The sequence below is a fragment of the Manihot esculenta genome, chromosome 13, assembly GCF_001659605.2.
Source record: "Manihot esculenta cultivar AM560-2 chromosome 13, M.esculenta_v8, whole genome shotgun sequence".
Taxonomy (NCBI): Eukaryota; Viridiplantae; Streptophyta; class Magnoliopsida; order Malpighiales; family Euphorbiaceae; genus Manihot; species Manihot esculenta.
The window spans coordinates 12,995,823-13,140,001 of NC_035173.2; the positions used below are offsets into that span (position 1 = coordinate 12,995,823).

The 144,179-nt window shown below is 37.5% G+C and overlaps 4 protein-coding genes and 1 non-coding gene across 10 annotated transcripts; 4 read left to right on the forward strand and 1 right to left on the reverse strand.

The window, feature by feature from the left end:
* Positions 1-28,774: 28,774 nt before the first annotated feature.
* On the forward strand, positions 28,775-28,881 carry LOC122721630. The gene has a single exon (XR_006348334.1). It is a non-coding gene; the product is annotated as a small nucleolar RNA R71 (small nucleolar RNA).
* Positions 28,882-32,495: 3,614 nt separating this feature from the next.
* On the forward strand, positions 32,496-43,885 carry LOC110630035 (TOM1-like protein 5). 3 transcript variants are annotated; one of them, XM_021777337.2, is made up of 10 exons: positions 32,496-32,756; positions 32,899-33,059; positions 33,336-33,414; positions 33,621-33,719; positions 33,807-33,920; positions 38,674-38,831; positions 41,059-41,134; positions 41,695-41,780; positions 43,063-43,263; positions 43,462-43,885. In XM_021777337.2, the coding sequence occupies exons 2-10, from the start codon at positions 32,959-32,961 to the stop codon at positions 43,793-43,795; spliced, it is 1,248 nt and encodes a 415-aa protein (XP_021633029.1). In that variant the 5' UTR covers positions 32,496-32,756; positions 32,899-32,958; the 3' UTR covers positions 43,796-43,885. The 3 variants fall into 3 exon arrangements, with proteins under 3 accessions (XP_021633029.1, XP_021633030.1, XP_021633031.1); XM_021777338.2 differs by lacking the exon at positions 33,807-33,920; XM_021777339.2 differs by lacking the exons at positions 32,496-32,756; positions 32,899-33,059 and having other exon boundaries at positions 33,387-33,508.
* A 2,527-nt stretch (positions 43,886-46,412) lies between these two features.
* On the forward strand, positions 46,413-90,425 carry LOC110629831 (translation factor GUF1 homolog, chloroplastic). 3 transcript variants are annotated; one of them, XM_021776982.2, is made up of 22 exons: positions 46,413-46,681; positions 46,813-46,989; positions 48,129-48,215; positions 50,409-50,465; positions 50,799-50,864; positions 51,428-51,490; positions 51,830-51,874; positions 51,971-52,071; positions 59,108-59,204; positions 59,360-59,431; positions 63,885-64,039; positions 64,148-64,205; positions 65,895-65,975; positions 66,059-66,145; positions 76,687-76,758; positions 76,868-77,002; positions 77,153-77,226; positions 78,595-78,682; positions 82,157-82,234; positions 84,852-84,927; positions 85,688-85,728; positions 90,033-90,425. In XM_021776982.2, exons 1-22 carry the CDS (start codon positions 46,448-46,450, stop codon positions 90,126-90,128), a joined length of 2,040 nt encoding a protein of 679 aa, XP_021632674.1. In that variant the 5' UTR covers positions 46,413-46,447; the 3' UTR covers positions 90,129-90,425. The 3 variants fall into 3 exon arrangements, with proteins under 3 accessions (XP_021632674.1, XP_043805625.1, XP_021632675.1); XM_043949690.1 differs by lacking the exon at positions 82,157-82,234; XM_021776983.2 differs by lacking the exons at positions 65,895-65,975; positions 66,059-66,145.
* A 38,641-nt stretch (positions 90,426-129,066) lies between these two features.
* On the reverse strand, positions 129,067-135,471 carry LOC110629962 (protein RBL). Of its 2 annotated transcripts, none has more exons than XM_021777201.2 (7): positions 135,176-135,471; positions 134,492-134,532; positions 133,676-134,384; positions 133,486-133,584; positions 130,662-131,749; positions 130,269-130,527; positions 129,067-129,340 (listed from the first exon to the last, which is right to left on the reverse strand). In XM_021777201.2, exons 3-7 carry the CDS (start codon positions 133,692-133,694, stop codon positions 129,144-129,146), a joined length of 1,662 nt encoding a protein of 553 aa, XP_021632893.1. In that variant the 5' UTR covers positions 133,695-134,384; positions 134,492-134,532; positions 135,176-135,471; the 3' UTR covers positions 129,067-129,143. The 2 variants fall into 2 exon arrangements, with proteins under 2 accessions (XP_021632893.1, XP_021632892.1); XM_021777200.2 differs by having other exon boundaries at positions 134,492-134,537; positions 135,176-135,399.
* A 5,301-nt stretch (positions 135,472-140,772) lies between these two features.
* LOC110630297 (UV-stimulated scaffold protein A homolog) lies at positions 140,773-143,564 on the forward strand. Its single transcript, XM_021777719.2, has 2 exons — positions 140,773-141,046; positions 141,436-143,564. The coding sequence occupies exons 1-2, from the start codon at positions 140,858-140,860 to the stop codon at positions 143,194-143,196; spliced, it is 1,950 nt and encodes a 649-aa protein (XP_021633411.1). The 5' UTR covers positions 140,773-140,857; the 3' UTR covers positions 143,197-143,564.
* The last annotated feature ends 615 nt before the right edge of the window (positions 143,565-144,179 follow it).

Below are 144,179 nucleotides of genomic sequence, written 5' to 3' on the forward strand. Positions count from 1 at the left end.
TGACCCAGTCTTCAGGGGTTAAGACCCCAGGCAGAGGAGGGCCAGGTCTCTCTTCTCAGAGCTCAAGTAAGAAGAGGTGGGATAACACCACCAAGAAGCCGAAGAAGAATTAGTTTTGGAATAAGTTGAAATCCGGTCTGGGATTTGGCGGTGGCTCGAGTTCAGGCTCAGATGGTACAGAATGCCAGAGATGTGGAAGACCGCACAGGGGAGTGTGTCGAGCTGGGACTAATACATGTTTCAGATGTGGACAGGAGGGACACATGGCTCGGGATTGTCCTAGAGCACCTTTTATGGGCCAGCCCCAGCAGACAGCCTCCGGTAGTGTGGCACAGCCAGCAGCTCCAGCCACAACTCAGGGCAGTGGCAGAGGTAGAGGGAGAGGGGCAGCCTCTTCTTCTGGTTCCCGAGGTGAAGGTCCATCAGCTCCAGCCAGGATCTTCACCATGACTCAGCAGGAGGCTAACACATCCAACACCGTGGTGTCAGGTAATCTCGTCATTGGGTGTTCTGATGTGTATGCTTTAATGGACCCGGGTGCATCTCATTCATTTATTGCTCCGAGAGCCGTTGAGAGGTTGGGTCTGATAGTCTCTGGGTTAGAGTGTCCCCTATGGGTCAGTGGACCCAAGTGTGACCCGTCAGTGGCAGTGTCAGTCTGCCAGTTCAGTCCAGTTTTTGTTGAGGGAAGATGCCTCTCCGCCGACCTTGTGGTTCTAGATTTGACAGACTTTGACGTCATTCTAGGGATGGATTGGCTATCTACCCATGGTGCTACCTTGGACTGCAGGGACAAGGTAGTCAGGTTCAGAGATCAGAACGGGTCAGAGGTCGTCTTCAGAGGAGACAAGAGGGGTACACCTAGAGGTATGATATCAGCTCTTCAGGCTCGTAGGTTGCTTAGGAAGGGATGTCAGGGGTACTTAGCTCATGTGAGAGAGCTTAGTAGTCAGGTCAGGGAGCCAGCCTCGGTGCCAGTTGTCAGAGAGTTTCAGGATGTCTTTCCTGATGAGCTTCCAGGTTTACCACCTGCTAGGGAGATAGAGTTCGAGATAGAGTTGGTGCCTGGAACTAGACCGATCTCTATCCCTCCCTACAGGATGGCCCCAGCCGAGTTGAAGGAGTTGAAAGAGCAATTGCAAGAGCTGGTAGAGAAGGGCTTCATCCGACAGAGTACCTCACCTTGGGGTGCTCCGGTCTTGTTTGTGAGAAAGAAGGATGGATCCCTTAGACTTTGTATCGACTACAGACAGTTGAACAAAGTCACTACCAAAAATAGGTACCCTCTGCCAAGGATCGATGATCTATTCGACCAGCTAGCAGGAGCGGGTTGTTTCTCCAAAATAGATCTAAGATCGGGGTACCATCAGCTAAGGATAAGGGATGAAGATGTGCCGAAGACAGCTTTCAGGACCAGATATGGGCATTTTGAGTTCCTTGTGATGCCGTTTGGGTTAACCAACGCCCCTGCATCATTCATGGACCTCATGAACAGAGTGTTTAGCCAATACCTGGATCACTTTGTTATTGTCTTCATAGATGATATCTTGGTGTATTCCAGGAATGCAGAGGAGCATGCCCATCATCTGCGGTTGGTTCTGCAGACTTTGAGGGAACATGGCTTGTATGCCAAGTTCTCTAAATGTGAGTTCTGGCTGAGGAGCATTTCGTTCTTGGGGCATGTAGTGTCAGAGAATGGGATTGAGGTGGACCCCAAGAAGATAGAAACTGTGGCTAACTGGCCTAGACCCACTTCAGTGACAGAGATTAGAAGTTTCTTGGGTTTGGCAGGTTACTACAGGAGGTTCGTTCAGGACTTCTCAAAGATAGCAGCTCCTCTGACCAGGTTAACCAGGAAGAATCAGAAATTTCTGTGGACCGACCAGTGCGAAGAGAGTTTCGAAGAGCTTAAGAAGAGGTTGACTTCAGCACCAGTTTTAGCTCTGCCATCTAGTGATGAGGACTTTACAGTCTTCTGTGATGCGTCCCGTGTGGGACTGGGTTGTGTACTAATGCAGAATGAGAGGGTGATCGCTTATGCTTCTAGGCAGCTGAAGAAGCATGAGTTGAATTACCCCACACATGACCTGGAGATGGCAGCAGTAATCTTTGCACTCAAGATGTGGAGGCACTACCTCTATGGGGTTAAATGTGAAATCTTTACAGATCATAAGAGCCTGCAGTACATCCTGAGTCAAAGAGATTTGAACTTGAGACAGAGAAGATGGGTGGAGCTGCTGAGTGACTATGATTGCAAGATTCAGTATCATCCGGGTAAGGCGAATGTCGTGGCAGACGCCTTAAGCCGGAAATCACTCGGTAGCTTATCCCACATATCGGCAGAGAGGAGGCCAGTGGTGAAGGAGCTCTACAAGCTCATTGAGGAAGGTCTACAGATGGAGTTATCTGGTACAGGTGCCTTGGTGGCCCAGATGAGAGTGGCACCCGTGTTTCTGGAGCAGGTGGCTCAGAAACAGCATGAGGACCCGGAGTTAGTAAAGATTGCCAGGACTGTTCAGTCAGGCAATGATAGTGAGTTCAGATTCGACAGCAAGGGGATCCTCCGCTATGGGAGCAGACTATGTGTACCAGATGACATTGGGCTAAAAGGAGACATTATGAGAGAGGCTCATAATGCAAGATACAGCATTCACCCCGGAGCCACCAAGATGTATCAAGATCTAAGGAAGGTTTATTGGTGGCCAGCTATGAAGAAAGAAGTGGCACAGTTTGTGTCAGCCTGCGAAGTGTGTCAGAGGGTGAAGCTGGAACATCAGAAGCCGGCTGGAATGCTTAACCCGCTACCTATTCCAGAATGGAAATGGGAAAATATAGCTATGGACTTCGTAGTGGGGTTACCGGCGACGTCCAACAGATTGGACTCCATATGGGTGATTGTGGACAGACTCACCAAATCTGCTCACTTCATTCCTGTCAGGAGTGGCTATTCTGTGGACAAGTTGGCGCAGGTGTATGTTGATGAGATCGTCAGGCTGCATGGGGTTCCTGTTTCTATAGTGTCAGATAGAGGGCCCCAGTTCACCTCCAGATTTTGGCGGAGTCTGCAGAACGCCATGGGTACTAGGTTGGATTTCAGTACTGCCTTCCACCCACAGACTGACGGACAATCAGAAAGGACCATCCAGACCATAGAGGATATGCTCAGAATGTGTGTGCTGGACTTTGGCGGTTCTTGGAGGCAGCACCTACCTTTGGTGGAGTTTGCCTACAATAACAGCCATCATGCTAGCATCAGGATGGCTCCATATGAAGCTTTATATGGAAGGAAGTGCAGATCACCTGTTTGCTGGGAAGAGGTTGGAGAAAAGGCCTTAGCAGGGCCTGAGCTAGTAGAGATCACCAGCAGGGTAGTACCCATAATCAGAGAAAGGATCAAGACTGCTGCAAGCAGACAGAAGAGTTATGCAGACATCCGCAGACGGCAGTTAGAGTTTCAGGAGGGGGATCTGGTATTGCTCAAGGTGTCTCCTATGAAAGGAGTGGTTCGCTTCGGGAAGATAGGTAAACTAGCCCCACGATACATCGGACCCTTTGAAATCTTGCAAAAGATTGGGAATGTGTCGTACAAGCTGGATTTACCTGCTTCAATGGAAAGAATCCATCCGGTTTTCCATGTTTCGATGTTGAGGAAGTTTGTGTCAGATCCGAGCAAGGTTCTTAGTGAGCCTGATGTGGAGGTCCAAGAGGATCTCACTTATGTTGAACAGCCAGTACGGATCATAGACACCCAGATCAGGAAGTTAAGGAACAAGGAAATCCCGATGGTGAAAGTCCTGTGGAACCACCACAATTTGGAGGAATGCACTTGGGAGACACGGGAGTCTATGCTCCAGCAGTACCCTCATCTCTTTTAAGGTTAGATCTCTATGTGTTTATGTGTTAGGTATGTATGTTATGTTTTATGCCATGCTATGTGCTAGTTGAGGTACATTCGGGGACGAATGTTCTTAAGGGGGGGAGAATGTAATACCCGGCTAGACTCCGGTATCGGAATTCCTACCGTCCGGTGGAATCTCGGATGTCGGAAGCCTCTAGTAGGGTAGAATCATGTTTTCATAAAATGTTTTAAGGTATTTCATGGTTTTAAGTAAAATGGAAATGAGTTTTTGCATGAAAACAACCTTGAAGGAAAACTCAGGTTCGGCCGCCGAACCTCAAGTTCGGCCGCCGAACATGCATGCCTTCGGGAGCGCCTTTAGGCCCCCGAAAGCATAAGTAAGGAAAGTCCAGGTTTGGCCGCCGAACCTTAAGTTCGGCCGCCGAACATGGCATGCATGCGGAGGCACGTTCGGCCCCCGAACGTGGCCTGGCCAGCCACTATAAAAGGGTCCCTTAGCCGAAAACGGGCGAGCTTTTTCCCCATTTCCGGCCAAGGTGAGTTCTCCGCCACCCCTCACCGATCTTGAGTCTTTTCCTTCAGATCTTTCGAGTTTTTCACTAGTTTTCATGTTGTTTTGAAGATTTTCAAGCTTTGAGCAAAGTTTTGGAGTTTTGAGGTCCAAGGGAACTCAACCCCTCCCCTCTCCGAGTTTAGGTCGTCTCTCTCGATCTCCACGAGGTAAGAGCCGATCTTGAGCTCATTTCATGTTTTAAGTAAGTTTTATGAAGTTCATGGGGGTAGAATGCATGTTTAGGTCATAGTTATGTTTATGGATTTTATTTGTGTTTTTGAGCAATGTGAGTTGCTTGTGTGTTGTAGTTGGGGTTTTTGATGGTTTGATGCCCCTAGGAACTTGTATGTTTGCTTGTGTATGATTGAGGAATGTTGTAGAATAGGTTTATGCATGTTTGGATGAGATTGGAGGCATAAATGCATAGGGGAGCTGAGTTTCTGCCATTCTGGGCGAAACCAGGTTCGACAGCCGAAGGAACTTTCGGCCGCCGAACATGCTTGTGGAGGCAGCCTTCGGCTGCCGAAGCTTGCCCCCGAAAGGAGACTTTCGTCTCTGTCTGGCACTTTCGGCCGCCGAAGGTGCCGCCTAACATGCATGAGTTTCGCCTCTGTCTGGGAGTTTCGGCCGCCGAAGGTGCCGCCGAACCTGCCTGACTTTCGGCTCTGGAGGGACTTTCGGCCGCCGAACCTGCCGCCGAAAGTGCCCTGTCCAGCCCTTTCTTGCATGTTTTTCTATGATTATTCCATGATGTTTTAGGGGGTTTTTGGGGAGTAGTTTAGAGTTATGTTCATGTATGTTTGGTCCCTCATTTGAGTCCACCTGTGTAGGTTCGGACCCGAGGAACCGAGGACCCCAGCAGTGAGTCTGTTGCCCCAGTGTCTGGTCAGAGCTACCCAGAGGTGAGTGGAATAACTTATTATGTTTTAAAGCAAAGAATGAACTTTTTAGCATGTTTCACGCATCATGAATGCCATGTGATGAATTAGGTTGCTTGCATTAGAATTCACGAATATGTTGCATTGCATATGTTAAATGTTGATGTGGATGAATGTTGGATGATCCATAGCCCTCGATCTATGATATGACGATATGATATGTACGGTACGGAATGTAAGACCAGTGGGACCCATTCTACGTTCGCTGGCACTATGTAAGGGAAAGACCAGGACCCATTCTACGTTCTAGCACAGTTGGACACTGTTATGTTATGATATGTAAGGGAAAGACCAGGACCCATTCTACGTTCTGGCACAGTTGGACCATGTAGAGGGCTATTGGTGACAAGTTCATCCTTGATGTGATTAGCTGTGATGTGATGCATTCCATGATCCATATGATTTAAATGTTTTACTATTCTGCTCACTGGGCTCTAGTAGCTCACCCCTCTCCCATTTCCCCAGGTTTGCAGGTGCAGGGTAGACCAGGAGGATTACAAGAGTAATGAAGTCTGATGTATGTAATAGATAGTGTGGACATGATAAATGTATTAAGGATATGTAAAAGTATAGTTTCAGTTATGTATTGATATTGAGGATTAGATATTGTGCTTGACATTGTGTATGAGGTATCCCTTTTATTACATGATCAAAAATGTTTTATAATGTTCATGAAAGCCAACTCATCTCATGTTGTATCGCCCATTGGGGCATTGATGAGATCCCACAGAGGGGTCATGATTATGATTATGATTATGACTATGTACAGTATATGTTCAGGTTGAGTTGGATGTTTGAAGGAAAAGTTTTAAATTTTTTTATGTATGTTGTTGATCATGTATGGGATTAAACAGGTTTTCAGGATGAATGTCAGGCTTGCTACGGGTCTTGGCGGCCTTAAGCTGACCCGGATCCTAGCGCCGGTAACGGTCCGATTTTCGGGTCGTTACAACGGGAGTCCATGCTCCAGCAATACCCTTATCTTTTCTAAGGTTAGTCCCTTGTGAGTTTTATGTGCTTGGTATGTATGTTATGTGTATGCCATGCTATGTGCTAGTTGAGGAACATTCGGGGACGAATGTTCTTAAGGGGGGGAGAATGTAATACCCGGCTAGACTCCGGTATCGGAATTCCTACCGTTCGTTGGAATCTCGGATGTCGGAGACCTCTAGAAGGGGTAAAACCATGTTTTCATGAAATGTTATAATGTTTTTGATGATTTTAAGTAAAGAGGAAATGAGTTTTTAAATAAAAACAACCTTAGAGGAAAGCTCAGGTTCGGCCGCCGAACATGCATGCTTTTCGGGTGAGCCTTAGGCCCCCGAAGGCATAAGTGAGGGGAGCCCAGGTTCGGCCGCCGAACATGGTATGCATGCGGAGGCACGTTCGGCCCCCGAACGTGGCCTGGCCAGCCACTATAAAAGGGTCCTTTAGCCGAAAACGGGCGAGCTTTTCCCCATTTTCGGCCAAGGTGAGCTCTCCGCCGTCCCTCACCAATCTTTGATGTTTTTCCTCTAGATCTTTCAAGATTTTCATCTGTTTTAACTTTGTTTTGAAGATTTGAGCTTTTGAGCAAAGTTTTGGAGCTTAGAGGTTCAAGAACCCACTCTCTCCCACCTCCGAGTTTTAGGTCGTCTCTCTCTCTATCTTCAAGAGGTAAGAGCCGATCTTAAGCTCATTGTATGTTTTAAGTAAGTTTTAAGTAGATCTATTGGGGTAGAATACATGTTTAGGTTATGGTTATGTTTATGGGTATAAATGTATGTTCATGAACAATGTGGCTTGTAAATGTATGTTTGATGTGTTGTAGTTGGGCTTTAAGGTAGCTTGAGACCCCTAGGAGCTTGTATGCATGTTTTGGTTGAGCTAAATGCATGTTGGTTTGAGTTTGAGTCATTTGTGCATGTTCGAACCAAGTTTCTGCCCTTCGGGAGAAACCAGGTTCGGCAGCCGAAAGGACTTTCGGCCGCCGAACCCTCTTGTGGAAGCAGCCTTCGGCTGCCGAAGCTTGCCCCCGAAAGGAGACTTTCGTCTCTGTCTGGCACTTTCGGCCGCCGAAGGTGCCGCCGAACATGCATGAGTTTCGCCTCTGTCTGGGAGTTTCGGCCGCCGAAGGTGCCGCCGAACCTGCCTGACTTTCGGCTCTGGTGGGACTTTCGGCCGCCGAACCTGCCGCCGAAAGTGCCCTGACCAGCCTTCTTTTGCATGTTTTGCATGATTGTTTCATGATGTTTCAGGGGGTTTTTGGGGAGTAGTCTAGAGTTATGTTCATGTTTGGTTGGTCCCTCATTTGAGTCCACCTGTGTAGGTTCGGACCCGAGGAACCAAGGACCCCAGCAGTGAGCTCAGCTGCTTCTGAGTCAGTAGAGCTTCAGCTAGAGGTGAGTGGAATAAACCTTATGCTTTTAAATAAATAAATCAGTTTTAGCATGATTCACGCATCATGATTGCCATGAGATATTTTAGGTTGTTTGCATTAGAAATCACGAATATGTTGCATTGCATAATATGTTGATGATGTGGATGAATGTTGAATGATCCTTTAGTCCTCGTATGTTATGATATGATGATGATACGGTACGAAAGACCAGTGAGGCCCATTCTACGCCCCTGGCATTATGGAATGTTATGTCATGCTATGTTATGATTATGTAAGAGAAAGACCAGTGAGGCCCATTCTACGCCCCTGGCACAGTTGGAATATGTAGAGGACTATAGGTGACAAATTCATCCTTGATGTGATTAGCTGTGATGTGATGCATTTCATGTTATCATATGTTTCAAATGTTTTATTATTCTGCTCACTGGGCTCTAGTAGCTCACCCCTTTTCCCTAATCCCCCAGGATTGCAGGTACGGGCTAGACAGAGAAGTCAAGAAGAGTAAAGTCTTGTAATTGTAATAGTTAGAAAGTGGACATGATGAATTGTAAGATGATGTAAAAGTTATGATTAGTTATGTCATGTATATGTTGATTATGAGATTGAGGTTTAGAAGTTGTGCTTGACCCTATGGATATTGTAATTCTTTTTGATACATGATCTTAATGTTTATTGATGACTATGTTTAGCCAACTCAACACATGTTATGCCACCCATTGGGGGCATTGATGAGATCCCACAGAGGGGTTAAGTTTATGATTATAGCTATGTTCAGTGTATGCACAGGTTGAGTTTGGTGTATGAGAAAATGAATGAAAGAAAAGTTTTAATTTTTATATATGTTGTTGATCATGTATGGGATTAAGCAGGTTCACAGGATGTATGTTAGGCTTGCTACGGGTCCCGACGGCCTTAAGTCGACCCGGATCCTAGCGCCGGTAGCGGTCCGATTTTCGGGTCGTTACAATGTTGACCCAGCTAGAGTTTTGATGAGGGCTCTAGTAGGGGGTTCTTAATGTTTTCAGTTATGTTGCATACAGGTCAAGCTCGGTATATACATCATATGTTTAAGTTTTTATGTTAAAATTTTGATCATGTATGGGATTTGACCAGGTGATAAGATGTATGTTTGGCTTGCTACGGGTCCCGGCGGCCTTAAGCCGATCTGGATCCTAGCGCCGGTAGCGGTTCGGGCCGTTATAGAAGGGTATCGGTTTCCGGGTCGCTAAAGTTACCACAGTCATCCCCCTTTTCTTAGGGACTACCTTGACAGGATACTAACCCAGCTATTATTAGAGATGAGATAAATAATACTTCCATCTAGCAACTTCATAACCTCAGCTCTAACTGCTTCCTTCATATTAGGATTCATCTAATGTTGATACTCAATAGAAGATTTGTAGTCATATCCTCCATCAAAATTTCATGCATGCAAAGACTATGACTAATACTCTTAATATTATCAATGTACTAACCTATTCATTTTTATGCATCTTCAATACTTTCAACAATTTACTTTCTTCTTCAACCCCCAAATGATTAGAAATAATAACTGGATATATGGAAGATTCTCCTAAAAATGCATATCTCAAATATGAGATGACTGGTTTAAGCACAAGCTTAGATGTTAGTATATTCTCACTTATCTCATGCATTAATTCAATGTCATTAACCATGGCAATATTTTCAAACAATAGCTCAAAGAAAATATCAATAATTTCATCAAGATGCAATCAGGTTCACTTTGAAATTTAGTTTTACAATCATGTAAGTTATCCTTAACACATTCATCAACAGTGTCAAACCTAAAATAATCATCAGTAGTATCGAGATATTTAGAAGAATGCAAGACATTAGAAGTTATCTCTTCTTGCTCCACTCTCAAAGTTAATTTTTCCTCATAAACGTCGATGAGTGCTTTACCAATTGTAAGAAATGGGCGTTCCAAAATCAATGGGATCTCTCGATCTTTCTCTATATCAAGAACAACAAAGTCCATTAGGAAGATGAACTTATCTACTTTGACTAACATGTCCTATATCACTTCTTTAGGATATGTTACTAAATAATCTAGAAGCTACAAGGATACTCTGGTAGGCTTTACTTCTCCAAGTCCAAGTTTCCTGAAAACATACAAAGGCATTAAGTTAGTACTAGCGCCTAAATCACACAAAGTTTTTGTGAATTCCACATTATCAATGTTGCAAGGAATAGTAAAAATCCTTGGATCCTTGAGCTTAAAAGGTTATTTATTTTGAATAATGGCAATGCACTTAGTAAGCATCACAGTCTCTTGATATTCAAGCCTTCTTTTTCTTAGAGAGAATTTCCTTCAGGAACTTTACATAGCTACGCATTTGAGCCAATGTTTCAGCAAATGGAACGTTAATATACAACTTTTTGAATACCTCAAAGCATTAAAGAAAGTTCTTATCTTCATTGCTCTTCTTGAGCCTTTAATAAAAAGGAATTGGTAGTTTGTATGAGGGTACAACTATCTCTACCTTTGACTATTTTTCTTCACCACTTCTTCTTCATTAGGAGCTTCAACTACCTGCTCCATTGATGGTAGTTCTTCCAACTGTTTGCTACTCCTCAAGGTAATTGCCTTCATTTGCTTTTTTGGATTTGTTTCTGTAACGATTCGAAAATCGGACAGCTACCGGCGCTAGGATCCAGATCGGCTTAAGGCCGCCGGGACCCGTAGCAAGCCAAACATACATCCTGTGAACCTGTTTAATCCCATACATGATCAACAACATACATAAAAATTAAAACTTTTCTTTCATTCATTCTCTCCTACACCAAACTCAACCTGTGCATGCACTGAACATAAACATAACCATAAACATTGACCCCTCTTTGGGATCTCATCAATGCCCCAATAGGTGACATAACATGTGTTGAGTTGGTTCACATAAACATCATAAAACATCTAAGATCATGTATTAAAAGGGATAACAACATTCTATCGTCAAGCACACCTCTAACATCCATGAACATCTTTACATTACATTTCTATATTGTACTTATACATGACTGTACTAAACATAGTATCTCAATATTATTCATGTCCACACTATCTATTACATAACCAAGACTTCATTACTCTTGCTGACCTCCTGGCCTACCCTGTACCTGCAAACCTGGGGGTTAAGGGAGAGGGGTGAGCTACTAGAGCCCAGTGAGCAGAATAATAAAACATTTATATTAAAGGTTCATGCTTTCATGGAATGCATCACATCACAACTAATCATATCAAGGATGAACTTGTCACCACTTAGCCCTCTACATTTTCCAATCATGCCAGAAGCGTAGTGCAGGCCACACCTGGTCTTCCTCTTATACATAACATATCATACATGACCAACTGTGTCGGGGGCGTAGTGCAGGCCACACCCGGTCTTTCTCTTACATAGTGCCAGGGGCGTAGTGCAGGCCACACCTGGACTTCCATATCATATCATCATGTCATAGCATATGAGGGCTAATGGATCATTCAACATTCATCCACATCAACAACATATTATGCAATGTAACATATTCGTGAATTCTAATGCATACACCCTAATATATATCACATGGCATTCATGATGCGCGAGTCATGCTGAACTTTCATTTAATTTCTCAATTTAAAACATTAAGTTTAGTTCCACTCACCTCTGGCTGAAGCTCTACTGACTCTGAAGCGACTGACTCACTGCTGGGGTCCTCGGTTCCTCGGGTCCGAACCTACACAGGTGGACTCAAATGAGGGACCAAACATCTATGATCAAGACTCTAAAATACTCCCCAAAAGCCCCCTAAAACACCTTGAAACAATCACATAAATCATGCAAAGAAGGGCTGGACAGGGCACTTTCGGCGGCAGGTTCGGCGGCCGAAAGTCCCTCCAGAGCCGAAAGTCAGGCAGGTTCGGCGGCACCTTCGGCGGCCGAAACTCCCAGACAGAGACGAAACTCATGCATGTTCGGCGACACTTTCGGCGGCCGAAACTGCCCTCCAGAGACGAAAGTCCTCTTTCGGGGGCAGGCTTCGGCAGCCGAAGGCTGCTTCCACAAACGGGTTCGGCGGCCGAACCTGAGTTTCTCCAAAGTGGCAGAAACTCAGCTCCAACATGCACAAACGCCTCCCAAACCTTTCAACATGCATAAACCTATTCTACAACACTCCCAATCATACAAAAACAAGCATACAAACTCCTAGGGGCTTCAAACCATCAAAAATCCCAACTACAACACATCAAACAACTCACATTGTTCATAAACATACATAAACTCATAAACCTAACAATAACCTAAACATGCTTTTCTACCCTATAGATCAACTTAAAATTTACTTAAAACATGCAATGAGCTCAAGATCAGCTCTTACCTCTTGAAGATCGAGAGAAAGACGACCTAAACTTGGAAACCAAAGGAAAGGAGCTCCTATGCCTTCCAAGCTTCAAAACTTGCTCAAATGCTCAAAATCTTCAAAATAAAGTGAAAACTCATGAAAATCTCGAAAGATCTGATGGAAGAACTCAAAAATTGGTGAGGGACGACGGAGAACTCACCTTGGCCAAAAATGGGGAGAAAAGCTCGCCCATTTCGGCTAAGGGACCCCTTTATAGGTGGCTGGCCAGGCCACATTCGGGAGCCGAACGTGCCTCCGCATGCATGCCATGTTCGGCGGCCGAACTTGAGGTTCGGCGGCCGAACCTGGACTTCCCTCACTTATGCTTTCGGGGGCCTAAAGCACTCCCGAAGTGCATGCATGTTCGGCGGCCGAACTTAGGATTCGGCGGCCGAACCTGGGTCTTCCTCCAAGGCTATTTTCATTCAAAACTTAACTTCCTTTTTACTTAAAATCATAAAATACATTAAAACATTTTATAAAAACATGATTTTTTACCCTTCTAGAGGTTTCCGACATCCGAGATCTCACCGGACGGTAGGGATTCCGATACCGGAGTCTAGCCGGGTATTACATTCTTCCCCCCTTAAGAACATTCATCCCCGAATGTTCACCAAACAAACACAAGCATGGCATACACATAACATACATACTAAGCACATAAAACTCACCTTAGAAGAGATGGGGATATTGCTGGAGCATGGACTCCCGTGTCTCCCAGGTACACTCTTCGATGTTGTGGTGATTCCAAAGGACTTTCACCATCGGGATTTCCTTGTTCCTTAGCTTTCTGATCTGGGTGTCTAGGATCCGTACTGGCTGCTCAACATAGGTGAGATCCTCTTGGATCTCCACATCAGGCTCACTAAGAACCTTGCCTGGATCCGACACGAACTTTCTCAACATAGAAACATGGAAAACCGGATGGATTCTTTCCATCGAAGCAGGCAAGTCCAGCTTGTACGATACATTCCCAATCTTTTGCAAGACTTCGAAGGGTCCGATGTACCGTGGAGCTAGCTTATCTTTCTTCCCGAACCGAATCACCCCTTTCATTGGAGACACCTTAAGCAATACCAAATCCCCCTCCTGAAACTCTACTTGCCTTCTGCGGATATCTACATAACTCTTCTGTCTGCTTGCAGCAGTCTTGATCCTTTCTCTGATTATGGGCACCACTCTGCTGGTGATCTCTACTAGCTCAGGCCCTGTCAAGGCCTTTTCTCCTACTTCTTCCTAACAAACAGGCGACCTGCACTTCCTTCCATACAAAGCTTCATATGGGGCCATCCCTATGCTGGCATGATGGCTGTTATTATAGGCAAACTCCACTAAAGGTAGATGCTGCCTCCAAGAACCGCCAAAATCCAACACACACATTCTGAGCATATCCTCTATTGTCTGGATGGTCCTCTCTGATTGTCCGTCCGTCTGAGGATGGAAAGCAGTGCTAAAATCCAACCTGGTACCCATAGCGTTCTGCAGACTCCGCCAAAACCTGGAGGTGAACTGGGGCCCTCTATCAGACACTATTGACACAGGAACCCCATGCAGCCTGACGATCTCATCAACATACACCTACTCCAACTTGTCCACAAAATAGCCACTCCTGACAGGGATGAAGTGAGCAGATTTGGTGAGTCTGTCCACAATCACCCATATGGAGTCCAATCTGTTGGACGTTGCCGGTAGCCCCACCATGAAGTCCATAGCTATATTATCCCATTTTCACTCTGGAATAGGTAGTGGGTTAAGCATTCCAGCCGGCTTCTGATGTTCCAGTTTCACCCTCTGACACACTTCGCAGGCTGACACAAACTGTGCCACTTCTTTCTTCATAGTTGGCCACCAATAAACCTTCTTCAGATCTTGATACATCTTGGTGGCTCCGGGGTGAACACTGTATCTGGCATTATGAGCCTCTCTCATAATGTCTCCCTTTAGCCCTATGTCATCTGGTACACACAATCTGCTCCCATAGCGGAGGATCCCTTTACTGTCGAATCTGAACTCACTATCTTTGCCTGACTGAACAGTCCTGGCAAATCTCACTAACTTTGGGTCCTCATGCTGTTTCTGAGCCACCTGCTCTAGAAACACGGGTGCCACTCTCATCTGGGCAATCAAAGCACCTGTACCAGACAACTCCAACTGTAGACCTTCATTCATGAGCTCGAAGAACTCCCTTACTACTGGCCTCCTCTCTGCCGAAATATGGGACAAGCTGCCAAGTGATTTCCGGCTTAAGGCGTCTGCCACAACATTCGCCTTACCCGGATAATACTGGATCTTGCAATCATAGTCACTGAGCAGCTCTACCCATCTTCTCTGCCTCAAATTCAAATCTCTCTGACTTAGGATGTACTGCAGGCTTTTATAATCTGTGAAGATCTCACATTTTACCCCATAAAGGTAGTGCCTCCACATCTTGAGTGCAAAGATTACCGCTGCCATCTCTAGGTCAAGTGTAGGGTAATTCAACTCGTGCTTTTTTAGCTGCCTAGAAGCATAAGCAATCACCATTTCATTCTGCTTTAGCACACAACCCAGTCCCACACGGGATGCATCACAATAGACTGAGAAGACTTCATTACTAGATGGCAGAGCTAACACTGGTGCTGAAGTCAACCTCTTCTTTAGCTCCTTAAAGCTTTCCTCACACTGGTCGGTCCACACAAACCTCTGGTTCTTCTTAGTTAGTCTGGTCATGGGAGCTGCAATCTTAGTGAAGTCTTGAACGAACCTCCTGTAGTAACCTGCTAAACCCAAAAAGCTCTTGATCTCTGTCACAGTAGTGGGTCTAGGCCAGTTTGCTACAGCTTCCACTTTCTTGGGGTCTACCTCGATTCCATTCTCTGACACCACATGCCCCAAGAATGAAATGCTCCTCAGCTAGAACTCACATTTAGAGAACTTGGCATACAAGCCATATTCCCTCAAGGTCTGCAAAACCAACCTCAGATGATAGGCATGCTCCTCTGCATTCCTGGAATACACTAAGATATCATCTATGAAGACAATAACGAAGTGATCCAGGTATTGACTAAACACACGGTTCATGAGATCCATGAATGCTGCAGGGGCATTGGTTAACCCGAACGGCATTACAAGGAACTCATAATGCCCATATCTGATTCTGAAGGCTGTCTTCGGCACATCCTCTTCTCTTATCCTTAGCTGATGGTACCCCGATCTCAGATCTATTTTGGAGAAACAACCTGCTCCGGCTAGTTGGTCAAATAGATCATCGATCCTTGGCAACGGGTACTTATTCTTGGTAGTGACTTTGTTCAACTGCCTGTAGTCGATACAAAGTCTGAGATCCATCCTTCTTTTTCACAAATAGCACTGGAGCACCCCAAGGTGAGGTACTCGGTCGGATGAAACCCCTATCTACCAGCTCTTGCAACTGATCTTTTAACTCTTTCAATTCTGCTGGTGCCATCCTATAGGGAGGGATAGAGATCGGTCTAGTTCCAGGCATCAACTCAATTTCGAACTCTATCTCCCTAGCAGGTGGTAAACCTGGCAGCTCGTCTGGGAACACATCTAAGAACTCTCTGACTACTGGCACTGAGGTAGGCTCTCTAACATGACTATCCAGCTCTCTCACATGAGCCAGAAAACCCTGACAACCCCTCCTGAGAAGCCTATGAGCCTGTAGGGCTGATATCAAACCTCTAGGTGTACTCCCCCTGTCTCCTCTGAAGACGACCTCTGACCCATCCTGACATCTGAACCTAACTACCTAGTCTCTGCAATCCAAGGTAGCACCATGGGTAGATAGCCAATCCATCCCTAGAATGACGTCAAAATCTGTCAAATCTAGAACCACAAGGTCGGCGGACAGGCATCTTCCCTCCATAAAAACTGGACTATACTGGCAGACTGACTCTGCCACTGACGGGTCACACTTGGGTCCACTGACCCATAGGGGACACTCTAACCCAGAGACCATCAATCCCAACCTCTCGACGGCCCTCGGAGCAATGAAAGAATGAGATGCACCAGGGTCCAATAATGCATACACATCAGAACAACCAATGATGAGATTACTTGACACCACGGTGTTGGATGTGTTTGCCTCCTGCTGAGTCATGGTGAAGATCCGTGCTGGAGCTGACGAACCCTCGCCCCTGAAACCCGCCGAAGAAGATGTTGCCCCTCTTCCTCTACCTCTGCCACTAGCCTGAGTCGCAGTTGGAGCTGCTGGCTGAGCCACACTACCAGAAGCTATCTGCTGAGACTGTGCCACTGAAGCTACTCTAGGACACTCCTGAGCCATGTGTCCCTCCTGCCCACATCTGAAGCAGGCTGTCGTCCCAACCAGACATACTCCCTTGTGCGGTCTCCCACATTTCCTGCATACTGCATTATCTGCACCTGAGCTCGAGCCACCTCCTAATCCCAGACCTGAGTTGATCTTACTCCAGAACTTATTCTTCTTGGACTTTCGGGAGCCTCTGTCCCACTTCTTACTGCCTGAACTCAGAGAAGAAGGGTCTAACCTACCCCCTCCTGGGGTCTTGGAACCAGAAGGCTGTGCCACTGACTGTTTGACTTTCCCTTCGATGATAGCACTAGCCTCTATCCTCCGAGCCATATCCACTATGGCATGGAAACTCTCCCTCTCTGCTGACTAAATCAAGGAGGAATACCTGGAATGGAGCCTCATGATATACCTCCTTGACTTCCTCTGATCTGTGTCCAGATTCTGCCCAGCAAACGGCAACAGCTCCAAGAATCTGTCTGTATACTCATCCACACTCATGTCATCCGTCTGCCTCAACTGCTCAAATTCAATCATTTTCAGCTCCCTGGAACTGTCAGGGAAAGCCCATCCTGCAAACTCATTGGCAAACTCCTCCCAGGATAGACTGTCCAACCTTGGGTTCACATAGTTCTTGAACCACTCTCGGGCCTTCTTGCATTTTAATGTGAACCCAGCCATCTGAATGGCTCTACTGTCATCAGCTCCTATCTCATCTATGATTGTCTTGACCCTCTCAAGGTACACAAACGGGTCATCACCGGTTTCAAACTGGGGAGCACCCAGCTTCATATAATCGGTCATCTTGACCTTGCTCCCCCCAGATGAGCTAGGTTTAGGGTCTTGGGTCATTGGGACAGTAGGTGTAATGACCCGGAAACCGATACCCCTCTGTAACGGCCCGAACCGCCACCGGCGCTAGGATCCAGATCGGCTTAAGGCCGCCGGGACCCGTAGCAAGCCAAACATACCTCCTATCACCTGGTCAAATCCCATACATGAACAAAACTTTAACATAAAAACTGAAACATATGATGTAAATACCGAGCCTGACCTGTATGCGACATAACTGAAAACATAAAGGAACCCCCTACTAGAGCCCTCATCACAACTCTAGCTGGGTCAACATAACATACATCAAACTGGTATTACATCCAAGAACTAGAACCTAACCTGTGCATGCCTCAAACCACAAACATCAGACCTCCTCTAGGGTCCTCATCCATTACATAACGTGGTAAACAACACATGCCACAAGATTAGTTCAAACATAACTCAACATCTAGCATAACATACATCATGTATTAAACAGGGACTAACCAAGTCTCAGGGCCAAGCACAGTACTAATCCAATGAACATAACTCTACTATACTTTACATACATTATCTCAAATTACATTACATCATCTTATATTACATGTCCACTTCTAAAACTACTAAACTGCTACAAAACATAAACTATTACATACATAACTTAACTTAGCCTTGACTTTACCCTGCTGCCTCTGAACTCTGACTCAACCTGCAACACTGGGGTTAGGGGAAAGGGGTGAGCTAAAAAGCCCAGTGAGTAGAAACAGGAAAAACAATTCGTTAATTACATGCTTTCATGGAATGCGTCATAACACAAGTAAATCACATAACTGTGTCCGTCTCGGGGCTCATACATGCCTCTTATCCCCACGAACTGTTTTCTGAGAGTCCTCATGAATTGCTAGCATCTTTACTCTCAAGGATCGGACATGACCCCAAAAATACCCTCTGTCGGTGCCCGGCTCCCCAAAGAAGCTCACAGGACTAACATAGACATAACATGGTGTCTGGTCCACAGAGAGCTCACATGGACTTTCCTACAGGTACTCGTCCGGCTCTCAAAGGACTTAGACAAGACTCAATGACAGATATGGGCTATTGGGGTCGCCTTGGTCCAAACCTTCCTCAACATCAACATCAAATAATGCAATGCGTCATATTCGTGAAACTAGTGCAATCAGCCTACTACATATGGTCATGATGCATGAACATGCTTTGGCATTAGAATTTCTTAAAATAAAACATTAAGTTTAGTTCTACTCACCTCCTGGCAGACGCTGACAGACTCTGCAACTGCTAGCACTACTGGCCTCCTCGGTCTCTCGGGTCCGATCCTACACAGGTGGACTCGAATGAGGTGCCAAACACACTCTAAACAACTCATAAACATACCCCCAAAAACCCCTATAAACATCACCAAAACATGCATAGAAAACACCCAAGAAACGGCTGGACAGGGCACTTTCGGCGGCACCTTCGGCGGCCGAAAGTCCCTTTCCAGAGACGAAACTCGGGCAGGTTCGGCGGCACCTTCGGCGGCCGAAACTCTCAGACAGAACCGAAACTCCACTTTCGGGGGCAGGCTTCGGCAGCCGAAACTGCCTCCAAAAGAGGGTTCGGCGGCCGAAACCCCTTTCAGCGGCCGAACCTGGTTTCTGCCAAAGGGCAGAAACTCGGCTCCAACATGCATTTTCGCCTCCCAAACCAAACCATCATGCACAAACCTATTCTACAACATGCATAAACATGCATAAAAGCTTCTAGGGGCTCTAGACTATCCTAAACCCCAACCACATTGCATCAAACACATAAAATCAATCAACATTGCTAAAAAACACATAATCCTCCCCATGAACTTAAACATGCATTTCTCTTCCAAATCCTCACATATTCTCCCCCAATCATGCATACTCACTCCCACATGCACAAACTAGCTCATACTACAACATAGCATCATTTGAGCACACATTAACATACTTTGGGCATAAAACCCACCTAAACCTCAATATGCTCATCTACCCCAAAAACTTGCATAAAACTTTCATAAAACATAAAAGAAGTGTAGATCGGAGCTTACCTCTTGAAGATCGAGAGGAAGAACGATCCTAGCTTAGAGAATGGAGAGATCGAGCTCCAAGCACCTCCAAGTTCCAAAACTTGCTCCCTAACTCAAAATCTTCAAAACTAAGTTGAAATCTCGTTAAACCTTACAAGATTTGAGGAAAAATCATTAAAAATGAACCAAGGGAGAGTAGGGACTCACCGTGGCAGAAAATGGGGAGAAAACTCACCCGTTTCTGCCATGGCGTCCATTTATAGGGCTGGCCAAAAACACCTTCGGAGGCCGAACGTGCCTCCAAAACTCATGCAAGTTCGGCGGCCGAACATGGAGATTCGGCGGCCGAACCTGGGCCAACTTTCGGAAGCCAAACTAGCCTCCCAACCTATCCAACGTTCGGCGGCCGAACTTGGAAATACCTCCTTGGTCCTTTTCTCTTCAAAACTCAATTTTCTTTCAATTAAAACCATTAAAATCACTTAAAAACATTTAGAAAAATACATTTTACCCTTCTAGAGAGATCCAACACCCTAGATTCCGCCGGAGGGCAGGAATTCCGATGCCGGATTCTAGCCGGGTATTACATTCTTCCCCCCTTACAGAACATTCGTCCCCGAATGTTCCTCAACTACTCATGCATAAAAACATAACATCATACATACATAGAAACATGCATATCAAGCAAGCAACCAAGCAACCAAGACCTCTACACTCCCTCCTAAGAGAGACACGGCACTGCCGGAGTCAACACTCTCGGTTCTCCTAAGAACACTCCTCAACTCTGTGGTGATTCTACAGGACCTCTCCATCTGAATCTCCTTGTTCCAAAACTAACTAACTGATGTGTCCATGATCCACAATAGCTGCTCAACTCAGGTGAGATCCCTTGGGACCTCCACCTCTGGTTCCTCAAGAACCCTACTTGGATCTGACACGAACTTTCATAAAGTGGAACGTGGAAATCCGAATGGAGTCTCTCCCTTATGAATCACCCTTCTCAAAGGAGACACCTCAAGCAATACCTCAACCTCCTCCTGAAACTCCTCCTGCTTCCACTGCGCTACTCTGATCTTCTCTTCTGATCCGCAAGGATCCATCCTTCTTTTCCACAAAAACCGGCACTAGAACACCCCAAGGAGAGTGACTAGGTCGGATGAAACTCTCATCTACTAACTCCTGCAGTTGCTCCTCCAACTGCTGCTCCACTACTCTCTCTGCTCTGCAGGTGCCATCCTGTAGGGAAGGATAGAAATGGTTCTGGGTCCAGACACCACTCCTAATCCAAGCTCTATTTCCCTGACAGATGGTAAACCTGGCAGCTCGTCTAGGCAGACATCTAAGAACTCTCTAACTACTACTAACACTGAGGCTGGTTCCTGACCCAACTACTAAACTCTCAAGCAAGAACTAGAACCCTCTGACAACCCCTCCTGCGCACCCTATGAGCCTGACAGGCTGGCATCAAACCTCTAGGCAACTCTACACTGTCCCCTCAAAAGACTACCTCTGACCCATCCTGTCCTCTGAACCTGACTACCCTGTCTCTGCAGACCAAGGTAGCACCACAAGTAGAAACCCAATCCGTTCCGAGAGTGACGTCTGAACATTCAAGTCCAAGACCTCAAAATCGGGTGGATGGATTCTACCCTCAGTTGGCACCTGAACTGAACCGGCAGACTGACTCTGCCTCAGATGGATCACCTTGGGTCCACTGACCCTGAGAGAACACTCTAGCCTAGAAGTTATCAATCCAACCCCTCGACGACTCTCAGAGCAACTAAGGAAGGAGAAACACCAAGGTTCACAAAAGCATGCACATCAGAACATCAAAGTGAGCGTACCTGACACCACCGTGTTCGATGTGTCTGCCTCCTGCTGAGCCTGGGTGAAGATCCGAGCCGGAGCTGACGGACCTCCTCTATGGGAACCTGCTGGAGAAGAGGCTGACCCTCTCCCTCTGCCTTGACCACTATCCTGAAACAAGGCTGGAGCTACTGGCTGAGTCACTCTACCTGAAGCCATCCGCTGAGACTGAGCCATTCCGGGCGCAGTAGGACACTCACGTGCCATGTGCCCCTCCTGTCTGCACCTGAAACAGGCTGTCGTCCCTGCCAGACAAACTCCCTTGTGTGGTTTCCCACACCTCGCACATCTGGACTTACCCGAACCAGAGCTCGAACCACCAAAACCCAGACTAGCCTTCAAGTTCTGCCAAAACTTCTTCTGCGACTTCCTAAGGCCTCTCTTCCACTTCTTACCTCTCGTGGCAGCTGTACTCAGAGTGGAGGGATCAATCCCTCCTGAACCTGAAATCCTGGAATCCTGAGTCTGAGCATCTTCCTGGGAATCTCCCATACCTTCTCCAAACATAGCTACATCCAAACTCATATCTCTCCTCTGAACCTCCACCTCAGACTCTCTCATACTAGCTGACATCCTCCTTAGAGCCATTCCTCCTCTGCTTGCATCAAAAGACCTCCTATGGTCCCTTGATGTCCTCCATCTACTGACTCCCCACGACTGCGCTCTCGGCAGGGTAGGGGGAAAGGTGTCCATACCTTCCCTCTCTGACGGAACTCCTGTCGATTCCACAGATCGACGAGTACCCCACATCCTGACTCCTATGAAGCACACACACAAGCATGCAAACAACATCAGCATCATACGGTCCATGTGGAAACACATGAACCTACATCACATACATAGCATACATCTCATGTCATACATCGTAGCATTTATGCACATGCATGAAATCATGGCATATCACATCATCATAGTAAGACAGGACTCGACATCCTATCCTAGTGGACATGCTCTTACTCTTAATCTTTCTTAATGTGCTTGCCCTTCTATAACACAACCTCTATGACAACCTCTTTCCGATGTGAGATATCTCAAATCCCTGAGCACATCGCTCAACACATCGTACTCTTGAGGCCCTAAGCTCTGATACCATTCTGTAACGACCCGGAAACCGATACCCCTCTGTAACGGCCCGAACCGCCACCGGCGCTAGGATCCAGATCGGCTTAAGGCCGCCGGGACCCGTAGCAAGCCAAACATACCTCCTATCACCTGGTCAAATCCCATACATGAACAAAACTTTAACATAAAAACTGAAACATATGATGTAAATACCGAGCCTGACCTGTATGCGACATAACTGAAAACATAAAGGAACCCCCTACTAGAGCCCTCATCACAACTCTAGCTGGGTCAACATAACATACATCAAACTGGTATTACATCCAAGAACTAGAACCTAACCTGTGCATGCCTCAAACCACAAACATCAGACCTCCTCTAGGGTCCTCATCCATTACATAACGTGGTAAACAACACATGCCACAAGATTAGTTCAAACATAACTCAACATCTAGCATAACATACATCATGTATTAAACAGGGACTAACCAAGTCTCAGGGCCAAGCACAGTACTAATCCAATGAACATAACTCTACTATACTTTACATACATTATCTCAAATTACATTACATCATCTTATATTACATGTCCACTTCTAAAACTACTAAACTGCTACAAAACATAAACTATTACATACATAACTTAACTTAGCCTTGACTTTACCCTGCTGCCTCTGAACTCTGACTCAACCTACAACACTGGGGTTAGGGGAAAGGGGTGAGCTAAAAAGCCCAGTGAGTAGAAACAGGAAAAACAATTCGTTAATTACATGCTTTCATGGAATGCGTCATAACACAAGTAAATCACATAACTGTGTCCGTCTCGAGGCTCATACATGCCTCTTATCCCCACGAACTGTTTTCTGAGAGTCCTCATGAATTGCTAGCATCTTTACTCTCAAGGATCGGACATGACCCCAAAAATACCCTCTGTCGGTGCCCGGCTCCCCAAAGAAGCTCACAGGACTAACATAGACATAACATGGTGTCTGGTCCACAGAGAGCTCACATGGACTTTCCTACAGGTACTCGTCCGGCTCTCAAAGGACTTAGACAAGACTCAATGACAGATATGGGCTATTGGGGTCGCCTTGGTCCAAACCTTCCTCAACATCAACATCAAATAATGCAATGCGTCATATTCGTGAAACTAGTGCAATCAGCCTACTACATATGGTCATGATGCATGAACATGCTTTGGCATTAGAATTTCTTAAAATAAAACATTAAGTTTAGTTCTACTCACCTCCTGGCAGACGCTGACAGACTCTGCAACTGCTAGCACTACTGGCCTCCTCGGTCTCTCGGGTCCGATCCTACACAGGTGGACTCGAATGAGGTGCCAAACACACTCTAAACAACTCATAAACATACCCCCAAAAACCCCTATAAACATCACCAAAACATGCATAGAAAACACCCAAGAAACGGCTGGACAGGGCACTTTCGGCGGCACCTTCGGCGGCCGAAAGTCCCTTTCCAGAGACGAAACTCGGGCAGGTTCGGCGGCACCTTCGGCGGCCGAAACTCTCAGACAGAACCGAAACTCCACTTTCGGGGGCAGGCTTCGGCAGCCGAAACTGCCTCCAAAAGAGGGTTCGGCGGCCGAAACCCCTTTCGGCGGCCGAAACCCCTTTCGGCGGCCGAAACCCCTTTCGGCGGCCGAACCTGGTTTCTGCTAAAGGGCAGAAACTCGGCTCCAACATGTATTTTCGCCTCCCAAACCAAACCATCATGCACAAACCTATTCTACAACATGCATAAACATGCATAAAAGCTTCTAGGGGCTCTAGACTATCCTAAACCCCAACCACATTGCATCAAACACATAAAATCAATCAACATTGCTAAAAAACACATAATCCTCCCCATGAACTTAAACATGCATTTCTCTTCCAAATCCTCACATATTCTCCCCCAATCATGCATACTCACTCCCACATGCACAAACTAGCTCATACTACAACATAGCATCATTTGAGCACACATTAACATACTTTGGGCATAAAACCCACCTAAACCTCAATATGCTCATCTACCCCAAAAACTTGCATAAAACTTTCATAAAACATAAAAGAAGTGTAGATCGGAGCTTACCTCTTGAAGATCGAGAGGAAGAACGATCCTAGCTTGGAGAATGGAGAGATCGAGCTCCAAGCACCTCCAAGTTCCAAAACTTGCTCCCTAACTCAAAATCTTCAAAACTAAGTTGAAATCTCGTTAAACCTTACAAGATTTGAGGAAAAATCATTAAAAATGAACCAAGGGAGAGTAGGGACTCACCGTGGCAGAAAATGGGGAGAAAACTCACCCGTTTCTGCCATGGCGTCCATTTATAGGGCTGGCCAAAAACACCTTCGGAGGCCGAACGTGCCTCCAAAACTCATGCAAGTTCGGCGGCCGAACATGGAGATTCGGCGGCCGAACCTGGGCCAACTTTCGGAAGCCAAACTAGCCTCCCAACCTATCCAACGTTCGGCGGCCAAACTTGGAGATTCGGCGGCCGAACTTGGAAATACCTCCTTGGTCCTTTTCTCTTCAAAACTCAATTTTCTTTCAATTAAAACCATTAAAATCACTTAAAAACATTTAGAAAAATACATTTTACCCTTCTAGAGAGATCCAACACCCTAGATTCCGCCGGAGGGCAGGAATTTCGATGCCGGATTCTAGCCGGGTATTACAGTAGGTGCTGCTGGTGGCGGAGGAGGTGCAGCATCCCCTGGGGTAGGGTTTGCTGTACCTGGATAGAAAGATGGGGGTGGGTACATAGGGTACTGTGGATACTGTGGGTAGAATGGTGGGTAGGGCATCTGAGAGTGATAGGGGTTAAAACTGGGGTACTCCGATGTGCCTCCCATCGAGTACCCGGGATTATGTAAAAAGGGTGGGTAGTAAGGTGGCTGAACAAATCCCGAGGCCTGAGTACCTCCTTGGGACTATCCCACATCCTCTTCCGACATACTCACTCCAAGACTGCCGTCCCTCCTCTGATCTACATCCATACTATCCCCCACATCCTCTGACATGCCTCCTTGAACTGTTCCCCTTACTGATCTGCTTCTACCCAGATCCAAAGACCTTCTACGGTCTCTTATTGCTCTTTCTCTGCTAGACCTGCTTGACATTGCCCTAGGCAATGCAGGAGGACGGGCATCAGTGCCCTCATCCTGGGGTGGTACTCTCATCCTGTTTACTGAAAAACAGCACACAACACATAGAACATTAGCATCAAATGGTTCATGTGTAAACACATGAACCCGCATCACATACATCACACACATAGCATATCATTAATGCACATGCATACAATCATGGCATTTCACATCAACATTCAAGACAGGACTCTTTATCCTATCCTAGTGGACATGATCTTCCTATTGTGATTGACCTTCTAAAACATCTATGAGCCCGACACTCTAGGTCCGACTATATGAACCTAGGGCTCTGATACCATTCTATAACGACCCGAAAATCGGACCGCTACCGGCGCTAGGATCCAGATCGGCTTAAGGCCGCCGGGACCCGTAGCAAGCCAAACATACATCCTGTGAACCTATTTAATCCCATACATGATCAACAACATACATAAAAATTAAAACTTTTCTTTCATCCATTCTCTCCTACACCAAACTCAACCTGTGCATGCACTGAACATAAACATAACCATAAACAATGATCCCTCTTTGGGATCTCATCAATGCCCCAATGGGTGACATAACATGTATTGAGTTGGTTCACATAAACATCATAAAACATCTAAGATCATGTATTAAAAGGGATAACAACATTCTATGGTCAAGCACACCTCTAACATCTATGAACATCTTTACATTACATTTCTATACTGTACTTATACATGACTGTACTAAACATAGTATCTCAACATTATTCATGTCCACACTATCTATTACATAACCAAGACTTCATTACTCTTGCTGACCTCCTGGCCTACCCTGTACCTGCAAACCTGGAGGTTAAGGGAGAGGGGTGAGCTACTAGAGCCCAGTGAGCAGAATAATAAAACATTTATATTAAAGGTTCATGCTTTCATGGAATGCATCGCATCACAACTAATCATATCAAGGATGAACTTGTCACCACTTAGCCCTCTACATTTTCCAATCATGCCAGAGGCGTAGTGCAGGCCACACCTGGTCTTCCTCTTATACATAACATATCATACATGACCAACTGTGCCGGGGGCGTAGTGCAGGCCACACCCGATCTTTCTCTTACATAGTGCCAGGGGCGTAGTGCAGGCCACACCTGGACTTCCATATCATATCATCATGTCATAGCATATGAGGGCTAATGGATCATTCAACATTCATCCACATCAACAACATATTATGCAATGTAACATATTCGTGAATTCTAATGCATACACCCTAATATATATCACATGGCATTCATGATGCGTGAGTCATGCTGAACTTTCATTTAATTTCTCAATTTAAAACATTAAGTTTAGTTCCACTCACCTCTGGCTGAAGCTCTACTGACTCTGAAGCGACTGACTCACTGCTGGGGTCCTCGGTTCCTCGGGTCCGAACCTACACAGGTGGACTCAAATGAGGGACCAAACATCTATGATCAAGACTCTAAAATACTCCTCAAAAGCCCCCTAAAATACCTTGAAACAATCACATAAATCATGCAAAGAAGGGCTGGACAGGGCACTTTCGGTGGCAGGTTCGGCGGCCGAAAGTCCCTCCAGAGCCGAAAGTCAGGCAGGTTCGGCGGCACCTTCGGCAGCCGAAAATCCCAGACAGAGACGAAACTCATGCATGTTCGGCGACACTTTCGGCGGCCGAAACTGCCCTTCAGAGACGAAAGTCCTCTTTTGGGGGCAGGCTTCGGCAGCCGAAGGCTGCTTCCACAAGCGGGTTCGGCGGCCGAAAGTTCCTTCAGCGGCCGAAAGTTCCTTCGGCGGCCGAAAGTTCCTTTGGCGGCCGAACCTGAGTTTCTCCAAAGTGGCAGAAACTCAGCTCCAACATGCACAAACGCCTCCCAAACCTTTCAACATGCATAAACCTATTCTACAACACTCCCAATCATATAAAAACAAGCATACAAACTCCTAGGGGCTTCAAACCATCAAAAACTCCAACTACAACACATCAAACAACTCACATTATTCATAAACATACATAAACCTATAAACCTAACAATAACCTAAACATGCTTGTCTACCCCATAGATCAACTTAAAACTTACTTAAAATATGCAATGAGCTCAAGATCGGCTCTTACCTCTTGAAGATCGAGAGAAAGACGACCTAAACTTGGAAACCAAAGGAAAGGAGCTCCTGTGCCTTCCAAGCTTCAAAACTTGCTCAAATGCTCAAAATCTTCAAAATAAAGTGAAAACTCATGAAAATCTCGAAAGATCTGAAGGAAGAACTCAAAAATTGGTGAGGGACGGCGGAGAGCTCACCTTGGCCGAAAATGGGGAGAAAAGCTCGCCCATTTCGGCTAAGGGACCCCTTTATAGGTGGCTGGCCAGGCCACATTCGGGAGCCGAACGTGCCTCCGCATGCATGCCATGTTCGGCGGCCGAACTTGAGGTTCGGCAGCCGAACCTGGACTTCCCTCACTTATGCTTTCGGAGGCCTAAAGCACTCCCGAAGTGCATGCATGTTCGGCGGCCGAACTTGGGATTCGGCGGCCGAACTTGGGATTCGGCGGCCGAACCTGGGTTTTCCTCCAAGGCTATTTTCATTCAAAACTTAACTTTCTTTTTACTTAAAATCATAAAATACATTAAAACATTTTATAAAAACATGATTTTTTACCCTTCTAGAGGTTTCCGACATCTGAGATCCCACCGGACGGTAGGGATTCCGATACTGGAGTCTAGCCGGGTATTACAGTTTCAGTATTGCTTGGCAAGATTTTATTAGACATTAGATTTGCCAATTGTCCTATCTGTACCTTTAAATTTTTTATAGTAGCTTTCTGATTTGAGAGGTTGGATTTGGTTTCTCCTATGAAGTCAGTAATGGCTCTAGCAAGAGTTTTAACTATGCTTTCCAAACTGCTCTTCTTCTCAAGTGGCTGAAATCCAGGTGTTGCTCTCTGTGGTAGTGACAAAGCTTGAGTCTACTACTGTTTTTCCACTTGAAATTTAGATGATCTCTCCAACCTAAATTATAAGTGTTGAAGCATGGATTATTTTGCTTGCATCCCTGATTATCCATATAATTAATATGCTTAGCTTGCAAAAGAGAGTAGTCCAGTCGGGCACTCATTGAAATTACGGTTGCCAGCACAATCCTCACATACCTACACCACATAATTAACAAAATCAGTAGTAAATTTGTCCAATCTTCTAGTTAGAACATTTACCTAAGCTTGTAGTTCAGAAACAATATCAGTCTCATGCAATCCTATAGATCTTCTAGGTGAAATCTTGTCTAGAAGAAACTCAGAATTTGTGGTAGCCAATTCATCTAGAAGGTCAAAAGTTTCATTTATTTCTTTTCTCATGAATGACCCTCTGGCTGCATTGTCTATCATATTTCTTGTGTTGGCATTAAGTCCATAGTAGAGCTTCTCTATAACCTACCAATTTGGTAATCCATGATGCGGATACATTCTGAACATATCCTTCATCCTTTCCCAAGTTTCATAAAGGGGCTTTGAATCCTTTTGCAAAAAGTGATAAATGTCATTTCTCAATTTGATAGTCTTTGCTGGTAGAAATAATCTTTCAAAAAAATTTTCTACTAAATCATCCAAGGTAGTGATTGATCTGAGTGAAAGATTCTATAACCACTTCATGACTTTATCCTTTAGTGTAAAAGAAAAAACCTCAATATGATAGCTTCATCTGATACACCATTTTATTTATAATTATCACAAAGCTCCAAAAACTGATTTAAATGACTGCTTGGATCCTTATTAGGGAGTCCACAAAATTGAAGTTTGAGCTCAAAATTGTTGGCTTGCACCACAGGTCTAACAATGGTTAATCCAATTTGACTGATATCAAGTCTGACATAATCTCAAAGTATTTTGTGGTTCTGTGGCCTAGCTCCATCAACCAACTATTAAATTTGCAACTATTGCATTGTTGTTGTTTCCATCACCAGCTCCAATAACAATTTTGTTTTCAACTATTTGTGGTTCAACTTTCAGTTTAGTTTCTATTTTTATTGGAATAACACTTTTTCTTTCTCTGACTTTCTTTATATTCTAACCATAAGTGCATTCGATCTCTGGATCATACTTCAAAGGCTTTGTAATACTCTTATTTTTCATGCAATACCTGTCAGCAATAAAGAAAAATAAAAATTAATGAAATAAAAATAAATTAAAATATTTAAAGTAATAATTGCCAATCCTCGACAAAAATGCTAAAAACTTGACAGAGTGATATTTACAAGTGTATGAAATCGTTTCAAGTAATAAAATAATGAGTAGAGTATTGTATCCATAGAAAATAGAAATTTAGTGTCAAGATATATATAAATTTAATTATTATCCAGAGTTCCAATTGTGAAAATAATTGTAAAATTAAAATAAAATTAAACAACGCAAATTCACAAAAATAATTAATATTAAAAGCAATTGTAGAACATGATTTAATTAATTCATGTGGTTAACAATTTAATTTTAATTACTAAAACTAAAGCAAATAATTTTAAGTAATTGACTTTTTTAATGAATAAGATCAAATTAATTAATTAAATATTATCATCCATCTCTCAATAATATGGTAATTTTTTAATTAATTTTTTAAATACTGTGATTATTTTTTCTAACGCTCCACTCGTCAAATCTTGACTTTTAACGGGATAAAATTATTTAAAAGTCTACAAAGGTATTTTTAAATTAAAAATAAATATTTATTCTTATAAATAAAAATAACTTTTGTCATTAATATTTTTGTAATATTTAAAATCTGAATTTTACATTTTTTATCATTAAAAATATAAAAAATATATTTTTTAAAATTAATAAAATAATATAATAAATTTTTTAATATTAGTCATAAATATATTAAGTATTAATAATTAATATTAAATTAAAATAATTTTTATAAAGAGTAATTATTAATTAAAAATAAGAAATAAATTTAAAATTAAAATAAATAAATAATAAAACAAAAAGAAAATAAGAAGAATTTTTAGGAATTAATTAAGTAATTTTGATGTAAATAATTTTAATCGCTTGTTTGGAATGTCAAATTTTAAACGAATTTAAAAGAAATAATTTTTTAAAATTTTTATATTTGGCAAAATATATAATATAAAAATTTAATTTCTTGAATTCTTATAAGAATTGATTTTGAATTAAAAGAAGATCTTGCTAAAATTATTAGTATTTTACAAGAAATAATTTCACTTGAAATTATTTACATCAAAATTAGTTAATTAACCCTTAAATTTTTTTTATCCTTTATCTTTTTATTTATTTTAATTTTAAATTTATTTCTTATTTTTAATTAATAATTACTCTTTATAAAAATTATTTTAATTTAATAATAACTATTAATACTTAATACATTTATAATTAATATTAAAAATTTATTATATTATTTTGTTAAATTAAAAAAATAATTTTTATATTTTTAATAATAAAAAATTATGTAAAATTCATATTTTAAATGTTAAAAAATATTAATAATAATGTGATAAAAATGATTGTTATTTATAAAAATAAATATTTATGTTTAATTTAAAAATAATAATAGAAAAAAAATTTCTCCCTAATTTTGGATGTAGAGCCATTTATATAGGTAGCCTGTAAAAGTCACTTAAGCGGTTTAATATCTTTTTTAAATATCTTAAAATTATTATGAAAAATTTATTATAACTTTTTTCTAAAATTTTTAATTTTAAAATTTCAAATTACAATGGAGACTTTATCAGAAATTTAAAATTTTAAACTAGAATTTAAATTGATATTAATATTTTTTTTTTGTCAAAATAATGATTTTTGTTTGGTCAAATAGAATCGATCAAGTTCTTCTATTCAATTCTTGGTGTTATTTGACCAATGAATCATAAAATATTACTTATGGTCTTGTTTAAAGCCCTAATGAACATTTTTGGTGGATTATTAGAATTGAATACTTGTTAGGTGAAACGAAAGATAAAGGGTGAAAATAAGACTAAACTTTGGATTTACCAGACTTTATGGGTGAGACTATTAGAATTCCAAATAAACCTCATCACATGCTATTTTGGTTGGAAGTAAAAATTTTGACCCGTATGCATTAGATTAATTGTAATAGAGAATTCCTCACAATTACTTGTGCTTAGCAGTTCACTGATGATTAGTTAATCCAAAATTTTAGTGTTAGTTTAACTTATGAGACATGGTCATGATATTTCTATTATTGTTGAAATGATAATTTATTCTAAAAACTCGATGACTTAGTATATTTTGCTTTACTTTCATAAACATTTTTCTTTGAGTTAATGTATAGAAGGTGATGACCGCCGAATCTTCTATATTTGAGGTAAGACCAGATCTTGATGAGAAAGACAAGTTCAAAACCCATCAAACTTATCTTGAAGTGAACCAGTGCAGATTGCACACCTCAGTCCAGTTGAAAAATCAGACCGGACCTCACATGCGGGCCCTTCCGAAGGAAGTTTAGCCTGATGATGTTACCGGAGGAAGGAGAGCAGACTCGGTCACTTCGCAACCTTGCCCACATGCGCGCCGAAGGAAATTAAATAGCCGCCTGACATGGAAAAAGACTCTGACACATTTGTATGTATGGGACTGAATGATAGAGACATATAATACTGTAATAGAGATGTGGTTATAAGTCACTAACGGATAAAAAGGAGAGAGATAAAAAGAGAGGAACGCGTTTCTTTTCATCTAAACTTCCACGACCACTATAAATTCTATTTTTATCATTATAAATCCTATTTTTTGAATTTTATAATACCAAAAGAAATGCACAAATTAATTTTGTATCAGTTAAAATATATAAGAAAAAAATATTAACATGAAATTAATATTTAACAAAGCAATATAAAAGAAAGATATAATAAAAATAACATTTATTATTTTAATTATATTTATTTATGAATTTAACATTTAACAAAGAAATATAAGTGAAAAATAATAAAAATAGAAATAAATATTTTAATAATACTTATTATATTTTATTAAGTTATTTAACAATAAAAATATACTATAATTAAGCATTAGTTATTCACCATTCTAAAAAGAAATGTGATTTTGTAGTAATACACGTGGCAGGTAATGATTCCATAAAACGTGATTCGAGCTATTAATATAAAAGCTTTTTTAACTTTTGTTGGGGACAGCCCTCGTGCCGGTGCCGCAGTTCAATTTTAACAAGTAAACAACTTCACTCTTTACTCTCCGAATACCAAACCAAAGCTTAATCTCACTCTCAGGCTCTTTGAACCAATCTCACACTTCCAAATTTAACAGCCTGGAAAATATCATAAAGAAAGCAAAAGCAACTACATCTCTTTTCTTCTTCAAATGTTGAAGCTTTTCTCTGTTCATCAGCGCCTTCTCAGCTTCCTCCACATTCGTTTCTCTGTTCCTCATCCTTCTCACAGGTATTCTTTTCTCGATTTAATTCTCTCTTTCAATTTTTTTAGCAAATATGGCTTTCTAAGTTCAAGATTTGGAGTTTTTGTAATTTTTTACTCGTTTATTGATTTGTGATTTTATGTTGAGATCTTAATTTCTCTGATTTAGGGATTAGGAGGTGAGATTTATAGTTCTTTTGGTGTTTTCAAGTCTGAAATTAAGAGGCAGATGGCAGCTGAGCTCGTTAATTCTGCAACGAGTGATAAACTTCCTGAACTGGATTGGACTAAGAATATCGAAATATGTGAATCAGTGGCCCTTGATCGGAGGTAAAATTGCTACCTTAATTGTAATCAAGTAGATTTTAGATTATGTAATCTTCAGCGATTTGATTCACTGTACTCTGTTGATGCTTTAATGTTTTAGTTATTCTAGGTAGTTCCTTGATTGTGTTGAATATAGGGAGTGCACTTGTTCAAACAACAGTTAGTGCTAACCGTAATTGTCTATTGTCATTGATGAATTTAACTTTGTTAGTCAAAACAAGCATTTGAATTTGGTCTTCAACATTTCCATGACATTGATTTTGTGATTCTAATTTGCAGGCAAGCTAGAGATGTTATTAAAGCTATTAAAAAACGGTTGGGGAGTAAGAATCCAAATGTTCAACTATATTCAGTGATGGTGGGTGGATCTCTTTCTTTGTATGATAAATCTACTTGGTGCCTTGGTGCTAAACTCCTGATCTAGTATTTCAATCAGTGTTATTCAACTGAATGTGTGTATTACCATTTCTTTTTAAGTGTCCATTCAAATTTGTATCTTTATTTTAGTTTTTTCAATGGTCTATGACTTCCTGCCAAATTAATATATTCCTTCTAATTCTGCAGTTGTTAGAAATGTTGATGAACAATATTGGAGAACCTGTTCATAAAGAGGTGATTGATACCGGTGTTCTGCCTATTCTTGTGAAGATAGTAAAGAAAAAGGTGGAAGTTTTCTTCTAAATAAAATTCAGCAAGTTTTGGTTCATTTTAACGCCTTTATATTTTGTAAATCCAACTTCCTTTTCACAGACAGATTTGCCTGTAAGGGAGAGAATATTTCTTCTACTAGATGCCACACAAACATCACTTGGTGGTGCTTCTGGAAAGTTCCCTCAGTACTATTCTGCATATTATGATTTGGTGGTAGGTTCATGTATGAAACCTGTATAACCTTGTAGTCTGACCTTTCTATAACACTTATCTAAAGTTTTCCTGAATTATTGTATATGGTGGCTAGATTGGAAACTGGTTATGCTTTTGCTTTCCTATGTTCTTGCATTTGAATGTGAAATCATAGCTGAGTACCTCGTTAATGGTTATATAATTCTTGTTCATTTCATAAGTCTAAAATTCCAAAGTCAAACAAAAGCTCAACCAACACTTAGTTCCAACTAAATGAAATCACCTTATGATCTTCATGGCTCATTGCATCCTTGTTAAGTTTGGTAAAGTGAAGAAAAATCAGAACGATCTTTATTGCTATTATTATTATTTAAGTTCATAAGGATTAGATCATTACCATAAATAGTTCACTTTCGTATCAATTTTTAGTTAGTCTTCATGGTAGTATGCAAATAGTATAAAGATGCCCTTGGAATATTCATATTTTTGATTTTTTTCAAGAGGAGTTTTTCAGACTGATTTACTGTCATGGTGACTTAACAATAACAACAACAACTAAGCTTTTAATCCCCATGCTAGTTGCGGTTGACTATATGGATTCTTTGTCACCATTCAGTTCTGTTAGATGTCAAATCTACACTAATATTTAAGATTTGTAAATCCTTTAGTATTATTTGTCTCCATGTCATCTTAGGTTTTCCTTTTTCTCTTCCTCTTCTCACTCTTTCTCTATTAACTTATCATTTTCCATACTGGGGAATTTGAAGCTTTATGTTAGACATGACTAAGCCATCTTCATGACTCTTTCTCATTTTATCTCCATTATATGCTACATGCATCCTATGAAGGATGTGATTATTCATGTTCTATCCATTTTTGTATTACCAAAACCTTGATGTCATTTCTACCACATTCTTCTTATGTGTATATTGTACCTTAAATAGGAAAATAGAAGTTTCCTTTATGATCCTATTAATAATGGTCCTTGAAACTCTTGCCTACTGAAGGTGAATAGTAAAACAAGAATTGGAATAGTAAATTTTATGACACATGTAAGACGTAACTCTCGTACGAGTCAAGCTTTAAAGTTGGCTTACTGAAATTCCTGATAGCTCCTTCGTGCCTCTTAGGGGATATATATCTCAGCTAATTATATCTTGCAGGAATATATTCAGCTTGTGATCTTTAAATTTTAGCTTACATAGAATATAGTTCTAAGGCATGAAGAAAGCAAGCTGCTGTCAGACCGTGGCTCATTTTAAGAAGTTGCTTGTCTAACTGTTGTTATGACTAATAAGGAGAATACGGCGCTGTACTTGTATGTGAGGGTGGTCTGTGGTAGTTGGCTGAAGAACTGAGGTTGTTAAGGGAAGTTGTATTGGTGAGGAGTGAGAACAGCTTTAGGAAGGGCTGCTAGCTGTATAAATAACAACTATTGTAGCTAAAGAAGGACATTGTGAAAATATCAGGAATCTATTCAATCTCCCTTATTCTCTCTATTTCTCTCTCTACTTTCAGTTTCTATCTAGTTTCTCTCCAGTTTCTGCCATTCTCTGGAATCAAGAATCCTCCTCAACAACAGTTGGTAATGAAATGGATTTTGGTTGGACAACGTTACAAATCTGCTTAAGGAGAGTTGCAATAATGGTTCATTGCATGTCAGGCACTAAATTCCAGGTTCTTCTTTCTTGAAATTTCTCTTTTCTCTCTTTCTCTTTTTCTTCTTATTTCTTCCCTCTAATTCTTCTTTCTTCCTTCTTTAAAATTTCTTCCCTTCTTTTTCCTTTATTTTCTTGTTTCCTCTTAACAGCACCTGCCATTTTTTCTTTCTTGAAATCTAGAATTCTATCCTTTCCCAAGAACATTGAAATTGGGTTGCTTTCTTCCACAAATTTCTTGAAGTTGCCAAAAGTATTTGCAATTAAAAAGCAAGGCCTTGCAACATATATTCAGCTGAAATGGAAGGAGGGTGGATTCTATTCCAATGATAAGTGAAACTCCATAGAGGATGAATGGGAAATAGCAATAAGGCAAAGAAAGAAATTCATCTCCTTGGTGCAAAGGGGAAAAAAAAATTCAATTCAACATTTTGATTCCACTGGTTTTTTCCTGTTGCATATTGAAGTTCACTTTCTGGAGATGGAGGCCCTAGTTTTTCTGCAATATTGTGTTCCTATTGTTCGTACTTCAGGACAAGAATGATTTAAATAAGCTGGGAATGTTATGACTAATAAGGAAAATAAGGGGCTGTGATTGTATGTGGGGGTGGTCTTTGGTAGTTAGCTGAAGGACTGAGGTTGAAGGGAAGTTGTATTTTCAGGCACAGTTAAGGGCTAGAAGCTGTGTAAATAACAACATAGGTATTTGAAGTATAATAACCAGTCCTACTGCTACCAGTACTAAGATTAGGAAACTGTAAATAAGAAATTACTGATCCAATCTAACTAGTAATATAAAACTGATCCAATCTAGCTAGTAATAGAAAATCATCTCTAACTAGCAAAATAAATGGAACTCTTTAAATATTCCAGTAATAAATAAGATTTGTAAGAATTGTTGTATATTCTATTCTGAATAAAGGTGTTTATATACTGATTATAAGGCATTGGTACGATAACTAATCAATCTCCAAAAAATCCTCTCTAAATCAATGGGTATCATTGGCCGTGTGATTTTGCTATCTATTAATTATTTATAGATTATGTCTACACTATAACAATTCCTGAATAATAATATCATTCCTAAATTATATACATCTAAACTTCTTAATTTTACAATGAAAAATTAAATCAATATGATTCCTAAATTCAATATTATGATTGCATAAACAAATCTCAATTAATGGGCTTATATGGAACGTGCCAAAACAATGTAAATGTGGATTACTTGGATGCAAGTCATTTATTATGCAATATCTTCAAATGGGTTTAGGGAATTGATGATGCGTACACCATAGTGGATTTGTAAGGGGGTTAATGACATTTCATCTCAAACTTTTTTATCTTGTAGGTTATTGCTTCAAGAAGTTTGACTTTGTATTTTTTTGCAAAGCTCACTTTACTTTTTCAAAGTGGTTAATATTTTTGTAATGCCAGTATTATTTGTACTTTGATGTATGATGGAGGAGTTTTGGCTTCTTTATCCATACAACATAAAATATTGATGAGGTTCTTCAGAAAATCAAGAACTTGGTTGTTCCATATGCATCTAATTATTTAAGAAAGGAGACTTCTTTTCTCTCTCTCTCTCCCCTTTTTATTTAACTATTAGTTGCCCCAAGTAGGACTGCGCATGGTTCCGGGGGTTCCAAACTGAACCGAAGAATCTTACCAAACTGAATCGAAATTGAAAAATGATTGATGGTGTAGGAACCGAACCGTATCGAACCAAATTTATGTAGCTATTTGGTTATGTGTGTACATGTACTTATAATTGTTGTTAGTAGCTATATGTATATATATAAAATAATAACATAAAGCTATTTATGTTTTAGTCACTAGTCAATTATTAAAGGTTTATAATGGTATAATTCAATAAATTTAATTCGTTAATTATAGTTCATTCTATTTAAATAAATTATATTATACATCATCTCCATACTAAAAAATATAAATTATTAAAATGAGTTACATATATATGTGTGTATATGTACTTGTCATTGTTATCAATACCCCTATACATGTATATATATATATATATCAAATAATACATATATGTATGTAATTGTTAACTAGATTATATATATTAATAAAATATAATTTGGTAAAATTAAAAACAAATTGAATTAAAATAATTATAACTATTTTAGAAAAATATACTATTTAGCTAAATTACATAGTTTCATCTAAAATTATATAGTTATGCTATAAGAAACAAAGGAAACTAAATAAATTTGCAACATATCCAAGGAATGATAAAAGCTCATTTAGTTAGAGTTTATTTATTGTGGAAACAAAGCAACAAAGTTTTTAGAAGCTCTATGAGTTTGTTCTTTTCATTTTTATTTTTTTAAGAGTTTGAAAATTATAATAGGAAGACTATATTATGTTTGGTTATTAGTATCTTGATATATTTTAGATGAAAATATTATATGATATTGTGGATCTATGATACTGTTTTGAAGTTAGAATGTGAGACTTATTAATTTGATATAAATAATATTAATACTATGTTAGAAGTATTTAATTGTTTCGTTCTAGTTTAAATTTTATTATCGGAACCATATCGAAACTGGAACCAAAATAAGAATCAATACTAGAACTGAACCGGAACTGAAAGCACATGGAACTGTACCGGAACCGTACTGAATATTGATTTTGATTCTGGTTCTAGTTCTGATTCCAAAAAATTCAAAAAATTGACTTTCAGTTCTGGTTCTGGTTCCTGCAAGGAACCATCTGACAACCAGAACCGCACACCCCTAGCACCAATATCTGTTTGGAAGTTGAAACTATAATACCAGTTGCACAAATCTGTCACTAAATTTTTCTTCCCTCTTATAAGATGCTCAATTTTGTGTATCAGGTATGTTTTGGTTACCACAGACAATTTTTTGAGCAGAAACATTATTTCTTATAAGTCTAAAGTCTCATATAAGCTGCTGAACAGATCTGTCATAGCCACTTCTTTTATCATTCATGTAACCTCTGCTGCTAGTATGGATCACATGCACTAGGTCAGGTGTTTTTAGCAGTAGCTATTGTTAGCTCATAGTAAAATAACTGACTGCTCCATTTTTGGTTACTTTTAATCCTCAAATAAACTATGTTTTCAGAGTGCAGGAGTACAGTTTCCCCAAAGGCCTCATGCAACACAAACTAATAATCCTACTTCACAAGTAAAGAAAAAAAGTACACTTAATGGGGAACTTGCTGCCGCCAGACAGGAAATGTTTGCTCAGCAAGCAGAACCTGAAGTTGTTCCTGAATCAAGGTATCTCTTTATGAATTATTTTCTTTGATCCTTATCCAAGTTGCATTATGCAAAATGACTTCCTAGTGGTTGTGTAGTTTAATCTTTTGGATATAATTATCCTTGCCAGAAATAATTGTTTTCTGTTGTTATCTTGTAATCCACATCTTAAATGTTCTTTCCATTTCGAGTTTTTAAACTTCATGTTCTTCTAAGAAATGTGATTATTATTTGGAGCCTATGCTTCTTGGACTTGGATGCATATGTAAGATACAAGTCCATTCTGCCATATTGATTTTTGTTTTCAAGTTTCAACTATATATGGAAAACATAAATACCCATGTAGGTTTAGATGTCCATTCTATATTCACTATTCAAAACAATGCCACTGGGTATGAAAAAAATAGAAGCAAAATTTTTTTGAGGTAAGTTCACATAGCAATGACAGTAGATGAATTGTTTTACATCAGGTGTTATCTCCAATAGTGTTAACTAGTTATATAGTTCAACTCCAAAGCAGAACAAAATTGGAAAGAAACTAAACCAGTAATTGAACTGAAAGAAGAGCATCATGCAAAGTGGATACGATGGAAACTAGATGAGAGGAATTTTTCTGGCTTCTGTTTGTACCAGCCTTTTCATTTCTTTCCAGAAAGAGACACAGGCTCCATCCCCCCGCCTCAAATTTAATTAAAGCAGAAAGAAGAGGGTACATGGTCCTCACATGTAAATTTCCATGGTTGACATAAACACTGGCCATTGCATCTAATCTAACCCATTTCTGTTGTAAGCCATAGTTAATATTATACCAAAGAAAATCAGTTTGTAAAGGAAAATCCCATTATCTTTCCATACTAAAAGCAATATCTTAATTCTAGTTTTTTTTTTTTTTTTTTTGAGCACATTTATTATCATTCTTTTGTTTTAAATAGTGTGGTAGCTTGAGGCATTTGGAGAGGAGAATTGGATCCATGAAGACACTTTGGAGACTTGGCTTAAAAATGAAGAGGATATGGGGGTTAGAGAGGAATGGATGCTATAATCCTTTATATTGTATTTGGACAGGATGAGAGGAAGGGATGGCACAACTTATTAAAGGGAGGGAAGGGGAAGGGATGTAAAATATTTAACTTCCAATTGTTATGAAGGAAGTGAGGGAGGATAAGGAGAGAATTAAGATATTAAATTTACAAAAAGATATCCTTATTCTTAAATGGACAAAACAAAATGTATAGGGACTAAAAAGGCAAACCAAAATATTTAGTGTTGGGTTTTTTATGCTTCCCTCCTCTTCCCTCACTTAAACCACAATATTTGATGCTTTACCCTTGTTTATACTCACCTCTTCTCCAACAATCTCCCAAGGTTAGCCCAAGAAACCCCCTCTTTTTTCCCTAATCCCTTTTTCTATCACCCTGTCCAGAGTGTTAGAATTATTCTTTCTTTGCAGTTTTGTGGAGCATGCAGATAGAAAAGATGTTTGAGTTTTTTGAGGCCAAGTTTTGCTTTTAATCTATTAGTTTTTTCTTAACTCTTTTCCATGCGTGCATCAAGGCTTTCCAGGAATTTCCTTTGGTGCTTTTTAACTTGATCTGGAAGGCACTAATTTTTAATTTTCTTTGATGCTATTGGGACTCTTATAATTGTTGTGAATTTGAGTGTTTCTTATTTTGAGGAAAATTTATCCTCTTGGATATGTGTTCTTGTTATGTACGTATAATTTTTTCCATAAATAAAATGAAAGAAAATAGCGAACTAAATGCATCCTGTTGGCTGTGGAAATTTATTGAATTGTAATTTTAGACATTGACAAGCATATTTGTCTGATTTTCATAATTCATGCTCCAATGTGTGGAAGCATCTCGTCTCACAATAAGGTTTGTGGAAACTCTTTCTCGTCTGGCTTATAAATAGTATAGATGTTACTGTGCATAGCCTACTAAGTTGTTCCTTGTTTCCTCTAGAGACTTTGCCTGCATTTTGTTCTTATTTAGCTAATTTTTACTTTTTGTCTGTATGCTTTATTGAAACACATCCTTTTTTTCCCTTGTCATACCTGGAAATTTTATTGCTTTAAATTTTCTGCTAATGCTTTGAGTAATGAAGTGCTGTATGTTGCCTAACTCAAGCTATGCTTTCTACCTAGATTTTGTTTGTAGCAGTGGTTATTTTAGTTCCCAGGAAGTATTATGTGCATTTAGCACTTTTTTCCTTCAACTGATTCTGGGTTTTCTGCAATTGTGTGCAGTATTATTCAGAAGGCTAGCAATGCATTAGAAGTTTTGAGAGAAGTCCTTGATGCTGTTGATTCTCAAAATCCTGAGGTACACAAAAGCGTTGTCTTTTCTCTTTTCTGCATATTTCCTTGGATTTACTTGGATAGACATATTCTTCTAATTGTTTGTAAATGTTGCCACACTGAAGTTTTGGCAGTGAAATTCCTTCAAGGTTTTCATATTCAGTTTCTTAGTGGGCTTGAAATTTTTTGATGAATGATGAGTACAACTTGGAGATTGTTTTGGTACTTACAAATGTTTTATGCCATCCTCTGGTCATGAAAGCATTATGTAGTTTACTGCATTAAAGGCTCGGCATATAATGTCTTTCGCATGCAATCGTTGTTACTGTCAAAATGTACCTTGCTTCTGTACTACGATGTCCCCTCACACTTATCCATCCCTTTTTTCTAGCAAAATTTTTTTGTGCCCTGAGGTTCTGCAGCTTACTTCCTCAATGAATGTTTATTATGAGGACAAGTATAAAGTTTTGAAATTATTGACATCTTATCCATTTTGCTTGACTGCATATTGCTTCTGAAATGAATAAATGAAACTATAAATTGGCAGCTCTCATTTTTATCCCATTTTTTCCTTTTCTTTCTTAGGGAGCAAAGGATGAGTTCACTCTTGATCTTGTGGAACAGTGTTCATTTCAAAAGCAGCGAGTGATGCATCTTGTGATGACTTCTCGGTAAGCTACTTTTTGTTTACGGGATAAATATTCCTTATTATGAACTTGAGTTTATTGCTCTATATTTTCCATGTACAAGTCTCATGAAAACCTTGATAATATCTGTGCTATGGTTTTAAATAACGGCCGTTACGAAAAGCAGCGAGTGATGCATCTTGTGATGACTTCTCGGTAAGCTACTTTTTGTTTAGGGGATAAATATTCCTTATTATGAACTTGAGTTTATTGCTCTATATTTTCCATGTACAAGTCTCATGAAAACCTTGATAATATCTGTGCTATGGTTTTAAATACGTAACGGCCGTTATTTATAGGTTTTGGAGAAGGTCGTGGCCGTTAAGGCCATTATTTAACGGTAATAAAATTTTGTTAGAGTAACAGCCATTACGGCTGTTACATAACGGTCACGGCCGTTACAAGCTGCGACTTAACGGCTGTAATGGCTGTTACATGCTGCAACTTAACGGCTGTAACGGCCGTTACTTTCTTTTCTCTACAGGAATTTGTAGAGAATGTTGTCTTCTTTTTGGTACAGCCTTCTTCACGTGATGTTTGAATAATTGAAGACTTGAAAACTCTCTTTTCAGCCTTATCACTTCATTTTTCCAAGCCAAATTGCCAAAACTAAAAAAAAACATGAGATTTCCCTCAATTCTCAAGCTCTCTTCTCAACTTTCCCATAAATTTCTGTAAGCTTGACTACTAAGGATTGCAGATTCCTCTGCTCATGGGTTACAGATCTCATGTTGGTAAGTATATCATAATAGTACAATTTTCATACTGTTGGTGCCCATATTTCTGCTGATATATATAGTTCTCATTCTCGCACTCAAATGTGTATAAAATGACAAACAAGACAATTGAATAAATTAAAGTTACAATTGAAGTGGCTTTTGTTAATTTGTATGGGTTTGAGTACAATCATTTGGTTTCGTGTTTTGGTAGGGAGACTTGGTGCCTGTTTTCTATATATAAATATATGTGTGTTGTTTACCTAAATTTCCCCCAAATTCTCAGGTTTTCTAGTGCTGAATATATCATCTAGGTACAATTTGGTATAAAATTGAAGGAAAAACAAACTTTCTGAAGTGATCTGGTGGAAGTTACCTAATCAATCTGTTGGATCTAGTCATTAACAATATTGTTATGTAATTGGGCATTTTTTTCTTCTCTGCATGGTTTTGCATAAATTTGTCTAGCCATACCATATATAAATCTAGACATAGGTGATGATCATTGCGACTTAAATTCAATCTCTCAATTTCTCTTTCTTCTGGTCCAGGGATGAAAAAGTAGTTTCTCGTGCAATTGAGTTAAATGAGCAGCTTCAGAGAGTTCTCGCACGACACGATGCCCTTATCTCTGGTAGATCTATGCCTTCAGATAGGTCTACAGTTTCAGATAGAACTACTACAACTGCAACTCATTTTAGCCTTGACGAAGCAGAGGGTGAAGAGGAGGAGCCTGAGCAGCTTTTCCGAAGGTATGCCCATGTTGTATTTGCTAAGATTAGGCTCTTATTTGGAAAGAGATCATCTGCTTTTTTTCCATCTGAGTTTGCATTATATATATATATATGTTTATCTGATCTGAAAAGTTGCTTATGAGCCACTTGATTTCTAAGCTTTGGTTCTACTTATTTTTTAAAAATTTTCTTGATTAAAACTGCAATGATTAACAGATTACGAAAAGGAAAGGCTTGTGCAAGGCCTGAAGATGAGGACTCAGACGAACTCGTCTCCACTGGCATGCTTGGGTCATCCATTCCAGGGGAGAGAGAGAGATTGAACCGTCCCCTTATAAGACCACTTCAATCGGATCAGTCAAACGAGCCTAATGCAAATCCTCCAGCAGTTGCAATTCCACCTCCCCCTGCAAAACACATGGAGAGAGAGAGATTCTTTCAGGAAAAGAAGGTTGATGGTTCTGCTGTGTCTGGCCATATGAGGGGTCTGTCATTACATAGTCGCAATGCCAGCAGTTCTCGCAGTGGAAGTGTAGATTTTAGCGACTGACCCTCAAACTAAAGATATTATTATAAATTGTGGTTTTCTGGTTTGTTTTTAATTGCTAGACTTTTTTATATGGTTTCCCATATTCTGCTACTGTGGTTGTTTTTTCCTTTTCTTTTTTTCCCTTGCTTTATATTATTATGATAGTAAGGTGTTGTGGAATAGATCATAGCTGCAGAACTTCAGATGATTTTCTTATAAGATTTCTTGTTATTTGAAAGTCTTTCTTGTGATGAGTTTTGCAATGCTAAATATACGAGGCAAATTTTTATCTGGACTCGGTCTACGGTGGATTAAGACTCAAAAAAGTGGATTTTTATCTACATAAATTGAATCTAGATAAGGATTTTTCCAATATATATATATATATATATTCTAGATGCAAGTCAAATAGTGCTATGGGATTTTTTTTCCCCTATTTGAGTAAATGTTTTTTTATCTTTTCTTTTTTTCTTCTTCCCCCAGTGGGATGACTCTTTTCTCATAGCTAGTAAATTAACATATCAAATTCAATAGGTTTAGACGCACAAAAAAAAAAAAAAACTTGAAGTTTTCGGCTTATAACAGGTATATTCTAAATTTTTTTTCTTAACAAATATACTATATATTTTGGCCAGTAATTTATTTGTACTATACCGTTACTAATACTATTAATTTTGGTAGATCCATTAAAATGCAAAATTATAGGAAATGATTATAAAAAATATAAAATTTAATTTTTTTTATTAATAAAAAAATAAATAAAAATAAAGAATATTTAATATATTATTAGATCTCTTAAAAACACAAAAAAAATGATAAAAATAAAATAATTTAAATATATGTGAAAATCACACTCATATCATAAATTTTATTTTTTAATTAATAAAGTTAAAATTTTAAAATTAATTATACCAATAGGTTAAATTGAATTTAAAAAGTTAATATATAAAATATAATATAGTTCTTAAAATTTTATTTGATTAATAAAATAATCTTTTTAAAATAAATATTTTTCATATACTAAATTCAATAATGTCCTATTTTATCAATTATTTTATTTTTTTAATAATTAATAAATTATGAAAATTAGATTTAAAAAATAAATCAAGAAATTAGTTCATCGTAATCAATAAATAAAAAATAAATTTTATTGAAAAATTATTCAAAATTATTATAAAATAATTCTGAACAATAAATTAAAAGAATAAAATAAGAAAAAAAAACTCTATATATCCATATTCATTCCTTCTAGATTTCTAAATCTTTCTCCTTGAATTGTTTGCAATTCTTGTGAAAAGATTTCGTTTGCGATCCTTGTAAAAAGATTTCTTAATTTGTATGATGTATTTATATTCTATTCAACTCTTATTCTGCAGCGCTAGAAATAAACTTGAAAAATTATATTTTTTTTTTTGTAAAAACACGAGGTAAAATGTGCGAAAAAAATAAAATATTGGAGTAAATTATAGAAACACAGGTCTACCTCGTATTCTTTAATATTTCTTTCAAGTTTCTCTTCTTTCAGGTAAAAATAAAGGGTAAGAAATAAAAACACAAGGCTAAATTCTCTAAACTTTTTCAGGTTTATTTAAAAGTGATTTCTTCGTTGCTTGATTTATATTAATCTATAAAAATAATAAAAATTAAGTAAAAATATCAAATAATAAAATAAAACTAAAAATCTTAAGATTAAACATAAAAACCTAATAACACTAAGAAAAGTCAATGATAATAAACGGATATTGTTAAAAAATATATAAATAGTTATGTAAATTATTACCACATTTTAGATTTAGAGCAAATAAGTATTCACTTAGTTGCTTTTACAATTGATTCTTATTCCAATGTTGATTTTTTGCGACTTACCGGTAATAATTGTAATACCGAGAGCTTTTAAAGTAGATAAATATATAGATAGTAATTGACACTGCCATACCTTTCACCTTTCAAATTGAGGGTCTCACCCATTAAACACTATAAAAGCAAAATATCATCAAGAAGGAAGCCGTTATCACTCAAACTCAAATATTTACTTTTCTAATTAAAAACTAATGTCTCGAGACTAATGTCTTGAGACTAATGTGTTGAGACTAATGTCTTGAGACCAATATAAGATCCGTTAAAAGACATACTGAGTTAGGTAAATATATCATACATTTCTTGAATGGAGGGATGATATTTGAAAGAGAAACCACATGCTTTTTAAAGATAGCTAGAAAAATAAATTTCAAATATATATATATAAATAATAATATATTATTAACCGGTAAGTTTATATGAAAAAAATTAAAACCTGATTAGATTTTCACTCAAAGTGCGTAGTCTTTGACAAGGCTGTATTTTGAAAATAATATATTATAATTACATTTTAATGTATAAAAAACTTATAAAAGTATAAAAAATAAACCACGAATATTACAGTGACTTAAATAAATGAGCAACATACCTAAACTAAAAAAGCCAGTCAAAATAAAAATACGAGAAGAATACAACAATGGACGCTGCGCTTGTACGAGACATGGCCCATTTGCAAAGAAAATTGTTACAACAAGACTCACCTGGGCTTGATTCTGTAGCCCAAAAGTGGACGCCTGGAAGAACAACGGCACAACGATAACTTTAAATGCGCGGCTGAACAGAAAACAACCATTACCATCGCCAGTAGTCCGCCAAATGGCTACGGACCTCTCTTCTCCTACGCTCCTCTTATCCAGAAACCACATTTCAACTCCACGATTTCACCAAACAAGACACTCTCTCCCTTACTATAGAACAACTTATCCTCTCTCCAATTCCATAACCGCCATCCCCAGGCTTCGCCTCCTCTGCCGTACTTCTGGAACTCAGTCCACCAGTGTTTCCGACTTCGAATTGACTGCCGCAGTTGGCCAGCATCGTCTTTCCAAGGAAATCTCTCTCTCTCTCTCTCTCAGAGTAGATTTCAATTGCCATTATCTTTGTTTCCCCTTCCATTGTAATATGTGATATAGGAGATTAATATTTGGGAGTGAGAGGTTTCATTATGTTGTATTGTGCAGGTTCCTGTTGCCAATATTAGAAATTTTTGCATCATAGCACATATTGATCATGGGAAGTCAACATTGGCCGATAAATTGCTTCAAATGACTGGGACTGTGCAGCAACGAGAAATGAAGGAGCAGTTTCTTGATAGCATGGATTTGGAAAGAGAAAGAGGCATCACTATCAAATTGCAGGTTTGGTAAAATTTCCCCATTTCTTGATTTCTTTTCCTCATCCTGATTGTTTTAGTTAATTGTTCTTGTTTTACTCTGACTAGGAAAGTGAAGATAATTCCTTAGTGATTTGTGACTTGTCCAGTAATTTTGTACAGTTGATGGTTAATATTGTCAGCAGATTTTGTGGTGCAGTTATCTTTTTCTGCGTATTTCTTAACTTGCATTTTCCATAATGATATTTGTTTTCTATGAAAAAAAATTGTCTCAGCATCAGCTCTTTTAGGTTCCCAAGCATCTTGCTTAAGCTCGTTAATAAGTTGGTCAATATGCTTGATTATAATTTATTAGCGTTTTCAATTATATGCAAGATGAACTGTTTCCTTATATTTTTTAATTTTTCAAATTTAGAACTAAATGAGGATGCTTGTACTTAGCTAAAAATTTTTCTCAAAGAGAACTTATTTAGACTTGTTTGTGAAGGTTCTTTTAATGGAGCCAGCTAATCTGAGTTAGACTAAGATTAGCTTGCAGGATATCGTTTTTCAAAAAGCTTAAGTTGGCTTTGATTGTTTTCCAGTCCTAGACTCCTGGTTATATCCGTTTGTCTTGTCAAGTACCGGTTGTTTTGTCCTGTTTTTTTGTTTTGCCAACTTTTTGCAATTCAGTATTAGTTTCTTTTAGGTATGCAGACACTTGCTTTAGCTTCAGTTTATTTCTGTTAAGTTTCCCTCGTGCCTAAACTTGTGGTGGAGTTGGGAATATGGGTCCCACATCCATTTTGATTAAAAAATGGGATAGCTTAAGATGACTCTAAGCAAGCCCTTTTCATTTTAAATCTTGAGCTTTTGGATTCATAGTTACAAGCTGTAAATTATATAATAAGTGTAAGCTGCTCTTATTTTGTTGATCGTTTACATTACTACTCTTAACTAAAATTTGTATATTTATACTTCATACTTGTCTTTGAAGATGATTGCCACCTAATCCTTGACTAGAGGTGTCTAATTTTTGTGTAAAACATGAACTCTAGGGACATTGATCATTTTAATGTATGCTCTGTTTGTTCAAACAATCTTATCAAATATTGATTTTTGGATGTTCTAATATTTCCTTTATTTTTGGTAATGTGACTGATCTATTTTTGACAAATGTGCTAGGCAGCAAGGATGCGTTATGTTTATGAAGATGAACCATATTGCCTGAATTTGATTGACACTCCTGGACATGTAGACTTCTCTTATGAGGTATGTGAATATGGTAGGAGTTTTGCTTCTCCTTTAGTATTGTAAATTATGTGTTTTATACCTATGTATCTATAAATTTTGCTCTCTCTCTCTTTCTTTCTTTGTGTTGATTATATAATGAACTAGAGTCTATCTAGATACAACTCTTGACATTTTACCCTCTAAATCATAACTTAAGGGTGGTACTACTATAATTTTGAGTGTAGTAACTCTTTTGAAATTATCAATGAAAACTCGCATATCTTTGCCAACAAGCACAACAGAAGCTATTTTAAGCAAGGGGCAAAAACATGATTTTTAAAACTTTTAACCCAATTAAACTATGGGTTGCATGCTCAATGCTAGTTTCTATGATAAATTCATCAATAATCAACACAAGCACCAACAGTCATCAATTAGTTTATCATTTGGCAATCCAATTGGCAAGGAAGAATGGTAGAATAAGAAGTTCTATCCTAGAGCTTTAGTTTAGAATCAAATACCTCTTGCAGTGCAGTACCCTTTATTTTATATTGGAATTTAGATCATCAAATGCGACTTCTGCTTGTCCACATGAGCAAAGGAACTTGCAAGAACACCTCCCTTTGGCCGAGAATCCTCTCTCTTCCTTTCCCTCTTCATTGACCAAACCTCAGAGGTGGAAAAACTTGGAGTCCTTAGCTTGATAGTTGTTGTGAAGAAACTCTTGTGTTAACGCTCAACACAAGATTGCAACAATAGAGTTAGGGGTTTGAGAGGAAGAAGATGAAGAAAGCTTTAGAGGTTTCTTATGCATGTGGGTTGGGAGAGAAGAGAGGTTTGGGGGTTGTGTCTTCCACCAAATGAGCTTCTACTCCTTAAAACTCTCCCTAAACTCAACTATATATATGTGATGGTGGAAGACAATTGTGACAAGTGTCAAAGTTCTTCCACCATGTCATAAGTTCGTCCTCCACTTTGGAAGACAAGTATACTACTTAGGAAAACAGTTTCTCCAAAATTAACTTTACTGGTCAGCAAATGAGTCGAATATTTACCTAACTTATTAAATCCTTAAGCGGATTCTATATTACCCCGAAGATCTTGTGATGTGGAACCACAAAGATCACTCAAAGGGAATGAAACAAAACTTCAATTGTCAATAATAAGCTTTAACAAAGTACCTGAGTTAAATAGGCATTTATATAGACTACTTGTTGAACAAACTGGTGTTTTGGGAGAAAATAATTTTGTATTTTTCATAAGTTTAGAGATATATAAATCTTTTATTTATTTACAAAAGTCTAATCTAAAATAGGAAACTAGATACAACAGGAAGCTAATTATAATAGAAAAATATATACAATTATTCCCTAAAAGTTTGCATTCCTATAATCATGAGATTCCTAGAATCATGGGATTTCAACATGTATTCTTATAGTCGGGGGGGATTCCTAGAATTGTGGGATTACAACACTCTTCCTCAAGTTGGTTCATAGATATTAAACATGCCTAACTTCAAATCAATTATACAATACTTTACTGCTCAATCCCTCAGTAAAGACATATGCCAACTACTCCTTTGAAGGCACACAAGAGATGGTTAGTGAGCCATCCACTATTTTCTCCTTTATGAAGTGTTGGTTAATCTCTATATGTTTGGTCTCTATATTTTTGGTCTGATCATGTTGAACTGGATTGTGTCACAGAGCAAGGATAGACTATTTATTTCTGACAACTTCAACTCTTCCATAAACTTTTGCAATCACAATAGTTCACAGATGCCCTGTGCCATACCTCTATATTCTGTTTCAGTACTTGATCTCATTGTCACATTTTTTTTGCTTCTCCAAATAACTAGATTACCACTAACAAATGTGTAGTAATCTGATGTTGACCTTCTCCAAGTTTGTAAATGGATTAGATGTGTGCTAACAAGGTGGTCATCTAACATGTGCATACACATGTACATGTAGCATACACATCTACATGTAGCATTTCTGTGATGTAGAAAGAAAATGTTAGGAGCATGGACAATTAGATAGCATTTGAAATTTAAGAGAGAATTTTTATTAAAAATGAAAAGGTTAGATAGTGATAAGGAAATCATAGGGGCAGATTATAGTATTAGGTTAGGCTATGAATGTCAAATTATATAAAGGTTAAACATTATAAGTTTACAGGTTTGCTTGTTATGACTTTGGCTTAACTGCTTGCCCTGCCATTTGTCTACAGGTTTCTCGTTCTCTTGCTGCTTGTGAGGGTGCTCTACTGGTTGTTGATGCTTCTCAGGTGAAATCTAATTTCAAATTTTAACATGTCAATTTTATTTTCATGTGATAAGTTATATAGTTGGTGTCATGATGCTCTTTTAATTGTTGATGCTTCTCTAGTAAACTCTAATTTCAATGTTTGGTGTGCAAATTTATTTTTCATATGATAAATTATACAGTTTGTATATACACTTATTATTTACTATTATTAAGACTAAATTTTACTTCAAAATCTGTATATTTAATTTCAAAACTTGAGTATAATTGTATAACCTTATTTTCTTTTGTGGTTTATTTACTAATACAATTATTTATTGCCTGTTATCACCGGTAGACTTTTATTTTGTTATAGGGAGTGGAAGCACAAACGTTGGCTAATGTTTATTTGGCCTTGGAAAGTAACCTAGAAATCATCCCTGTAAGTGATTCGTGTTCTTGTCTCGTGTTAGTGTGTGAATGAGTAGAGAAGTTCAAATCTTTAGCTCAGTATATTGTCACTTCGAAGATGTTTTTTATTATTTTTCTTATCACATGTTATCTGGCCTTGTAATGTTAAGTTAGACTGCTGCATAAACAAATGGTACCGTATAGCAAATCAGTTAAATCGTTGTTATTCCAAAGAAATTAAGTTCTTTTAAGCTTATGGGGTCAACAATAGTATACTTGTGATGCTCACATGGCATCCATGTGGCAGATGTGTGGCAATAATATGGCTAAGAGAATAGGATGATGCTGTTTTACTGTATTTGAGAACACTCAAGGTGTCTTATAAATTCAAATGGTTACATAAATGAAAAAGTGTAGGTATAGCTGACTGTGTTGGAGTGGATATCAAATTTAGGGTTTGTTTGTGAAGTTGATTAATGTAGGACAATCACAAACTGAAAGTAATATGAGAATGTATGAGCTTTTCAAATTAATTACACCACCATAGTTCTATATGAATACAACTCTAATAATGAACTTTCTCATCTATCACAGGTTTTAAACAAAATAGATCTTCCAGGTGCTGAGCCAGATCGTGTTATCCAGGAGATTGAAGAGGTTGGTGCACAAAATGGACGAACTTCATTTGTTTAATTGGTGTGTAATCAGTATTGGTCCCTGTAATTTGGAAGCTATTTTGAATTATTTAGGTTTATCCTTTGCCACTGTATTTATTATGTTTGTGAAGACATGTACACACGTACACATACTGGCTGATAAAACAAAGCAGTCAAGTTTATTGAAAAACATGAATTTCTGATTGATGTTTGGTACTTTAAGTTACTTAATGATAAAGCCAATTACGGTTGTGTAAAATCTTTGTTTGACTGAGTATATTCCCTTTAGGCTAATGATGTTTAAGAAACTAACAGAAAAGAATGCATCTTTTTGATGTAGGTAATTGGTTTGGATTGTAGGGATGCAATACGCTGCTCTGCAAAGGTTGGCTCTATCTATGTCAATTTACGTGATACTTTTGTGCACAATGTGGAAGGTTAATAGTTATTAATCTTCTCTAGTATTTTCATTTGTCTATAGGAGGGAATAGGTATAACTGACATTCTGAATGCAATTGTCAAAAGGATACCTTCACCCCGTGATACTGCTAAAATGCCATTGAGGGCTTTAATATTTGACAGGTATGTATTCTTTAGTCATTATTTAGACTTAATCATTGTTGATGATTTCAACATGGAATGGTACCTTAATCATTTTGGTATAAATAATACGCGGTCATGATCCCTTGGGCATGTAAGTTTTCTCTTGTTCAAATGTTAGTCTTCACATATTATGTTCGTTGGTTTATCTTTTAATATCTGCTCCTCAATAGGGATGTTCAAAGAACAGGGTTACTACCCTCGTTGAAGCAAATCAACCCTAAAACAAAAGAACTAGGTTACTGTTTAGAAGTCATCCTCAACCTTAATTTGTTAGTATGATTTATCCAGTCCATAATTAATTAAATTAATGGGGCAAGATTATGGACATGACTAATAATATGTATAGGTTGGCGTTGTTTTATAAATCTTGACAGCAATATCTCTTGAAATGTTATGGTTTCTCTAGGAAATTTGGCTTCTTTGATAATTTCTGAGGCTTTGTAGCATGGATTTTCATTCTACATGAGAGTTCTTTTGTAAGCTTCATATTATATAAATTTCATTAATGAAAATGAAGATTTTTAGGGGAAAATTCTGTATTGTATTTCTTGTTTCATTACAGGCTATTTACACTCAATTTATAGAAGAGAAATAAGCCTAACCGGGAAAATTTACAAGTAAGGAAAATAAATCAAATCTCCATAATTAAGATTAAGACCTAAAAATTCTATCCAATCAAACCCAATAAATCGGCCTAATTAACAGCAGCAAATCTGCCTAATCAACACTTTTCCTATAGTTGGTGCATAGATATCACATACGCCCAACTTACAGTCAAAGTGTGGTAGGTTTTGTTGTTTAGCCTTTTTTGATCACGTCAACTATCTGCTTTTCTGAAGTTGCATGAACTAAGCTCAAAATACCATTTATTAATTTTTCTTTAATAAAGTGCTGATCAATCTCTATATGCTTTGTCCGGTCATGTTGTATTGGGATTAGAGCTGTAGTGATGGCAGCAGCTTTGTTGTCATAGTATGGGGATAATTTATCATTCTCTAACAATTTCAATTCTTTCAATAATTTTTGCAACCACAAAAGCTCATAGACACTTAGAGCTATAGCTCTATGTTCAGCCTCAATACTTAATCGAGCAACTACACTTTTGTTTCTTATTTCTCCAAATGACAAGATTACCTCCCACAAATGTGCCACACACGTGCAATAGCTGGTTATTGGCCTCCTATCATCTGGAGATCTAGCCAGCTTGCATCTGTGAATGCTTCTATTAGGAGGTGATCATGTTTGGAGAAAAGAAGACATTTCCCTGGAGCAGATTTCAAATACCACAAAATACTAAAGATAGCTTGCAGCTGAGATTCTTGAGGATCATACATAAATTGGCAATTGTAGACTGTTTGAGTTCCAGTCAAGATTGGCTGTGCAAGATAATACAATTCTTATTCTATTCATTTTTGCAATAGAGGCAAATGTTTCATGCTAGTCCATTCCATAAGTTTGGGTGAATCCCTTAGCAACAAATTGGGCCTTGAATATTTTAATTGAGCCATTAGCTTTGTAGTTTACAGTAAATAACCATTTGCAGCCAACTAATAATTTCCTTCTAGGAGGAGTGACAAGTTTCCAAGTTTCATTTTTAGCTAAAGCTTTCATTTCTTTGACTATTGCTTTCTTCCACTTAGGATCTTTGTAAGCTTCCTTCCAATCATGTGGAATAGATATAGAGAAAATGGACAAAGCAAAGGCTCTATAGGAAGGTGACAAGGAATCATAGAGACAAAGTTAAATATAGGATATTTGGTGCAAGTCCTGACACACTTCCTTTGAGTAATAAGTTTATCTAAATCAACGATGGAATCAAGAGTTAAAGGTAACTCACTATACGGAGAGGATTTTGGATACTGAGTAGGCTCCATAATGCCTTTGTCTGTCTTGCTCTCCTGGAATATCTTCTTAGATTTAGTTTATCCAACTGCCCAACTTTCTCCCTTTGAACAAACTCTCCCCTTGTCCAACAATACCAAATTTGTTCTCTTGTCTATCAATAGGATCATTAGACTCTCTCCCTTTGAAACAAGGTTATCTCAAGTTACAAAACTAGGTATCACCTCTTTCTCCTCATTATTCCCCCTTGAAGAAGTTACTGAAAAGTAGCGAAGTAAGATTCAGTTTCTCTAAAGGTAACATCCAATACTGACAAGGTATATGGAGAATGGTACATTTGTCACTCTTCCGTGTGGGAGAATACCCAATAAATACATATTTAAGGACTCTTGGATCAAGTTTACAGCCTTACTATGAAGAAAACAAATACATCCAATCACCTTAGTTGGAACAGTGTACTCGTTATGCCCTTGTAAGACATCCATAGGGAGTCGAGTGTTTTGGGATCCTCTTATTAGGGTTTTGGGAGATTCATGGTGAACATAAGAGATCTAGCTACTTCCGGTGGATGTCTATTTTCCTTTCAACATTTTGGATACTAGTGTAAGGATAACTAGTTTGATGTATTATCCTTTTGGACTCCAAATAAGTATAAAATCTACTGATCATGTACTCTATATCATTATAAGTTCTCAAGGTTTTCACTTTAGTATCAAATTGAGTACAAATTATTTTGTGAAATAATTGAAAGCATGAAATTTAATATAACCACGATGGCAAAGGAGCCTAAAGGAAGAGCCAAAAGCACATGGGTGGTGTATTCTAGAAGAGCATGGAAGAACTCAGAGAATGTGGGGCAAAGTTAGTTATAGAGAATCATGTGACGTGTGTACAGCTTCTTGCTCATTATTCTCCCCTTGAAGAGGTGAGTGGGTGGTATTGAAGTAGGGTTCAGTTTCTCTAACAATAATATCCATACTGGCAAAGTATTTCCTAGATGGAGGGTGATAATATCTGCATTCATTCTGTATCAGAGAATATCCGATAAACGCATATTTAAGGATCTTTGGGTCCAACTTTCCTGCAGTCCTAGTATGGACAAAGCAAACACACCCAAATACTTTTGGTGGAACAATGTATGAATTTCTTCCTTATAGAACCTCTTATAAAACCTCCAAAGGACTCATAAAGTCAAGGGCCTTGAGGGGCATTCAATTGATAAGATAAGCAGATACAAGGACTGCATCTCCCCAATATACTTTAGAGGGTAGGTTCATGGTGAACATAAGAGATTGAGCTACTTCTAATAGATGCCTATTTTTCCTTTCAGCAATGCCATTTTGTGCACTAGTATAAGGACAACTTGTTTGGTGTACTATCCCATTAGACTCCAACCTACTATCCATATATTTTCTTCCATTATTAGTTCTTAAAATTTTCACCCTATTATTAGATTGAGTTTGAATCATCTTGTAAAAGAATTGCAAGAAAAGACATCATTTTTAACTTTAATCAAATATGCCCAAATCATTCGAGTGCAATAATTAATAAAAGTGACAAACTATCGATGACCAGATAAGAAGATAGCTTGAGTAGGCTCCCAAACATCAGAATGAATAGTCACAAGGGAATTTGGCTTTTATCATGACTCAAAGGATAGGAGATTCTAGTGTGCTTAGCATACTCACGAGCAATATAAAATAAAGAACCAAACTGAGTTCTAGCAGAAAACTAGGATAAATTTTTTTTAGGACAAAAAATAATGGATGCACTAATTGCCTGTGCCACTGTATTATTTCTTTATTGATATTCTTATTTTCTCCAAAATAGGCTTGAGATATCAGAGAACTTGGATCACCTTCCAACATATATAAGCTATCATGCAGACTATCATCGCAGACTACCATCGCCAATCCTCTTCTTTGTGAGAAGATCCTGAATAACACAATGATAAAAAAAAATAATTTAATTTTACAGTTAAGAGCATTAGTGATAGCACTGATAGATAAAATGTTGACAGGAAAACGGGGAACATAAAGGACATATGATAATTTAATATTGGGTGCACAAATAATAGAATCTATTCTAGGTATAGGAGTAAAAGAGCTATCAGTAATTCTGAAACGGTCTTTGGTTAGAGAAGGAAAATAATTGAGAATGCTTTTAGAAAATCCTGTCATGTGTCTATTTGCACCAAAATTAGTAATCCATAAAAAAATATCAAGAGAGGAAGCATTACTTGACTTCACAAAAGTTAGATATGGCACCAGAGGAGGAAGAGGTGTCAATATGAGACAGGGGGCGCTTGAGAATCTGAATTTCACTAGGGGAAAGGAACTCAACAGCTATTGTCTCCTTAAATGGCTCCCCCACAGTTTCTGATAAATTAGCTTGAGCTCTAGAGGTACTCGTTTCCCCCTCCCCCATGGCTTCTAGTGGGACGATCATATAACTTCTAACAAGTCTCCCTGGTAGGCTTCAGTTTTCCATAATAGTCAAAATGTAAGTAATCTTTTTCAGAATAAGGAGGCTATGGTGTATTCAAACTACTAGCCAACCCAGCCTTTTCAACTAGTGCAGTATGGAGCATAGCATATCGGCGACTTTCCTCTTATTGAACATGGACATGGGCCTCTTCTAGTGAAGGAAAATGACACTTGGACCTGAGTTGGATCATATTCGTTATTCAACCCTGCAAGAAAATTATAGATCTGCTCCTTTTCAATCATTTTCTAAAATTTAATTACATCTTCAGTATAGTTTAATTGGAAGTCCTGATATTAATCAAGCTCCTGCCATAAGACACATAGCTGAGAATAAAATTGGGAGACAATCATTTCTCCTTACTTAGTACCATGGATCTTATTCTGAATATCATAAATTTGGACATCATTCTCAATCTTGGAATAAGTCAAGGACAAAGCCTTCCATATCTTTGCAGCAGTATCAAGTAACAAATGGGACTTATAGATACGAGGTTGCATATAGTTAAGTGACCATGTCATAACAAGACAATTATTCGAGTTCTATTGAGGAAAATCTGGATCCGGTTACTTTTTATTACCAGTGACATAGTCCTGCAGTCGTCTAACCTTGATAAACAACAAATAAGACCTTGACCAAGCAAGATAATTGGTTCCATCAAGTTTTACGAGACTAATTTGCAAGGAAGGGTTATCAGAGTTAGGAACTTAGACCTTTTTACTTTCTGTCATAATAAAATCAAAAGAACCGTGAAAGAATAGGAGGTACCTAAGGTTGTAGGTTGTATGCACAAGAGAGCCTAACCAAATCACCAAGAGACTAGGGAGGGGCACGGGATGGCCGAAAAGAAGTCGAAAATGGCGTTGAAATGGACTGGGTAGCTAGCAGTGTCGGATAGAACCTCATGCGCTAGGAAGGAAGGGCTAGTGAGCCTCGGATTTCCGGCGTCGGAGTTGGACGGCTGGCTAACGACAGTCCGACGACCAACAATGAGATGAAAAAAGGTCCTTAGTTAAGGCAGTACCAAAAAAGTAGATCTAAGATTTTAAAAACCCTAAATAGAAAAAAATGAATTTAAATTCTAAAATTAGGAAAAAACTCTTATACCATGAAGAATTTTAGAGTATTATTATATTTTACTCTTAATCTTTACAAGTGATTTACATGACTATTTATACCTAAAGAATTACAACTAAACAAGAAGTAAATAATCAAAATAATTGTAGAGATAATTAAGAATTCTAATTTATGTCTAAAATTCATAATGAAATCAAATCATATCACTAGAAATCAGCAAATAAGTCAATACCAGAAAATAATGATAATAGTCAAGTTCCTGCCATAGTCTACTCATTTTGAAAAAATATTGGGAACTTGTTGTCATCCCTTGCTTAGTTCCATGGATTTCGTTTCGGATTTCATAATCAAAGCATTATTGCCCATCTTGGGATATGTTAGAGAAAGAGCCTTTTATATCTTGGCAGCACTATCAAGTAATAGACTCGACTTAGAAATTTGAGGGTGCATAGAATTAATGAGCCATGCCATGACAACAGAATTTTCAGAGTCTCATTAAGGATAGGTAGGATCAATAATGTCTTGTTATTTTTGAGTACCATTAATATAGCTCTGATAAACAATAAACAAGATTTTGACTAAAAAAGATAATTATGCCCATCAAGCATAACGGGACTAATTTGCGGGGAGGGTTTATCGAAACTAGAAACAACAATTTTCTTTTTCTCTACCATGAAGAAAGAGAACTGAATATTACTGATAAGTTTAAAGAGGCATCATACTCACACTGAATGAAGCCAAAAACAGCAGGAGGAAGCCGAAAACACCTAAACAGAGCCAATGATGTCGACCAGAGAAGTAAGATCTGCCGGAAAAGATCTTCATGCGCCAGCAGAAGGTGGTGCATACATATGGGTCACCAGAGTTGATGGATCGGCTGGCAAGGGAGTTCTGACTGCTTCTGAGGGTGGTGGTGAGAAGTGAGAACAGAAAAGGGGCCTAGGTGGGAGAGTACCAAATTTCAGTTGGCTAGGGTTTTGAAATAGATTAGGGTTTTGAAATAGGAAAACCCAGAATTTGACTCCAAAAATCAGGCACAAGGCTCTGATACCATAAGATTTTTAGGGGAAAAAATTCTGTATTGTATTTCTTGTTTTATTACAGGCTATTTACACTCAATTTATACAAGAGAAATAAGCCTAACTGGAAAACTTACAAGAAAGGAAAATAAATCATATCTCTACAATTAAGACTCAAAAAATCTGCCCAATCAAACCCAACAAATCTGCCTAATTAACAGCAGCAAGTCTTCCTAATCAGCAGAAAATAAATATAAACATTTTAGGTGTTTAAATATCATTGGTTGTAGTCTGTTTGATACACAATGCTACTAGAATGACAGACCATTTTGATTCTAGTTGTGGAAATGAAATAGCGGAAGATCATTAATCATGTTCTGATGAATCTCCCATGAGTTCAATTGTTTAGTTTAGAAGCACAAAACTTTCAATGGCATTACTTTTCTTGTTAACCAAATGCTTTTTTTTTTTTTTTTTTTTTTTACAGTGCGGTCCTCTTTTGGCCCATTCATATATTCACTTCTAGAACTGCAATTTTTGGGGATGTGATCTTTTCCCCAAGGCTGCTATCTCATTTTTACACGTTCTTGCAGTTACTATGATCCCTATCGTGGTGTTATTGTGTATTTCCGGGTCATAGATGGGAGTATAAAGAAAGGTGACAGAATTTATTTCATGGCTAGTAAGAAGGTAATTCATCATTCACCAATCCTTTTACCTACATGTATAATTTATTCCCCTCTACTGCTTGAAATAGCTGAACATGCATCCAATACCAACTTATATGTACGTTATAAACTCTTCTCTCCATTTTCTTTTAAAAGTAATTTCATTGTCTATCGCAGGATTACTTTGCTGATGAAATTGGAGTTTTATCTCCTAATCAGTTGCAAGTGGAAGAACTGTATTCTGGTGAAGTAAGGAAACACTTCCAGAATACTTTTGCTATGGCATTTCCCCCCCTTTTTGTTCCTCCTTTCCCCTGTTCTGTCTTTCTTTTTTTCTTTGCGGTGCATGTGGAGAAACCTTCTTTTTCCATTTTTCTTTTACATCGCTCAAGATGACCAACCATAATTTCAGCAACTGCTTCTTTTTGTCTGCCAATGCTAAAGAAAATGAGAGAAACAATATGCTACTACATTTTGCACAGGATACAACATTTCTTTGAAGTTACTGTTACTTGCGCAATGAAATTGTGACAACCAAATTGTTAAAAAGTCAAATCCACAAAACCTTTTTGTAGAGTACTTTTGCTATATATTTGATTATGAAAGAGGTACAATATTTATATACAGGAGTCCCCATGATTGTGAATCATAAATAGGAATATATTTATATTATTATGCTATCTAATTTAGGAAAACATCTATAATTGCACACACAACTACAGTTGACTTCCTATAACATTCCTTCTCCAGTTGGAGTTAATTATGCCCAATTTGTTACAAATGTAGTCAATCTGAGCTCCATTATGAGCTTGTATAAAAATGTCACAAAGTTGCACTCCAATGTTTTATAATCTACCATTGAGTTCTTTTATGAAGTAACAATCAATCTTAGTATGTTTAGTTCACTCATGAAACACTACGTTTGAAGTGATATGGAAATTAGCTTGGTTATCACACCTGAACGTAGCAGGAATTGGATTGTGGTTGTGACCATATTGGTGGTTGTGGTCACAAGTAATGGAAATAGGCCTTAAACGGCCTTAGCATAAATGGTAAGGGAATATCGTTATACAAACATTTTAAAAAATTTGCAAAGTCCATGAAATGAAGAGATATTTAAAGATATGAGTGCAATTAAGATATACTATTTAAAGCTAAAATAACAATATAGATAATAAAGAATAATTCTTCACAATATAAATTTAATAAAAATTGGTATAAACAATAATTTGTTCTTCACCAAATAAGTTAACAAAAAAAAAAAAAAAAAAATAAAGATAAATATCTCAACTTTTGTATGATATGTATGTGTAGAATTGGAAACATAGTTGATCTTAGCTCAAAAGAGAAGTGAAATATTTGTATAACTTTGACGAAAATTTGAGGGAATTGTGATACACAAAAACTCCCCAAAACTCCCCAAACTTAATAAAGAAAAGGAAAGAGCAAGCAGAGTTGTTGCTTCCATTTGGCTTAAAAAGAAATGAGGTTGCAAAACAATTACTTTACTCAAGTTATGATAAATAATAGCTATTACTATTAAGTAATGAGCATAATGGCTATTACAAGAACAAAATTTCCTTAAACTTTAAATAAAGGATGTAACAGTTACGAAAGGGCCAAAAACCTATATAAATCATTGTTGCGTACAAGAGCCCAGGGCCAACTTCATCTAATAATTATCGTGCACAAACTACTTTATGCACGAATTGCTTTAGCTTTGTATTTTGATTCAACACTTGAATGAGAAACTTATATTTTGTCTTTTACTTCTTCATGATATTAATTATTAAGTTTCCTCCGAAAAAAATATAATAGTCTGTAATTGATCTCCTATCAGTCTTTGATCTAATCTAATCTATATCTAAAAGAAGCACTTGATATTTGTCTATGATTGGTATACATAAAATCATTCCCTGGGAACCCTTCAAATAACACAAGATTTGTTCCTAAGCTTCAGTTTGCCAACTAATCTGTTATGCCTCTCAGAATCATCAAATAGCTTACCATCATCTTCTATCAGTTGAAGATTAGAAGTTGTTGGAGTATTATATGGTGACGTTCTTCATTTGGGACAATACATACTCTTTCTTATATATTGACACTTCAATTCTTAGGAAATGTTTCAAGAGGCCCAAATCTTTTTTCTTTGAAAATAAGTTTGCAAGAAAGACCTAAGTGATGAAATGCCCTTAGAGTCACTTTCAATAATGATCATATCATCAAGATAAACAAGATTGATTAGGCTATCATTAGATTTTGGAAAAATTACTGCTTAGTCCCTATGGTATGGAGAGACTCACTAATTGGTCTCTCAGTTTTGAAAAATGTATTAAAACGTTCTTGATGTTTTAAAAGGTTTACTAGTTAGTCCATCTATTAGTTTTAACCGTTAAGTATTGAAAAAAAAAATCTAAAATGCCTTGATACGGTGCGACTAATTAGTAAATTTTTTAAAAAAACCTAAGAGACCAATTAATAAGTTTTCTAAAACTATAGGGACTAAATAGTAAAATATTTAATATCAAAATTAATGGAAGGACTAATTAGTAAACTTTTTAAAATGTCAGGGACGTTTTAATGCATTTTTTAAAATCGAGAGATTAATTAGTGAGTTTTCCCATACCATAGGGACTAAGTAGTAATTTTTTCTTAGATTTTTGTAAAAAACACCCAATGATAATACTTGTTCTTTTTGCATTCCAAGCTGTGAAGTGTGAACTACCTAATTGACTATTCCAAACTAAGCTCAAGCTCTTTGTTTCAAGTCATATAGAGATTTTCGAAGTTTGCAAAATTTGCCCAAGTTCTCCCTAAGCAACAAAATTAGGTGATTGCTTCATCTAAACCTCCTCTTGAAGCTTAGTATGGAAGAAAGCATTTTTTTTTATATCTTTTGGTGTAAGGGGTCAATCTTAGGCAAAATCTTGCAAGAGAAGGTGGTAGAATAATCATTTCCATGAATATAACATAACCTTTAGCAATTAGTTATTTTAAATTTGGGTCAGGCCTAACTCACCCCAAAAGCTAGTTCAAGGGGGAGGAGCACTTATGGCCCATATAAGGGGTACATTACCCTTTTCCACAACCGATGTGGGATTCAACACATCCCTCACGCCCAGAATTTTACTGGTGCATGACATATTTATAGGAGGCCCAACATCGGATGGGAGGCTCTGATACCATGTTAAATTTGGGTCAGGCCTAACTCACCCTAAAAGCTAGTTCCACGCACAGAATTTTACTGGTGTGTGACATATTTATAGGAGGCCCAACATTGGTTGTGGAAAGGGGGTAATGTGCTCCTTATATGGGCCATAGGCACTCCTCTCTCTTGAGCTAGCTTTTGAGGTGAGTTAGGCTTGACCCAAATTTAACATGGTATCAGAGCCTCCCATATGATGTTGAGCCTCCTATAAATATGTCACGCACCAATAAAATTATGGGCGTGAGAGGGTGTGTTGAATCCCACATCGGTTGTGGAAAGGGGTAATGTGCCCCTTATGATCTATAGACACTCCTCTCCTTGAGCTAGCTTTTGGGATGAGTTAGGCCTGATCCAAATTTAACAAATTAGGTCCCTTCAGATGAGCTAGAGTCATCGTGTATTCACTTTCACTATAAAAACCTTTTTACAATCAATTGTCTTTTTATTTATAGATAAAGGCATCAATTCCCGAGTACTATTTGCATCTAAACTCATTGTTTTCTCTTCCATTCCATTGTAGAATGCTAGCCAGGATGGAATAAAACAAATATTTTAGAGAACTAACAAAACATTGAGATGGAGTTGGTTGATCATAAGGGACAAGAAGAAATATGATGAGTATACTGACGTTACATTTGTGAGAGCTATGGAAAGATCTAGATTAGACTGAGGAGCAGTACAAGGGATTGGATGTTCTCACGAAGAAGCTGGTGGAGGATCTAAGTCAAGACCATTCTCGTGGAGTAGGCATTATAAACAGGAGGATGAATAGGAGTCGACACAAGGATGTTGAGTACAGGATACAGCAATATAAACCAAGAGATGGTCTTCCTTTTCCTAACTCTCATAAATAGATAAATAAATAAGAGAGGAAAAAGTGAAGTGCATTAAAAAAAAGTAGTATCTGCAGATGCAAGATAGTGATCAAATGTTGGAAAAAAACACATGTACCCTTTTTGAAGTTAAGGGTACCCAGGGAAGTCACATCAAAGCGACTTTAGATCTAATTTAGTATCCTGGGAATCAATGCACACAAAATAAGTACTACGAAAGATACAAGGATCAAGAGGAAACAAAGATTTAGGAAAAAATAAGACAGCATATGGGATGTCACCGTTAAGAAGATATGTTGGAATTTAGTTGATCAAAAAACAAGTTGTAAAAACTATATTAATCCAAAAACATTTTGTGTAGAAAGAAGCTGTAGAAACTATATGTCAGCTATTATTTTCTGACCAAGCGTGGTTATGCATTTGCTGGACCTTTCTTCCTGGTATGCAACTATTTTATTTTATTTTATTTTTTTTGGGGTGGGGGTGGGGGAGTGGGGATGACCCAGTTATTGTGCTTCTTCGACCTGCAATTTTTTTTTTTTGTGTTTCATCTTCAATGAATTTTTTTTTTCCTTTTCTATTTTAAAGACATTGTAACTCAATAATATTAAACTCTATCATAATTTCTACCCATCCTTACCTTGCATTTGTATCCATCCAGGTAGGCTACCTTTCTGCTTCTATAAGGTCAGTAGCAGATGCCAGGGTGGGTGACACTGTTACGCACTACAATAGAAGGGCAGAAAATTCACTACCTGGATACAAGGAAGCTACTCCAATGGTGTTCTGTGGGCTGTTTCCTGTTGATGCTGACCAGTACTGAGATATTTCCTGTTCTGTTGGTGTTTTAAAATATAGCTGGTAATTTTGTGCCTGCTGACATTGTTGGTTGGAGTTGATTACTTTTGTCTCTATTGCTGATAGGTTTCCCGAGTTACGTGATGCATTGGAAAAGCTACAGCTCAATGATGCTGCATTAAAGGTATATTGGTTTGTAGTTTTATGTAATGCAGTTCCAGCTTGTCTTACAACCCATTTTAATTAGGTTTGCCTTTGTGAGGTGGTTCTTGGTCAATGTCCTTTTTGGATTACTAGTGCCATAAGTTGAAAGTTTTAGATGGTCAGAATTGAGCTTTTGTATCGCTTGGTTAACACAGCACTCTGATCTAGGCTTCTTATCCAACTGCTAATTTTTAAATATAGACAACTGGTTTGCAGAACCTCCAATGTGCCAGAGTCCGATGAAATGTCCAGAGTTCTTCTTAGAAACTGTTATTTAAACTACCATTATTCATCAACTTTCTTTCGCCACTTTGATGATTCAGAAACTTCTTGTTGATTGTCAAAAATTCATTGCTCTTTGCTGAGTTGCTAACAATTCAATTAAAACTGGTGCTCTCTCTCTCTCTCTCTCCATTTAATGCTAACTTTAATACTATACATGTATTGCTTTCTCCCTCCCCCCATTCTCCCTCTCTTTCCTTCTTTACCCTCTCTTTTTTATTCCCAAAAATATCATAATATTTGATAGTGAGAAATGTCTTATGGGAAGCTAATTTATTTGGGAAATTAGCCACAAAAATTTCAAAAATTTGAGCTTAAGAGTACTGTTGACAGAAAATGACAGCTTTATTGCTATACTCATGTTGCACGCAGGGTTTTGAATAGTTGACAATATGTAATGGAATATGCAGTTGACATGATATTTGTTGTTACATCTTTTGTGAAATGGGATTTATACTACATAATACTGGAATGGTATGACATGGTTGAAAGTTGAAACAGCTGCTATCCATCATTTTGGAATTAGATGTTTCACACTTTCACTTCAAAAGGGAAGAATTTGCAGGCTGGCACTAAATCTCTCTCATTTTTATCTAACAAAAGCTCTGCTGCTTGAAAGAGGAGAAGAAGGGCAAGGAGAGAAAGAGAGCATGCATGTGGATTAGAATGTGCCCAGAATATTGCATAGAGACTAGGGCTGTGTTTTCTAGAGTTATGGAGAGGAGGAAAGAAGAGATATTAAGTGAACAATGATATGAGGTTTTCTCTGATTTTTTTAGTAATCTTTTTTAACTTCTTTATTTCAGGTCTAATGTCTAAACATGGTGTTTACTTATTTGAGCCCTAATGCACAATGGATCTGATATTATATGCCAAAGAATTACTCAATTTAAAAGTTATGGCCTTCTAGCTTATAGGTAAGGGCCCAAGAATAAGTTCTATATTTCTAGTAAACTCCACGGTTGATTTGGAGGAAATGTGGTGGGAATTTATAGCTTATGAAAGAGAGAACCTTGAGAGGTCAATAGTGGTTTTAAGCAACTTATTCACATGGTTGTTATATATTCTTTAAAGTTTCGTTCTAAACATAACATTGTGGAGGGAAAGGATACATGTGACGTGGCCACCAATCAATAGTTTGAGAATTATGTTTTATTGAAGGATGCCTTAAGAGGATTTTCTTTTTCTTCTCCTCCTTCCCATTCATTAGTGTTCTCTTGTTTTCTCCCACTTATTAGATTTATTAGATTCGGTAATACAGTTAGATTTTTTTTAAAAACAAAATAGTTATTTGTTAGCCAAAAGAAAAACAAAGAAAAAAATGTTGACTTCAGCAAACCACTGAATAGAAGAATTGCTTGTGTTTGTTGCTGTGTCAACTTTGCAGTTTGAGCCTGAAACGTCAAGTGCCATGGGTTTTGGATTTAGATGTGGTTTCCTTGGTCTATTACACATGGAAATTGTTCAGGTTTGATTTATTTCAGATTTCTTGTCATGTGGTGTATTTATGGATAACTAAAATTGGCCTTGAAAAATTTGAACTCACTGCAGGAAAGGCTCGAAAGAGAATATAATCTGAGCTTAATAACAACAGCTCCAAGTGTTGTATACAGAGTGAACTGTGCAAATGGCAATACAGTAATTTCATTGTATCCTTGACTCTATGCATTACTCTATCATTTAAAGAATAAAACATGGATTTGCTGCTTAATATATATGAGTGTTTTGTATCTATGTACATAGTGCATGTCAAGATATGCTGATCAAGAAACAAATCTTCTCCCCTCTCTCATGTTTTCATTTCTACATTGAGTTTGTGCAACATTATTATATGAATGGCGAACAACACTTACAATGATAACAATTGTGCTGTTAGTTTTATATAACAAGATAACAATTATAATGGTGATAATAATAATTGTAATAATAGCACTAGTAGTGTATTGTTATTGCTGCTACATTCTCATTGTTCTTTATTATGATTATTTGTGGTCATGATTATAGTAATTTTTTTGTGGGATATTAGAGTTATTCCTGCCATCCCATCTAACTTTGAGGTTGTATGCCATTAGGGAAAGCACTCTATGGAGTTTTTTTAATTTGCTTCTATTATTTTTGTTGGTCAATTTGACTGGTGTTGTTTCCATAAGCATCAAAAGTGAGCAACAGAAGTAACTCTGTCATTCCTCTAAGTGATAGTTACAAGGCTTGTCCGTTTGTGACTTAGAAGTACTTGTCAGAAGATATGTTGAATTGTTTGACCTTCTTCATATAAGAACATAGGTTCTATCCTTTTATGGTTTGTAACTATTAAGGAAAGCATATCTATGTATATAATTAACTTAATCTTAGGATCAATCTTAGGGGTTTACATTCCTAATTAGCTAGGAATCTATTGTATATATATATATGTGTCAATTCCCTCATCAATATACACTCAAAATATTTTACTCATAACATAGTATCAAAGATTATTCATGGAGGGAACACTAGTTTTTTAGAAAACCCAATGAGTTTAATTTTTCTATAGTTCTACCCAAAATCTAGGCTACCCATATAAAGTGACTGTCTAGAGTCATCGGCCAACCTAGTAGAAGCGCTGGTTGTAGATTGCCGATCAGCCTTTCCCTAAAATTCGGTCACTGGAGGAGCTGCACGTGGGCCTCATGTGATAGACCTGTTTTCGGCGGCTTTTCTTCCAGTTTGGCCCTTGAAGTTTTCTTTGTAGCCCATTGAACTGCCGTATGGTTTGGTCGCTTTATTCCTACTGTTTGCAGTGAAAGGCGTACTGTGAATTTATAGTGATTGGAGAAATACACTTGTTAAAGGTCGATGCTTCTTGTTTATTTATTTGACTATTAAGAAGTTCAATTTTTAATTTAATTTTATTTTTTCAGGAAGATATACCGTTGTTTTCTTTTCTAGAATTATTTAAGAGCTACAAGGACTTATCCTCCATTTGAGGTATGTAGGCAGCCTTCGAGCATGGTCCAAAGAAAATAAGTGTATGCAGCTAAATACACTCAATTTTCTCTGTATCATGAACACTCCTCCATCAATCCTATTGTTGAGTTAGGTAAATCCTCTATGTGTTTTGTTTTCTCTTCATCTAAATGGGTCATTAATTCTAGTGCTATAGACCATATGATGGGGGATCTGAGTTTATTTTCTACTTTTTAATCTCATACAACAACATCTAATAGCACTTTAGCAGATGGGTCCACCTTGTTTATTCTTGTTTATGGAATTGTTAATCCAACTCCATATTCTCTTTATCATTTGTGTTGAGTCTCCCTAAATTTCCTTACAACTTAATTTCTCTGGGTAAACTCACTTGGGATTTGAATTGTTGCATCTCTTTTTTTTCCTTGATCATTATCTATTGTAGAATCTCATGACTAAGAGAATTATTAGTAAAGGTCATGAGACTAGAGATCTACATATCCTTGACAAACAGTTGCCATGGTCTCTTGTATGTTCTAAGTGTCTTGATCCCTTTTGATGTTCATTGTCGCTTAGAACATCCATATTTATCTGCTTTAAAAAATTATCCTTAGCTTCAATCTTTATCTGTTTTAGAATATGAATCCATGTCAATTTGCCAAACGTCATCATTTATCTTCAATTTATAGTCAACAAATAAGCTTCATCCCCTTTTTTTGTCTGTGGTCTATGTCTAAATGCTTCACAATCCGGATTTAAATAATTTGTTACCTTCATTAATGACTATTCTTGTGTTACTTGATTATATCTAATGAAAATTTGTTCTTAGCTGTTTTCTATTTTTTGTACCTTTTATGCTAAAGTCAACACAATTTAATGTCTCTATGCAAACATTGTAAAATGATAATGGCAAAAAATATTTTTGAGCTACCTTTCGGTCCTATATGAATTAGAACGGCATTCTGCATCAATTTTCTTGTGTATACACCTTCTCAAAATGGGGTCGTTGAAAAAAAAAGAAAGCAGACTTCTCCTTGAGATAGCTCGAGCACTACTTCAAATGAATGTTCCTGACAATTTTGAGTTGGTGTTGTCTCAACATCTTGTTTCCTTATTAATCGAATTCAGCATTTTGTTCTTAATGGTAATATTCCTTATGCTGTTCTTTTTTCCTTCTAAGTTTTTATTTACTATGGAACCCAAAATATTTGGTAGTACTTAGGTTTGTGATGTCTCCAAGTCATCAAATTAGATCCCAAATCTGTTTTTTCAAAAAGATTGGATGTGTTATTCTCCTACCCTTAAGCGTTATTTTATCATTGCAGATGTCACCTTCCTTGAAATTACTCCTTTATTTTCCTCTTCCTTTAAGTGTGATAGTAGGGGGAGGAGGATGATCTATTAGTTTATACTATAACTCATCCTATCAGTTCTCTAGTTATTCCTGCACCTACTCTGAGACTTGCTCGGTCTCCTATGCTTCATGTCTAATCAAGACGACCAGATGCTCCTAACACATGTCCTTTACTAGTCCCTTCACTGTCTGGTCCATTCCCTAGTTATCATGATCCTAGTCTGCTCTTCATGAAGGTAAAACGTGATTGCACTTACTCTATTTCGAATTTTGTTTTTTTTTTGCTCATTTGTTTTATTCTTTTTTTTTTATCACCTCCTTGGATTTTGTTTTCATTTCAAAAACTGTTTCTGAAGGCTTATCCCATGCTGGTTGGCGTGCTGCTATGGTTTATAAGAGATGGTGGTTTTAGATGATAATGATACTTGGGATTTAGTAAATATGCCTGAGGAAAGAAAGCCATTGGTTGTAAATAGGTATTCACAGAAAGGTCAATTCGAATGGTTCAGTGGCTCATCTTAAAGCCTGTCCTGTTGCCAACGTATATGTTCAAACCTGTGGAGTTGATGATTTTGATACTTCCTCTCTAGTTTCAAAAGTTTGTTTCTGTCCACTTGTTTATTTTTCTACCTGCTACTTATAACTTGCCTTTACACTAGTTAGATATCAAGAAGACTTTTCTCTATTGTGATCTTTAGGAGGAAATGTATATGGAGTAATCCCTTGGGTTTGTTGCTCAAAGGGAGTATCAGAAAGTTTGTTGTTGCCTATTTTAGAAGATTTTAGAGATTTGATTACTGATTTAATTTGATGACCAACATAGAAGGTTCCTAAAATAGGTTGATTCTGTATATAAGTACTCAAACCTTATAAAGATCAATTCAATTGGAATAAAATTAAAAATTTCTCCTAAAATTTTTCATGGTACCAGAGCATATGCTTGATTTAGGGTTACAATTCAATTTTGAATCTTCAAAACCCTAGGCAACCAAATTTGGTACTCTCCTGCATGGACTTATTTTTTTTGGACACTGCCACCTCGAGAAGACTCGCTACCTCCTCGCTGACCCTTACCAAACACTAGTGCTATTCTGCCGGCAATATTTTCCGGTGGGATTCTTTCTCGTCTGGTCATCGTGGCTTTTCCAGTCTCCTGTTTTCGGCCTCTTCTGCTCGTTCTTGCTGAGTTGGGTGTTGATTGGGTATTTTTGTTGTTGGACAGCCTTCTTTCCATTGTAGTGCTTGCTTTATTGTTTTTTTTTCCTAATATGGCGGACAAGAAAATGACTAGTGGGGATAATGTACGTGCTTCTAATAGTGCATTCTCTTTGTCTCTTAGTACTACTCCATGGATTATTGGTTCTGATGCAAATAAACACATGACAAGCTCTTCTAAAAGTTTCTTTAATTACCTTCCCTGTCTACAAAAGGACACAGTCAGTATAGCCGATGGTTCTTTCGTTCCTATCCGTTGACCAACATAGAAGGTAAGAATTAGGAGGATTCAAATCTTTGAGATCCTAATTAGGCGTGATTTAAGGGATTTTATTCTTATTGTAAATATTCCGAATTTAGATTGATTCTTTATGTATAAATACTCAAACCTTGTAAAGATCAATTCAATTGGAATAGAATAAAAGATTCCTTCCAAAATTTTTCATGGTATCAGAGCATTTTTCCTGATTTTAGGATTTAAATTCATTTATTCTCTTAGCTTCTTTTTTTTTCATCTCACTACCACCACCAGGAGAGTTGTCAGCCAGCCGTCCAGTTCAAACGTTGGAAAGCCACGCGCATGAGGCTCACGTGTCCTCACAAGATTCTGTGTCTTTCCCATGCCCCAGCGCATGTGACGTTTTTCGGTGGTCTTTTTAGACAACAGTCCTTTTCGACGGACTCACCTTCAAGTCACGCTTCTGACCTGTGTGGACCCGTGACTTGGTTCACCTTTTTTCGGCGTGGGCGACGTTTTCTGGTGGTTTTTTTAGTATTGATCCTTTCTGGCAAACTCGCCTTCAAGTAGTGCTTTTGATCTGCTGGACCTGTGCTTTTTTCGCCAGTGAACAATAATTCTTTTTTTAGTAACAATAATTTTTCACTGTTTTTGACAAAAAAGGGTGGTTTTTTCTTGAAACAGCGATGACTTGTGTGTGTAATGTAAGGACTTTTGATAATACTTTTGTTTCGTCTCTTGATTTTGCTCTATGGATTATTGATTTTGGTGCAAATAGATATATGACGGGCTCCTCTGAAGGCTTTCTTAATTATCTTCCATGTCTACAAAAAGATACTGTCAGAATCGCAGATGGTTCTTCCACTCCAATATCTGGAACCGGTTCTATTATTTATACTCCAAATATCAAGCTATCCTTTGTTCTTCATGTTCCTTATTTCCCTGTTAATCTTTTATCTGTTTGTGCTCTCACCAAAGCACTTAATTGTAAAATTGAATTTTTTTTCCTGACCATTGTGTTATTCAGGACCTTTAAATTGGGAAGAGGTTTAACAATGGTAGACTGTATGATGGCTTATATATGTTGGAAGGGAATCTGAGTTTGAATTCACCTCGGGCTCATTTTGGAAGAAATCAGGATGTCAACCAGGAAAATATACTGAAGAATTTTGGGAAAATTTAGAGTATTCTTGTATTTCACTCTTAATTTTTACAATTGGTCTACATGACTATTTATACACATAATTATATCTAAATAGGAAGCAAATAATCAAATAATAATTAAGAGATAATTAAGGATCCTAATCAAATCAAATCATAGCCCTAAAATCAGCTAGGATCAGCAAATAAGTCAACACTCCCCCTCAAGTTGGTGCAAAGATGTCGCATATGCCCAATTTGCAAATCAGATTATGGTAGATCTTGTTGTTGAGCCCTTTAGTAAACACATCCGCAAGTTGCCCAGTAGAAGTCACATGAACTTGGCTCAAGACATCGTCTGTTAATTTTTCTTTAATGAAGTGCCGATCAATTTCAATGTGCTTCGTCCGGTCATGTTGGACTGGATGTTGTGCTATACTTATAGCAGCTTTATTATCACAATACAAAGTTATCTTGTCTCTCTCGAGCAACCTCAACTCCTTCAATAACTTCTGTAACTATAAGAGTTTACACACACCTTGGGCCATTGCTCTATATTCTGTTTCAGCACTTGACCGAGTAACAACACTTTGTTTTTTGCTCCTCTAGGTGACAAAGTTCCCTCCCACAACTGTGCAGTAGCCCGAGGTGGATCTCCTGTCATCGAGAGATCCTACCTAATTTGCATTTGCAAAAGTTTCAACTCGGAGGTGACCATGTTTGGAGTAAAGAAGCCCTTTCCCTGGCGCAGACTTTAGGTATTTTAAGATGCGAAGTACAATCTGCATATGAGTCTCGCGAGGGTCATGCATGAATTGGCTGACTAAGCTAACAGCATAGGCTATATCCGGTTGAGTGTGCGAGAGATAAATCAATCTTTCTACCAATCTCTGGTGTCTTCCAACATTCACGGACTCACCAGTTCCTGCTTTCAGCTTGTGATTACTTTCAATGGGAGATTCTGCTAATTTACACCTCATCATACCAGTTTCTTCCAAAAGATCTAGAATGCACTTTCTTTAGGAGATGAAAATTTCTTTTTCTAATCTAGTCACCTTGATACCTAGGAAACATTGCAGTTTTCCTTGATTTTTTATTTCAAATTCCTGAGCCAACAACCTCTTTAGTTGAGCCATTTTCTCTTTGTCATTGCCTATCACCACTATATCATCAACATACACAATAAGAACGGTGATCTTACCCTTGTAATGTTTGATAAACAGAGTGTGATCAGCATTGCTTTGTTGGTAACCAAAGGACATCATGGCTCTGCTAAACCTGTCAAACCAAGCTCTGGGAGATTGTTTTAGCCCATACAAAGCCTTTTTTAATTTGTACACCTTTCCTTGTGTCTTCGCATCAGCGAACCCAGGAGAAATTTTCATGAACACTTCTTCCTCTAAATCTCCATGGAGGAAAGCATTCTTCACCAGTTCCTGCTTCCAGCTTGTGATTACTTTCAATGGGAGATTCTGCTGGTTTACACCTCATCATATCAGTTTCTTTCAAAAGATCTAGAATGTACTTTCTTTAGGAAATGAAAATTCATTTTTCTGATCTAGTCACCTCGATACCTAGGAAATATTGCAGTTTTTCTAGATCTTTAATTTCAAATTCCTGAGCCAACAACCTCTTTAGTTAAGCCATTTTCTCTTTGTCGTCGCCTGTCACCACTATAACATCAACATACACAATAAGAAGGGTGATCTTACCCTTGTGATGTGTGATAAACAGAGTGTGATCAACATTGCTTTGTTGATAACTAAAGGACATCATGGCTCTGCTAAACCTGTCAAACCAAGCTCTGGGAGATTGTTTTAGCCCATACAAAGCCTTTTTTAATTTGCACACCTTTTCTTGTGTCTTCTCATCAGCGAACCAAGGAGAAATTTCCATGAACACTTCTTCCTCTAAATCTCCATGGAGGAAAGCATTCTTCACATCAAACTGTTGCAAGTCCTAGTCCAAGTTAACTGCGCAAGATAACAGAACTTTGATTGAGTTCATTTTTGCAACTGGGGCAAGTGTCTCTTGGTAATCCACTCCATAGGTTTAGGCGAATCGTTTAGCAACCAATCTGGCCTTAAACCGTTCAATTGTGCCATCAGCTTTGTGTTTCACTGTGAACACCCATTTACACCAACCAGTTTCTTTCCAAGTGGGAGAGTGACAAGCTTCCAGGTCTCATTTTTAGCCAATGCTTTCATTTCTTCAATCATTGCTCCCTTCCATTTAGGATCTGCAAGAGCTTTCTTCCAATCCTAGGAAATAGACACTGAGGAAATAGACAAGGCAAAGGCTCTATAAGAAGGAGACAAGGATTCATAAAAAATACAGTAAGAAATAGGGTGTTTAGTACAAGATCTGACCACTTTTCTTTGTGCAATAGGTTTATCTAAGTCATTGGAGCATTCAAGAGTTGTGGGTAACTCACCGGAAGAAGATTCTTGACTCTGAATAGACTACATAATGGCTTCTTCTGCTTTGTCTCTCCTCAAATACCTTTTCAAATCTGGCTTGTTCAAACGACCAATTCTCTCTTCCTGATTGGACATCTCCTCCTGTCTACTAGAATTCAAACTCTCTAGTTGAACCTTATCATTCAGAATCACAGAATTTTGAATCACCTCTTCTTGCTCATTATTCTCCCCCTGAAGAGGTGAACGGGTGGTACTAAAGTAGGGTTCAGTTTCTCGGAAGGTAACATCCATACTGACTAAGTATTTCCTAGAGGGAGGGTGATAACACTTGTATCCTTTCTGTGTCGGAGAATACCCAACAAATACACATTTAAGTGCCTTGGGATCCAATTTCCCTGCCGTTTTAGTATGGACAAAACAAACACACCCAAATACTTTTGGTGGAACAACGTATGAATTCTTACTTTGTAGAACTGCCAAAGGACTCATAAAGTCAAGGGTCTTGAGAGGCATTCTATTGATAAGATAAGCAGATACAAGGATTGCATCTCCCCAATATGCTTCGGGTAGATTCATGGTGAACATAATTTATCGAGCTACCTCCAATTAATGCCTATTTTTCCTTTCAGCAATGCCATTTTGAGCAGTAGTATAAGGACAACTAGTCTGGTGTACTATCCCATTACTCTCCAAATAAACAGAAAATCTACTATCCATATATTCTCTTCCATTGTCAGTTCTCAAAATTTTCACTTTAGTATCAAATTGAGTACAAACCATCTTATGAAAGGATTGAAAACAAGAAAAGACATCGCTTTTAGCTTTAATCAAATAGACCCAAGTCATTCGAGTGCAACAATCAATAAAGGTAACAAACCATCGATTATCAGATAAGGAGACAGTTTGAGTAGGCCCCCAAACATCAGAATGAATAGTCGCAAAAGGAATTTAACTTTTATTATGACTCGAAGGACAAGATGTCCTAGTATGTTTAGCATACTCACAAGCATCACAAAATAGAGAACCAAACTGAGTTCTAGCAAACAAATTAGGATAAAGTTTTTCTAAGATAAAAAATGATGGATGCCCTATTGAAAAAGCCTTTAGAAGAGCATGTCATGTGTCTATTCGCACCAAAATTGATAATCCATGGAATATTATTAAGAGAGGAAGTATTACATTCCGCCATCGATACCCTTTTATCTTCTGCTATGGTAGAAGTGTTGATCAACCTTCTGCCACAGCATAATAAAGGTTGATTCAACACACAATCCAGTTCAACATAACCGAACAAAGCACATAGAAATTAATCGACAATTCATTAAGTAGAAATTAATAAATGATATCTTGAGATTAGATCATGTGACTTCCAATGAATAGCTAGCTGATGTGTTTACCAAAGGGCTAAGTAATAAGACCTATCACACCTTGATTTGTAAGTTGGGTCTGTGTAATATATATGCACCAACTTGAAGGGGAGCGTTGACCAACATAGAAAGTTTCTAATCCAGAGATTCAAATTTTTTAGATCCTAATTAGGCTTGATGCTTGATTATTGGGATTTTATTTTTATTGTAAATATTCTTAATTTAGATTGATTTTTTGTGTATAAGTACTGAAACCTTGTAAAGATCAATACAATTGGAATATAATAAAAAATTTCTTCTAAAATTTTTTCAAATTCATTTTAATATTGTATATTCAGTGAGTATGATAAGTCGGCTTATATTTCTCCAAAAATTGATCACTAGGCAGCCTTGGGACAAATCCTGTGCTCTTTAAAAGGAGCCCGGCTTGTTGTATTCGAATAATAGTCACTATAATATTGAATGCTTTTCATATATAAATTGGGCAGATCCAAGATTGATAGAAAATCTACTATAGGGATTGTCTTTGTCGGAGGAAATCTGGTATCTTGGAGAAGAAAGAAGCAAAATGTGGTTTCTTGATCTAGTGTAGAAGCAGGGTATAGAGCTATGGTACAATCAATGTGAATGGACTTGGTCTAAAGTCTTCATTGCTAGCTAAGTTATGATGTGACAGTCAAGTTGGCATTCGTATTGTTTTAAACTAGTGTTCCATGAACGAACCGAGCATTATCAAACTTGATTACCATTTTGTTCATGACAAGATTCAAGAAAACTTTATCTCCACAGTCCACAGGCCATGTTAAATATGGAAATCAATTAGAAGATATTTTTACAAAAGCTCTAATTAGAGCCAGAGTTGATTGTATTTTTAACAAGTTGGATATGATTAATATCTATGCTCTAATTTGATGGGAGAGTTAAGAAAGCTATATAATTATCTTAATCTTAGAATCAATCTTAGGGATTTACATATGTAATTAGTAAGGAATGTATTCATATATATGTACCAAATTATCAATTCTCTCATGAATATACACAAAAACATTTTACTCATAACAGTGACTATGTGTTCCTTTTCTTGTTTAATGAAATGCTTTGCTAGTTTAGTTCCATGATTCTGATTGATTAGCTTTACATTTATCTTTGGCTTTTTAGCAACTTAATAACACAATATGTATCTATCACTACTCAAAATATCTAATTATCTCTATGTATAGGTAAAAACTCATCTAAACCTGTATATTTGTCAGTAATTTGACATCAGGATTATCAACTTCCATAATTGCAGAAAATATGTGTTTTAAACTTCCTTGATAGTAACTTCCTTTCATGTGCACTTAATTCTGTAGCTTTTGTAGTTATCAAATTCTTTTTGATTCTTTGATCCTGTTTCTGCAATTTTCAGTGGTTTCTATAAATATAGATACGTTGTTGTAGCCTCACAATTATTCCATTTATCTCTTATGTTTTTTGCTCGCAACATGAATTTTTTTTTGAAGGTTGAGTGCTCAAATCCATCTTTGCTTCCTGAACCTGGAAAAAGGTTGTCAATTGAGGAGCCATTTGTGAAGGTAATTTTTATAGCTCACCTGGATGAGATATTATCTAGCATGTAAATCCCTTTTCTGGAATGTGAAATACTTTCTTTTTTTAGTTAAATTTTTGGGCCGGTGTATACAGATTGAAATGCTTACGCCAAAAGATTATATTGGTCCACTTATGGAGCTGGCTCAAGATAGAAGAGGGGATTTTAAAGAGATGAAATTTATAACTGAGAGTAGAGCATCCATCACATATGAATTACCCCTAGCTGAGGTAAATCTTTGCCCTGTCATAGTTGATTTTCTGTCATATCGAAATCTCTAAGCAAAGAAGAGGCAGGAAAAAATGAAGTTTTGCGTTTCTTATTTAAGGAATAAAGGTAGATCTGGATACAATATTGCTAAATACATAAATTTTACACAGATGGTAGGTGATTTTTTTGACCAGTTGAAGTCCAGGAGTAAAGGATATGCTAGCATGGAGTACACTTTTATCGGGTAAATACACATATGATCACTAAAAAAATTGTGTGTGATCTAATCTTCAGCTGCATTGGAATTCTTCCGATGTTCCATAATTATGATTTAAATTATTGCAGATACAACATATGGGTTCTTATGAATGCTTTTTGATGTTCCATGTCAAACTCCAAATACTTCAAGTGCGTATAGAAGAAAAGTACTTGGTAGAAAAGTTTGAATGACAACATTTGAAGTATTTGTCTTCATCTATAAGATGTAAGAGATGAAATTGAATCATGGACATCTGCGTGCAATAAAGAGAATTGACTATGGAGTGAACAGTCTCATCATGGAGTAATTATGGTGTAGAATTGCAATACTATGGTCTTAACTAAGGATCATTACAATAAGTAATGGTAGTTATTTATAGGTTTTTGGTCTCTGATTACCGTGACTCCCGTTATTTAAACGCAAAGGAAAAATTGTTCTTATCATGACCATTACGCCCTATGTAACAACCCTCATTTACTGTTAGGTAATGGTCTTTATTTACGCTTAGGTTGCAGTACCAGTCTGTTAATCTCTTTTTTCTTTAAGCTAGACAGCAGCAGTAACTCTTCCTTAGAACTTTTTTTCTGCTACTTCAGGAAGTTTTAAAATATAGAACCTAATGTAGCAAATAGATGTGTATGTGTACGCGCGTGTGTGTGTATTCCTAATTAGCAAAGCAAGTGAGACAAAAAAGACTCTTAGGTATGACAGTACCAAAACAGTAGGTTTAAGGTTTGAAAATCCTAAAAAAATCAAATTGGAACCCTAAAATTAGGTAAGAGCTCTGATACTATGAAGATTTTGGGAGAATTTCAAAGTGTATTCAGTATTTCTCACTTGACTTTACAAGTAATTTACATGTCCCAAAAAGGAAACAAAAATAGTTACAAGTAATTACAAATAATTTTCCACAATTAAGGACTGTTAATCTATGCCTAGAATCAAAATGTAATCAGGCTAGAATCAGCATGTAATTAGGCCAAATAAGTCAACATCCATGCAAGGCTTTCAAAATAAATTCAATGGTAGTTGCTCCAATTTTAACACTATTCATTGTCAAGATATAAGAGGATTACAGTGGTCTGCTACTTATGGTTTGAGTCGATCACAATGAGGCTATTGAATTGTTTTTTTTTTTTTTTTTCCTTTTTTGAATATTGTGCAATTCTTTTTGCCATTGTTGTGGTAATGGCTACTGTTAATGTTGGTTTTGCAGCAAATGTTATTCGTAGATTAAATATTCTTAAAGATTCAAGTTTCATTTATTGTTTACATGACATCCTAATCTTTGTATTAGGGTTCCTCCACATCACAAGTAACATATAGAACATACATTTCCATGTTTATTTGCAGGTACAGGGAAAGTGATTTGATAAAGCTTGATATTCAAATAAATGGTGATCCCGTGGAACCACTAGCCACTATTGTGCACAAGGACAAGGTAAACTGAGTCTTTTAACTTAATTGTGGTCAAATATGTATTTTGGATATTAATTGTGTTCAAATTTGTATGTTGCATGTATGGATGCTTGTTTATTAGCTTTTAGTAGTGAACTAAGGGTGTTTCAAACAATGTACAACCAAACACTTTTGGTGGAACGGTGCAATTATTTTTCTCTTGTAGCACCTCTAAAGGACTTTTAAAGGCAAGAACTATTAATGAGATAAATTGTGGCTAAGACTGCATCTCTCCAATAGGTTTTTTAAAGATTCATGGTGAAAAAAAAAAAGATTTGGATGCCTCCAAGGGATGCCTATTTATTCTTTTAGTAACACCATTTTGAGTACTAGTGTAAGGACAACTAGTTTAATACAATATCCTATTAGATTTCAGATAAATAGAAAACAACTATCCATGCACGCTATGCCTCTATTAGTTTTCAAAATTTTTATCTTAGCATCAAATTTAATGTAAATCATCTTATGAAAAGATTCAAAGCAAGAAATTACATTGCTCTTTGTCTTTATTAAATATATTCAAGTGCAGCAATCAACAAAAGTAACAAACCAGCGACTACTAGATAGTGAGATAGTCTGCAGGTCCCTAAATATTAGAATGGATAATCATAAAAGAGATCATACTCCTATTATTATTCAAAGGATGAGAGTTTCTTATATGTCTAGTATACTCACAGGCATTACAAAATAAAGAACCAAACTAAGTATTGAAAAATATGCCATGATAAAGTTTTTCTTAAACAAAAAAAAAAAATGAATATCCTAATCGTCTATGCCACTGTATAATTTATTTGTTGACATTCTTATTCTCTCCAAAAGAGCCTGAGATGAACTAGAACTTGGATTCTTTTCCAACATATATGAGTCATTGTGTAGTATACCATTGTTGATCCTCATTTCGGTATTTCGGTTTGAAGGTCCTGAATAAACAATGGTGAGGAACAAATTCAATTTTACAATTAAAAGATTTGGTAAGAGCACGACAGATAAATGATTATCAGAAAAATGAGAAAAATGAAAAATATAGGATAGCTTAATATTTGAAGTACAAACAACAAAACTAGGTATAGAGACAAATGAAAGAACCATTGACAATTAGGGGTGTAAACGAACCAAACTGTTCGTGAGCTATTCGAGGCTCGGCTCGATAAAAGCTCGATCGGACGGTCACTTTGTAAGCTCATTTAATAAACGAGCCGAGCTTGAGCTTAGCAGTATTCGATTCGTTTAGGCTCGCAAACTGACTCGTGAACTGATTCGTGAACAAGCTCGTGAGCAGGCTCGCGAACAAGCTTGTTTGCTAATACTAATCCCACATCGAAAGTTGAAAGGATATGGAGAATCGTGACTTCTCTATAAAATGACAATCCTTCTACATTCTTTTTCATTAGTTTTGGGTTCGAGATACTTCAATTAAATAAAAAAATTTAATTTAGAAGTCTCTTAATAACCTTATAATTTAAATTTGTTTATAATTTAAATAAATTTGAAGTATATTAAGCTTGTTTATAATATAATCGAGCTCAAATTCGAGCCTAAATAAGCTCAAATTCGAGCTTTTTAAATGGAGTTTGAGTTGGCTCGTTAATGTGATAAACGAGCTTATTACGAATCGAGTTCGAACCGAGCTCGAGTTCGAACCGAGCTCGAGTTTAATATTTATTTTATGAATCGAGCTCGAGCTTATAAATGGAGCTCGTGTCGAGCTCGAGCTTTTAAATTTATTTTCTAATCGAGCCTGAGCTTATCAAAGCTCGGCTCGGCTCGGTTCAATTACAACCCTATTGACAATGTTGACAGTGTCCTTTTGTAGATATGGAAAATAATTAAGGAAGCCTTTAAAGGAATATATCATGTGTCTATTTGCTCCAAAATAAATAGTTCATAGAGTAGTATCAAAAGCACTTATCTCACCCTCATTAGTGCTTTTTTTGCATGCCATTTTAAAGAAAAAAAGAAGCCAACAAAAAAAAAAAGAACAAAGAACACCACAGATGGGAGGCAAAGCTATTGTTGAAATACCTCAGGGAACAAAATGGAGAAGCAAGTTGCAAGATTGGGCGAGGCGCGACGTGGAGGGAAGATGGCCAGAAAGGAGTGCCGCCTGAAAAAGATGCTAGAGAAAGGTCCACACACCGGCGCGTGGAAGGAGATGCAGAGAGTTGTAGCGGCACGTGAGGTCACGCTCGTGCTCGGAACAATGTTGCATCGCCGAGGAATGGTCGGAAATCTTATAGGCTTTCCTCAACTCCCTTGATATAGTTTAGAAGCTTGACCTATTAAGTAATCCTATTTGTGACAAATTTGGAATCTATGCCAATTAGAAGTGGCAAAACCTTGATACCATGAAGATTTTTTAGAAAATTCTGAGCTTTATTGTTTTTCTCTAATTTTTATGTAGAATATAATCATCAATTAATACATGAAGAATTGAATGTAACTGGAAAGTTTATACAAAAGGCAACAAATAAATTAGCTATGATTTGGAACCTAAAAATCGGCAATCAAAGATTTGAAATCCTCTAAAATAGTCAACAGTAAGCATTTTTGCATTTATTTTATCTTTTTTTTTTTTGTGATCAATTAGCTTCTTCTTCTTGTTGTTTTGCAACTGCATTATATTGTTTTTTTTAATCTCTAAAACTATTGGTGAGGCATTATCCCACCCTGATTGGTGTGCTGCAATATAGGAGGAGAGGCACAAAAGTAGGAATGACGTGTCATTGAATCTCACAGAATAGCCAAATTGGCCACTCTATCAACTTGGTGTGGGCGAGGACTTAAAACAATCACCCTAGAATGGCAGCTGTTTTGGAAGACAAATCTCCAAGTGACAAATTCTGGATTCTTAGAAATGCTGATGGAAAAATTCTGAATATTGCAAGAATATAGAGATATAAATTTATGTACATCTAGTTCTAACTATTGAGGGAAGTAATCCCTACAATTAAGCTCCTATAATTAATACAAATATACACATTGATACCATAGTTGACTATTCCATGACATTTAGGAACCAAAAGAGATGCTAGGGAAATAATGATATAATGATAGAAAGAAGAAAAATGGTGATAAAAAGCAAAAGGTAAGATACAATAAGTACGTTGATGTTTACCTTTATGGAGGCAATAGGGAAATGTAGTTCAGAATCAGTGTTGGTGGTGACTAGATATTCCGACGAAGGGCCCCTTGTTAGTTCTTGTATCAATAGGCAATTTGAAAAAGAAAAAAAAAAAAAGAAATCAGCTATCCCTTACGAAGCATGCTTTTGTGTAAAAGATAAAGTTATTGTTAGGTAGGATTCTATAAAATGAGGGTGTGAATGTGATGTACCTGGTTTTAGCAGTAGACATAGTTGGTCTCTCTTTTAAAAGTGTTTCTATGTTTTTTTGGGCAATCACATGATATTCTATTAATTTTCTGTTGCTTCTATTACATTATTGAATGACCTCCATAGGCATATGGTGTGGGGAGGGCTCTTACGCAAAAGTTGAAAGAGCTCATACCAAGGCAAATGTTTAAAGTGCCCATTCAAGTAAGTTCCTATTTTCTTTGAGCAGGTTGTGCTACAGAATTTTTTTGTTATTCTGATACCTGGACTGGCCTGATCTGCTTAACTTTTCTCAAGTAAATTGCATGAGAATTGAGATTGTGACCCTGCAGTTTTTTTTTTTTTTTCTTCTTCTTTTTCTTTTTTTTTTTTTTTTCCTTTTTCCTGGTTTAGTCTTGTGGTGAATGATGGTTGCTATATTTAGCTAAACAGAAGGAAGAAACATGGACAAGCACCATTAAAATTTTTGTTATCAAATACTGAATACTGATGCAATAATTGGTTGAAGAGGAGATTGCTGATTAATGCTTCAGATACTTAGCTTGATGACTATTTAATTGTAAAACAGTGTCAGTTTTGACCTGACCATGTGATCAATAGAGTATGGCTTGCAATTGGATTATAGGAAGGTGGTCAATCGGGTGTATTCTGCAATTTTTGTAGCTTACCATGATGACCCATTTCACAATTTTGACCGGCATATTAAATTAAAGTTATCTTAATTCTTGCAAGAATTTACCAGAAAATACTGAAACAATTATTTAACCTAACACATCTTTATAATCCAAGAAACAAAGTTTTCAAGGTTTGACATCAAATGTCCGTATATCATTTGAAACACAAACATATCCACCACAAGCTTAAATATAAGCCCAAATGACCCAGAAATTTGGACCTACCAAAATATGAAAGACATGTTAAATCACGTTTAGAGAAGCAAAATAACGTATGGACTAGCAACAAATGTTTAATAATCTCAAACCAATAGCAGATAAATTAAGCATGGTTTGAGTTTACACTATCACGTAATGCAATGGGAATAGTTAGATGTTTGTATAATTCTATAATTAATTTCTACTGTGAAACATTCCTACGCTAGCAAAAGTGTAAAATAATTTATGTCATTTTATACAATAGCGAATACTGTTTTTGGAGCTAAAATTTTCCTTGTATATAACAACATTATCGAAGCCAAGATGCTAAGTGCATGACAATATAAATAGATAAATAGATCTCCTTCTCAACAGATACAATTTTGTTCATCTTACTCATGATGCATGATGGAAATCCTACTGTTGTAGTGGTCCGTCTTTTTAGGGCCAGATGACAAGTATAGAAACGTTGGATATATGTCTTCATTTACTATTATTATTATTAGTGTTTGAAAATAGATATTTATTATTAATAAATAATTAGATAAAATTGATTGTCCATAAAACAATGTCAATAATATTTTTGATTATCAACTATTCTTGAGAGAAACTTATCAAAAGGAGTTGTAGCCATCAAACATATAAAAAGAAGGCCTATTGAACATAAAATGCCAAAAATTTACGTTTAATCACGGATTATAGCTAAAATTGAAATAAAACTTTCAATCTAAGATGATAAAGTCACATCTTTTATATTTATTGTAATTGTAGCCAATCACTTAAATAATTTGTCCAATTTGATATAAAAGTCCAAAACTTTACGTTTAATCACGATTATAGCTAAAATTTTTCAATTTTATACCCCAACCTTTTAAGTTTTGTTGCAATTATATCCAACCCATAAAAAGCTTTTGATAAATTTTAAATTGGTTCACGTATCATGCAATATTTTTTTTTTGGCAACAAAAAGGTACAGGCGTAATGAGTTTTGGTCCAAAAGAACTAAAAGACAATCAAGAATACTCTGTTCTACAAGTTTGAAAGTCAGGATTCTAATTTACTTGAATATAAAATTGAGAGCTTGTAACAACAATCTTAAGGGAAAATTTGATAGTAAATAGGAACAATTATAGTCAATAGGTACTCAAAATTTAATCAAGATGTCAATCTTTGCAAAATTTGTTATATAAAAGGAGTTTTTGAAGTTGTGCCCGTCTTTAAAATCCGAGAAGCCCCACTGTAGGAAATGACAATAAAAGTGGGACTAGTTTTAATTAACATAAAAGAGATAATAGGGAAGCATGCTTGCTAGTTGTATAGGGTCTATTCTGCTATAGGAATTGAGCCAAAAAGGAATATTACAAATAGGACTAATGGTGATTGGATTTAAAAGAATTGGGAATTGATTTAAAAAAATTTTACTTCTAGGACTTATTACAAGTCTTTTGGGACCCGGAATGTTGTTGTCCCTTTAATATTTAATGATTTTCTTGTAAAAAATGAAATAATGGAGAATATGAATTATTAAGCTGTACGTAACATACCAGTTTTGTGTAGTACTAGATATATGGTCTATATGCTATTATTGGTAATATAAAAACATTCGTTTTTTTGCACAAGATAATGTTGACATCTTGGATTGTCTAATTCTATTGCATCCTTTTTCTTTCTTGTAGCATTTAAGTTACTTTAATTATTTCTTCTGTTGAATAATATTCGTTTTTTGTTACCAATGCCATAATTTAAGATGTTATATTTTGATATTTAAATCAGAACACATAATTTTGGGTGCATTTGTTTCTATCAATTCAATTTTGATTTTTTTTTTTTTTTGTTGAGCAGATTTGATAGTTTTTACTTTACTTTTGTTCACAATATTCTAAGCATCTATCATATTGTGGTTCAGAGATGACAAGTGCATATTTAACTGTATCTCTAATATGGTACAGGCGTGCATTGGTTCAAAAGTTATTGCTAGTGAATCCTTGCCAGCAATTAGGAAGGATGTCTTGGCCAAGTGCTATGGTAAGATGTACATAACTATGGTAACATTTAGGTTAGATTTGGTGCATACTTAACACTTAGGATGTCTCCTCCTATAACGTCTGTCCCCTCCTATAACGTCTGTCCTTTGATGAAAGCACAATAATTGAAAGTTTATTAATACTTGTCCGCAGAAAAATATAATTGTTGAGTCATCCTTGGGATAAATTAGTAAAACCTCTTTAGATTTGTGATAATATATATTTTATTATCTGATATTTTTGAAATTTCCAAATTTGCAATTTTAGTCCTTATTCTGCCATCAATAAGAAGTGTAAGATTTTGAGGGATTAAAATACCCTATGATATAACAATTCAAGAATTAAGTTAAATAAAATTTTAAAATTTCTTACTAATGTTGACATAATTTAAAATGTTAAGACTAAAAATAGCACAAGAAATTTGCAATCTTAGATTCAAGATCTAACTTTGGGATGTATGGTAACTAGTTTTGAAACACTATGAAGGAAAGCATATATTACACCAAGTCTCAGGAGATTTTCATAATTTCCTTGAAATTACTCATTGCCAAACTGAGCTTTTAGTAATTAATTTTCATGAAATGACCAAGTCTTGCTTCCCACTTTTGTCTGCGGTGGATTTATCTTCCCTTTTTTTTTTTCCTCTTATAGGATTTTGTTATTCTATTGAAGACAGGATATGAAAGCTTAACTAAAGGACAAGAAGAAAAGTGAACAGTGCTTATTAGTTTATAACAGAAAAATATTTTTCCCTCTTGTAGGTGGGGACATTTCAAGGAAAAAGAAGTTGCTCAAGAAACAGGTATATTGGTTTTTAATTAAAAATGTATTTTGCCAGAGTATATTTTACATAAATAATGAAGTGATAAATCATTAGTCTTTTTTGCAACACAGTTTTAGCAAATATGAACTGCACTACAGAGTTGTACCGAGGCCCCTGTTTCATTCACTTAACTAGCAATGTTTCTTGGTCCTTTATATTTTGGCGTCACAATTCATTGAATCTGATGGTCAAATAGATTACAAATCAAGTTTATGATCGTATTCCTAGTGTGCTTTAAACATTATGGTGTTGACCCAAAAACATTTGAAGACTAGATGAATATGTGATGACTGTGAAGAATTTTGGGAGGAATTTTTTATTATATTCCTATTGAATTGATCTTTACAAGATTTGAGTATTTGTATATAGAGAATCAACCTAAATTAGGAATATTTACAATAAGAATAAAATCTCTTAAATCAAACCTAATTAGGATCTCAAAGATTTGAATTCTCCTAATTAGGAACCTTCTATGTTGGTCAACGCTCCCCTCAAGTTGGTGCATAGATATCACACATGTCCAACTTGCAAACCAAGGTATGATAGGTCTTGTTACTGAGTCTTTTGGTAAACACATCAGCTAGTTGTTCATCGGAAGTCACGTGATCTAATCTCAAGACACCATTTATTAACTTCTCTTTAATGAAGTGTCGATCAATCTCTATGTGTTTCGTTCGGTCATGTTGAACCGGATTGTGAGCTATACTGATGGTAGCATTATTGTCACAGTACAAGAAGAGTTTGTCCCTCTTCAATAGTTTCAATTCCCCCAACAATCTCTGCAACCATAGGAGTGCACAAACACCTTGTGCCATCGCTCTATATTCCACCTCAGCACTTGATTGAGCAACAACACTTTGCTTTTTGCTTCTCCAAGTGACAAGGTTTCCTTCCAAAGTGTACAATACCCACTGGTTGACCTCCTATCATAAAGGGATCCAGCCCAATCTGCATCTGTGAATGAATGTATGCGAAGATGACCATGTTTAGAGAATAGTAGACTTTTTCAAGGAGTAGACTTCAAATATCGCAAAATGCAAAAAACAGCTTGCATGAGAGACTCACGAGGATCATGCATAAATTGACTGACTAAATTGACTGCATATGCTATGTCTAGTCGAGTATGCGAAAGATAAATCAGTCTGCCAACCTCTGATATCTGCCCATATCCACTGATTCACCAATCCCTGCTTGTAGCTTGTGATTGCTCTCAATGGGAGTTTCTGTTGGTTTGAAACCTAACATACCAGTTTCTTCTAAAAGATCCAAAATGTATTTTCTCTAAGAAATAAAGATTCTCTTCTTTGACCCAGCAACCTCGATTCACAGAAAATATTGCAGTTTTCCTAGATCTTTAATTTTGAATTCCTGAGCAAAAATTTTTTCAGTCGAGTCATTTCTTCAGTGTCATCTCCTGTTATTGCTATGTCATCAACATAGACTATAAGAAGAGTAATTTTACCTTTGTGATGTCTGATAAATAGGATATGGTCAGCATTGCTCTGTTGATAGCCAAAGGAAATCATAGCTCTACTGAATCAATCAAACCAAGCTCTCGGTGACTGCTTCAACTCATACAAAGCCGTCTTTAGCCTGCATACCTTTCCTTGTGTTTTTTCGTCAGCAAATCCATAAGAGATTTCTTTATACACTTCCTCCTCCAAGTCTCCGTGGAGGAATGCATTTTTCACATCAAATTGTTGTAGATACTAGTCAAGATTGACAGCACGAACTAGCAATATTCTAATTGAGTTCATTTTGGCAACAGGGACAAATGTCTCCTGGTAATCTACTCTATAGGTTTGAGTGTATTCCTTGGCCACTAGTCTAGCCTTGAATCTTTCAATTGATCCATCTGCTTTGTGTTTCACAATGAACATCCATTTCCAACCAGCAAGTTTCTTTCCAGGTGGGAGAGTGACAAGTTCCCAGGTTTCATTTTTTGCCAGTGCTTTCATCTCTTCAATCGTTACTTCCTTTCATTTAGGATCTGCAAAAGATTCCTTCCAATCATGTGGAATAGACACAGAGGAAATAGATAAGGCAAAGACTTTATAGGATGGAGACAAAGAATCATAAGAGAGAAAGTCTAGTGCTTTCATCTCTTCAATCATTACTTTCTTTCATTTAGGATCTGCAAAAGATTCCTTCCAATCCTGTGGAATAGACACAGAGGAAATAGACAAGGCAAAGACTCTATAGGATGGAGACAAAGAATCATAAGAGAGAAAGTTAGAAATAGAGTGCTTTATGCAAGATCTAACTCCTTTTCTTTTAGCAATTGGTTTATTTAGATCATCAAAGGGTTCAAGGTTTAGAGATGACTCACCAGATGAAGAAGAGAAAATTAATGACACTAAATAGACTGCATAATGGCTTTTTCTGCTTTTGTTTTGTCTCTTCTTGAGTATCTCCTTAAATCTGATTTATCTAAATGCCCAATTTAGTCACCAATAGTCTCCTCCTGTATAATAGTCTCCTGATCACCAATAGTCTCTCCCTGTATAGTAGTCTCCTGTAGAGTAAAATGTTCTAGAGTTATAGGAATCATCTCTTCTCTGTCATTGTTCTCCCCCTGAAGAGGTGATGGGGTAGTACTGAAATAAAGTTCAGTCTCTCTAAATATAACATTTATACTGACAAAGTATTTTCTAGATGGAGGGTGATAACACTTGTAACTCTTCTGTGTGGGAGAGTACTCAATAAACACACATTTAATAGCCCTCAGATCGAGCTTCCCACCTGTCCTATTATGATCAAAACACGTGCATCCAAACACCTTTGGTGAAACAATATAAACATTTTTCCCTTATAGTATCTCTAAAGGGTTTTTAAAGGTAAGAGCTTTAAGAGGCATTCTATAAGTGACCTTAAGAATGGGTTCCATGATGCTTTAATATGGTGGCTTACTTTTTAATTGTAGGTAATTTGGCTAAAGTTGTCTAAATTTATTAGTGTATATACCATGAAAAAAGAAAGCTAGATGCCCAAAAACCTTTGTTATGGTTTGTTTCAATCCTACAACTGAAACTTGGATTGTCTTTTGATATTAGAAGTTATGCTTTCTAATAAGGAAAATCTAGATAAATCCAAGCTTATTTCTGAAGCAATTGACATGAGCTGAAGCCCAAGCTTATTCTAAGTCTCTTAAGTGTTTAGGGCCAGAACTACATAGGATAACCTGAAAACAGTGATGGACAAGTTCTCCTAGGAGTGTAAATAAACCAAGCTATTCTTGAGTTATTTGAGGTTGGACTCGATAAAAGTTCGACCGAGTTTGACTTGACTTCTAAATGAGCCAAGCGTGAGCTTAGTTTTTAGGCTCATTTAGTAAACAAGTGAAGATTGAGTTCCATAGTTTTCGTCTCGTTAAAACTCATGAATTCAGCTTATTTTCAAATTTATGAGCAAGCTTGCGAACAAACTCATGAGTAGACTCGTTAAGCATGCTGGAGCATGCTGAGTCTAATATAATAAGAAAATTGAGTTCAAAGTCTGGATAAATTTTTATGAGCCAAACTTGAGTTTTCTAAAATTTAGATCTGAGCAATTTGATTACACTATTAGATTTACAAATATTCACATCGTTAAGATTTAAAAGCTTGTTTTCTACAAATTTATGAGTTAACTTGTATATATACTTATTTAACTAAAATTATTTAGTTTTAAACTTATTAATTTTAAATTAAAATTTATTATAATTGTAAAAAAATTAAATTGTTCGTGAGGTATTTGAGATTAGACTGGATATAAACTCCGCACTTGAGCTCATCAAAGTTCTCTTAGCTCGGTTCGTTTACACCCCTAAGTCATATCATCAGCCTCATCCATCCATCCAACTTGAGAGCATCAAATGGCTTCTAGTACTTGTAAATCTAATTTTCATTTGTTTTGGAGTCAAACTGAGTGCACATCATCAATTGTATACGCTGCAGTTTACCAGATTAATAAAGTAAAAATGCCAAGAATTAAGGATATATCGAAACATTTGGCCTAGTCTATATCAGAATATGTGAAGAGTTCTGACAATGATCAAGTTGATCAGTAAATGCAAGAGTGCACCGTCAGAAAGATATTTGGGTATTTTCCTTTGTTTTCGTTGGCGGTAAGGAAATCAAGAGCTCAGTAGGTCAAAGGTATTGATATGTTTTCATGTGACAATTATCCATTAGTTTGACCACAGCATAATCAAATTTTTTCCTTCAAGCAATTGAACAAATTGAAGAAATATTATTGATAATCTAAGGTTATGTATAACTTTTGTCATGTTTCTCTCTCATCAGGCTGAAGGGAAGAAAAGAATGAAGGCAATTGGCAAGGTAGATGTACCTCAAGAAGCTTTCATGGCTGTATTGAAACTTGAAAAGGAGGTGTTGTAATGAATAATATATTACTTCTTAACTTGTAATGTTACTTCCTGTTAATGCAATCTGAAACTTAGCCATGAAAATAAACAAGTTTGTGCCCGTTTATTTTGAATCATCTGTTTATTTTACCTTTGAGGCTGTTATGTTGCAAAGTTCACTACTCAAAATGAGTATATTTTAACTGAGAGGGATTCATAAGTTGGTTCAATTTCATAGATCAAGTAAATCAAATCACTTCACATTGTATTTATGTTTATGTGAACATGAAAGAGTAATTGGAAGTTATATCACATATTTTGGTTGATTTAATTTATAGAAGACATGATTGACCCAGTTATATTTAATAATTTTCCTTCTCAAATTTGTTAGTTTTTCTTACACCTCGAGTTATGTGGTTTTTTATTGTCTATATTTGACATGTTTTTTTGTTTTATTTTATTTTAATATTTTAGTCAATGCGATATTTTTAGTTAATTTATCTAATAGATTAGATTTGTTGGAAATAGTTGATAGTTAATTCTATTCTAGTTAATTTATCTAATAGATTAGATTTGTTGGAAATAGTTGATAGTTAATTCTATTCTGAATGATACTATTTATGCACATATATAAGATCTTAAAAAGAAAGAGATCCCACAATTAAGTCGATAATTGATACTATGAATCTTTTTATGATTATGCAATCTATATTTTATTTATGATTATGCAATCTATATAAGATAAAATAATTATTTTGATTCTCTATATTTACAGTTTGTATATTACAACGCTTTCCCTTCAAGTTGGAGTATAAATATTAATTGTGCTTAGTTTGTTACAAAGATACTCTATCCGAGGTTTATTTAATGCTTTTGTGAATATATTACATAATTGTACTTTTGTCTTCACATATTTTATAGAATTATATTTTTCTGAATCTTTTTTTAAAAAAAGTAGTGATAGTCAACTTCAATGTGCTTGGTACATTCATGATATACGGGATTAGAGGCAATATGAAAGGCAGTCTGATTATCACACCACAATTTTGACGGAATGAGACATCCAAACCAATCTTTGTCAATAAATTATCTAATTAGGCTTAATTATAAGAATTTTATTCTTATATTAAATATTCTTAATTTAAATTGATTCCTTATATATAAATAATCAAACCTTGTAGAGATCAATTCAATTAGAATAAAATAAAAAATTTCTTTCAAAATTCTTTATGAGAATTTTGCTTATTTGTATAAGGGTTCTTGGTATTGTTTACAGAGTTAAGGTTTTTATAGGTTAAGCTTTTAGGCAACCCTATAGAAGGAGAACCGACACTGTTCATACCAAGAGAATACCCATTAAATTTCCGGCCTTTTCCCAATGACGCGCCTTCGTCTCGACCACACGCATGATCTCATGCGCCACCACAGTCTCGGCATCATTTTCATGCGTCGGGCGCATAGGTCCTTTTCTGGTGCCCTTTTTCAACGGTGCTCCTTTACGTTGCGCCTCTAACTAGTCCAGTCCCATGCCTTTTCATCTCTGCTTCTTCGATGAACAGTAGTTCTTTACCTATTTTGAAAAAAAGTAGTTTTTTCTTCTCCTTAAAATGGCAGACAAGAAAGTGATTAATGTGAAAAATGTAAAGGCCTCTGATAATACTTTCGTTTCATCTATTGATTTTCTCCATGAATTATTGATTCTAGTGCAAATAGACATATAACAGGCTCTTCTAAATACTTTCTTAATTATCTTCCATGTCTACAAAAGGATACTATCAGAATAGCCGATGGTTTCTTCACTTCAATCTTTGAAATCAGTTATATTGCTTATACTTCAAATATTAAGCTATCCTTTGTTCTTCATGTTCCTTGTTTCCCTGTTAATCCTTTGTTCTTCATGTTTCTTATTTCCCTGTTAATCTTTTATTTGTTACTACTCTCACCAAAACACTTAACTGTAGAATTGAATTTTTTTTTTCTTGACTATTGTATTATTCAGGACTTTAAACTGTGAATGGTATTGGCAATGGTAGACTACACGATGGTTTATATATGTTGGAAGGGAATCTGATTTTGAATTCACCTCGGACTCCTTTTGAAAGAAATCAGAATGTCAACTAGGAAATCATACAGTGGCATCGATGATTAAGGCACCCATCCTTCTTTATTTTAGAGAAACTTTATCCTGATTTATTTTCCAAGACTCAATGTGGTTCTTTAATTTGTAATGCTTGTGAGTATGCTAAGCATATAAAAACCACTTATCTCTCCAGTAACAATAGGAGTACGATTCCTTTTGTGAATATCCATTCTGACGTTTGGGGACCTACTCAAACGGTCTCACTATCTGGTAATCATTGGTTTGTTACTTTTATTGATTATTACACTCTTATAACTTGGGTTTACCTTATAAAGGGAAAGAGTGATGTGGTTTCTTGCTTTCAATCTTTTTACAAGATGATTTATATTCAATTTGATGCTAAGATAAAAGTTTTGAAAACTGATAATGGTACAGAGCACATGGATAGCCGTTTTTCTGCTTATTTAGAGTCTGATGGGATATTACATCAAACTAGTTGTCCTTAAACTAGTGCCCAAAATGGTGTTGCTGAAAGAAAAAAATAAGCAGCTGTTGGAAGTAGCCCGATCTCTCCTTTTCACCATGAACCTTCCAAAAACTTATTGGGGAGATGCAGTCTTAGCTGTAACTTATCTCATTAATAGAATGCCCCTCAAAGCTCTTGCCTTTAAAAACTCTTTAGAGATGCTACAAGGGAAAAATGTTTATACTGTTCCACCAAAGGTATTTAAATGCATGTATTTTGTTCATACTAGGACAGTGGGAAGCTTGATCCAAGGGCTCTTAAATGTGTGTTTGTTGGGTACTCTCCCACATAGAGGGTTACAAGTGTTACCACCCTCCATTTAGAAAATATTTTGTCAATATGATGTTACATTTAGAGAGACTGAACCTTACTTCAGTACTGCTCCATCACCTCTTCAGGGGGAGAACAATAAGAGAGAAGAGATGATTCCCAGTCCTATAACTCTAGAACGTTTTACTCTAGAGGACACTACTATACAGAGGGAGACTATTGGTGATCAGAAAAAGATAATTGAGCATTTGGATAAACCAAATTTAAGGAGATACTCAAGAAGAGACACAATAGAAGCAAAAAAAAAAACCATTGTGCAGCCTACTCAGTGTCATGAATCTTCCTCTTCTCCATCTAGTAAGTCATCCCTAAATCGTGAGCCTATTGATGATTTGAATAAACCAATTGCTCAAAAAAAAAAAAAGTTAGGTCTTGCACAAATCACTCTATTTCTAACTTTCTCTCTTATGATTTTTTATCTACATCTTACAGAGCCTTTGCCTTGTGTCTATCCCATAGAATTGGAAGGAAGCTCTCAAAGATTCTAATTGAAAGAGAGCAATGGTTAAAAAAATGAAAGTCTTGGCTAAAAATGAGACCTGGGAGTTTATATCTCTTCCACTTAGAAAAAAAAACTAGTTGGCTGCATAAGAGACCTACAACAATTTGATGAGAAAAATGTCTAGCCTTGACAACAGGGGCAAATGTCTCATGGTAGTCAACTCCATAGGTTTGAGTGTGTCCCTTAGCAACTAGTCTAGCCTTGAATCTTTCAATTGATCTATCTACTGCCAATCTTGACTGGGACCTACAACAATTTGATGAGAAAAATGCATTCCTCCATGGAAACTTAGAGGAGGAAGTATATATGAAAATTTCTCCTCAATTTGCTGATGAAAAAACACAAGGAAAGGTGTGTAGACTAAAGAAGGTTTTGTATGGGTTGAAACAGTCACTCAGAGCTTGGTTTGCAAGTTAGGCATGTGTGATATCTATGCACCAATTTGAAGGGAAGTACTGACCAACATAGAAGGTTACTAATTAGGAGAATTCAGATTTTTGAGATTCTAATTAGGCTTGATTATAGGGATTTTATTCTTATTGTAAATATTCTTAATTTATATTGATTCTTTGTGTATAAATACTCAAACTTTGTAAAGATCAATTCAATTGAAATAGACTCAAAAATTTCTCCCAAAATTCTTCATATAATATTTTGCTTTTTGATATTCCAAGACACTAGATTTCCTCCCATAAAGACATAATAACCTATAGTAGACATTTTATTACTTTTATATTTGACTGAATCAGCATCTGAAAAGCACTCAATTATAGTATGTCTATGCTTGCTATAGATTATACTGAATCTAAGGGTCCCTTTCGGGGAATATAAAAATTTATTCTAGAGTGATCAATGTTTAATTGTAGGTGTATATTTAAATTGGCTCACAATACTTACCGTAAAAGCAATATATGGCCTAGTAATTATTGTAAGGTAGTTCAGCTTTTCAACTAGCCTTATGTACCTCTTTGGTCATCATAGAGGTCTTCATCATTTTTTATGATACATACATTCGAAATCATTACTACGCTACAAGGTTTAACTCCCAATTTTCCAGTTTCTATAAGTAAATTAAGGACATATTTCATTTGAGATAAGAAATTTTCATTTTTACTCAAGACTTCTTCTCCCAAGAAATACTCGAGTTGACCTAAGCCTTTGGTATGAAAATAGCATGCAAAAAGGATTTGAGAGAAGAAATCCCCAAATAATCATACTCTGTAATGTCAATATCATTAACATACACAAAAAAAAAAAAAAAAAAAAAAAAAAAGAAGAACACCAACATCTGAAGATCTGTAGAAGATTAAATGGTCACATTTGTTCTTTTTTAACATAAACTTGAACAATTTCAGTGAACTTGTTAAACCAAGTATGGGGGCTCTACTTCAAACCATATAAAAAATTCAAATGGTAGACTTTTTCATACTTCCCACGAGTAACAAATTCATATAGTTGCTCCATATACACTTCTTCTTGGAGGTTACCATGCAGAAATGCATTTCTGATATCTAACTGGTATAAAGGTCAGTGTTAAGAAGCAGCTAAGAAAATGAATGAGCGAACCGAGATCATTTTGGCCACAGTAGACAAAGTATCAAAATAGTCAACTCCATAGATTTGTACATATCTTTTAGCAACAAGACGGGCTTTAAGCCTCATCATAGAATCATTTGGGTTGACTTTGATGGCAAAAATCCATTTACAGCCCACGACCTTCTTGTCTTAAGGTAAATCAACTAGTTCATATGTATAATTATCATTTAGAGCCTTGATCTCCTCAAGCATTGCATCACACCATCCAAAATGGGACAGATCCTCTTTAATTGTCTTAGGTAAGAAAATGGAATCTAGAGAGTCAATTAAGGAGCTAGAAGAGGAGGACATGTGATCATAAGAGAAAAAGTTAGTAATAGAAGATATAGACTTACATTGTCGTTTGCCTTTATGAAAACTAATGGAAATATCAAGGTCACTCGGTGGTAGAATTGATGATGAAGAAAATTCTGGTACAGGATATGTATCATCGATTACTTATCTTCTAGAGTAAATTTGAACTACTAGTGGTTTGGCAAAAGGTTGAGTACTAGAAGGAACAAATTCAGAAGGTTGTGCCGAAGAAGACACTAATTGAGATCTCATTATCTAAGAACACACCTTAGAGTGATTATTCATAAAGTAGATATAAGTTATCTGAGAAAAATTATTCACAAAAGTAACAAAATACTTTAATATAGTCATAGATCCAATAGGACAGGGTCGCTAAATATTTAAATAAACTAGTTCAAAAGCAAATTCAGCTTGTTTATTGATTTTAGGACTAAGTGAGACATAATACTGAGCATATTCATTAGCAGAGATAGTGATAATGTTCCCAGAAATGGAGTTGAATGTAGCAACATTAACAATTGAATTTTTTTTTTTATTTTTATTCTGCAACTTCTTACAATATCTCTTTGTATAGCCAGATTTATTATAATATCAGCAAACAAAATCATTTAAATTATTGGTTTCAGTCTGTTTCAAAAAAATTATTGGTTTCTGCAACATTTCCACCTCGATTATTATTTATCCATCCTCTTTTAGTAATCATAGACTTATTATCGATGATCAATTTTAAATTGCTAACTAATAAAATGCTTCAACCAATAAATAAAATTCCAAAACTAACACAACTCAGTACCAAAAAGCAAAAATAAAGAGTTGTAAAAGTACTCCAAAATCATATTTAAAAGAGACCCAATTCAGCAATGTCAAAAATTATACAAAATTCAACACTTCAAAGCACCGTAAAGAAACAGGTGCCAAAAAAACAAAACAACATACAAAGCTGGAATCGCAAGATAAAGGCAAAAAAAAAACAAATGCAACTTCTAGACGGCGTGAACAATAATAGTGAACACTTTTCGAAAACTGTGCACATGAATATTACCGATAAATAGTGTGCGTGAACAGTATCGATAAACAGTACTCAAATATAGAACCTAAAAAAACCGAAAGTTCTGATGTAACAGGCTAAATTTGTAAAAAATAATTGATATGTTTATTCTATTTTATGGTAGTATTTATACACATATATAAGACATTAAAAAGAAATAAATCCTATATTTAATTTTATAATTGATTCTATGAATCTTTTTATAATTATGCAATCTAATAAAAGGTAAAGGTAATCTTATCTACTGTTTTATATTACAACAATTTAAAAAAAAAAACTGTAATTACATTTGTTTGATATTTTTATAACAAATTTTTAATATATGATATCTTCATGAATGGGGGAGAATAATAAAAATTGTTCTATGTTTCGATTGATATATATATAAGAATTTATTATTATTTAAAAATTTTTAATTTAATTTGTAAGATCGACTTTTTATTTAAATTCAAATTCTTTTATATGAAGGAATATAATTTTATTGAAAATAATGATATATATTTTAAATAGATAATTTTTTCTTTATTATTTTCTAATAAAATGTATTATTTTAAACTTAAGACATTTAATTTTATAAAATATAACATCTTTTCACATGCACTCACATATTTAATCTGGTGATAAGTGCATTTGAGTGAGTCTGAAAGGTCTCAGTTTATACTCTCCTAATCTCCGGCTCTCATTTCAAAAAATAGAAATGTTATTTCACTTGAATTTAATCAAAACTTGAAACTTGAAAATTTTAAAAATTGAAAAAAGAAAGGGTTATATGTATAACAGGAGACATTTAAGAAAAACAAAAATTTCCTATAAAATTTTTTTCAATACGACTAAAAAATTTAAACTTTAATAGAAGTAAACCTCGTTTTTTTAATTCAAAATATTATAAATTTGTTTATATAATTTTCTGTTTTATGTGAAATATCTTTTAAGAATTACAAATAAAAATATATAATTTATATTATATATAAAAATATTAGTTTTACATTTATTTTCTTAATTCTTGCTATTGCTACAAAATTCCTTCATCAAAATTTGAGTCATATGTCTCAGGATTCACATTATTCAAGTTTTACCTCATTTGGACTTCTATAGGTCATATATTCCAGCCTTTAGTTTTATCCTGTCAGCATCAATAAATAAACTTTTATTTTACAAACTCCAAATCTAAAAATTACCAAATTTTAACGCAAAAATCCTCAACATATCAAAGACCATATATATAAAATTTCATAATCTTTCAAGTATTCTAAATTCTTTTATATATAAAAAACGCAAAAGTACTAGAAATCAGTGCTCCAACTTGGCAGAAAGAGTTATAAAATTAATATACAAATCCAACAATTAAAAAATTATCAAATTAGTATCATAACTTTTAGATATAAATATTTTCAATATATCAAAATGTCAGCGGCGAAAAATTAACCAAACTCAATTGAATCAATAAGTTCTCCGCATTCTTCCTCATGTCTTCCTCATTTCTTCTTCTTCTTCCCTTGCCTTTCTTTTTTTTTTTCTTTTTTTTTCCCTTTCTTTTCTTGTCCTCTTATTTAAAATGATTAATTTTTAAAAAATTCAAAAAAATATTTTTTTTTCTTAATTTTTATATTTAACAAAACTAATTAATATAAAAATTCAATTCTATTAAATTTTTGTAATAGTTAATTTTGAATTAAAAATAAATCTTTTCAAAATTATTAAAATTTTATAAGAAACTATTTTACTTAAAACTATTTATATCAAAATTATCTAATTAACTCTTAATAACTTTTTTTTTCCTTTTTCCTTTACTATTTGTTTTTCTATTGATTTTATCTTTATATGGACTTGTATTTTTTAGAATTTAATTTAATATTGCGTATTAATATTTAATACATTTATAATTAATATTAAAAATATATTATATTATTTTGTTAATTTTTTTTTAAAAGTCTATCTTAATTTATATTTTTGATATTACACAACAATTGTCTAAAGTAAGTTATAAGTTGCCACTACGAAATAGGGCCACATGGCAAGAATTTAATAAGTGGGCAACGCGGTCTCATCCGAGAAAAGGAAGACTTGAACATCTTAAACACCCAATTCATCATCAAGACTTACCTTCCCCTAGATAGGCCGACTCTCAGCATAAAGTTATTGTTATCAAACACAATCTAGTATATTCCCATTACGCTTGTAATCGCGGGATCACCGACCTAATAGCTGACAAGATCCCTTATCAAGCAAGCAGCTACATCATCACCGAATTATTAGAAAATACTATATTTATTTCCATCTTTTTACAGTATAAAAGGAGAAAGATTATTGAGGCAATGGTACGTAATTTATACACAATTATACTTGAGTTCTTAACAATTCCTTATACTCGTTCTATTTTCCAATTTACTGACTTGAGCGTCGGACTGGCTGTCGTGGACACCCACTAACTCACGTTCTCTTCTTTGCAGGTTTGGCTAATCACAGCACAGATCTATTTTTGGCCGCATCATATGGTTTCATTGTCGAGAATATCCATTGAATTTCTTCTGCTCATTTGGATTAAAGCTGGTCTCTTATTCCTTTTCTCTGAGATAGAAATCTCTCTCACCTTTCTTACGAAATGGTTACAACTTCCCAAGCTGCTGCTAAGGTTACAACCAATGAAAGCACTATCATTTCTTCCACTTATGGCAGTGGATAAAATACACCCTCAATGGTCAATGAAGCAGATCTCGGCAATTTGAACAACGGGCAAAGGATCCAATACATCTAGAAGTTGCAGGCTACTCTCGAGCAGTACAAGGCTTGAGAGAAGGTGTCAATCACGGCTCCCAGAGGGAAGGAGGAAGGCCCCATTGACACCCTGAGCACTCGTATAGTCCAAAGGGAAGGCCGAGGTCAAAGAAGATGAATTAGACGATGCTCCGAAAAGTGTAGACTGAAAGCTAGTACGGGCTGTTCAAAGGTACCAAAAGGAACAAGAGGAGGACTTTGGCATGGAGGATGCCTCACCTCTTTCAGAAGAAATTTTGGCAAAAACTTTTCTAACCACGTTCAAGCTGTCTAGCTTGGACAAATATGATGGAACAGCATATTTCAAAAGTCATTTGGCGATTTTTAGGATAACCACGCAGCTTCAGGACGTTAATGACTTTGTGTTGTGCCGAGTGTTTCCATCAAGTTTGGCTAAAAAATAGTACCAACATCTGAGCCCAGATTTAATTCAAAGCTTTACGCAGTTCACTATATTATTTAAATCCATATTTATTACTCGTACACCTCCTAAAGAACTCTCCTTTGACTTTTGAAAGATCCACCAAAGAGAGGGTGAGTCTTTAAGGAGATTTATCTCACGGTTCAATGCTGAAGCAATACAAATGGAGGAGTTAAATCATGAGATAACATGTGAAGCACTAGAGAAAGGAACGCGCAACGTCTAGTTCATGGATTCCTTAATAAAAAACTCAGCTGCAGCATATCAATAGTTGATAGACAAAGCCCAAAAGTATATCAAGTCTGATAACAAATTCCAAGCATTAAGGGAGGACAAGAGGGCAAACCAAAAGCAAAATCAAAAGCTGGAGAGGCAAGGATGTAAAAGAGACCACAGGAGTTACCCCATTTCTTGAAAGAAGGATGATCAAAGTAAGTATAAGAATTACACTTCATTGTATCACTCACGGATACGTATTCTAATGTGGATCAGGAAAAACGACAAGGAAGTCAAGTGGTCGCCCAAGCTCAATCCCGAGAAAGTGAAAAGACAAGACAAGACCAAGTACTATTATTTCCACGAAGATCATGGTCATACGATGGAGGAGTATCGGTAACTGAAAGAAGAGATCGAGAGGCTAATAAGGGGTGACATTCTTTGAAAGTTCACTAAGAAGGGAAGGGAAGAGAGGAGACCCAAATCCAAGGCAGCAATGTAATACCCGGCTAGACCCCGGCATCGGAATCCCCACTTTCCGGTAGAATCTCGGATGTCGAAACACTCTAGAAGGGTAGAATATAGTTTTCTAAAGTGTTTTCATGTGTTTTTATGGTTTTAATAAAGAAAGAAATTGAGTTTTGAAAGAAAAAGACCAAGGAAGAAAACTCAGGTTCGGCCGCCGAACCTCAAGTTCGGCCGCCGAACATGGGGAGTTTGCGGAAGCACCTTTGGCCCCTGAAGGTGGTCTGGCCAGCCACCTATAAAAAGGCCCCTTGTTTGAAAATGGGCGAGTTTTCTCTCTCTATTTTCGGGCAAAAGTGAGATTTCGCCCTTCCATGGTCGATTTGTTGTTTTTCTTCAATCCCTTCATTTTTTAATGAATTTTTACTTGGTTTTGAAGATTTTTGAGCTCAAGATCAAGTTTTGAAGCTTAGAGACCCTCGGAGCTCGTTCCTCCACATCTCCAAGTTTGGGATCACACCTCCTCTCGATCTTCAAGAGATAAGTGTAGATCCTTCTCTTCTTTCATGTTTTAAGTAAGTTTTAAGAAGGGGTTAAGGGTTTTAATGCATGTTTAGGCTAGTTGTTAAATGTTAGGGTTTATGTGCCCTTTATGTTAAATGCATGCTTAATGTGATATTTAAATTATTTTATTGTTCTGCTCACTGGGCTTTAGTAGCTCACCCCTTTCCCCTAACCCCCAGGCTTGCAGGTTCAGGATAGACCGGGAAGTCGTCAAGGCTGAAAGCTTTGTATATGTAATAGATTAGTAGTGGATATGATGTGCAAAATGATGTAATGTAATGTAAGGTATTGTCCAGTGATGTATTGAGGATTAGAATTGTGCTTGGCCCTAATGTATGGTTAATCCCTTTTTGTAACATGATCTATATGAAATGTTTTAATGCTGAGTTATGTTGAACCAGGCTTGACATATGATATGTTGACCCAACTAGAGCATTTGATGAGGGCTCTAGTATGGGGTTTGTATGTTTTCAGTTATAGTGCATGCACAGGTCAAGCTTAGTGTATGAAAAGGTTTAAGTTTTTATGAAATGTTGATCATGTATGGGATTTCATCAGATGTATAGGATGTATAGTAGGCTTGCTACGGGTCCCGGTGACCTTAAGTCGATCTAGATCCTAGCGCCGATAGCGGTCCAGTTTTCGGGTCGTTACAGATTGGTATCAGAGCCCTAGGTTCATATGGTCGGACCTAGAGAGTGTCGGGCTCATAGATGTCATAGAACGGCAAGCACAATAGGAAAAATCATGTCCACTAGGATAGGATGTAGAGTCCTATCTTGATGATGGTGTGAAATGCCATGATGATATGCATGTGCATTAATGATATGTGATGTATGTGGTGCGGGTTCATGTGCTTCCACATGAACCATATGATGTTAATGTTTATGTGTCTTGTGTTGTTTTTCAGTAATCAGAATGCGAGGCACTCGTCGATCTGCATAATTGACTGGAGTCCCACCAGAGAATGAGGGCATGGATGCCCGTCCCCCTGCTTTACCAAAGGCAATGTCATGCAGATCAAGTAGAGAGGGAACGTCAAGGGACCCTAGAAGGTCTTTTGATGTAAGCAGGAGGGGGACAGTTCAGGGTAGAATGTCAGCTGATATGAGGGGATCAGAGGAAGATGAGCAAAGAAGAGATGGTAGCTTGGGCATGAGCATGTCGGAAGAGGGCATGGGAGAATCTCAAGGAGGGGCTCAGGCCTTGGGGTTTGGTCATCCACCCCAGTATCAACCCTTTCCTCAGGGCCCAGGGTATCCGATGGGGGATACATCGGATTACTCCAGCTTTAACCCATATCCCTCTTACATGCCCTACACTCCTTTTTACCCACCATATCCCCAGTACCCTATGTATCCACCCTCACCCTTCTATCCAAATCCAGCAAACCCTAACCTAGGGAATGCTGCACCTCCACCACCACCAGCAGAACCTATGGTTCCTGATATCCAAACACCCCAACCTAGCTCATCTGTGGGGAGCAAGGTAAAGATGACTGACTATTTGAAGTTGGACGCCCCCAAGTTTAAAACAGGAGATGACCCGTTTCAGTATCTCAAGACGGTGAAGATGATAACGGATTAGCTAGAAGCTAGTGACAATAGAGCCATTCAGATGGCGGGGTTCACGCTGAAGTGCAAGAAGGCAAGAGAATGGTTCAAAAACTATGTGGACCCGAGGTTGGAGAGCTTATTCTGGGAGCAGTTTGCTAATGAGTTTGCAGGATGGGCTTTTCCGGATAGTTCAAGGGAGCTAAAGGTGGTTGAGTTTGAACAGTTACGACAAACAGAGGAGATGAGTGTAGATGAATACACAGACAAGTTTCTGGAGTTGCTGCAATATATGGGCCAAGCACATGATACAGATCAGAAGAAGGCCAAAAGGTATACCATGAGGATCCATCCCAGGTATTCCTCCCTAATTCTAGCAGCAGAGAGAGAGGACTTCCACACCATAGTGGATGCAGCACGGAAGATGGAGGCTAGTGCCATCATTCAGGGGACAGTTAAACAGCAAGTGGCATAGTCTTTGGGTTCCAAGACCCCAGGCGGGGGAAAGTTAGATCCCTCTTCTCTGAGTGTAGCAGCTTCAGGCAGTAAGAAGTGGGGTAGATCCAAGCCAAAGAAGAACAAGTTCTGGAACAGGTTAAAGTCAGGTCTGGGATTGGGCGGTGGCTCGAGCTCAGGATCAGATGGTTCAAAATGCTTGAGGTGTGGAAAGCCACACAAGGGGGTCTGCCGGTTTGGGACAACAGCCTGCTTCAGGTGTGGGCAGGAGGGACACATGGCTCGGGAGTGTCCTAAGGCAACTTTTATGGCACCGTCCCAGCAGACGGCTTCTGGTAGTGTGGCTCAGCCAGTAGCTCCAGACGTGACTCAGGGCAGTGGCAGAGGCAGAGGGAGAGGGGCAGCCTCTTCTTCAGCAAGTTCCCGGGGTGAAGGTCCATCAGCTCCAGCTCGGATCTTCACTATGACACAGCAGGAGGCAAACACATCCAACACCGTGGTGTTAGGTAATCTCATCATTGGTTGTTCAGATGTGCATGCTTTAATGGACCTTGTGCTTCTCATTCTTTTATTGCTCCGAGAGCCGTAGAGAGGTTGGGTTTTATAGTCTCTGGGTTAGTGTCCCCTCTGGGTCAGTGGACCCAAGTGTGACCCATCAGTGGCAGAGTCAGTCTGCCGGTTTAGTCCAGTGTTTGTTGAGGGTAGATGCCTTCCAGCCGACCTTTTGGTTCTAGATTTGATGGATTTTGAAGTCATTCTAGGGATGGATTGGCTATCTACTCATGGTGCTACCTTGGATTGCAGAGACAAGGTAGTCAAATTCAGAGATCGGGATGGGTTAGAGGTTGTCTTTAGAGGAGACAGGAGGGGTATGCCTAGAGGTCTAATATCAGCCCTACAGGCTTGTAGGTTGCTCAGGAGAGGTTGTCAGGGGTTTCTAGCTCATGTGAGAGAGCTGGATAGTCAGGTTAGGGAGCCAGCCTCAGTGCTCGTGGTCAGAGAATTTCCAGATGTCTTCCCAGATGAGCTTCCAGGACTACCACCTGCTAGGGAGATAGAGAGATGCATGTTTAGGCTTGTTGATGAGTTTATGGGTTTTGATGTTTTGATGAACAATGTATGTTGATTTTTGTGTGTTTGAAGTGTTGTAGTTGGGGTATATGCTAGTTTGAGACCCCTAGGTGTAATGTATGATATGTATGCATGTTTTAGAACTAGTTTATGCATGATTTGAGGTTTTGGGAGGCAAGAGGTTCATTTGAGCCAAGTTTCTGCCCATTTGGGAGAAACCAGGTTCGGCAGCCGAAGGAACTTTCGGCCGCCGAACCCCCTTGTGGAGGCAGCATTCGGCTGCCGAAGCTTGCCCCCGAAAAGAGACTTTCGTCTCTGTCTGGGACTTTCGGCCGCCGAAGGTGCTGCCGAAAGTGCCTGACTTTCGGCTCTGGAGGGATTTTCGGCCGCCGAACCTGCCGCCGAAAGTGCCTTGTCCAGCCTTCCTTTGCATGTTTTGCATGAATGTTTTGAGGAGTTTTAGAGGGTTTTTGGGGGATGTTTTTAGAGTTATGTTATAATATGTTGGTCCCTCAATTGAGTCCACCTGTGTAGGTTCAGACCCGAGGAACCGAGGACCCCAGCAGTGAGTCAGCTGCTTCAGTCAGTGTCAGAGCTAGCCAGAGGTGAGTGGAATAACCCTTATGCAGAATGGTATCAGAGCCCTAGGTTCATATGGTCGGACCTAGAGTGTCGGGCTCATAGATGTTATAGAAGGTCAAGCACAGTAGGAAGATCATGTCCACTAGGATAGGATGTGGAGTCCTGCCTTACATGATGATGTGAAATGCTATGATATGAATGTTATGCCATGATGTATATGTGATGCGGGTTCATGTGTGCCCACATGAACCATATGATGCTAATGATTATGTGATGTGTACTGTTTTTCAGAAAACAGGATGAGAGGAACTCGTCGATCTGCACGATTGACTGGAGTGCCACCTGAGGATGAGGGCATGAGCGCCCGTCCTCCAGCATTGCCTAGGGCAATGTCTAGTAGGTCCAATAGGGACAGAGCAGCAAGAGACCCTAGGAGGTCTTTGGATCTGGGTAGGAGCAGATCAGTCAGAGGAACAGTTCAGGGAGGATTGTCAGAGGACATGGGGGATGATATGGATGTAGAGCAGAGGAGGGATGGCAGTTTGGGAGTTAGTATGTCAGAAGAGGGAATGGGAGAGTCCCAAGGAGGCACTCAGGCCTCGGGATTTGTTCAGCCACCCCACTACCCACACTTCTCACAACACCCCGGGTATTCGATGGGAGGCACATCGGATTACCATAGCTTCAGCCCTTATCCCACACAGATGCCATACCCACCCTACTACCCACCATACTCACAGTACCCAATGTATCCACCCCCACCTTACTATCCAAATCCAGAAAACCCTACCACAGAAAATGTTGCCCCACCTCCTCCTCCAGCAGAACCAGCAGCCCCAGCTACCCAACCTCCTAGACCTAGCTCAGCCAGTGGGAGCAAGGCCAAGATGACTGACTACATGAAGTTGGGTGCTCCCCAGTATGAAAAAGGGGATGACCCGTTTGTGTATCTGGAGAGGGTCAAGGTGATCACAGACGAGATTGGGGCTGATGATAGTAGAGCCATTCAGATGGCTGGGTTCACACTTAAGTGCAAAAAGGCACGAGAGTGGTTCAAGAATTATGTGAACCCGAAGGTGGATAGCATGTCTTGGGAGGAGTTTGCAAACGAGTTTGCAGGTTGGGCTTTCCCAGATAGTTCAAGGGAGCTGAAGATGATAGAGTTTGAGCAGTTGAGGCAGACTGATGAGATGGGTGTAGAGGAGTTCACAGACAGATTTTTGGAGCTGTTGCCTTTTTCAGGGCAAAGCCTTGACTCAGATCAGAAAAGGTCAAGGAGGTATATCATGAAACTCCACTCCAGATATTCCTCCTTGATCCAGTCAGCAGATAGGGAGAGCTTCCATGCCATAGTGGATATGGCTCGGAAAATGGAGGCCAGTGCCATCGTTCAGGGGACAGTTAAGCAGTCAGTGGCACAGCCTTCTGGTTCTAAGACTCCAGGCTCTTCTTCAATGAGTGCAGCAACTTCAGGTAGCAAGAAGTGGGACAGAGGTCCCAGGAAGTCTAAGAAGAACAAGTTTTGGAACAAGGTTAAGTCCAGTCTGGGACTAGGGAGTGGCTCAAGCTCTGGTGCGGATAATGCAGTTTGTGCAAGGTGTGGTAAGCCACACAGAGGAGTATGTCGGTTTGGGACGACAGCCTGTTACAGATGTGGTCAGGAGGGGCATATGTCTCGAGATTGTCCAAGAGCAGCCCCGATGGCACAGTCCCAGCAGACAGCTTCAGGTAGTGTAGCGCAGCCAGCAGCTCCAGCCATGACGCAGGCCAGTGGCAGAGGCAGAGGGAGAGGGGCAGCCTCTTCTTCAGCGGGTTTCAGAGGTGAAGGTCCATCAGCTCCAGCACGGATCTTCACAATGACTCAGCAGGAGGCAGATGCATCTAACACCGTGGTGGCAGGTAACTTAGTCATTGGTTGTTCAGATGTTTATGCCTTGATGGACCCTGGTGCATCTCATTCTTTTGTTACACCGAGAGCCGTCCAGAGGTTAGGGTTGATGATCTCTGAGTTAGAGTGTCCTCTCTGGGTCAGTGGACCCAAGTGTGATCCATCAGTGGCAGAGTCAGTCTGCCAGTGTAGTCCTGTGTTTGTTGAGGGAAGATGCTTGTCCGCCGACCTTGTGGTTCTAGACTTGACAGATTTTGACGTCATTCTAGGGATGGACTGGTTATCTACCCATGGTGCTACCTTGGACTGCAGGGACAATGTAGTCAGGTTCAGAGGTCAGGATGGGTCAGAGGTAGTCTTCAGAGGAGACAGGAGAGGTACACCTAGAGGTCTGATATCAGCTCTTCAGGCTCGTAGGTTGCTTAGGAGGGGATGTCAGGGGTATTTGGCTCATGTGAGAGAGCTTAGCAGTCAGGTTAGAGAGCCCGCCTCGGTGCCAGTGGTTAGAGAGTTTCTAGACGTCTTCCCAGACGAGCTGCCAGGTTTACCACCTGCTAGGGAGATAGAGTTCGAGATAGAATTGATGCCTGGAACCCGACCGATCTCTATCCCTCCCTACAGGATGGCTCCAGCCGAGTTGAAAGAGTTGAAGGAGCAGTTACAGGAGCTGGTAGACAAGGGCTTCATTCGACCGAGTACCTCACCTTGGGGTGCTCCAGTCTTGTTTGTCAGAAAGAAGGATGGATCCCTTAGACTTTGTATCGACTACAGGCAGTTGAACAAAGTCACTACCAAGAACAAGTACCCTTTGCCAAGGATCGACGATCTATTCGACCAGCTAGCAGGAGCGGGTTGTTTCTCCAAAATAGATCTGAGATCGGGGTACCATCAACTAAGGATCAGAGATGAGGATGTGCCAAAGACAGCTTTCAGGACCAGATATGGGCATTTTGAGTTCCTTGTAATGTCGTTCGGGTTAACAAATGCCCCTGCAGCATTCATGGATCTCATGAACAGAGTGTTTAGCCAGTACCTGGATCACTTTGTTATTGTCTTCATAGATGATATCTTGGTGTATTCCAGGAATGCAGAGGAGCATGCCCATCATCTGAGGTTGGTTCTGCAGACCTTGAGGGAACATGGCTTGTATGCCAAGTTCTCCAAGTGTGAGTTCTGGCTGAGGAGCATTTCATTCTTGGGGCATGTAGTGTCAGAGAATGGGATTGAGGTGGACCCCAAGAAGACAGAAACTGTGGCTAACTGGCCTAGACCCACTTCAGTAACGGAGATCAGGAGTTTCTTGGGTTTGGCAGGTTACTACAGGAGGTTCGTTCAGGACTTCTCGAAAATAGCAGATCCTCTGACCAAACTAACCAGGAAGAATTAGAAGTTTCTGTGGACCGACCAGTGCGAAGAGAGTTTCGAAGAGCTTAAGAAGGGGTTGACTTCAGCACCAGTTTTAGCTCTGCCATCTAGTGATGAGGACTTTACAGTCTTTTGTGATGCGTCCCGTGTGGGACTGGGTTGTGTACTGATGCAGAATGAAAGGGTGATTGCTTATGCTTCTAGGCAGCTGAAGAAGCATGAGTTGAATTACCCCACACATGACCTTGAGATGGCAGCAGTAATCTTTGCACTCAAGATGTGGAGGCACTACCTCTATGGGGTAAAATGTGAGATCTTCACAGATCATAAAAGCCTGCAGTACATCCTGAGTCAAAGAGATCTGAATTTGAGACAGAGGAGATGGGTAGAGCTGCTGAGTGACTATGATTGCAAGATTCAGTATCATCCGGGTAAGGCGAATGTCGTGGCAGACGCCCTAAGTCGGAAGTCACTAGGCAGTCTATCCCACATCATGGCAGAGAGGAGACCAGTGGTGAAGGAGTTTTACAAGCTCATTGAGGAAGGTCTACAGTTGGAGTTGTCTGGTACAGGTGCTTTAGTGGCCCAGATGAGAGTGACACCTGTGTTTCTGGAGCAAGTGGCTCAGAAACAGCATGAGGATCCAGAGTTAGTGAAGATTGCCAGGACTGTTCAGTCAGGCGAAGACAGTGAGTTCAGATTTGATAGTAAGGGGATCCTCCACTATGGGAGTCGACTGTGTGTACCAGATGACATAGGGCTAAAAGGAGACATTATGAGGGAGGCTCATAATGCAAGATACAGCGTTCACCCCGGAGCCACCAAGATGTACCAAGATATGAAGAAAGTGTATTGGTGGCCAGCGATGAAGAAAGAAGTGGCACAGTTCGTGTCAGCCTGCGAAGTGTGTCAGAGGGTGAAGCTGGAACATCAGAAGCCGGCTCGAATGCTTAACCCGCTACCTATTCCAGAGTGGAAATGGGAGAATATAGCTATGGACTTCGTAGTGGGGTTACCGGCAGCGTCCAACAGAGTGGACTCCATATGGGTGATTGTGGACAGACTCACCAAATCTGCTCACTTTATCCCTGTCAGGAGTGGCTACTCTGTGGACAAGTTGGCGCAGGTATATGTGGATGAGATCGTCAGGCTGCATGGGGTTCCGGTTTTGATAGTGTCGGATAGAGGGCCCCAGTTCACCTCCAGGTTTTGGCGGAGTCTGCAGAATGCCATGGGTACTAGGTTGGATTTTAGCACTGCTTTCCACCCACAGACGGACGGACAGTCGGAGAGGACCATCCAGACTATCGAGGATATGCTTAGAATGTGTGTGCTGGACTTTGGCGGTTCTTGGAGGCAGCATCTACCTTTGGTGGAGTTTGCCTACAATAACAGCCATCATGCTAGCATCGGGATGGCTCCATATGAAGCTTTGTATGGAAGGAAGTGCAGGTCACCTGTTTGCTGGGAAGAAGTTGGAGAAAAGGCCTTGGCAGGGCCTGAGCTAGTAGAGATTACCAGCAGGGTGGTACCCATAATCAGGGAGAGAATCAAGACTGCTGCAAGCAGACAGAAGAGTTATGCAGACATCCGCAGGCGGCAGTTAGAGTTTCAGGAGGGGGATCTGGTATTGCTCAAAGTGTCACCAATGAAAGGAGTGGTTCGCTTTGGGAAGAAAGGTAAACTAGCCCCACGGTACATTGGACCCTTTGAAATCTTGCAGAAGATTGGGAATGTGTCGTACAAGCTAGATTTGCCTGCTTCAATGGCAAGAATCCATCCGGTTTTCCATGTTTCAATGTTGAGGAAATTTGTGTCAGATCCGGGCAAGGTTCTTATTGAGCCTGATGTGGAGATCCAAGAAGATCTCACCTATGTTGAGCAGCCAGTGCGGATCATAGACACCCAGATCAGAAAGCTGAGAAACAAGGAAATCCCGATGGTGAAAGTCCTTTGGAACCACCACATTTTGGAAGAATGTACTTGGGAGACACGGGAGTCCATGCTCCAGCAATATCCCCATCTCTTTTAAGGTTAGATCTTTATGTGTTTATGTATATATGTTATGTTGTTTGCTATGCATGTGCTAGTTGAGGAACATTCGGGGATGAATGTTCTTAAGGGGGGGAGAATGTAATACCCGGCTAGACTCCGGCATCGGAATTCCTACCGTCCGGTGGAATCTCGGATGTCGGAAACCTTTAGAAGGGTAAAAGTATGTTGTTATGAAATGTTTTCACGTTTTTAATGGTTTTAAGTATGAAATTAAATGAGTTTTACATAAAAAGTCTTTGGAGGAAAACCCAGGTTCGGCCGCCGAAAGTCAAGTTCGGCCGCCGAACATGGCATGCATGCGGAGGCACATTCGGCCCCCGAACGAGGCCTGGCCAGCCACCTATAAAAGGGTCCCTTAGGTCCGCACGGGCGAGCTTTTTCTCCCCCGTTGTCGGCCAAGGTGAGTCTCCGCCACCCCTCCCTCGATCTTGAGTGTTTTCCTTAGATCTTCCATGATTTTCACGGGTTTTAACTTCTGTTTTGAAGATCGGTGAGTAGAGAGCAAGTTTTGGGTACTTGGAGGTTCAAAGAGCTCAATCTCTCCATCTCCAAACTAGGATCGCCTTTCCTCTCGTTTCTTCAAGAGGTAAGCTCGGATCCACCCTTGTTATGTGTTTTTAAACAAGCATTAAGTTGTTTTATGGGTAGAGATGCATGTTTAGGCTTGTTGATGAGTTTATGGGTTTTGATGTTTTGATGAACAATGTATGTTGATTTTTCTGTGTTTGAAGTGTTGTAGTTGGGGTATATGCTAGTTTGAGACCCCTAGGTGTAATGTATGATATGTATGCATGTTTTAGAACTAGTTTATGCATGATTTGAGGTTTTGGGAGGCAAGAGGTTCATTTGAGCCAAGTTTCTGCCCATTTGGGAGAAACCAGGTTCGGCAGCCGAAGGAACTTTCGGCCGCCGAACCCCCTTGTGGAGGCAGCATTCGGCTGCCGAAGCTTGCCCCCGAAAAGAGACTTTCGTCTCTGTCTGGGACTTTCGGCCGCCGAAGGTGCCGCCGAAAGTGCCTGACTTTCGGCTCTGGAGGGATTTTCGGCCGCCGAACCTGCCGCCGAAAGTGCCCTATCCAGCCTTCCTTTGCATGTTTTGCATGAATTTTTTGAGGAGTTTTAGAGGGTTTTTGGGGGATGTTTTTAGAGTTATGTTATAATATGTTGGTCCCTCAATTGAGTCCACCTGTGTAGGTTCGGACCCGAGGAACCGAGGACCCCAGCAGTGAGTCAGCTGCTTCAGTCAGTGTCAGAGCTAGCCAGAGGTGAGTGGAATAACCCTTATGCTTTTAAATAAATAAATCAGTTTTGAGCATGTTCATGCATCACGGATGCCATGTGATATTTTAGGATGTTTGCATTAGAAATCACGAATATGTTGCATTGCATAATATGTTGTTGATGTGGATGAATATTGAATGATCCATTAGCCCTCATATGTTATGACATGATGATATGATATGGAAGTCCAGGTGTGGCCTGCACTACGCCCCTGGCACTATGTAAGAGAAAGACCGGATGTGGCCTGCACTACGCCCCCGGCATCATGGATTATGTATGTTATGTTATGTTATGTATAAGAGAAAGACCAGGTGTGGCCTGCACTACGCCCCTGGCATGATTGAATTATGTAGAGGGCTAAATGGTGACAAGTTCATCCTTGATATGATTAGTTGTGATGTGATGCATTCCATGTTATCATATGTTTTAAATGCTTTACTATTCTGCTCACTGGGCTCTAGTAGCTCACCCCTCTCCCAAATTCCCCAGGTTTGCAGGAACGGGTTAGACAGAGAAGTCAAGAAGAGTAATGAAGTCTTATGTATGTAATAGTTAGAAAGTGGACATGACAGATTGTATAATGATGTATAGATATGTAATGTAATGATATTGAGGTTAGAAGTGTGTTTGACCATAGTTTAATGTAATCCCTTTTGAAACATGATCTTAATGTTATTGACGTCCATGTTTGGCCAACTCAACTCTTGTTATGCCACCCATTGGGGGCTTTAATGAGATCCCACAGAGGGATTAATGTTTAAGTTATGTTTAAGTTATGTTTATGTATAGTGCATGCACAGGTTGAGTTTGGTGTATGTTGAAAAGGAAAAGTTTTAATTTTTTATGTATGTTGTTGATCATGTATGGGATTAATCAGGTTCAAAGGATGTATGTTAGGCTTGCTACGGGTCCCGGCGGCCTTAAGTCGACCCGGATCCTAGCGCCAGTAGCGGTCCGATTTTCGGGTCGTTACAGAGTTTGAAATAGAATTGATGCCTGAAACCAGACCAATCTTTATCCCTCCCTACAGGATGGCACCAGCAGAGTTGAAGGAGCTAAAGGAGCAGTTGCAAGAGTTGGTAGACAAGGGTTTCATCCGACCGAGTACCTCATCTTGGGGCGCTCCAGTGCTGTTTGTAAAGAAGAAGGATGGATCCTTGAGACTTTGTATCGACTACAGGCAGTTGAACAAAGTCACTACCTGATACGAACCAGCAAACTCAATCACATGAGAATCAAGGAAGCAAGGATCCATTGGTGCTCCCTAGTGGACCAGTGACAAGGAGCAAAGCTAAGAAGCTTGAAGCAGCTATGAACTTACACATTCAAGAACAAGTAACACAAGAATTGACTGAGCTTGCCTTTGGCAAATGTCTCGTGAAGCTTGAAGACACACCTAAGCTACTCACCTTTCTTAAGGTGTGTAATGGAGATAGCGCTGTCTAATTTATTTAGCATTGATATGATGGGCTTGCTATATTTTTATTATTTAACACTTGTTTTATTTTAGCTTTGTTTGGGCTTGTATTCTGGCCATACTTTATCTTTTAAGTTTTAGAGTGTTGGGCCATGTTTTGGGCTTATGTTTTAATACTTATGTGTTATTTTAGTGTGTGATTGGGCTTGGGCCTTATGTGTTTAAGTCAGGTTCAAGAAGAGTGTCTTAGGGTTTTATTTGTTTTTCTCCTTACTATATAAGGATAAGAAACAATTGTAAGAGGCAGTTTTTAATCAAATATTTCAGAATTCCTTTCATGCCTTTGGCGTGTATTGCTTTGAGTGAGAGTGAGGATTTGCTTTCATCAATTGCACCAGGAATCTTGGCTAACTTATCAACTATTCGTTGTGGCGTTTGTCGGATTCTCATCTAAATCCTTCGATCATTGGTGTTTCAGCTTCTCTAAGTGTGGGGTGCCATAGGAGGTGGGTTTATCAAATCTTTGGATTCCATATTTACTTGTGCGTGTGGGTTTGAGGCTTGTGCCATAGGGTTCCGCGTCACTACTAAGAATAAGTATCTATTACCTAGGATCGATGATCTATTTGACCAGCTAGCTGGAGCAGGTTGTTTCTCCAAGATAGATTTGAGATCCGGGTACCACCAGCTGAGAATCAGAGAAGAAGATGTGTCGAAGACGACATTCAGGACCAGATATGAGCATTATGAGTTCCTAGTAATGCCGTTTGGGCTAACCAATGCCCCTGCAGCATTCATGGATCTCATGAACAGAGTTTTCAATCAGTATCTGGATCACTTTGTTATTGTCTTCATTGATGATATCTTGGTGTATTCCAGAAACGCAGAGGAGCATGCCCATCATCTGAGGATAGTTTTGCAGACCCTGAGGGAGCATGGCTTGTATGCCAAGTTCTCCAAGTATGAGTTCTGGTTAAGGAGCATCTCATTCTTGGGGCATGTTATGTCAGAACAGGGAATTGAAGTGAACCCCAAGAAGGTGGAAGCTGTAGCTAACTGGCCTAGACCCACTACAGTTACAGAGATTAAGAGCTTTCTAGGTTTGGCAGGTTACTACAGGAGGTTCGTTCAAGACTTCTCCAAAATTGCCGCTTCTATGACCAGATTAACCAAGAAGAACCAGAGGTTTGTGTGGTCTGAGCAGTGTGAGAAAAGCTTTGAAGAGCTGAAGAAAAGGTTGACGTCAGCACCGGTGTTAGCTCTGCCTACCAGTAATGAAGACTTCACAGTATTTTGTGATGCGTCTCGTGTGGGACTAGGTTGTGTTTTGATGCAAAATGAGAGGGTAATTGCTTATGCTTCTAGGCAGCTGAAGAAGCATGAGTTGAATTATCCTACACATGACCTAGAGATGGCAGCTGTGATCTTCGCACTCAAGATGTGGAGGCATTACCTTTATGGGGTTAAATGTGAGATCTTCACAGATCATAAGAGCTTGCAGTACATCTTGAGTCAGAAGGAGTTGAATCTAAGGCAGAGAAGATGGGTGGAACTGCTTAGTGACTATGATTGCAAAATTCAGTACCATCCGGGTAAGGCAAATGTGGTGGCAGATGCCCTAAGCCGGAAATCACTTGGCAGTTTGTCCCATATTACAGCAGAAAGGAGACCGGTGGTGAGGGAATTCTACAAGCTCATTAATGAAGGGCTGCAGTTGGAGTTGTCTGGTACAGGTGCTTTGATAGCTCAGATGAGAGTAACACCCGTGTTTCTGGAGCAGATAGCTCAGAAACAGCATGAGGACCCAGAGTTAGTGAAAATTGCCAGGACTGTTCAGTCAGGCAAGAGTGAAGAGTTCAGATTTGACAGCAAAGGGATCCTCCGTTACGGGAACAGGTTATGTGTACCAGATGACGTGAGTCTGAATGGAGACATTATGAGAGAAGCTCATAATGCCAGGTACAGTGTTCAGCCTGGAGCCATCAAAATGTATCAAGATCGGAAGAGAGTTTATTGGTGGCCAGCCATGAAGAGAGAAGTGGCACAGTTTGTATCTGCCTGCGAGGTATGTCAGAGGGTGAAGCTGGAACATCAGAAGTCGGCTGGAATGCTTAACCCACTGCCGATCCCAGAGTGGAAATGGGAGAATATAGCTATGGATTTTGTGGTGGGGTTACTGGCAACGTCCAACAGGTTGGACTCCATATGGGTGATTGTGGACAGATTGACCAAATCTGCTCACTTCATCCCTGTCAGGAGTGGCTATTCTGTAGACAAGTTGGCGTAGGTGTATGTTGAAGAAGTGGTCAGGTTGCATGGGGCTCCCGTTTCAATAGTGTCGGAAAGAGGACCCTAGTTCACCTCCAGGTTTTGGCGGAGTCTGCAGAATGCTATGGGTACCAGGCTAGATTTTAGCACTGCTTTCCATCCATAAACTGATGGACAGTCAGAGAGGACCATCCAGACCATAGAGGATATGCTCAAAATGTGTGTGCTAGATTTTGGCGGTTCTTGGAGGCAGCATCTACCTTTGGTGGAGTTTGCCTACAATAACAGCTATCATGCTAGTATAGGGATGGCTCCATATGAAGCTTTGTATGGAAGGAAGTGCAGGTTGCCTGTCTGCTGGGAAGAAGTTGGAGAAAGGGCCTTGGCATGGCCTGAACTAGTAGAGATCACCAGCAGAGTAGTACCCATCATCAGAGAAAGGATCAAGACTACTGTGAGTCGGCAGAAAAGTTATGCAGATGTCCGCAGGAAGCTTGTAGAGTTTCAGGAGGGAGATATGGTGTTGCTCAAGGTGTCTCCTATGAAAGGGGTGATCCGTTTTGGAAAGAAATGTAAACTAGCTCCACGGTACATCGGACCCTTTGAAATCTTACAGAAGATTGGGAATGTATCGTACAAGCTGGATTTGCCTGCTTCAATGGAAAGAATCCATCCAGTTTTCCATGTTTCCATGTTGCGGAAGTTCGTGTCAGATCCGGGCAAGGTTCTTAACGAGCCTGATGTGGAGATCCTAGGAGATCTCACTTATGTTGAGCAGCTGGTGCGGATCATAGACACGCAGATCAGAAAGCTGAGGAACAAGGAAATCCCGATGGTGAAAGTCCTTTGAAATCACCACAACATTGAAAAATGTACCTGGGAGATACGGGAGTCCATGCTCCAGCAATACCCCTATCTCTTTTAAGGTTAGTGTTTGTTGTTATGTGTTTCCTGGTTGTGTGTGTTTATGTGGTTCTGTTTATGCTATGCTTGTTTGTTGAACATTCGGGGACGAATGTTCTTAAGAGGGGTAGAATGTAATACCCGGCTAGACCCCGCCATAGGAATCCCCACTTTTCGGCAGAATCTCGAATGTCGGAACCCTGTAGAAGGGTAGAATATGGTTTTCTAAAGTGTTTTCATGTGTTTTTATGGTTTTAATAAAGAAAGAAATTGAGTTTTGAAAGAAAAAGACTGTAATACCCGGCTAGACTCCGGTATCGGAATTCCTACCGTCCGGTGGAATCTCGAATGTCGGAAACCTCTAGAAGGGTAAAATTATGTTTTTATAAAATGTTTTAAAGTATTTTATGGTTTTAAGCAAGAAAGAAATTAAGTTTTGAATGAAAATAGTCTTGAGAGGAAGACTCAAGTTCGGCTGCCAAACATGCACGCACTTCGGGAGCGCTTTAGGCCCCCGAAGGCATAAATGAGGGAAGTCTAGGTTCGGCCGCCGAACATGGCATGCATGCGGAGGCACGTTAGGCCCCCGAAAGTGGCCTGGCCAGCCACCTATAAAGGGGTCCCTTGTCCGAAACGGGCGAGCTTTTCTCCCCATTTTTGGCCAAGGTGAGCTCTCCGCCGTCCCTTGTTGATTTTGAGCTTCTTCCTTCGAATCTCCATGATTTTCTTATGAGTTTTCACTTGGTTTGAAGATATTTGAACAAAAGAGCAAGTTTTGAAGCTTGAAGACCTAAGAGGTGATTTCTCCCCATCTCCAAGCTAGGATCGTCTTTCCTCTCGATCTTCAAGAGGTAAGCTTAGATCCAACCTTCCTTGTATATTTTAAACAAGTTTTATGAAGATCTATGGGGTAGAAATGCATGTTTAGGTTATTGTTGAAGTTTATGGGTTTATGTCATGTTTTTTAGCAATGTGGGTTGTTTGATGTGTTGTTGTTGGGGTTTAGGATAGTTTGAAGCCCCTAGGAGCTATTGTATGTGTTTATGCATGTTTTGGTTGAGTTGTGAAGTTTGGGAGGCATTGGTGCATGAGTTGAGGCTGAGTTCTGCCTTTGAAAGAACTCAGGTTCGGCAGCCGAAGGGACTTTCGGCTGCCGAACCTGCCTGTGGAGGCCAGCCTTTGGCTGCCGAACCCTGCCCCCAAAAGTGGACTTTCGGCTCTGGAAGGGAGTTTCGGCCGCCGAAGGTGCCGCTGAATATGCATGAGTTTCGTCTCTAGAGGGAACCTTCGGCCGCCGAAGGTGCATGACTTTCAGCTCTGGAGGGCCTTTCGACCGCCGAACCTGCCGCCGAAAGTGCCCTGTGCAGCCCTCTTTTGCATGTTTTCTATGATTGTTTTGAGGTGTTTTAGGGGGATTTTGGGGAGTATTTTAGGGTCATGTTCTTGTATGTTTGGTCCCTCATTTGTGTCCACCTGTGTAGGTTCGGACCCGAGGAATCGAGGACCCCAGCAGTGAGTCAACTGCTCCAGTGTCTGGTCAGAGCTAGCCAGAGGTGAGTGGAATAACTCTTTATGTTTTAAAGTAAATAATGAATATTTCAGCATGATTCACACATCATGGATACCATGTGATATGTTAGGGTGTTTGCATTAGTATTCACGAATATGTTGCATTGCATATTATATTGTTGATGTGGATGAATGTTGAGTGATCCATTAGCCCTCGTATGTTATGTCATAATATGATGATGATACAGTATGAAAGTCCAGGAAAACTCATTCTACGTCCCTGGCACTATGTAAGAGAAAGTCCAGGAAGACTCATTCTACGTCCCTGGCATCTTGGAATGTTATGTTATGTTATGTTATGTAAGAGAAAGACCAGGACCCATTCTATGTTCTGGCACTAATGGAAATGTAGAGGGCTATTGGCGACAAATTCATCCTTGATGTGATTTGTTTGTGATGTGTTGCATTCCATGAAAGCATGAACTTTTAATATAATGTTTTATATTCTGCTCACTGGGCTTTTTAGCTCACCCATCTCCCTTAACCCCCATGTAACGACCCGAAAATCGGACCACTACCGGCGCTAGGATCCAGATCGGCTTAAGGCCGCCGGGACCCGTAGCAAGCCTAACATACATCCTGAAAACCTGTTTAATCCCATACATGATCAACAATCATACAAAAAAAATTAAAACTTTTCTTTCATACATTCTCTCATACACCAAACTCAACCTGCGCATGCACTATACATAGTCATAATCATAAACATTGACCCCTCTATGGGATCTCCTCAATGTCCCCAAAGGGTGACATAACATGTGTTGAGTTGGTTTTACATAAACATCATAAAATATCTAAGATCATGTATTAAAAGGGATAACAACATCCATAGGGTCAAGCACAACTTCTAATCCTCAATATCATTATGCATAACATGACTATTCAAACTTTACATCATCTTACAATTTATCATGTCCACTTCCTATCTATTACAAATACATAACTTTACTCTCATTGACTTCTCTGTCAAGCCCGTACCTGCAATCCTGGGGGATTAGGGAAAAGGGTGAGCTACAAGAGCCCAGTGAGCAGAATAATGAAAAACAACATTTAAAATCTCATGCCATCATGTAATGCAACACATCACAACAAATCACATCTCGGATGGTATTGTCACCAATAGTCCTCTACATTCCAAAGTGCCGGGACGTAGAATGGGTCAACCGGTCTTTCTCTTAACATAACATAACATAACATAACATTCCAATGTGCCAGGGACGTAGAATGGGTACAACCTGGACTTTCTCTTACATCGTGCCAGGAACGTAGAATGGGTACAACCTGGACTTCCATACCGTATCATGCCGTAACATCATCATATCATATGAGGACTAAAGGATCATCCAATAACCAATCCACATCAACATCATAAATGCAATGCAACATATTCGTGAATTCTAATGCAAACAACCTAATTCATCACATGGCATTCATGATGCATGAACATGCTCAAAACTTTATAATTTATTTGCTTTCAATCGTAAAGGTTTATTCTACTCACCTCTTGGCTAGCTCTGACAATGACTGAAGTAGCTGACTCACTGCTGGGGTTCTCGGTTCCTCAGGTCCGAACCTACACCGGTGGACTCAAATGAGGGACCAAACAACTAGAACATAATTCTAAAAACATCCCCCAAAAACCCCCTAAAATACCTCAAAACAATCATGCAAAAACATGCAAAGGAAGGCTGAACAGGGCACTTTCGGCGGCAGGTTCGGCGGCCGAAAGTCCATCCAGAGCCGAAAGTCAGGCAGGTTCAGCGGCACCTTCGGCGGCCGAAACTCCCAGACAGAGGCGAAACTCATGCATGTTCGGCGGCACTTTCGGCGGCCGAAACTCCCAGACAGAGACGAAAGTCTCCTTTCGGGGGCAGGCTTCGGCAGCCGAAAGGCTTGCCTCCCCAGCCATGTTCGGCGGCCGAAAGTCCTTCGGCTGCCGAACCTGGTTTCTGCCAAAGGGCAAAAACTTGGCTCCTCTTGCCTCCAATGCCTCCCAAACCTTATAAACATGCATAATCCTATTCTACAACACACATACTCAAGCATACAAGCTCCTAGGGGCTTCAAACTATCTTAAACCCCATCTACAACACATCAAACATGCATTTGCAAGCCACATTGTTCAAAATCACAAAATTAACTCAAAAACTCATATTGTAATACCCGGCTAGACTCCGGTATCGGAATTCCTACCGTCCGGTGGAATCTCGGATGTCGGAGATCTCTAGAAGGGTAGAATCATGTTTTTATGAAATGTTTTCATGTTTTAATGGTTTTGAGTACGAAATTGAATGAGTTTTGCATGAAAATAGCATTGGAGGAAAACCCAGGTTCGGCCGCCGAAAGTCAAGTTCGGCCGCCGAACGTGCATTCGTTTTGGAGGCACGTTAGGCCCCCGAAAGCATGAGTGAGGGCAGTCAAGGTTCGGCCGCCGAAAGTCAAGTTCGGCCGCCGAACATTTGCATGGATGCGGAGGCACATTCGGCCCCCGAACGTGGCCTGGCCAGCCACCTATAAAAGGGTCCCTTAGCCGAAAATGGGCGAGCTTTTTCTCCCCATTTCGGCCAAGGTGAGCATTCCGCCATCCTTCCCCAACCTTGAGTTTTTCCTTCCTTTTTCCATGATCTTTACAAGTTTATAACTTTGGTTTTGAAGATCTTTGAGCTTAGAACGAGTTTTGGAGCTTGGAGACCAAAAGTTGGAACTTCTCCCATCTCCAAGTTTAGATCTCCTCAACCCTCGATCTTCAAGAGGTAAGAGCCGATCTTAAGCTCAATGTATGATTTAAACAAGTTTTATGAAGTTTTAAGGGATAGAATGCATGTTAGGGTATATGTTGAACCTATGGGTTTTTTATGACTGTTTGAATAATGTGGCTTGCTTGAGTATGTTTGAAGTGTTGTAGTTGGGGTATTTGATGTTTTGAGGCCCCTAGGAACTTGTATGCATGTTTTGGTTGAGATATATGCATGATTTATGGTTTTGGGAGGCAGGAGGTTCATTTGAACCAAGTTTCTGCCCGTTTGGCAGAAACCAGGTTCGGCAGCCGAAGGGAGTTTCGGCCGCCGAACCCCTTTTGTGGAGGCAGCATTCGGCTGCCGAAGGTGCCCCCGAAAAGAGACTTTCGTCTCTGTCTGGCACTTTCGGCCGCCGAAGGTGCCGCCGAACCTACCTGAGTTTCGTCTCTGTCCAGGACTTTCGGCCGCCGAAGGTGCCGCCGAAAGTGCCCTGTTCAGCCATTTCATGCATATCTCTATGTGATTATTTCATGATGTTTTAGGGGGTTTTTGGGGAATATTCTAGAGTTATGTTCTAGCATGTTTGGTCCCTCATTTGAGTCCACCTGTGTAGGTTCGGACCCGAGGACCCCAGCAGTGAGTTCAGCTGCTTCGGTATTGTCAGAGTCAGCCAGAGGTGAGTGGAACTAAACTCAATCTTTTAAATTAAATGTTTTATCATGTTTCATGCATCATGATTATGCAATAGGATGATTGCATTAGTTTCACGAATATGCCGCATTGCATCATTTATTGTTGATGTGGGTGAATGTTGGATGACCCAATTAGTCCATGACAGGAAGACCAGGACCCCATTCTACGGCCTGGCACGGAAATGAAAGACCAGGACCCCATTCTACGGCCTGGCACGATTGTGGACTCGAAGACCAGGAGCCCAGAGGAGGCCCTGGAATAATGGTAAGTAATGTATGTATGACAGGAAGACCAGGACCCCATGCTACGGCCTGGCACTATGTTAGCTTGGACTAATTGGTGACAAGTTCACCCAACCCTTATGTGAATTGTTTGTGTTATGATGCATTCCATTTGAGCATAGTGTTAATGTATTTTACTAGCTCTACTCACTGGGCTTTTAGCTCACCCCTCTCCCTTCACCCCCAGGCTTGCAGGTACAGTATAGTACGGGAGTTCGGTTAGAGTGAAGAAGTCATGCTTATGTAATAGCTAGCAATGGACATGATCAAATTGTAATGTAAAAGTACAGTATAATTATGTAATGAGTTTTATGGATGTTAGTGTGTGCTTGACCATAGAATGTTGTAACCCTCTTTATACATGATCTTAGAGATTTTGATGATGTTTATGTAAACCAACTCAACAGATGATATGTCACCCATTGAGGGCACAGATGAGATCCCACAGAGGGAGCAATGTTATGTTAATGTTTATGCACAGGTTGAGTTTGGTTGATGTTCATGGAAAGAAAAGTTTTGATTTTTATGCATGTTGTTGATCATGTATGGGATTATACAGGTTTACAGGTTTTATGTCAGGCTTGCTACGGGTCCCGGCGGCCTTAAGTCGACCCGGATCCTAGCGCCGGTAGCGGCCCGATTTTTGGGTCGTTACACATATAAACCTATACATGCCATTCTACCCCATAAACTAGCATAAAACTTACTTAAAACATGGAATGAGTTCAAGATCGGCCCTTACCTCTTGAAGATCGAGAGAGGGACGACCTAAACTTGGAGATGGGAGATTTTCAACTTCCTTGGGTCTCCAAGCTCAAAACTTGCTCAGAACTTGAAAATCTTCAAAACAAGATGAAAACTTGTGAAAATCGTGAAAGATTTGAAGGAAGAACTCAAAGATTGGTGAGGAACGACGGAGAGCTCACCTTTGCCGACAATGGGGAGAAAAACTCGCCCGTTTTCGGCTAAGGGACCCTTTTATAGTGGCTGGCTAGGCCACGTTCGGGGGCCGAACGTGCCTCCGCATGCATGCCATGTTCGGCGGCCGAACCTGGACTTTCCTCAACCTATGCCTTCGGGGGCCTAAGGCACACCCGAAGTGCATGCATGTTCAGTGGCCGAACTTGAGGTTCGGCGATCGAACCTGGGTTTTCCTCCAAGGTTACTTTCATTCAAAACTCATTTTCCTTTTTACTTAAAATCATCAAATACATTAAAACATTTTATGAAAACAGGGTTTTACCCCTTCTAGAGGTCTCCGACATCCGGGATTCCACCGGACGGTAGGAATTCCGATACCGGAGTCTAGCCGGGTATTACACCCCAGGTTTGCAGGTACGAGATAGACCAGGAGGTCAGCTAGAATAAAGTTATGGTCATGTAATAGCTAGTGGTGGACATGATAAATGTTGAAGTGTAATGTTTAGTACAATCATGTAATGAATAGTATTAATCAGTTATGTAATGTAATGATGTTATTGAGGATAGAATTGTATTTGACCCTAGTATGTTGTTAATCCCTTTGAGTACATGATTTTAATGATGCTTACGTAAATCAAACTTAATACATATTATGTCACCCCATTGGAGCATTGATGAGGACTCCAAGGAGGGGTTAATGTTTATGATTATGTCTATGAATAGTGCATGCACAGGTTGAGTTTGGTGAATGAATGAAAATAAAAGTTCAAAATTTTTATGTATGTGTTGATCATGTATGGGATTAAACAAGTGTATAGGTTGTATGTTAGGCTTGCTACGGGTCCCGGCGGCCTTATGCCGATCTGGATCCTAGCGCCGGTAGCGGTCCGGATTCCGGGTCGTTACAAAGACCAAGGAAGAAAACCCAGGTTCGGCCGCCGAACATGGGGAGTTTGCGAAAGCACCTTTGGCCCTCGAAGGTGGTCTGGCTAGCCACCTATAAAAAGGCCCCTTGTCCGAAAATAGGCGAGTTTTCTCTCTCGATTTTTGGGCAAAGGTGAGATTTCGCCCTTCCATGGTCGATTTGTTGTTTTTCTTCAATCCCTTCATGTTTTTAATGAGTTTTTACTTGGTTTTGAAGATTTTTGAGCTCAAGATTAAGTTTTGAAGCTTGGAGACCCCCGGAGCTCGTTTCTCCACATCTCCAAGTTTGGGATCACACCTCCTCTTGATCTTCAAGAGGTAAGTGTAGATCCTTCTCTTCTTTCATGTTTTAAGTAAGTTTTAAGAAGGGGTTAAGGGTTTTAATGCATGTTTAGGCTAGTTGTTAAATGTTAGGGTTTATGTGCCCTTTATGCTAAATGCATGCTTAATGTGATATTTAAATTATTTTATTATTCTGCTCACTGGGCTTTAGTAGCTCACCCCTTTCCCCTAACCCCCAGGCTTGCAGGTTCAGGATAGACCGGAAAGTCGTCAAGGCTGAAAGCTTTGTATATGTAATAGATTAGTAGTGGACATGATGTGCAAAATGATGTAAGTAATGTAAGGTATTGTCCAGTGATGTATTGAGGATTAGAATTGTGCTTGGCCCTAATGTATGGTTAATCCCTTTTTGTAACATGATCTATATGAAATGTTTTAATGCTGAGTTATGTTGAACCAGGCTTGACATATGATATGTTGACCCAACTAGAGCATTTGATGAGGGCTCTAGTATGGGGTTTGTATGTTTTCAGTTATAGTGCATGCACAGGTCAAGGTTGGTGTATGAAAAAGTTTAAGTTTTTATGAAATGTTGATCATGTATGGGATTTCATCAGATGTACAGGATGTATAGTAGGCTTGCTACGGGTCCCGGCGACCTTAAGTCGATCTGGATCCTAGCGCCGGTAGCGGTCCGGTTTTCGGGTCGTTACAAGCAACTTCTAAAATCACCCCTGATAGGAAACCTAGGGGGATTATTCATGTAATTGCAGAAGGACCTAGTAATGATAAGAAAAAAAATAAGCAAACCACAGATGTAACAACCGGTCTAGTAGGCTCAACGAAAACTGAAAAGGACTATTTAAGATCTCGAAGGATATTCGCTCAGGGTCTTATAGGCTGACCAAATTAGATAACCGAGTAATGAAATATTTATAACTTGAGGACATTTTATTAATAATAATTAATGAGGTATTATTTTCATATATTGTGTTCTTCAATGACAAGAAACGATGGGGTTGCCTTCTCCGAAAAGGATAAGGAGCATTCATGACAAGTCACAAGGCAAGTTATGCCATACCATAATTTGGGTATCGGTCCCACTAATTAAAGCCGTAAGGCGGGTTCCGCTAAGTCAGGTCATAAGACGGGTTCCGCTAGACTATAATTTGGGCATCAGTCCCACCAATTAAGGCTATAAGGTGGGTTCTGCCAGGCCAGGTCACAAGGCGGGTACCGCCAGACCACAATTTAGGCATCAGTCCCACTAATCAAGGCCACAAGGTGGGTTTTGCCAGGCCAGGTCACAAGGCAAATTTCACCAAGCCACAATTTGAGCGTCAGTCCCACTAATCAAGGCCATAAGGTGGGTTCTGCCATACCACAATCTGGGCGTCGGTCCCACTAATCAAGGCTACAAGGTGAGTTCTGCCAGGTCACAATCCGGGCATTGATTCCACTAAAGAGAGCATTCATACTAGGCCACAAGACGAGTTCCGCCAGGCCACAATCCGGGTGTTAGTCTCACAAAACAAAGCATCTTATGCTAGGTTACCGGGTGAGCAACTAACAAGCGAACCTATAGGTTCAAAGATTAAAGTTGATGGGGCGAATCTTATGATCCAGTCTCAAGATTCGCAACCGGGTGTAAGTACCATATTGTAAAATATCTCTAAAGCATTTCATGTTCAGAAAGGCAGGAGTCCACCGGGCCACATATCCAGGTATTGATCCTGTTTTGTAAAAATTCTCCAAATTATTTTATAACCGCTAGCCGGGTGTTAGGCCCTGGTAAGTGAACTAGCCTTGGCCTTTTTTTAGGTAAAAAATGGTGACCATTAGGTTCTTAGGTTGGTTGAACAGTAAACTCTTAGCAAATCGTTAAAGGATTATTTAAATTGTTAGTAGCAAATCGTTAAAGGATTATTTAAATTGTTAGTAGCGACGATTTGACGAGGGTACGAGACAAATAGAGAACATACAAACACCTAGTAGAAATAATGGCGAGATATACAAATATATATTTCGAAAGATCACAGGGGAAGAGGAAGGGCTTCATTTTCCTCCTCCCAAGCTTCTATTACATCAATATTTCCTATGTCTATTACATTATCAGCAAAGACCCAATCAGCAGGGTTTTCCTCAGCTTGTCCCTCGCCCTCTTGCTTGACCTCATCCTCCGAGAAGTTGGCGTCTATCTAGGTAAAGCCTTATAAAGGGAACCGTTTCTCCAGCTGCCCTTCTGGCCTGCCCTTCAAAATTAATCTTGCACAATCCAACCCACTTCAAGAGTCTTGGCACTAGAAACCATTAAAGAGGCTCACACCATGCCTAGCACAAAGCCCCTTCATAAGTTTAATATAGCTAGGCTGATTGTAGTTCTCAGTTAATACACAAAGTTGTACAGTATGCTTCTAGATCACAATGGCACTTTTATGAAGGTTCGCCTTCTGTTGCTCTTCGTAGACCATGATGGTATCCTCCGCATGGATCTGGTTATCCACAAAAGTGGGAATGGGGCTATCGAAGGAAGAGTCGGAGGCTGGACTTTTATTGATAGAAGAAGAAGAAGAAGAAAAGAAAATAAAGCACCCCTATTCATTTCTATAAAAGGGAAAGCAAACAGGAAATACCCTGGAACAAGAGTATAAAAATGGAAAAGGAGAGCGATTTTGAGTGCTAGCTCTCTACTTTTCCTATGAATTCTAAAGACTCTCAAAAAGGGTTTCTATCAAGAGTAGGCACAAGTTCTCATAACATACCCTTTTATACTTAAACCTTAGGGTTTCAGTATAATAGTATTTATTTATTTATTTAACTAATTAAATAAATAAATTACAATCACAGTGCAGAACTTTAATAAGCAAGTCATATAAATCTTAGACAATTTTAATTAAGTCCCTACTTAATTAATTAGATTAAAATCGTAATTCTTTCAAATTATAATTTTATCCCAATATCAATTTATCCCTAATTGATGAAACTTCTCGTTTTATTTTGTTATGCAATTCTTTATGTGTGTGATCCATTAGATTCCAAATATATTAGCAATAAATATAATTAACTAATTAATTAATTTGAAGATCAAGAATATTGTCTAGAAATATGTCAAGACTGACCAAATATTCAGAATGTTAAAAGTGGTTTCACCTAACCTTTCAGTGCATGGTTTGTCAATATAATTAATATCCCTTCATCACAAATGTCTCGATTTAACATTTTATGTATAGAACGTATTTGCAATGTTAAATCATATTAGTTCTCATTTAGTAGTCATTAATCTATTGAATGAAATTTTAAATCTCATTTGCTAATTTTATTGCATATTGCGCAAGGATTTCATAATCAATGTTAGTAGAGAACAAATGAGGCATTCTCTAATTTAACCTAAGGTGATGAATCCTATCTCAATCACATAAATACCTTCATACAGTTCCTAATATATCCAATTCATTCCCATTTGTTACTCATGAATCAAGCAACTTGTAAGATGAACCAAAACATAAAAATTCTTATATAAGATTATTTATTGATTTCAAGTTAAATGATCACTTACACAACCATCACTTACATAACCATCACTTGAGTAATCCATAGACACAGGTTATTTTTCATATAGATTTCTCAGGCGGGTCAATTCAGTGCACTTATTTATAAAATAAGCACCAATATATTAATTCTAGATATCTAGCATATCTCAATTTATAAGATCAATTGCGTCCTTTAAAAGGAAAGAACATAATATGTACTAATTTCAATAGTTCTAATTATTGTACAATCATGATAAGAATATCGACCAGGAACATTTAGAGATATTATTTAAATACAATTAGAATCTCACAATTATAATCACATTATAAATTTTTTTCTGAACAGTAATATAGTTTTATAGACTTTATCTTTATTCGAGATTCAATTAATTTAACACTAAAGATAAATAATAGTCTTTATTTAAAACTGAAACTTACATGAAATGAAATATTTGGCTACAACCAAATGATTGATTATAGTGCACATTACTAACACCCTCTTCTTCATACTCTTCGGTCTATGCAACTTTTATTCTCCATAATCTCTACTCCGACTCCACCATTGAGAGAAATCAAGAGAGGAGGGGAGCTTTTGCTATGGCTGAAATACAAAATATATGGTTATGGAGAGGAAATAAAGAGATTACAGAAATTAAGAGAGAAATCGAAAGAGGCAGATGGGAGGAAGAAGGGGCACTCTTTTTTCATTTCATAAGAGCACTGAGGTTAATTTTAGGAAAAATTATTATTTAGTTCCTATATTATGGGAAAATGCATTAATTAGTTCTTCTATTTTGAAAAATATATTAAAACGTACTTGACATTTTTAAAAGTTTACAAATTAATCTCTCTATTAATTTTAACTGTTAGGTATTGCAAAAAAGTCTGAAATTCTCCATATATGAAAGGACCAATTAGTAGGTTTTTTAAAAACCTAAAAGTCAACTAATAAATTTTTTAAAATCACACGGAGTAATAAAATATTTAATTGCTAAAATTAATGAAATGGCTAACTAATAAACTTTTTAAGAAGTCAAGATGTTTTAATGTATTTTCAAAATCGAGAGACCTACTAATGAGTTCATACATATACTATAGGAATTAAGTAGTAATTTTTTCTTAATTTTAAAATTTTAAAATATTCTCTTTTATTTGATTAAGAGATATTCCTATTGGCTAACAGAATTAATAATAAAAAAATTAATTAGTTATATTTTGAGAAAATGAGAGATATTTTAATTAGAATTAAGAATTATAAGAGTGACCAGTTAATTTCATTAAAATTTAAGAACTCTATAGTAATTTTTTCATAAATTAAATAATCCTATCTAAACTAACTATATAAAAAAAATTCCAAATTTTAAAACTGCAGTTATTATTTTATTTAAATTTAGATTTTAAAACATACAGTTATTATTTTTTTTCAATTACAAATAGCGATTATTGTTGGGGACTAATTTAACCCAACTTCACAGCAGCTTTTCTTTAACTTAACAAAATATGAAAGTGGATCAGGTAATCTCTTTTCGTTTTCTCCGAATTTGTAATTTTGTGGATATTCGAATGGGAACATGAAAATAATAAAAATAATAGGGAGAGTGTTTGAAAAAAAAAATCATCATTAAATATTAAAATAGCATATTATAAAAGAATAATATTTTCATTAAATATAAATAGAATTCTATTATATTTAAATAATTAAATTTTATTTTGACTTATATTAATTGCAGATAAATAAATTAACTAAAAATTAATTTGATTCTTAACTGCAAATATAGTATATTTAAATTAAAGTCTTATCTAAACTATTTATATAAAAAAATTTTAAAAACTCTAGTTATTATTTTATTTAATTTCGATTTTAAAAGGTACAGTTATTATTTTTTCAATTAAAAATATCAATGATCATAGGCCAGGCCTACCCATCAAAAACAGGTAAAAGATGAAAGAAGGAAACGAAAGGAGAGGAGACAGAGAGAGCCATTTAAACACCAAGTCAGCGAGTGCAATTTCAATTTCGACAAAGAAAGAAAAAAAAATAATAATAACAAAGGAGGTGCAATTTCAATAAACGTATGGATTCCATGGTTCCATATGTACTGCCAATAGACAGCAGAAACCCAGGGGAAAACGGAATCTGATTTTTGCAAAACATTCTTCTCCAACAGTTTTAGTTTTGTAATTATTGTTCAGGTTATATATGCAACTTTTTTTTTTCTTTTAGAATCTTAACTTATATTTTTCTTTGATATGCATTTACAAAATTTTAACTTTTGCTTTAGATTTAATTTTTAAATTTCAATTTAAATAATTTCGTATGAATGTGATAGAAAAATTTTTTTAATTTAAATATATCAAAAATAGTTGGTGATCTCAGTGTTGTAAATAATAAAAGATGTCATATTTTTCAGCAGAATAGATGATAAAAGTCTTCAAAAGTACAAAAACTCTAAATGCTACTCGTCAGAAACATCATCCCCATATACACCACCATTACTAATATCAAGGTCAACTACGTATTTATTTTTAAGTTTAGACAATCTACCAGAAGATTTCAATGGTTTCAAGGGCTTCCTCACCTTCTCAGCCTGCAACTCTAACCCCTTTTCTGAAGGTTTCCGTTTCCTCTTAATTCGGGTACCTCCTGTGTCCTCTGTCACAGTATTCATCACCACATGTTAGTTAGATAAGGACTCCTTTAGACACACAAATTGCAAAATCAGAACAATCAACAGTTCGTTCTAACATCGACTATCCTCGGGCATCGCCCAAGTCAACAAGTATTAGAGTGAATGAATATTAAGTGTTCGATTTTTAAGAAAATTCACTAGTCCATCAAAACTCTTTAGTCCTTTTGTCAAAGAAAAGGTTAGCCTACTTGTTTTAAACTTTGATCAAAGAGACTAAATAGTTTGAATATTTAAAATTAGAGGACTAAATAATGCCTATAATTAAAATTATATGATATTCATGGACTAAAAGAGTTAGATTTTACAAAATACAAGTACGTTTTGATTGAGAAATTTTGAAATATTAACGAAGTAGTGAATTTTTAAAAATCCAAGGACCTAATAGATGTTCATTCTCCCCAAGTATTTTATACAAACTGTTTCCTTGATAGTAATTATATACATAGAGTTGCAACAGCTTACAATTACAAAATCTAAAATTTAAAGATGCTTACAAATATCGAGACAACAAAGAATAAATGGACTAGCACCTGATCAGAATTTGGTTTAAACAAGTAGCAATAGGATTAGTTAAAATGTGTGAAAAGGGAAAACTAAACTTACTTCTCTCTCTCTCTCTCTCTCTCTCTCTCTCTCAATTTTTTTATTAAACAGATTTTCTTTGTTATTAGAGCCATACTAGTAAATTTTTACATGTCAAAAATTTGACTGGTACTTAAATCAAAATCTAGAAAATTGTGACTTCATCAAAACAAAACTAAAGTTGAATGATTTTGCAGATAAAAATTGAAGTCTAGTAATCATTTTGAAATTAGTACTAAGCTCAATGACAAAAGGCAAAATGACTGCAGCTTCAGGTGTAACATATGAATGTCACAGAAGTTAAATTACCTTCAAGTGGACTTGATGCATGATTCACTGCTACTCCATTTTGTCCAGCTCCTTCAGAAAGAGGTGATCCAGAATGATTACTGTCCATTAACTTGGAAGAGCTTCCAACACACTTGTCCTGTTGCTCAGGAACATCAGGACAGGGAATGGCTGGCAAGAAGCATAGTTCTTCCTGTGACATATCAGAATCACTGAAAGCATCTTTCTCCACAGTAACAATGTCAACTTCTTCATCATCATTAACATCTGATTCCTTCACCTGCAAGAATACAAATATTTCAGAATCACAGAAATGAACTTAATAACATCTGATTCCTTCACATGCAAGAATACAAATATTTCAAAATCAGACAGATGAACTTAACACCTGTCAAACAATGTACTTTCTTTCACCTTTTCAGTTTCAGGCATCAGATCAAATTCATCTTCTCGCTCCACATACTCTTCATTTTCCTCTAGCTCTTTGAAGTCTGGTGCAAATGCACTCCAGTTCTCAGTATAATCCTTAGCCCAAATATACACCAAACCAGTCAAGGAAACAGAGACTACAATGGGATGAACAGGATGCCATGCTAAATCAATTAATGCTTCTTTTGGCCCTTCAAGGATTTTTACAAGATGTCCAGCCCTATCCCATATGTAGATTTTGTGCTCTCCTTTGCTTGCAGAACCACCAATTACCCACTCACCATCACCACTGAAACACGGTGCCTTCCAGTGCATCTTGGTGATAGAATCTTGAAACTCTCGGAATAGTGCTAAGCACTTTGATCCAATAGTTTTCTTCTTTTCAACACCATCTGGCTCATTGATTGTCCTGTCCATCTCCTCCAAAGCAGAAAGGCCATCTTTCAAAGGCAGAAGATTTTCATAGATTCTGATAGTGCGATCATTCGAATTCGTCAGCAGATACTGTCCATTTCTGCTGAATACTATGTTCTTTATCACAGCACCACCAGGAATAGAAACCATTGCACGCACTTGAATAACTTTGTGGTCTATTATAAATATTTCCCCTTTGGAATTTCCCACATACACTAGATCTCCACACTTGTTGAAGCATGCAGCAGTTGGAGTGAAGGGGGGAGTTCCATCTGAAGATTTGCTGCGTGGTGGAGGGGCAAGTCCACTGCCCATATCAGGTACTGCAACTGGAAGCATAGTGGTGCTTCCTGTGTTTAAGTCAACAATCATCGGAGCAGATGAGAGTGGGCATGCCAAACAAAGAGATGGAGCAGTGGAACCTGGATGCAGGCGAGCTAGCAGTGGTGTTTGCTGCAGAATAGTACGTGAAATCTTCTCTCCATTTACAACATCCCAAAGTGTTAACGATTTATCAGCAGCAGAAACAAGGATTCTATGACCATACTTGGACCAGCAGATGCTTGTTATTGCAGCAACACAGTCCTTATCTCGAAGCTCCTTAGCAATTCCTCTAGTCTCGAAATCCCAGATAACGCAACTTCCATCAGAGCATCCAGCTGAAAAAGAATGAAATTGACAATAATGAACAAGAAAGAATTTAGAATACGTCCCTTCCAAACTGAAACTTTTCTAACTGTGATAAAAGGGGAAAACAACAAAAATGCGTACAAGTTTAAAGATCATGAAACAATACATGGCTTCTCTTCCAAATCATAAGCAAAAAATTTAAATCAAGATGAAAAGCAGGAACTAAAGGTATGAAGAATAATTGAAAAATGTAAAGAAAAGGGCTATAGTATTAGCAGGTGCAGTCCCGTTGACGACTCATTCAAACCTTGAGAAGCCAAAAAGGCAACAGCAATTGAGATCAAGCCTTACTAGTGAATACTTTAGCATAGGATAAACAAAAAGCTCTCTAGCTAGTTCACATTGACTACTCCAATACCATATTCTAATCAATTATTAGATACATAGTCAAAGATTTTACATTTCCTACCTTTGAAAATAAGGACCAATGCAATCAACAGATTTCTGGAGGACAAAGGCACAAGAAAATTGCAAGACAATAGGTAAACTAAATGAAACACCTTAATCATATAGAAAATGTAAAAATTAGAAGTACCAATAGAGAAGATTTTATATATATGAATGTATATATATATGTGTGTATATATATATATTATGAAGAAGAAGAAAGTTTTGACATGCCACCATATCAGCTAGCTATCAAGCATTCTAGCTAAGATTAGGATTAAGATGGTCGAGTTCATCATATCATGTTATGCTACTAAAACCCATAAGAACATCAATTAGGAAGCAGAAAAACATAAGAACATACTGTTCCATGCATTTATCTTTACCAAGTGTACCTTATGGATTGAATCATCTCCAAATATACATACAAAACAAAAGACCAAGAAACCAATTTCTACTAATCATGTTCAATTGGGAGACTCAATAACAAACATAAAAGACTGATAACCAGCGTTCCAACAAAATAACTGTAGATCAGAGAAAATTTCATAACTGTGATTCAAGAACAGCCATCATCAATTTAAGAACAGACCAAGCAAGTGTCATATCATTTGCATATACAAGTATATTGAAATGAACAACCATTTTCACAATGGAATGATTTTACTCATAATGTTCAATAAAAAATAAAATAAAATGGATGAATGCAAAACAACAATTTGCACATTGATTGCAGAGACATTATAAAAATCATAAATACAATTATACTTGGCAATAGAATATTGTGTCTCCCAAATACTACTTCCTAGAGCTCAGAGGGCAAACTATTCATGAAAAGGATAGTTCTAGCAAACAACCAAAGATTTCAATGCACTAATTTTGGAAACCCAAGTACTCAATCATATGAACATTTAGAATAGAGGATTTTTTTTTTCCTTCTAGCAAGAAAAGGAGGGAAGCAGATAACTAAATTTTAAGTGAGCAAACAGAATATCATACTCAATCTCATAAACACATGCATAGAATTACGGGGAGTCCACTGGCTTATGCAGTATTGGATGAAAAAATCAACGTATGGCTTGAAAGGAGTTAGCTAATATCTTCGAAAGTCAAATATGCAGTAAATAAATACTTTAATGAAGCTTAGTAGAAGGAAAATTGATTCTTGAGATTCCATTGTTAGAATCAACTAAAAAGAAACATCCCATCGATCGGCAGAACTTGGTAACACCATTCAAGACACCTTTTAAAGAGTATATGTAAACGAAAACAAAATGCAGATACACCAAGTTGGAAGAAAACAAAAATGAAAACATACCAGCGAGAAGAGTGCCACGGCGATTAAAGGCGATACATTTCATGACCCCATGCTCCAAATACTCCTCTATAACCTCTGGAAAATCTCCTTGCAGTGGATCTTAACACCAATATACAGCACATTACACAAATTACATGTAAACATTGACATATACAAACCACAGAGAGAGAGAGAGAGAGAGAGAGCAAACCGATTATCGAAGCGTTCATGGTCAGTCCTTGCTTTTCAGATTAATAAGAACTACACGTCGGTGAAGCAGCTACAATCGCTTTCTATTTCGGACAATTTGCCCTAATTATGAAAACAAGCCAAAAACACAGGCTTTGCCTCCTTTGACCTAACAGCATAGAACTAGACCACAGAGAGAGAGAGAGAGAGCAGTGTTATAAAGGAAGCGAGAAGTTGGTGGCGGTAAGGTGGAATTCGCTGGAGGCAAAAGCTGCGAAGTTGTGTTGTGGAGGGAGAGTACGAGAGCAATTAGGGATGGCAACGGGTAGGGTACCCGCAAAATTGAGGGTACCCAAATCCGAACCCGATTATATATAAAATTCCCGAACCCGTTCCAAATCCGTTTAGTATTTTAATTTTACTACCCGTACCCGTTCCAAATCCGTTTAGTATTTTAATTTTACTACCCGTACCCGTTCCAAATCCGTTTAACAATACCCGCATAATACCCGAACCCAACCGAACCCGATTTTTTTACTTCAATTCAATGACAGTGAGAAAAATTCTGCTAATTCTGCACGAGTTGGGATAACAGGAACTAGAAAGTTCCCAAATGGTGAATCAAAAATTCTAAAATTTGCCGTGCAGCCCTCTTGTTGTGCCTGTGCAACTGCAAAATTTTTTGCTTGTTGGATCCTGTAATCTACTCCATGAGTCTCGGGTGCTGCAACCTACATATTAGTGACATGAATAATGCATAAAATTATATAAGATAGCTATGAAGCTACTGCTTCCAGTAGAAAACAAAAGAGAACATATTTAACATCAAATTACTCACTGATGTTGCATCTACGGGTTTCTTTGCTGCAGGTGAAGAGCCTGTCCTGCAATAACAGAGAGGGTTCAAAACTTCAAATCCTATCACTATTTCAAATATGGATCACAAATTCTCATTTACTGAGTCCTTGGATGAAATGTTGGTGGGATGTACTGTAGAATGATTCATTTGTCGAGACATATCAGGAAGAAACAAAATGTTATGAAGTCTCAAACACTGAGCTACTCGAACAAAAAGGAAAGCAAATATGGACTTTGTCATTGCTGGGGTTAGAAGCTCCAAATCAAATCATAACTAATGAATTTAGACCTCCTAAGTTAAGAAAGTCTATGTATTCAGATTGAATCATTCATCCACAAGCCCAAATCAAAGTAATTGAAAATTTTCTGAACCATAAACCAACCCTAACAAAATCTTCCATGGATGAAAAGCAATTGGTTAATCAACAGAGAATTCTTTTTCAGCTCCAGATCAAAATAATAGGAATTGGGAGAAGCATCAAATTAGTTGCAACTATTAATTTCAACGAAATGAATCATAAATCAGCCTAATTAGATGAAGATACACATAGACACATCACCAATTTCCACAACTCTATATTAAAACCCAGTTCACAGAGCATTCAAAAGCAGAGAGTATTAAAAGAAAAGAGAAATCATAAATCTGAATAACCAGGAGACATACCTGCGACGCGGTTGGTGGCTCGAGTTTCCTCCTCTCGGGTTCAGGTGCCGACTGGGCTGCCGGCAGTGAAGTGGGGGAGAGAGTCGATCGGGAATTATGGGAAGGGAAGCGGGGGACAGAGGCGCCGACGGACGGAGAGAGGGAAGTGTATAAAGTAAAATGAAGAAAGGAGTTAGGGTTAGTTTTGTAAGTATAGTTAACCGGGTATCCGATTCCTAACTCCAAACACTATCCGAATCCATGGTAAAAAATTTTTAAATCCGAATCCGTCCAAATTTCAGTTGTAAAAATCTAAATTCGTGCTAATAAGATTTGGACGGATTAAGTATCCGTGAAAACTCGCCCACTTGCCGTCCTAAGAGCAATGCCCAGGTTCTGTTTTTACCTTTTTTTTTTAATTCTTTTTTTTCTATCGTTTTTCGGTCATAGAGATGTAGCAAGATTACCTCGTCTGAATACTAAGATTGACTTTATTTTGCCATATCAAAATTAGAATATAAGGTCATATCATATGCGTTTGTAAGGTCTTGTCCCTTCACAAAGATATAATTTTTTTATGAAATTGAGTTGTTCTACATAAATGATTTGTTTTAGTTTCCAACGTGTAAGTAGATTAACTCTCATTTTAAATTTTATACTGTATGAGCAGTATATACTTTGAGAATTTATTTGTATATATTTATTTGTTAAAATAATATAGAACATCGTAACGGAGCTTAAAATAGATTTTTATATTTATAATTATATTTTTTTCTCAAAAATAAACATAATTAATTGGTCAATAAATATAAATAAATCTAATAATGCTTAATAATCTTTTACATTTTATGATTATCTTAATTTTAATTTAATTTATTTTTAAAAAATATCACTTCAAATCATTTATAATTCTTTGGCAATAATATAAAAAAATAATAATTAAATTAAATTAAATCTCGTTTATAAGTGTATATGGTAAATATTACTTATAACTTTCAAGATTTCACATAATATCAAATCAAGTAGAGATTAAACTTGTATTATCGTTATTGAACACTTATATATTGCATGTGTGGCATGAATAACATACCACACTATTATGCCATAAAAATACACTATTATGCCATTTTTTTATGGAGCATATGTTTTTATATCATTCAATATTGTGCACATGATAATTCAGACAACTGACTTTGAGTTCGCATGTCTACTCCAAATTATATACAACAGAATTCTCGCCTGACATTAAGATATACTATTTCATTTAATCATATATGATTAAATTAATTTTTGAAGACAATATTAATGTTATAAACTTTGAACTCTCCGTATTATCACTCTTAATAATAAATTTATAATTATATCATTTTCATTATTCACTTAGATAATAAAAGTGATTGCCTGTGTGAAAAAATTTTTTTTATCTAATATACTTCTTAAATATTAATACATATTTTGAAATATATATAAAGATACGTATATGAATTATAAAATAATCTAGGCACAAATAACATTATCTTTAATAATGTTGTTTATATGAATATCTATACAAATCCAATGACTTAACATGTCTATTATGAACAATATTCGTAATAGGCTTTATACAAGAATTTGTAGCCATATCGCATATATATCAATATGCTTTGTTTCTTCATAGCACTTGAGATTCTTAATATAAGTTATTGAATCAAGACAGTAATAATAGATCAATACTAATTTAATAGTATTGGTTCAATTGCTTCATTATATACATTCAATTGTACTATGAATCATACTTAGCTACTAAGCTATTTGTAGAGCTGTAGATAATGCTAAAATGAGAAATCATCTATTCTTAATAGTTTTTCATACTATTGATAAAATCAACTATTTTCTAAACTTGGTTTGATATCATCGATTTCCATCTCATATTTAATTCTTTTAATTATTAATCAATCTTTCCTTCACAGGATATGTTCAGCTTATTATATTCTTATGGAGTAACTATAACTCTTCCCCTTCAATCTTATAGCAACAATGGGGAATGCACCAACGACTTATTCATCACGATTGAGATTGATAATTTGATTTATCAATGTTATAATTACTCCCACTAGAACTAACAATATCAAATGGATTCACTATAGGTTATATTTGAATGTCAATATAAACTAATTCATTATTATTTGAAAATACTCCAACCGGAAAAGAATTAATTTCAGTTTCTTATAATAAAAGTAATCTAGTTCAAAATTTCATATTAGAGATAAATCTTAACCTATCTCACTTTCTTTAGAAAATTCATTCTCTAAGAATGTAACATCTCATGATTCAAATTCCATTAACATACTATTATTTTATTCGCTAATAAAAATGTATCTTTTTGAATGTCGTAATATCTTATAAAAAATACACTTTCTTTTCTTTGATATATCTCCACATTTATGAGAATGATTGTAAACAAAAACAACATACCTCTAAGGTTTTTAAAAATCTTAATTGAATTTTATATTAGCTCATAAATCATATGAACTTATGGTAACTGACTTGAAAAGTACTTGATTAAGCACAAATTGCAATGATAAATAATGCATTTGTTTGCACCTTATTTTTATGGATGACAGAATGAATTAACGATAATAAAGTTTTAGCTCCTATCCATTTATCCCAGGAGTCTCTTACCCATCCAATACACATCAAACTTTTATTTTGATATATAAATATAAACTAAAAAGATATAATACAACAAACCTAAATTTATATACATATTCATTCTATATAATAATTGAATATATTAGTACTAATTTCATATTAAATTTAGAATTGAAAATTCACAAAGTTCCCAATTATCATCTAAGGTTATAATAGGTAATAAGCTTAATATAATTAATTATGTAAAGGAATAATAATTTTAAATTACTTAAATTCAAGATTAAACATCAATAATTATTTAATATTGCTCAACTTAAAATAAACATGATTTAAAACTTTGAATAAATCATTACAAGATTTAATGAAATCAAAATATAGGTTTAGATGCAGCTCATAGTCAATTTTACATAATCGTATATTACCAAACTTTGTCTCTTAGTATCCTTTATAAACAATTCAACATGATGACTTACAGTTTTTCTTGCTATCTAATAAAATAATTTAGGTCATTTCTTAGTAACCAAAACCAAAGTAGATTAATCAAATTACGATAATTTTCGATCAGTATAAATTACTATTATAAAGTGCATAGCATCAATAAAATCAACACATACTTGGTCATATTTTTTGTATCACATACAAAAATTAAATGCCAATTAAATTATTTATTTACATAAAATAAATTATTTAAAGGCAATTTAGTGGCTCAAAATTTAAAATAAGTTAATAAAATTCGGAGAATTTATATAATTTTTTTACAATTAAAAAAATGATTTATTTTCATAAAAAATAAATAACATAAAAATATTAAGTGCCAAAATTTTATTTAAAGTCAAAAAAAATTTAAAAATTTTTTCATCAAAATAAATTTAATAACCGTGTCATGTGCTCTCATACAACTCTGGTGTATATAGGTGAGGATATGTATTTAAACATATATAGCACTCATGTAAGAATTAACGTATAATTTTAATTAAAAAATTTTAGGTGAAATGATAAAATTTTTCGTTATGAAAAGATATAATTTTTCGATTTGAAAAAATATCTCTTTTCAATTGAAAATATATATTTTTTCGATTAAAATATTTGTCTTTTTAGTTGGAAAAATATGTCTATTAATTTAAAAGAATATATACTTTTAATGAAATAATACATTTTTTTGGATAAAACAACACAATATTTCAAGTTTGTCCTTGATACGAATGACTCATATACAATCTTTTTATTGCCGAATGACTTTGACAAAATTTCGGTAAGAAAATTTTTTACTATGGCCATTTTTTAAGAGTTTTGAAACTTTTTTCTTAAATTTAGAGAGTTATATATCTCTCGTTAAAAAATTTATTATTTATACTCTTTAATAACACAAAGGATATGAAAAAATATTAAAGTCTAAAATAACATATATAATAACATTATCAAAATATGAGATTTTTATTAAAAAATGTTATGAAAAAATTTTAATTCAACGTATATGATAATCTGAGATCCAGCAAATAGGGTTTACAAATGGTTCTGTAAGCTTGAGAAAAACTTAGTCCTAGGAGAGCATGCCCCTCCCCTTTTATCCTTTTCCTTTATCTGCCAGTGACGTGTAACGGTTTTAATGCCATTGGGCCACCTGTCTCTGCCATACTGATACGGACATACGAGAATATAAGATATTCTGTCCCATGCGTAACGGCCATTTAATTCTCCTTTGGTACGCATGCGGATGGGCCCACCAGGTGGAGGGGAGGGCCACCTTCCTTCTTCCGGGCTGGGCTGGACTGGGAGATGAGATTAAGGCTGAACCTAGAGGGCGTCTAATCATTGGACCGAAAAAGGCAGGACCGGCCTGATTGAGAGATCTAAAAGGAGTCCGGTCTCCAGGATGAGCGGGCTGGACCTGGTTCGTTTGGGGAGGCTTAGAAGTCTTTAGATCATGGACTGTTACTATCGGCCCGGCCTTGTAACGGGATAGAGAAATTTAGCGGTCATCAGTATATATTATAATATATAAAATATATATAAAAAACTAAGAAATAAAAATTAGGTCTTTGATGTATATAAAACTTGATTTATGTCAATGTATAATATTCGAAAACTATTATTTATATCAATAGTCTCTAATATAATTTTCATATGTATTTAAACAAAACTATGTTAAAAATTTTATAATATAAATATGTATCTTATTTATAAAATTAAAATGTTCAATACATTTATTCTATAAAATTTTTACAGATCAAATACGAAAATTCTTTTCTTTTGTAAACTGATTTAACTATTTTTATACGAGTGAGTTCTAAACTTTATAATATATATAGAGTTTCAGGATTATATCAAAAGAATATGAGTTTTCATAATAATTTAAGAATATATCTCTTTATAAAAATATATCTTTTTATGAAATTGAATTCATCCACCTTTAGAAAATGCTTTCATAATATATTATTTTGAATTTTAATAAGATAATATTAATAATTATTTTATGATTAAAATATTTATAATATAATTTTAAAAATTTCAACTAATATATGTAAGATATTATTTTTCAAACAGTGATGGAAACTTTTTTTTAAAAAAAAAAATCTAAACCACCATAGCCCATAGGTTTGAGCCGTTTCGCATTTGAAGTAGACTTTACCGGTTTAGATTGGTTTGTGAGACCAAAACTCTATGGTCTTAATTTTCAGTTTAATTTTAATTGAGTTTCAGTTTGATTTTAGATGGATTATAATTGGAATTATTTCAACTTTTGGATTTTTCGTTTTAAAAATCCGTTTTTTTTTCCCTAGCATCAAGCTAATTTGAGTCTGATTTAAATCTGATGATTTCTATTTGATTTTAATTTTAAATCAAATCGGTTCAGTTTTTATTTTCAATCAACCCTTGAGCGGGTCGATTCTGAAGTGGTAATAACGTAAATTTGTTAAATGAAGAGGGTACGAAGTTACTGATAAGTCATACTCGTAGCTACCAACCGAACCTTATCGGCAAATAATCAACGAAATTAGAGAAAGATATATATAAGCGCGAAGTCTTTTAAAAAGGTTCCTGATTTAATTTCTCCATTTTCTGTCTGATTCAATGGAAACTGTAGGAGATTCAGGGAAAGGGAAGGTCAGGGTGTTGATAGAGAAGGCCACCAATTCGACGGCGGCAGAGGTCGACCCGCGCCTCCTCAAGGCCATCAAATCGGTCGTCCGATATTCTGATTCGGAGCTAAGACTGGCCGCACAAACCCTAATGGATCACATGAAACGCGACCACTCTCAGGTACTTTGTCTTCTTATCTTCACTGTTGTTTTAATTTATTTAATTGTAGGAAAATTTAATTAATAGTTTCGGGATTTTGTGGCAAGATTCAATCCATTCTGCGTAACCCATTAAGCGAAACATATTTATCCAGCTCCAGGTTAGACATGAGATTTCCTTTTGTTACATTCCTTTTCGGGGTTTGGGATGAGGATTGGCAAACAGAAAGTAACTGCTTTAGTTTGTTAAGCTACCGTAAGTTGTTGCTTGTAATGTTGCAATTGAATGAAAATTTATGTAATGTAATCCAATGAAGTAAAATTTTATATCTTGCAGAATTTTTATTTGATTACATTGACTTACATCCTATAAAACATGCACTAAGTGCTTGGTTGTGATGGTTTTTGCAGGTCAGGTATCTGACACTTCTCATAATTGATCAACTTTTCATGCGATCAAAACTTTTTAGGACCCTTCTTGTTGAAAACTTGGATCAGCTGTTGAGTTTAAGTGTTGGCTTCAGAAGAAATCTGCCACTTCCTGCTCCACCAGCGGTAGCATCTGTTCTGCGTTCAAAGGCAATTGAGTTTTTAGAGAAGTGGAATGATTCATTCGGGATTCATTACAGGCAGATCCGGTTAGGTTTTGACTATCTTAAACATACACTTCGGTTCCAGTTTCCTAATATCCAGGCAAATGCTGCTCGGATTCAGCAGGAAAGAAGGGAAAGAGAGATGAGATCAAAAGAGATTCTACAGAACAAGTTTGCAACACTGAAGGGAAATTTATCTTCAATAAAGGAAGAGGTACAGTCAACATTAGATGAGATTGGGGAGTGTTTAAAAATTGTTCATACTGAAAAGGAAACTATACCTCTTGGTCCTTTAGATGATGAAGATTTTGAAGAGTTCCGCTCTTCAGAATTACGGCAGATCCGTCTTGATTCATTGAGAGAAGGAGAAAAGATTCATGAGAACAGTGAGAATAAAGTAGTTTTTGATGCATTGAGGGAGCTGTACAAGCTTCTAGTAACGAAGCACCTGGTTTCAGTTCAAGAGTGGATCTCTGTTCTTATAAGGGTTGAAGTATCAGATAATAGATCTAGAGATTCAATGCTGAAGGAATTCATTGATATGCAGAATCGTCTCCAAACTGTTAAGAAGAAATGTATAGAATTAGGTTATGCTCTTCCAGATACTACAAAACGTGAGAAGAATGAGGAAGAAGATTTTTGGGAGGAGGGTAAAATTGAATCATTTGAACATGAGAGCTCTAATGCCCTCAATAAGCTAAATGATAATACCTCGGTGGCTTCAACTTCTGGAGAGGTGAAAAATAAATCTCCTGAAAGCAGTAAAGGGAAAGCAAATTGTAATCAATCACAGAGTTGTGAACATGGAGGAGCTGATTCCAGCTCACTTAGAAGTAAGCTCTTAGCTGAAGCTCCAGTTATAAATTGGGGAACGTTCTTGAATAATTGGGGTTCAGATCAGGTTTTTCTTGCCAACCAGAGGGGCTTAGAGCTTGAAAGTCACTGGGGTAGGGTAGACTATGATGCAGTTATTCCAGCTGAAAAAATTGCAGAGCTGAACATTCGTAGAACTATATATGAAGAAGAGCAAGTAGAAATACAACCATGCCGTGCCCCATTACACAAAGGTGGACTTTGTCAGAGGAGAGATTTGAGAGCTTGCCCTTTCCATGGACCCATCATACCCCGAGATGATGAAGGAAATCCTATCAATAAGAGCACTTCAACAAGTGACACAATTCTTGATTCTGATTTATTAGAGCAATTAGCAAAACAAGCTGTAAAGAATGTTCGGGATCGAGATACTGAGGATGCTAAGAAAAGAAAATTGGATAAGCAATCACAGAAGCGAGCAAAGCTTGCAAAGATTCGGGAACATAATGAAGCAGTTCTGAGAGATGCTGCATTAGCATCGACCTCAAATTCAGCATTTGTTGGGGAGGAGGTGATGGCAACCACTGGGGGAAGGTCAGCCTTAAACAAAAAGGAAAGCCTTGCGTCAATGCTGCATAAGAAAGAATCAGCGAAAGATAGGTTAGCACAGAGACTTTTGAATACCCGTACAAGGGATGCGACAATAAGGCAGCTGACACTGGGTGAGGATACAAATTACAGAGAAGCTTTCCCCAATCAATGGTAGATGGACGCCTTTTTTGGTTTTCTGACATCCATAAAGGACTGAACTTCTGCACATGCCTATGCTGCTAATTGAACAGTTTCAGTTTGAAGGTAAATAATGATTGCATATCGATCTCGTAGATGATTGTATTCGTTCAAATAGTTGGCTTTGAATATTTTTGAAGTCGAGATATCTACTTAGTGCATTGTGAAGGATTTTCAGTGGGAGAAAGATTGGGATCGGTTTGTTGTCAAATTCTCTTATGAGGTTTTTTTCTTTTCTCCCTGAAATATTTTTGTAACATATTTAACCACTGGACACAAATAAAGTATTGGATCATTGTAAATAAATAAAATCTTTAGGGTCAGAGACAGAACTAGTTATGAATATTGATGTCTGTTAGAATTGATGAGATACTCCTTAAATTAAAAAGAAAATTACTCTTTAATTTAAGGATTATCTACTTAATTTAAGAGTATACCTTTCTGAATTTATGGATCTATATTTTGGTTCCCATTATAAATATGCACTATGGATTATGTAATAGTGATGGAAATCGAGTAAAGATATATCTCTTTTATTTATTTTTCTTCTCTTCCATTCTTTTCATTCTTTTTTTTTCTTTTTCTTATAATAAAAACTTAACATGGTATCAAAGCCATTTAAATTTTTGGGTCTCGTTTTTTTTATTATTATTTTTTTCTGTTCTTCACAGTTTGGAGTCCCAGCTCATTTTTTCTTTCCTTCTCAAAGTTCTGGACATTCATCTCCTTCAGAGAATTTTGGGGGATTCTCTGTAAATTAAGAAAAAAATTACTCGGATTAAGTATCTCATTGCTTTAAGTGATACATCTTCCTAAATTTAAGGATCTGTATTTTGATATCCATTATAGTGTATGCACTATGTGTTATGTACATAGTGATGGAAATTGAGTAAAGATGTAGCTGTTCTAGTTACTTTCCTTCTCTTCCATTGTTTTTTCCTTACCTTCTTTCTTTTTTCT

Coding starts and splice junctions, on each gene's coding strand:
- LOC110629831 (XM_021776982.2), top strand. CDS start 46,448: ATGGCTACGGACCTCTCTTCTCCTACGCTCCTCTTATCCAGAAACCAC. Junction 50,466..50,798: donor TGGTTGTTGATGCTTCTCAG/GTGAAATCTAAT, acceptor ATTTTGTTATAG/GGAGTGGAAGCACAAACGTT. Junction 64,040..64,147: donor TTTCCTGTTGATGCTGACCA/GTACTGAGATAT, acceptor TATTGCTGATAG/GTTTCCCGAGTTACGTGATG.
- LOC110630035 (XM_021777337.2), top strand. CDS start 32,959: ATGGCAGCTGAGCTCGTTAATTCTGCAACGAGTGATAAACTTCCTGAA. Junction 33,720..33,806: donor TGAAGATAGTAAAGAAAAAG/GTGGAAGTTTTC, acceptor TCCTTTTCACAG/ACAGATTTGCCTGTAAGGGA. Junction 33,921..38,673: donor CTGCATATTATGATTTGGTG/GTAGGTTCATGT, acceptor CTATGTTTTCAG/AGTGCAGGAGTACAGTTTCC.
- LOC110629962 (XM_021777201.2), bottom strand. Junction 130,528..130,661: donor TGATGCCTGAAACTGAAAAG/GTGAAAGAAAGT, acceptor GTATTCTTGCAG/GTGAAGGAATCAGATGTTAA. Junction 129,341..130,268: donor TGCATCAAGTCCACTTGAAG/GTAATTTAACTT, acceptor ATACTGTGACAG/AGGACACAGGAGGTACCCGA.
- LOC110630297 (XM_021777719.2), top strand. CDS start 140,858: ATGGAAACTGTAGGAGATTCAGGGAAAGGGAAGGTCAGGGTGTTGATA. Junction 141,047..141,435: donor TGAAACGCGACCACTCTCAG/GTACTTTGTCTT, acceptor TGGTTTTTGCAG/GTCAGGTATCTGACACTTCT.